We start from the raw sequence: 144,179 nt of genomic DNA, 5'->3' as shown, positions 1-144,179 counted from the left end.
GAGGAAGAGAAGAGAAAGGTATCTTTAGCAATATTTAGTCTGTGACTAGCCAGCTCTGCTGGAAGGAGGTAAAACAAGAAATCTGGGAGAGCTAACCTCCAAGTAGCATCAGAAAGCCCAAGGCCAGGGTAGGACACCATCTTGAGATCCTCCACACTGGGTGGGTGTGCAGCAGGCAAGGAAATGGGAAAGGAATCCTGGCCGCAGGGCATAAGTACCTCCTGCTCAGACTGTTACCCGAGGAGGTGCAGGGCTGCCTCTGAGCAGCTACTGGCTAGAGCCATCTAGCTGCCACATTCTAAGTGTTACCTGGGAACTGGACTTTTTTCTAAAGGTGTGTTTTTTCTGAGTGTGTATCCTGCCTGCGTGTGCTTATGTGCACCATATCTAGAGCTGACTTCCAAGAGGTCAGAAGAGGGCATCATTTCTGAGGACTGTAAACCACTATGTGGGTGCTGGGAACCAAAGGAGCAAGTGCCCTTAACTGCTAAGTCCTCTCTACTGCCCATCCTCAACATTCTAAAGTATATAGTATTCAGCCCACTGTGCATTTATTAGCCCAACAGAGCTTACGGCTTGGCTGCTGTGACTCAGTACCCACTGGCCTTTGTCTGCCCCCCCACTGCTCTTCCCAGCTCCAGTAATCACCAATCTACTCTTAGCTTTTCAAATAAAGATGTAGTCTTATTTGTGTGTGTGTGTGTGTGTGTGTGTGTGTGTGTGTGTGTGAGGCGGGTGGGAGGGAGGGAGGGAGGGAGGGAGGCAGGGAGGGAGGGAGAGTATGCCATGTATGTGCTGGTGCAATAGGGCGGGAGGAGGAATTCAGATCTGGGGCTGGAATTCCAGGTTATGAGCTGCCCACCTCGGTGATGCACTATGGTCCTTTATAAGTGCTCTCAACCACCGAGCCTCTCCCCCCCTTTACTAACAACTTTTATAACAGCAACTTTCTAGATTTCCCAAAAGTAAGTCTCAAGTAACCTCTCTCTAGGCCTGGCTTTGTTCATTTAATGTCCTCTATTCCACCCATGTTTTTTTTTAAAAAAAAAATCAGGATTGCCTAAGAAATTAAATTCTAACTACAACACACACGCACACACACAGAGACAAGAACTCGCGTACACACTCGCGAGCTGTCTCTCGAGCGCGCGCGCGCGCACACACACAGACACACACAGGCATGCGCGCACACTCACACATACCAGGCAGTCACACACTGGCACAAGAGGGCACGCGTTCGCGCGTACACACAAACGTTTTCAAAATATGTTGCAATAATCATCTTATGTTAATAACGTGCCCACTGTATATAAACAAAAAAAAACTCTTAGAAAAATGGGAAAAATTGGAGGGCGCCATTACGATAGTGTTTGGAGGTACCTGAAAAAGGAATAAAAATTGGGGGGTTGGGAATTTCCAGCTAATCGAGTCCCATCTTGATAAAAGGCATATGAGACCGCTACATTAAGTAACAGGAACTCCCAGATCGGATTCTCACACTCAACGCACACGCACGCACGCACAATCTGAAAGGGTCACTGTTAAACACAACGAAGTCTCTAATGCCCCACCCATTTGAGACAACCGCCAGCTCCATCGAAGCCCTCCTCAAGAGGGCCTCCTCACTTTCTGTGAGCGGGAGGCAAAGTTGTTCGACTGTAACAGACGGTTCTGCCTGCCGCAAATCCTCGGGCTGCAGTTTTCAAAGCCAACAGCTGTTAGGGGGGAGGGGGGCTGTTGAAAGTATTAATACTTCTTTTGCCTTCATTAAAAATATATATATTAACAAAGGCTTTGAAACAAAGTGTGAACTTCCCCCTATCTGACTCTAGCCGCGGAATGGAAGGAATCCCACCACCCCCTCCCCCTCCTTCCCACCCTGGCCTTCGGGAAGCCATAGTAGGAAAGTCGCTAAGTTCTGTCTGCTCCCGCTGCAGCAGGAGCTGGATGCCGAGTCTCCGAAGGCCGCCCCACCCAAGCCATCGCCCTCCCGGAGAGGGTGACCGGGGGCCCCGGAGGCCCCAGGCCCTGAGCGGCGAGGCGAGCAGGCGGGGATCTGCTCCCGCAGGGGCCTCGTGCGCGCCTCGCTCCACCGCTCCCTCCCCGCCTGCCCCGCTCCGGAGCGCGAGGCCCAGCCCGGGCCCCGATCGCCCGCCTCCCCCGCCACGATGAGCCCCCGAGCGGCTCGCAGCCGACCCGCACCTCGTCCTCCGAGAGCGCTTGGGCCTCCGACTCGTCGGCTGCCATGCCCGAGCTCATGCTGGACGAACCACCCCTCCCAGGCTGCAGCGGCGCGAGAGGAAGAGGAGGAGGCGTCGCTGCGGCTGAGGAGGAGGCCCACTCCGGGAGCGCGCGGGGGGTGCAGGGGGCGCGCGGCGGGAAGGGGCGGGACGCGCTCTGCGGCTGCGCGTGAGGCGGGGGGCTGGGTCGGAGCGAGCGTGGCGGGACTCCAGACACAAGAGGCACCTCTGGAGCGCGGCGCCGAGTGAGGCCCGCGGCGGGGACGCGCGCGGGGGGAGGGCGGGGAGGCGGGCGGCGGAGGCCCGCAGCCCCCGGAGTAGGCGGGGGTGGGGTGGGGTGGGGGAAGGGCCGGGAAACGTGGCTCTTCCGCAGCGAAACCACCTTGCGGTTTTGCTCAACCGCAGGGCTCCCTGGGAGCTTGCCACGACTCGCATGTCGCCTGCAGAGAAGGCGTTGTAGCCCCAGACTTAGAGCCACCTTTGAAAGCGTGCTCTTGCGGATCCGAAGCCACCTTGGGACCCGGGAAGGAACGCGCAGGCCTAAATCTGGTGGGGTGTGGGCCTCAAGGCCAGCCGTCGTCAGCCATACCAGCCTGCATAGCTGGGCCTCCGGCGTCTGCGCGGCCGAGAGGCCCAGGAGAAAGGGTGGGGGTGGGAGGATAGCCGCTACTCCGAGCTTTTGAGACATGGCTCTTTGTGGCTCCCGGGCTAGCCTCCAACTCAGCATCCTTCTGACTCACCGTCCTGAGCCTACATTACAGGCCAAAAAAATGCTACCATGTTTTTCTATAATGGCAAAATATTGTGGAAAGTAGACTCTTAAAATCTGATTGCACGGACCGCGTGATAGCTAAGGAGGTAAAGGCCCTCTCGGCACCAACCCTGACGACCGGGTGTCCGATACCCCAAACCCCCATGGAGGAAAACCCCCATGACTCCAGTAAATTGTTCTCTGACCTCCACACGTACCTACAAAATAAATAAACACATAGTTTGCAGGTCTTATTTTAATTTTCCCCAAGAGAATTAAACTAATTCTTAATTACTAGTCACCGTCTAAAATGCTGATAGGCCTGAGCAATTGGTTGTTGGCATGATATTTCATTGAACCTTGTCAGAATCCATTTCATTCATATTAGCTGTCAGAATTCTGTTAATATGTAATCCACATTTTATCATTTGTGTTAGGACAGATGTAACAAGTAATTACCGGCAGAGTATTCCTGAATAGTCAGGATTGTTAGCTTACTTAAATCTAGACACTATCGCGGCAAGCAGTGTAAATTAGTAATAGAGTGATATCTAGCATGCACAGGCCTAGGTTGCAGGCCCAGCCTCACAAAGAAGTCCACGGGCAGTTGTAGAATTAACTCTTTGGCTTTATAAACTCATGTGTATTCTTAGATCTTAAGAATAAAATAAGCCAATCACAATGGCCCACATTTTAGTAACAGCTCTCAAAAGGCAGAGAGGCCCGAGGATCTCTGAATTAAAGGCTACCTTGGTCTACATAGTAAGTTCCAGGACAGCAAGAGCTATGCACAAAGACTTGCCTCAAAAAAGAGGGAGGAAGAAGAAAAAGAGAATCTGAATATGTTCAATGTATCTGTTCTTTTGAGAATAATTTCTCCTAGAAAATTAAACAGGGTTGCACGGTGTGGCATTAATTGGCCTGGAATTCACTATGTAGAACTAAGAAGGCCTCAGACTCAGAGATCTGCCTGTCACTGCTACCTAAAAGCCAGGAATAAAAACATGTCCTGTCCCACCTGGTGCTTTGTATATTTTTCACACTTAATTTTAAGTAGGCCATTCATGTTATTTCAAACAAAATCAGAAGTCAGTTCCATTACTGGTATTAATATTTAATGATGGGAGAAATTGAAATTGACAATATGGTCGTTGAGAAATCACCATAAATTATGAGCTGAAGCATTTGACAATGACAATTCCAGATCCCAGTATTTGAATCACAGTTCTCTTCCATCAAATGAGACTCATAAGGAAGAATTGACAGGCAGGTGCCTGCATATGCTGAACTCCTCACTCTCCCCCATTAGGAAGCTGGGAGGGCCTGTGAAACTGGCTCCTGAAGTTAAAAGGAACTTGAAAGAGAGAAGTGGTTAACTGGTGGTCCAATAACTAACCTCAAGTTGAGGAAGCTATTTAGAATGAAAACCCCTTTTCTCTACATATTCCTCTGCTTTATGGGATTTTCATGAAGGGTGCGCACTCTGTGTGTATGTGTATGCGTGTGAGAGAGAGAGAGAGAGAGAGAGAGAGAGAGAGAGAGAGAGAGAGAGAGAGAGAGAGAGAGAGAGACTTTGTGTTTACTGTGAGCGTTTGAAAGTCAGATTTACCTTTGTGGAGTCAGTCCTTTCCTGCCATCTTTTGTGAGTTCTAGGGACTGAACACAAATACATGTGATAATTGGTTGTGGTAATTTTTAAGCATAGTGATGTGGGTATTCCAGACCTTGTTTTTTGTTTGTTTGTTTGTTTTTTGGATTTTTTTTTCAGATTTTTAACTGAAATCATTCTTTTTTAATTCTCCTATAAGTATGTTGAAATAAGTCCTTGAAAGGCCATGGAAGGCTCCAGCCACTTTACCTTCTTAGGAAGCAAAATGAAACCCACTGGGAACTGGGGGACAAAACCTCAGCTTACCAAATCAGAAACTCAAGCGATCTCCACAGAGATACTTCTCACATAATTCCAATGGGTAGTAGCAGGAAGGGAGACATGGTTTCAAACTGTCACCTGAATCAGCCTGAGGTCAGCAGAGACCTGTCCCCAGGTAAAACTAGATCCTTGGCCAAAGATAAGAATTTCAGGACTAACCTGTGTGAAGCAGAGTTGGAGTTTATTAAAACCAGAAAGAAGGCAGGCAGTGGTGGCTCGCACCTTTGATCCCAGCACTTGGGAGGCAGAGATAGGAGATCTCAGTGAATTCAAGACCAGCCTGGTCTACAGAGTGAGTTCCAGGACAACCAGGGCTACACAGAGAAACCCTGTCTTGGGAGAAAAAGAGAGAGAGAAGGGAGAGAGCCTGGGTGTGAGCTTCTCAAAGAAAAGCACTGCCTTACAGTGTAGACTTCATTCCGGTGGTCTCAGGTTACACCTTAAAGGGTGGCTAAGAAATTCTTTGTCCTCTCCTTTTCTTAAGTGACATTCGAGGGTGGCTCCAAAGGTTCCCTGAAGGGTATTACAATATTACAGTCAGGAAAGATAAAATCAGGAGCCACTAGGCTTGCACAAGGAGTCGGGACACATTCTTGTACTGTGAGTGAGGTTTCTCGTGGGAATCATAATAATCTGCAGGTTTATAGCTGGGCAGTGGAGAAAGTCCTCAAGCAAATGTTAATTGTGTTGGGTTTTGTGTGTGTGTGTGTGTGTGTGTGTGCTTGTGTGTGTGTGCAGTGTGAGTGCTGGTGTACACTGCAGGTTTATAGCTGGGCAGTAGAGAAAGTCCTCAAGCAAATGTTAATTGTGTTGGGTTTTGTGTGTGTGTGTGTGTGTGTGTGTGTGTGCTTGTGTGTGTGTGCAGTGTGAGTGCTGGTGTACACTGCAGGTTTATAGCTGGGCAGTGGAGAAAGTCCTCAAGCAAATGTTAATTGTGTTGGGGTTTTTTTTTGTGTGTGTGTGTGTGCTTGTGTGTGTGTGCAGTGTGAGTGCTGGTGTACATGGTGTATGGAGACTGGTGGTTCACCTTAGAAGTACCATCTGACAACTTCTATTCCCCACTCTCTCTTTAGTCTCTCTGATCTGGAATTCCCTGGGTATGTAAGGCTGATCTGCCAGCAACTCCCAGAATTCATCTGTCTTTTCCCCAGAGCCCAGGAGTAAAAGCATATGCTGCCAAACCCAACTTTTTACATGAATTATGGGAATCAAACTCTCTCTTCTCTTCTCTTTCTCCAAGATAGGGTTTCTCTGTGTACCCTTGGCTGTCCTGGAACTCATTCTGTAGACCAGGTTGTTCCTCAAGTAATTTCTTTACTTTCCTATTCAGTTTTGAAAACCTCACTGTCAGCTGGACATGGTGGCCCATGCCGTTAATCCCAAAACTGAGGCAGGCTGACCTCTGTGAGTTAGAGGCCAACCTGGTCTTGAGAGAAAAACAAAAACAAAACAAAAAAAACCTAAGCCAAACCAAATTAGAACAAAACAAAGAAAACAACCAACGCTTATTATCTACTCTGCTCCCTCAAGTGGTGTCATCTGAACCTTTGCAGGTTGAGTCTCCCAGTTTATAAACCAACCTCTGCTCAGATGAACCCTGAAATGTTAATTGTGCCTGTTGTTTCTTTTCCAATGGTTCAAATCTCAGCACTGGAAACCTATGTATTGTTGGGGGATGTTTTTGTGCACTGTATATTCATATGCTGATTTCTGTACCCAAAGATCTTGCTGCAGTCCAAACACTGACATTATCAAGCGTCTTCAGTCTCAATGCAGTGTAAAATTTCCATCACCTCTGGTTGGTCAATAGAAAGCTCATCAGCCAATAGCTGGACAAGAGAGGAGGAGGCCAGACTCCCAATCCAGGAAAGAGGGTCTCTGATGGGAACTAAGGAGACAGAGACAGAGACAGAGAGACTGAGAGAGAGAGAATCACTTTGTGGACAGCTACCATGCTGGAGTAAGCCAGCCAAAGAGCTGTGTAAAGCTCACATAAACAGGGAGGGGCAGACCTCCTTTTCTTCCAGGCCTCCAACAATTATCAGGGAACATAGTCATTGTCCCACACTGACATTCAGCAGTAAGGACGCAGGCAGGGCAGGGGGTCCTCCTCAGCAACATCCATCTATCTGGCTTCTTACGGGGGTGGGGAAGTCAGATCTTTTATTGGTCCCCCACCCAAATCTCTCTCCGGCTGCTGTCATCTTTGACTCTTAGTTCTCAAAATCCAGGCTATGAAAGCCTTCTCCTGAACTTGCTTTCCTCACACCAAGACAGTCAAAGGTCTGTATTGAAACTGACCACAGAGGGGGACTGCCCTGCGGGCAGTAATACGGGAAGCCCTGCCACCGCCTGGCTTGGCCAGAGGGGGAAGATGGTAGGACATTCCCAGAACACTAAATCATTATTGAGAAACTTCAGCAGCACTGAGGAGATAGCTTGTTGCTCAAGCATGGGGACCTGAGTTCAGACATACTCCCTCAACACAAACAGGTTAGGGATTGTAATCCTGTGGTGGGGAGGAGGAGATGGGTGGAGTCCTGGGGCTTTCTGGTCAGCCACCTCAGCCTACTCAGTGGGCAAATGAGAGACCCCGCCTCAGAAAACAAGGTAAATGGCTCATGAGGTCACCTGGGACTATCTCCTGGCCTTTGTGTGTGCACATGCACAGACACACATGAACACACACAAATGTTTTCACGGTAATATGAAAAAGCACAGCCTCTCTCTTTCCTATGTATTTGCTAAGCTTCCAGCCTGTGTTTCACACTAGCGAGCTCTACTGGGATAGCATGAAGAACGCTCAAACCCAGTGCAACAGAGTGTGCCGTCATCCTTACTCCCTGTCTCTGGAGGTGACATCATTACCTATTCAGTTCCCAAGGATACGGTGAGTATTCTTCAATTCGTACTTCCTGCCTCCCATCTTCCATCTTCTACCAGTTTACTATATAATAGAAACTGTACCCAATCTCTCTCTCCCTCTCTCTCCCTCTCTCTTCCTCCTTCCCTCCCTCCCTCCCTCCCTCTCTCTCTCCCTCTCCTCCCCTTCTCTTATCTCCTATCCACATCTTACTGATATAAAAGCAAAATAGAATCAGACTGTTCCTGATTCTATTTTGCTTTTATATATTTTTAAAACGTGTGTGTGTGTGTGTGTGTGTGTGTGTGTGTGTGTGTGCACGCCGTTGGGGGGAGGGAGTGGCAGGAAAACTCCAAGAGGCCTGCCTGCTGCCACACTGCACAAGCGGGCCAAAAACACACAAAGGCTTCTCTGTAGCCACGCCACATGGCAAGAGCAGACAGAGAAAACCCAGAGGCCCACCTGTTGACACATAATACTGGGGAGGAGGAAGACACCCAGAGACGGACTCACCACCATGTCATGAGGTACAGGAGAGGGAAGATATCCATAGATCTGACCACCACTGTACCACGTGGGCAGGCATCAAACACCTACAGACCCAATTGCTGCCACACTACATGGCACAGGCAGAGGCCACCCAGAGGCACTAGGGTACAGAGAAATAGCCTGTGGTGAGTAGTCAGCCTGGCTGCTAGAGCCTATGGTGAAGTCCCAGCCTGTGCTATGGCTGAGGCCCACGTCTGGGTGCGTGATTATGCAGCAGCAGGAGTGAGTGTTCCTGATTCATATTACCACTAAAGACCACGCACACTTCTTTGGTCTAGGACCATGTTGATGTTCAGGGGCAGTGCAGAGTTGGTCCCACCCCTTGCCATCTGCAGCAGTTAGAAGAGCTGGCTCAGGATCATGAGAGTTGGGAGCGCTATCACTGTCCCTCACCAGCTGCACCCCCCCCCAGGCAACACAGTAGAGATGGCCCTGATTGGGAAGGCATGGATGAGCCAGCCCCAGAGTCATGAGAGCCCGAGAGCTGGCCCAGTCCATCTGCTGCAGCGCTTGACTGGGAAGCACAGTGGAGCTGGCTCTGGTGCCATGCTAATGAGCCGTGTGAGCTGACCTGACCCCAGCTTGCAGCAGTGGCATTGCATGACCTAGTTGGGGCACTGCAGGAGAGCTGGCAGGCTGACCAACAAACACAGCTACCACCCAGGCCAGATTCAGGGCTTTGAGTTAACCCACCCCAAAATCTACCTGGTCTATGAGTGTGTGTGAAAGGGACAGTCCTGCTGATACAAAGCTACAGAGTCTCTGTGACACAGGGCAACAACAGGACAACCGAGAAGAGTCCCAGTGAGGATCCAATATTGGTGATGTAGCAGAAGCCAGAGGCCTTGAGCCAGACCAAAGACTCATTGCAATGAGCATCTGCAAGTAAAGGGTGGACAGAAGGGAGTAACTGTGGGACACACTGTGACACTTCACAGCTCCCATGAAGAGATGTTTTCTTTGCTTTGTTTTGTTTAGGGTTTTTTTTCTTTCTTGCAGGGGACGTTGCAAGGGACATGAAGTGATGGGAAAATGAGTGGGACTGGAGTGCATGCTGTGAAACTCACAAAGAATCAATAAAACGTTTAAAAGATTGTGTTGTGAGTGTACTGGTACCTGCAGAGGCCAGAAAAGGATGTCAGATCCCTACAGCTTGAGTTACAGGCTGCTGTGAGCCAACCAACATGGCTGGTAGGAAACAAATAAGAAAACTTGGGGCTTCTGCAAGAGTGGCAAGAACTCTTAGCCACTGAACCATCACCCCTGCTTCCTAATGCTTCCTTGTTTGCTCTCTCTCTCTCTCTCTCTCTCTCTCTCTCTCTCTCTCTCTCTCTCTCTCTCTTTCTCTCTCTCTCTCTCTCTCTCTATCTCTCCTCCCCCCTCCCTCCCACCCTCCCTCCCTCCCTCCCTCCCTCTCTCTCTCTCTCTCTCTCTCTCTCTCTCTCTCTCTCTCTCTCTCTTCTTTTCTATTTATTTATTATCTATTTACTTATGATCCAGCTTCCTGATACTATCTGTCGGTCAGTCTATTTGTTTATGACTCTGACTGACAACAAGCCCTTTGTCTTTTTGGTCTTATCTTCTAACACAAATGTTACAAGGTCTCGGTTTTCCCTGAGGCTCATTCCCTACTAGTAAAGACACAAAGACACCGGATCTGCTCACACTGACTTCCAAGGGCCAGCTGTGCCCATTTGCTCTCCAATTGCGAACGTGGGGAAAGCCTGTAATTGGAGCTTCATGCTGCATTTGTGTTCCCAGTAACGGGCATCTAGAGCATATCTGAGAACTGTCCTTTTCAGGAGGAATGTTTGCCGGCTAGTTTTTTTCCTCCCTGGACTAGGGTGTAAACTCTCTACCACTTCTAATTGTGTTTGTGTGTAAAATGGCGGAGAAGGCAGCTGCAGGCATTTTGAATAGCAGAGACCCAGCAAAGGGCTGAGCAGTGGAAGCAAATGGCTTCCAGACTAATCCTCCACATAGCTGATGGCTACAGTGAGGACCTCAGGGAGTTTACTGAAAGAACACGCTGGCAGAGAAATCTGATACTCCCATTTCTGCCCCCTACTTAGTCCTGTGAGGTAATGGCCAGTTTTTAACTGCTTGGTAACTCCATAGGCGATGGGCAGAGGCCGAGTTGTTGAAGCCCCCACAGAAACTGGTCTCAGGGCAGCTTTGATACGCTTCGTCCACATTCCAAGTGTCCCCACCCCTAGCCAGCCGGCGGCAGATCTGGGTTGTTGCCTATTGGTGACTCAGGTTTTCATCCCGGGGATATGAATCATTAATTGTGCTTGCTTGCCTTGAGCGTTCATTTAAAGTTAGCACTAGACAAGCAGGTATTGAGATGTGCCCCCAGGCTAACCCTCCACCCCCTGCCAAGTTCAGTACTAATGCTGCTGGTTTGTGTTGGTGGCCCAACCATCAGCCCTCATGGTAGCCAGCATCAGCTTTTTATCTGTATAGCAAATGTCTGCAATAACCCTGAGGAGAAGAGCTGTACTTTGATTCTCCAACATGTTGTTTCTGCCCATGACTGGATGGCTCCTTTGTTTGGGCCTAGGTCAAAAAAACTTATGCGTTGGGAAAGCACGATAGAGCTAATCTACGAAACTCATGATTAGAAAAGAAAAGAGAGAGGAGTCCTACAAGCTCCATCAGGAACTCATCAAAGAGACCTGAAGACCACCGCTCCATCCCAGAAGCTTCCCCACATCCCACTAGTGCCGAGCTTCAGACCAAACCTTTACGATGGCACAGCTCTGGGGACTGAGTCTTTGCAGTGGACTTCATAGAGATCTGGGTTTCCCACAAGTCACACTATAGCACTGGCAACGTGGCCGCTATTCTGTGTTTACCCTTGAGATAAAGTGTCAGAATGGCCCACAATTCATTGTTCAGTGGAAGATAACTTTAAACTTCTAATCCCCCTGTCTCCACCATTGAGTACTAAGATTACAAGCATGTACCAGGATACCCAGTTTATGCCCTTTGAGGAATTGAACCTAAGGCTTCATGAATGCTAGGCAAGCATCTTACCAGTTGAGTTATATCCTTCAGTCCAGTAACTGTGTGCACAGCATGGGACGCTTAAGTGATGATTGGGTGAGAGTCATAGTCTCTCCTCACTGCATCTCGTGGAAGACACACCCTCTGTACCCCACACCAGAAACTACAATTTCTAACTCAGTAGTGCCTGACAGTGTGAGAACAGGAACTCAGTCCATGAGTGATTCACTAGCTTATCACGATGAATCCAGCCCATTATCACCCTTTGGGTGATGGATCTCCCTATTAAAAACACCATACCGGGATGGAGAGATGGCTCAGTGGTTAAGAGCACTGGCTGCTCTTCCAGAGGTCTTGAGTTCAATTCCCAGCAGCCACATGGTGGCTTACAACCCTCTGTAATGGGATCGGGTGCCCTCTTCTAGATTTGTCTGAAGACAGCTACAATGTATTCATAGCAAATAAATAAATAAATCTTAAAAATAAACAGACACCATACTCATTGTTTAGCTAGTTTATTGCCTGGAATGTTTTCCCTCAGATCTCTGCTCCTCTACAACCCATCATTTTCTTAAACTTTTAGGGGGTGGGAATGTATCCCTGGCTGTCTTGGAACAAAAATTATTTGTGCAGGGATGTGAATGTGACTCAGTTGACAGAGCACCTGCTGAATGTATGTGCATATGAAACCCTGGGCTCAAACCGCAGCACTGCGTAAGGTAGGTGTGGGGTGGTGGTGCACACCTCTAATTGCAGCACCAGAGAAATGGAGGCAAGAGGATCAGGAGTTCTGTAGTTCAAAGTCATCTTAAGTAAACCCAAGGCCAGCCTGGGATATGTGAGATTCTGTATCAAAACATACTATCCAAACTGAAATATTACCCATAGCATTCTCACAGCACCTAATACACTGTCTTATGAGTGGTACTCCCTGAATTAGTCTGGGAGTTATTCCTGAATTATTCCTCGGAAGTGGGGATTTCCGTGTCACGATCATGGACATGTACTGCCATCAAGAGGGGAGAGCATTTGTGAGATTGGCATTGCTCGAATAGTCTATGCTTGTGGGTTCTCAGTTGCTTTCTTTTCTTTTTTTTTTTTTAAAGATTTATTTATTTATTTTATGTATGTGAGTTCACTGTCTTCAGACACACCAGAAGAGGGCATCAGATCTTATTACAGATGGTTGTGAGCCACCATGTGGTTGCTGGGAATTGAACTCAGGACCTCTAGAGGAGCAGTCAGTGCTCTTAACCACTGAGCCCTCTCTCCAACCCTCTCCATTGTTTTCCTACTGCATATAACTTGGCTCTACAGTGGGTAAGTCTCAGGTATAGCAACACACCGGAATTCAGAATTTCTTTTGTTGTTATTTGTATGTGTGTGTGTGTTCTTATCCAATCATCTGTTGATGGATATCTAGACTATTCAGTTGTCTAGCTATTGTGAATAGCATGACAATGAACATCTAATGTAGGATATAGAGTCCCTGGGGTGTATGCCCAGGAGTGGTAAGCTGAGTCATAATGCAGTTCTAGCTCTAGTTGCTGCTCATTTTAACTAAAACTTCATAAGCTGGGTCTGGAGAGGTGCCTCCATGATTAGGAGCACTGCTGCTCTTACAAAGGATTCAGGTTCAAGTCCTGGTACCCACAAAGTGGCCCACACTATCTGAATCTACAATTTCAAGGGATCCAATAACCCCTTCTAGTCTCTCTGGACACAGTACAAACGTGGTGCAGAGAAATACAACCTGGAACACACCCATACACATAAGATAAACATTTAAAAAGTATGCTGGGCATGGTGGCACACATCTTTAATCCCAGCACTTGAGAGGCAGAGCAGGCAGATCTCTGTAAGTTCAAGGCTAGCCTGGTCTAAATAGTGACAGGACAGCCAGGGCTATATAGTGAGACACTGTCTCAAAACAAACAGCAGTAGTAAATGCTCAAAAGCTGTAGCAGAAAGATGATACTTTTGTAGTAATTTATAAATTTTTAATCTCTTTCATTTTGTGATCTGAAATTTGTTAATGGTTGAAATGTATGGTTCTTTACTTTATACTTGACAATGTAAACAAGCAATGGGATTTGTGCACACATTTGGTTTTTCCTAAGTGTATGAATTGATGTCTGTCAGTGTACCACATGTGTGCATTCCTCCAGAAACAAGAAGAGGATGTCAGATACCCTGAATCAGAGTTCAGAATATGAGCCTCAATGTGGCTCTCTGCATAGTTTCTCTTCAAGAGCAGCCAGCATCCTTAATCTGTGAGCCATCTCTCCATCCCCTGCACACAAGTTAGTAATACAAGGGCTGGAAAGATGGGTGGCTTTGAAGTTCAAGGTCCTGAGTTTGAGCTCCCAGACCTACGTGGTGAAAAACAGCAGTTGTCTTCTGACCTCCGTGTGCGTGGAGAACTCAGTCTCAGACTAACCAGGAAACCTCTTCTCTGCAGGCTGCTGAGGAAGAATAGAAAGCAATGGTTGTGCCCAGCAGTGGCTCCTGTATGTCACAAGACTGACCTGCCAGGCAACATGTGCCACACTAGCATGACTGAGAGAAGGGGTAACTACTTTCTGATTGGGCTTAAAGAGAAACTTCTTCCTGCAGCGATAACATAGCGATGCACGACCGGCTAAAGTGCCGAGGAGAGATGAACTGCTCAGCTCTTCACGGGACATCTTAATCAACTCCCCGCCAAGGCTCAGGGACCACCTCTGGAGAGGAGCTAAGGAACGTGGAAGAGGTGGGAGACTGGGAGGGCGCTGGGAAACGAAGCTTCCTGGACATGATGCAGCTATTAAATTCATGAACTCACCACAACCGTGGCTACCCACCCCAGAATTATAGAAGATCATGTTAGCCAAATTCCTAATCGATGGAAGAGCTGCTCTCCCGGCCTCATGCCTCGCCAAGGAGCCATTGGGCTGATACTGGCAGAGGGAGAGAGGAGGACCATTGGTCTTTGAGAGTGTGGTTGGTGGTAGGTTTTCCATGCTCCAGCGGATGGCCTCGCCCACGAGCTTATGGACAGCCCTAACTAGACATAGGGGACTGTTAAAAATAAGACATAAAGACAGGCAGTGGTGGTACATGCCTTTAATCTCAGCACTCAGGAGGCAAAGGCAAGCGGATCTCTGTGAGTTCGAGACCAGCCTGGTCTACAGAGAGTTCCAGTTCCAGGAACAGGGAAATCTTGTCTCAAAAAACAAAACAAAATAAAATAAACATAAGGTTAGGAGGAGGTAGGTGTTTTTTAATTTTTTTTAAAGTTTTATTTATTTAATGTATATGAGTACATTGAACATCGTAGCTGTCCTCAGACACACCAGAAGAGGGCATCAGATCCCATTACAGATGGTTGTGAGCCACCATGTGGTTGCTGGGAATTGAACTCAGATCTCTGGAAGAGCAGTCAGTGCTCTAACCACTGAGCCATCTCTCCAGCCTAACAGCAGGTGTTATGGAGCAGAAATCGGAAAGTGTGCAGTCATATTTCATTACAAACATGTATAAAATCCTCAGAGAATAAAAAAATAAATAAAATGAACAGCATTTAGGTCTGTTGTCCCCTAAATTATTAGGAAGTTTGGAGAAAAAAAACATTAGCCAGAGGGCAGAATCTGAGGCAGGAGGATTATTATGAATTTGAGGTCATGTATGAAACTCTAGACCAACCCAAGCTATAAAGACACTGTCTCCAAAAATAAATAAATAAATAAATAAATAAATGAAAAGAAAAAAGAAGAAAGCAAGGAAAAGAATAATTTGAGAGGCAAATGCCTTATATTGTTCCCTAAAAGGATAAAAGCTGCTCTATGTAGATTCTTTTTCCCCTGCCGTCATTCTTATTATTCTTCTTAATATGGTATCACAAGCCCATTCATCTTACCAATCTTAAATTAAACATTTAAGATACTTGTTTTTGTTGTATTGTAACATGCAGAGTAAGCAGGTTATAAACAAGAACTCCTAATAACATCTTGTGTTTCTACCTTGTTACTTGAAGTAATTTAAATGTGTCAATACAAATGACATTATGGCTGGGTGGTAGTGTTGGAGGTGGCAGCACAGGCCTTTAATCCCATCACTTGGGAGGCAGAGGCAGGTGGATCTCTGAGATGGAGGCCAGCCTGGTCTACAGAGGAAGTTTTAGGACAGCCATGGCTACACAGAGAAACCCTGGCTTGACCCCCATCCCAAACTAGCATTATCACCAGATAGGCCTTTTACCATTATTCTACAGGAAATATCTTAAGGTTTGTGCACATGTAGTTTTTTTTTTTTTTTCTCTCTCTCTCTTTTTGGTGGAAAGAAGTTGATACAGGGTTTCAACCTGTAGTCCTGGCTGGCCTAGAAAGAACTTTCTAGGTAGATCAGGATGGCCTTGAACTTGCGGTGATCCTCCTGCTTCACCTCCTAAGTGTTGGGATGACAAATGCTGGAATGACACACACATCTTTCTACATTTGTAGCCATTACCTAAGGAGAAGAAGACATTTAAAAGTTACATAAGCTTCGATGCCTAAAAACATTAGAAAACTGTCTTCTTCAAGTTTTACCAGATGTAGATTAACATTCCAGTCTGGTTCTTAAGAGGTTCTCTGTAATAGAATAGCCTTAGAGTTTTACAGGAAACCGCAGATTCAGCTGCGAACCCCATCTACTTGCTCAAACTTGTTTAACATTTGGTGGGAGAGACAGGAACAGATAAACACTTCACAGTCTGCTTGTTCAACTTGTTGTATGTGAATTCTTATTCCTTCGGATTCCTTTCTGAGGCCCAAAATAAGGTTATTTCCAAGTAGAAACTATACCACACTGTACCTGCCTTGACTCTAAGGACAAATCAGAGTTTTAGAAGGAGAAAGCTGTCCCTTGTACGTGTCTGTAGAGAGATTGCTCAGAAGAGGAACACAATTGGCTTCAGAGAAATTTAATGAAAGTTCTTCTAAAAATTATACACTATTTTGTACATGTGTGTGTGTGTGTGTATGTGTGTGTGTGTACGCCATGGTGGTTTTGTGAAGGTCATTGTACAACTTGTGAGGTATGCACTCTCCTCCACCACATGGTCCAGGAAATAAAACCCAGGTCATCGGGTTGCCAGGAAGAACCTTTACCCACTGACCCAGCTCACTGGTCTGTCTTACTGAAATAAGCACAGACCAAAATGTATCAAGTCAAGCCAGTCATGTACCATTAATCCCAGCACTCAGGAAGCAGAGGCAGGCAGGTCTCCAAGTTTGAGGCCGTAGTGAGCTCCATGCCAGCAGGGATACATAATAAGACCCTCTCTTAAAATAAAATAAAATATTTAATAATGAACAAATAGGGGCTGGAGAGATGGCTCAGTGGTTAGAGCACTGACTGCTTTTCCAGAGGTCCTGAGTTCAAATCCCAGCAACCACATGGTGGCTCACAACCATCTGTAATGGGAACCAGTGCCCTCTTCTAGTGTGTCTGAAGACAGCTATAGTGTACTCGTATACATAAAAATAAATAAATAAATCTTTTTTTTTTTTTTTAATGAACAAATGGATGAATAAGAAGAGAGATGGGGAGAAGTGTGGTTGCACTGACACCGGTACATAGGTGAGGCCGGCGTGTCCTTGGTTACAGAGCAGGACATCTGGCTAAGAGTCTGAGCGGTTGTGCTGTTGACCAGCCCGGATTGAATTTAAAATGGGTGATGTTGAAACAGGCAAGATTTTTGTTCAGAAGTGTGCCCAGTGCCACACTGTGGAAAAGGGAGGCAAACGTAAGACTGGACCAAATCTCAAATCTCCACGGTCATCACCTTGGGAGAGGATACCCTGGGGGGGGGCATTTGAAGGATCCCAAAAAGTACATCCCTGGAACAAAAATGTTCTTCAATGGAATTAAGAAGGGAAAAAGGGCAGACCTAATAGCTTATCTTAAAAAGCTACTAATGAGTAATTTCACTGCCTTATTTATTATAAAACAAATGTCTCATGACTTTTAATGCGTGCCATAATTTAATTCATACACCAAATTCAGATCATGAATGGCTAACAATGTTTTTGTTGGACAGACCTGATTTAAATAAAACTGACTTGTGGTTAAAAAAAGGAAAGAAAGAAAGAAAACTAAAAAAGAAGAGAGATGGGGAGGGACACAAGGAGGGACAAGTCTGGGCTGGAGAGATGGTTTACTTCCTGTTCTTTCAAAGTTCAGTTCCCAGTACCCACATGGTTCACAAGTGCCTGTAACTCCAGCTCCAAGTGCTTCTGGCTTCCAGGGACACCATGCACACATAGTACACACACACACACACACACACACACACACACACACACACACACATTAAATAACTGAAGGAAGGAGGAGAGGGGAGAGAGAGAAAGCTTGTCAGTCCCCACCATGAGCTTTTTACTTTTCTACTTTGGTTTCATTCTGGAGGCCAAGGAAGATTATTTATAAACCACTGTCTGTTCCATGAGCTAAATAGAAATTTTAGATGGATGTTCTCCAAGGTGCCTGCATTCCTCTAAAAATTCTCATTTCCTTACCCCTAAAAATTGCTTATGCTGGGGAAGAAAAGGAGTAAGGAAGATAGAAAATGCAGCCACCCATTCTGAAAGAGTGCGTGTATTCTATTTTTATTCTCTCTGTCAGAAGCATCTATGCCTACTTCTAGAGAAGTGTTAAACATGTAATTGTTTCCTTCTTTGAGAGGGTACTACTTTCCCAGGGAACATGGTTTTTTAGGACTCTGGCAATTGGCTGAGGTTCTCCAAACACCTCCAAAGGCCTGACTCCACTCTAGAAAGAGGATAAAGAGTAAAACAAAATTAGAGTGTCAGCAATTATTGCAAAGCAAAGCTGCAGCCCACACCATTGCTCAAGAGCTTCTGGGATAGCATTTGGAGAAGTGAGCACTTTGCACTTAAGCTCTTGCTGTTGTTGTTACCAATGTATGTGCATGTCCACGCACCACAGCATTCGTATGGAGGCCAGGGGACTAAGTCACCGGTAAGTTCCCTCTCTCCACTGTTAGGATTGCAGTGAAGCTGTTAGGCTTGCTCGGCAAATGCTCTATCAAGCCATCTCAAGGCCCCTTAAAGAGGGCTTTTCCCCCCCCCCCTATCCAATAATGAAATTCATTGTTTGGTGAGAGTAGACACTGCCTACAAAGACATTAATGGAGGGAAGGTCTGAGTCGATTTTTATATTCACACCTGCCAAAAAAAAAAAAAAAAAAAAAAAAAAAAAAAAAAATCTGAAACCACAGGACTTTGGATCTGTATGAGCCAAGCCTTTGAAAGAAGAAATTGCTTTGTTTATAATCCAAGGAAGGCTTGGTTACAAAGCTTAAATCATATTGGAGGATTGAAGTTTTAGGCTTGAGGAAATTTTGCCACAGGGTAAGGACAATGAAGTAACTCACAGACAGTCCCCCCCCCCCCCCCCCGGAAGGAATGCCAAAGCAGTATTTCCTGGACTGAGAGGGAGAAATGAGAAGGGGAGAGTCCAGAGCTGAAGAGCCTGAGAGGGGCCCACACCTAAGGCCTTGCTGGTCAAACCTTCAGTGACAGAGTGAGCAAGAGGGCTTTGTCTGTTCCTTGTGCTGACACCACCAGGATCAGCCTCAGAGGCTTAGAAATGGCATCTGGTGGATCTTGTGTTCAGAGAGCCTGAGTGAGTGCCCTTGTGACTCAGATGAGAGACCTGTGAGACCCTGGAGCAGCCTGGGGTGGATCAGAGCAGTGAGTGTACACACCAGATGTACTAAGAGGGGACAGACACCACCAATCAATCTTGCAGAAGAAGAACTTGGGTTCCAAAGAGTTGTAAGAGTTGGATCTTTCCAGAGAAAGACATGAACTGTCAGGGGAAGTCATACGACAACATGGGCCACAAATGCAGAGGCCCAAGGGAGCCTGAAAGACCAAGAATGGCACAGCGAGCGAGGGGTGAAGAACCTGAGGAGAAGGTCTGGGAGGAATGGGTTTACGTCCATGTCCTTTTTCTAGCCAGCTAAGGACTCTGTCTTTCAGAGGAGGGCAATGCAAGGTGAAGAATCAGCTGTGCTTTCTGTTGCTGTTAAGGAAAGTCAGGGGCTGGGGAGACTGCTTCTCGGGTAAAGTGCTTTCCCGGAAAACATAAGGACCTGCGTTTGGATCCCCAGCACTCACATGAACTTTCAAGCAGGGGTAGTGTGAGCCTGTAATTTTCTCAGAGAGCAGTAGGGATGGGGAGGAGGGGCCTTTAGGAGAGAGACTTCTGGGGTTTGCCAGCCAGCCAGCCTAGTCCGATGGCTGAGTTCCAGTTACAATGAGAAACTCAGCTTCAGAATAATAAGGCCAAAAGCAACTGAAGAGGACACCAATGTCCACCTCTGGCCTTCACACGTATGCACAGGTGTGCTTATACACACATGCACACAGCTACACATGGGCAAAGACAGCTGCTTATCCATGTTGATATAGAGTGAGGACTGGGTTTACCAGGGCCAGGCTTTGAAGAAATGCTACATAAATGGAGAGATGGCTCAGTGGTTAAGAGCACTGACTGCTCTTCCAAAGGTCCTCAGTTCAATTCCTAGCAACTACATGGTGACTCACAACCATCTGTAATGGGATCTGAAGACAGCTGCAGTGTACTCATATACATTTTTTTTAAAAAGTAAATCTTAAAAACCAAATAAATAAATAAAAAAGCACCAAGACCATAGCAGTATATGGTAGCATACGGCACACATCTGCCTGGGGTCCTCCAAAAGTTATACGGAGCTTCTCCCTGCCCCCACCAAGGGAGGTCTTTTTGTTTTGTAGCTGAACTTCCCAAGGGCTGGTGGCAGCCGGAGGAGGCTGAGCCATCAATGAGGTGACATGAGAATTTCACTGGAAATCAAGGGCCTCTCGGTGAACCTGCAGGGCTTGTAAAAAGAGAAGAGTCTTCAAACATTCCACACAGAGGCCTCCAGGGAAGTGGGTTGGATCAGATGTTTTTGTGGGGCTCACACAATGTATTAGGAGAAGTGAATCTGTAATTTGGGATTGGCGCTTGGAATTTTTAAGCCAAGACTTGTCTTTCCCAAAATGATTGCTGGTTGGTTGCAGTTGACCCATTGGAATGTTATGCATTGCTTAAGGGAACAGCTGGTCAAACCTAGTACAAAGAGGGAGATTGAAGGTCTAAACTGTGTGTGAGTGTGTGTGTGTATATGTGTGTGTGAAGTTCTCTGCCTGTGTATGTTCCCTAGGGTTTTTGTTTCAGATGGTATCTCGACATTTTGAATAGGCTGGGTTTAAAATAACATCATGAATATCTGAGACTAGATGTGTGCACCCTGACACAGCTGTGTGTGTTTAACTAAATTCAAGGCTGGCACACTTGCTTGAAAGTCTACACATGTATGGTTTGAAGTTTATGGTTAAGATAAACTTCAAAGTGCAAAGATATTTAACTCTATTATTATGTCAGTGAAAAATAGAAAGCCCTCAATTCTACAAACTGGAAATTTCACCCTGCCCCTTTACGAAAATGTAGCCACCTCTAGTTTAGAACTTTTTTTCTTTTTGGGGGGAAAAACAATCAGGATTTACATTTAGTTAATTCAGAGTCTATCTTTAGGCACTCCTCAATAATCCTTTCTTTCCCTTTAAACCTCAGGCACTGAGGGCTGGAGTGATGGCTCAGTGATTAAGAGCGCTGACCGTTCTTCCAGAGGTCCTGAGTTCAAATCCCAGCAACCACATGGTGGCTCACAACCATCTGTAATGGGATCCAATGTGTAATGGGATGGTGTGTCTGAAGACAGCGACAGTTGTACTCACATAAAATAAAATAAATAAGTCTTAAAAACAAACAAACTGAAAAACCCTCAGGCTAAGTTCAGATGGCAGGCAGCAAGAGGAATACAACACCACCTAGTTCTGCACTGAGGTCAGTTTCACCTTTTACAGTGTGCTGCTTGCTGGCCTCCACTAACGTACTTTATCTACTGTGGGTACCATCTGCGGCTGGGATTGCTATCTCCTGCCCTGGATACCTACTGTATTTGCCTTATGGCTCTTGCTTGGGATATAGGCCTCCCAGTCTAAATTCAATCCTTAGGATCCACGCGTCTTTACAGTAGTTGTGGACCCCATTCAAAGGCACCAAACCTATTGTAACCAGCCAAGCAGAGATGGCTGGTACTCTAACGAAACTGTGTCCTTCCTTGGTCATTAATTAAACAATTGAAACAATGGGCCCCAATAAACTAGAATTCCCCCAGAACCTCATGCTGGGAGAAGAGAAAGCCTGGGCCAGCCAGAGGGGGGGGGGGGGGGGAGAAATTCAGGAAAGAGATTCACGATTTTTCATTGTGGTGTGAGAGGTGAGACCGAAGTCGAGAGGAGGACCGCAGCCTGCCCCAGACTGCTTGCTTAGCTTGGCTCCTACTTAAAACTGAACCTTACTTCAGGATCCCGAGATAAATGTGAGGGGCTCAGTAGATTTCTTTGTCTTTCTCCATGTGACCACATTGAGTAAAAATCTCCTTTTTTTTCACTATTAATTGGTCTGCTTTTATTGGCTGGCTGAGGACTGTTGGCAAAGAAAGCATGGTTTGCTGAGGCACAGTCTGGGGCCTCAAATCCAGTAACTCATCTAGGATACTCAGAACCCTTGGAAACTCACAAGCCCCAGCTCCACGTCTTTCTGTTCACCCACCCTCCCCCCGCCCTGCTGTTCTGTTTGCAACCCTCCTTCGGTGTGGGGTGTTTTTCCAAGTCCCCAGACAGAAAGAATGCTTGAGGCGGCCTCTCCTCTAAGATTCCCTTTCACCCAGCAGGAGAATTCCACCCTCCTGGCCTCCCTAGGCTCCTCCTCCTTAGCCAGGAAGGGCTTTTATTGCCTTTTTTTGTGTGACAGGAAATTGCAATGACCTCATGTCGTATGGTTTATATTAAAAACTATATACTATATGCTATAGCATGCCTCAGATCGCGATATTTGAGGATATTTCGTAAGTTTGAGACAGAACAAGCAGGCTCTTCTTATCAACCAGCAGGCCCCCAGCTTGTTTGCACAGCGTGTTATTCTTGCCCTCGCCCCATCCCCCTCTCGGCTCCGGAGCTGGGCGCTTGCAGGTCACATGATCTGTAAACCCTAGCTATGTCCAGCCCCTTGAGACACCAGTGTGAGCTGGGCCCGGAGAAGTCTGGGTATTTTCTGAGCTAGAATGGAAAGTGGGGGGTCGCTCCGGGCTCCGCTGCGGATCCAGCTTCCTCCTAGGATCGCCTCCCAGCCTCTCTCATCTTGCTGTGATCTGTTTCTGAGAGAACTTCAGCATCCAGTCTGCTTTCTTGCTGCCTCCGTTTCTTGTGCCTCTAATTATCTATTCAGTGTTGCCCCCCCCCGTAAGGTTTTTGTTGTTGCTGTTTTGAGACAAGCTACTGGATCCCAGGTTGGCCTCGAATTCACTTTAGTGGCCGGGGGTGTCTTTGAGCTCCTGACAGGCGTGCATCGCCATGCCTAACTTAGGTTGCGCTGGGGATCGAACCCAGAGCTTTGTGCAAACCAGGCAAGATCTCAACAGCTAGGCTGCTCCTGCTGCCCCCTCCCTTCCTTTTCTTTCTTTTTTGAAACATTTTTTTTTTCTACATAGTCCTGGCTATCCTGGAACTCACTCTGTAGACCAGGCTGACCTCAAACTCAGAGATCCACCTCCCTCTGTCTCCTGAGTGCTGGGTTTAAAGGTGTGTGCCAACACTGCCTGACTCACTGAGACTTCTTGGAGTATCTTTGTTAAACTATACTGGAGAGATCTGGCTTTGAAGACCTTTACTTCTGAAATGAGGTCCAAGAGAAAAAGAGTAACTCTTTGCGTTCTTGTTAGAAAAAGTCCGGAACTTTTGAAAGTAGTGATGTTTAAACTAGAGGAAGAGTCATGAGCAAGAAATACAAAAATCAAAAGCACATCAACATATTTCAAAACCTCTCACTACCAAAGCCCCAAAGGTACTGTGTCTGCTGTCTCGTTTTAGAAGCAGCCATTTTGCTGGTCTGTCTGCTCATGTGCTTTCTCAAGAACTTTCTCAGCTGTTACAATCTTGTGACTATTTTGGTCCTCTACCTGCTACATCAGATTCCAAGTAACCAGTTTTTAAGCCCTGTCCTAACTGGACATTTTATGAACTGAACAATATACCTTAGATGCTTACTTAATGGCCTCTTAGTAAAACTTACAGGCTGATGTTTTTTGTTTGATTGTTTGCTTTTTAATTAAACAAATTTATTTTAAAAAACAGATAAATGTACAGATTTTAAAAGAATATTTGCATAAAACTATATGACTGTATTGTTTTTGTCCGTACTTGATTTTTTTTTTAAGGTTTGATAGTATGCATTGAAAACTTACTAGTTACAATGAGCATAAAGTACATATAAAACAAAATGTAACATGGAAATAGTCAAAGTTTTCTTGGTGTGTAAAGATTAAACATAATGATTTATAAATACCAAGGATTGCTAAAAGGCTGCATTTTTAGCTCTTGGATTATTAATGGTTTACAGGCTGATGTTGTAAAGTTACCTTCATAATAGTATTTGAATATCCTCATTTTATGTAACCTTTATCTCTTTATTTACAGCAATTGAATTTACATTATTGCTATTATATTATAATTACAAGAATTGTAACTATATAGCTAAGCCTAGCCCAGCATTTGTGATCCCCCAAAACTCAGTCTTCTGAGTGTCCAGAGCCCAGGCAGATGGCGCCATGTCTGGTTCTCTCTCTCTTTATTTCTCAGTACAGGGTTTTTTGTTTTTGTTTTTGTTTTAAGAAATGGTTGTGGTTTCGTTTCTTTTTCTTTCTTTCTTTTTTTAAATAATATCCACTTATTTATTAATTATATATAAGTACACTGTAGCTGTCTTCAGACACACCAGGAGAGAGCATCAGATCTCATTCCAGATGGTTGTGAGCCACCATGTGGTTGTTGGGAATTGAACTCAGGGCCTCTGGAAGAGCAGCCAGTGCTCTTAACCGCTGAGCCATCTCTCCAGCCCTCTCTTTTGTATTTTTAAGCATCGCAAATTAATAGCATGAATAACTTTTATAGTGGAAAAAAGGTAGGAAATAATAAGTTTGGGTTTACATTTCCCTTTATCATTTTTTTTTCTGTTTCAAAAGGTTTATTTTTTCTTGGTCCAAGACTTGGGAGAGGCTCCAGAGGGGTTACCAAGTGTATATACACACACGTTTCTTGTTTTTTTTTTTTTTTTTAAGTTATTTTATTTATTCCAAATGTTGCCCTCCTTTCTGATTCCCCCTCTGAGAGTTCTTCACACCATCCTCCTCCCCTTTGCCTCTGAGAGGATGCTCTCCCACCCCTCACTCTCCCACATACACATTATACACATATATGTATATATATTCTGTCAGCCCTGATTTCCCCTCTTATGTGATAACTCTTTACTGCAACCTCCTGTGATATTACTTGGCAGTCAGAATCAGGTACGATCTTACCCCAAAGTCTCCTAACATTCTGGGATTGTTCTTTGCTCTATAGGCTGTCTTGTTTACAGTTTGAATTTACAGTGCACACTGAAGCTGAGTGTGTTGGTATTCACCTACCCTCCTAGCTATCCAGGAAGCTGAAGCAGGAGGATTATTTGAGTTCGGTTCTAAATCTGCCTGGACAGTATAGGAAGAAAACATGTTTTAAATGTAGAAATAAATGTCTGTAAGCTAGGAGTAGTGATATATACCTTTAATTACACTCAGGAGTCAGAGGCAGGTGGATCTCTGTGAGTTGGAGGCCAGCCTGATCTACATAGTAAGTGCTAGGACAGTCAGAGATGTACAGTGAGACCCAGTCTTGAAAAAGAAAAAAAGATTTATGTAAATAAAATAGAAATATTTCTAAGTGGTGGTGGTACACACATTTACTCTAAACACTGGGGAGATGGAGGCATGTAGACTCTGAGATCAAGGCCAGCCTGGTCTACAGAGCAAGTTCCAGGACATTCCCTCCCCTCCAAAAACAATAAAACAAAACAAAACACAAAATGGGAATTTTAAAGCCCTATGTTGCTTTGAAATACAGATTTTTAAATTCCTATCTTTTTATACTAGACCATAAGGTCACTCTTGCATTTGGCCCCTAGTGCTGCACTAGACAGACACTATTCAAGATCTGAGCTGGTGAGAAGATAGAATCTCCATCTAGTGGTCAAACTGGAAAACAGCATGCGGCTTTGTTCTTTTTCTTTCTTTCTTTTTTTTTTTTTTTTTTTTTTTTTTTTTAAGAATTATTTATTTATTTTATGTATGTTGAGTACACTGTAGCTGCCTCCAAACGCACCCAAAGAGGGCATCAGATCTCATTACAGATGGTCGTGAGCCACCATGTGGTTGCTGGGAATTGAACTCAGGACCTCTGGAAGAACAGTGAGAGCTCTAACCACTGAGCCATCTCTCCAGCCCTCTTTGTTCTTACCTAACACGTGAAACAGACCTGGGAACAGCAGCAAACCTTAACAAGAACTACCCGACACCACAGGTTCCTTCACTCCTGGTCTATCCCTTGAGCTTCTGATCCTGCTGCCTCTACATCCCAGTTTATGCAGTGGTTGACTCTAGGACTTTGTGGATGCTACCAACTGAGTAGCATCCCCAACCCCTAGGTTTACTTAAAGAAAAAAAGTGTAGACAATTGTCTGCATTAGTTTCTTATCCAAAACTAGGGACAGGTGATCTCAGGCTTCTGTGAGGAAACAGAAGCCTGGCCAGTTTTATCGTAGCATGGCCTTTGTCTCTGTGGAGCTGACTGGGCCCAAGCTGATTTGGGTAGGGAGCACTTTGCTCTCCGAGAGATGTCTGGGTATGGCGCAATGCTCTACGGTCCCTTATCTGGTTTGGGAACCCACAGAAAAACACTGTGAATGGCAGGAGCCTTTTGAAACTTCAACCCCCTGACCTGTGACAAACTTCTTCCAGCCTCCACCAATACTGCCCTATACAGGACTCCTAATCCTGCCCAAACAGTCCCACCAACTGGGACCAAGCTTTCAAATGTAGGAGCCTATGGGGGCCATTCTCATTCAAATCAGCAAGGCTGCAGCACTCTGTCCTTTGACAGAGTGAGGATCCTTTGGTTTGGTGTGGGCAGAAGCTTAGGATGTAACCCCACTGTAGTTTTGTTTAGGTTTCCTTGGTTACTTGAACACTTGAGCTCACACCTGTATTTCAGGATATTTTCTTCAATTATGCCAAGTTATTCTTGGTATTAAGGTCACCACTGTTACACTGAGGCCTAAGGCTTTTTTTTTTTTTTTTTTTTTTTTTTTTAATATATGGCAGCATTTTGGTTTTATAAAATACGGTGTTATTCTGACACGTGACATACAAATTTACATCATTATGATTTTCTTCAAACAACTTTAAATATATTTTGCTTATTCCTTTCTATTTATTTGGTAAATATGATAGTTTTACCATATTAGTTCTTATTCCTCATTGGTATATTTCTTTTCTAGTGGAATTTATTCACAGTCTCAATCATAGTGTTTTCTTTCTCCTTTAGGAGTCAGATTCTTTTAAACATTTGTTGCATTTCTGGGCTGGGGTCACGAGTTCCCTTAATGTATTCTTAGAATGGAAGCTCTTCACTTCTTCAGCTGTGTAGTATAGCCTTGCTGGGCGCAATAATCTGGGTTGGTAATTATTTTCTTTCAGGATCCAAAATTCATTGTTCCATGCCCTCCTGGCACTTAAGAGTTTTTTTGTTTTTTTTTCTGAGAAACCTTGTGTTAATCTGATGGTTTTGTCTTTGTTACTTGACATTTCTATCTTATAGATTGTTAACAACTTAACTATAATGTCTCATGGTGATGTACCTCTTGGTTCACGTGTATTTGCAGGTCAGAATACTTCTCGTCCAAGATTTAGGGAGTTTCCTGCTATTATTTTACCGAAGAGGTTTTCTATGACCCCAACCTGTATTTCTTCTCCCTCAAGTTTCCCAATGATCTGAATAGTTGAATTTTTAAAGGGTGTCTCAAAGCCCTTGCATTTTCTCCTCATGCTGGTTTTTTTTTTTTTTTTTTTTTTTTTAAATCTCCTTTGTTCTTTCTGTTGGACACTAACAACTCAAAAGATCTGACTCAAGCTCTGTTTTTTTTTTTTTTTTTTTTTCTGAAGGAGGAATGCAGGTCTTTGTGCTCACAGATAAGCACCAGGGAAACCAGGAATGTTAAACACACACAGCTGTCTCTTAACAGAGAGATGTAGAACCTGCCTTCTGTCTAGAAAGCTGGAAATAGACATTAAGCCTGGTGACCTCTGCCCTATCTGCATAGCCTGGCGACACCAGGTCTCCCTGGCTCTTATCTTGAGCTTGTCTCCTTCTATAGCTACCCCCCAGGACCCTTATCATAGCATGTTCATCTTGAGCCTCCTCAGTCACTCTACAGAACCTGTCTTTGTGGAAGATGTCACTTATATTCCACTAGAGTTTCGATGTAGTGATGTCTTAGGCTTTGTTGTACACATAGCATTGAGTCCATGAAAACCAGGAAACTTTCCCCCAACTGTTCTGTGCTTAAACATGCCTAAAATTAAGTACCCAGCATCAGCCTCTTCTTTTCATGAGACATGGTTCATCATTGAAGCTAAGCACTCTCTTAGAGAGCAAGACCTCTCTGCTTTGAACATTCCTAAAGCAAATCCTACAGTAGAGTTCTCAACTTGCTCTTGGAGTTTAAGGAGTTAAGGGAGTCTTGTAGGAAGGTTTCTCTTTCTTTCTTTTTTTCTCTTCCTTCCTTCCTTTCTTCCTTCCTCCCTCCCTCCCTCCCTCCTTCCTTCCTTCCTTCCTCCATTCCTTCCTTTCTCTTTCTTTTTAAAAACTGTGTGAGCTGCTTATGAATGCATGCAACTGTGCTACACTGTGTGTGTGGAAGCTACAGAACTACTGGGGGAAGTCAGTCCTCTCCTTTCACTGTGTGGGTCGGAAAACTCGAACTCAGGTCACCAGACTCGATGGCAGGTGCTGAACCATCTTGCCAGCCACTGAGGCCATCACAGAGGAATAGGATAGAATGAGAAAAAAATTATGTTTTTCCATCCAACAAGCGCTATGTTGGAGTATTAAATTCTTCCTGAAACCCCATCTCTCCTTCCTTGGCTCATATGTCCTTCCAATATTTTGTCACAGGCAGCTAAGAAAAAGCAAATTAGTCATCATTAAAGTTGAAATTTTCCTTTGACTAGATCCACAAGTTCATCATGTTACTGTAGGCATCACCTTTATTCATTACTACCTTTTGTTGTTGTTGTTTGTTTTCTGTTTTTATTTTGAGGCAGAGTTTATTTGTGTAGTCTTGGCTCTCCTGGAACTCACTCTATAAACCAGGCTAGCCTCAAAGTCACAGAGATCTGCCGATTCTGCCTCCTGAGTGCTGGAATTAAAAGTGTGTGTCACCAAGCCTGGTTTTCATTCTACCATTTTAAAGCATAGATGGGCATCTTCCTTGTCTGCAAGAACAGTTTTCTTACAGGCTGCCTGACATGTAGACAACAAAGCACCTGTAATTACCACATCCCACTTCAGATACTAATTTACTTTTAGTAATCTACTGGCATGCAGAACTCTACCTCAGATGAGTTGTCGTTTCCTGGGTCTTGTGGGGTATTGGAATAATATCTGCACACATCTAGAAGTCTAGTTGTGTAAAGACACACATTTCTCATAGGTATCAAGTGAGATGTTACCCTACTTCCCAGTTACTGCCACATTGCTATTTTGTTGTTGTTTTTTTGAAACTAGGGCTTATGTATCACAGACAGCCAAGGATGACTTTGAATTTCTCATCCTTTTACTTCCACCCCTCAAGGTGTGCATCATCAGGACCAAGCAGGATTTATGCAGTGCTAGGGATGGAACCTATGGCCTTGTGCATGTGAAGCAAGGGCTACAAAGTAAGCTCATTTCCAAGCCCCCTTTGTTATTTTCTGACATAATAATCTTCGAGTCAATTTTCTAATTAATTTTTCCTTTCCTTACAAACTGAGTTCAGGTTTGCCTATGCTACTCATTCATAGGAATTCCCAGAACCTCAGAAAAGCTGTGAATCCATGGAAAGGATTCATATACATACATGTATAGAGACTGGGGAGATGGATCAGAGGCTACAGTGCTTGCTATGTAAGCATGAACATATGAATTCAGCTCTAGTAATCATGTAATCAGGGTGTGAACACATCATACACACTCGTATACACATGTGTACACACACACACTGAAGACTACAGCCTAAGAATAAAGGATTAAGATGTTAAAAGAATGGCTTGAACATTGAGTAGAGCTCTGGGTGATTCTGAGATTTGCTTCAATAATCTGGAGAACGTGCTAAGATGTGTTAAAATTTAAGTGTAATGAGGTTATGTGCTCATAATTATTAAGCTGAGTTGAGGTTACATGAAGGTCCTCTCTTCTTTTAATTTTCATAGTCATCTGAATTTTCCATATAAAGTTTAGAAATTATTTGTCAATTATTGAGGCTGAGGAATATTACAAAACCTGTAATGTTGCTATAACTATGAGTTAATTTGCATATTATTCCTACATCTTCTAGTTATTTTAGAGAAGTGGTTCTCAAACTGTGATCATGACCCCTTTGAGGTCAAGTGACCCTTTTATAGGGGTTGCCTAAGATCATCAGAAAACACAGATATTTATATTACAATTTATAGCAGTGGCAAAATTACAGTAAACAAGACTTGTACAATGGTGAATAATGATTAATTAACTAATTAATTCTTTTTTTTTTCAAGGCAGGGTTTTTCTGTGCAGCCCTGGCTGTCCTGGAACTCTATAGAACAGGTGGTTTCAAACTCAGAGATCTGACTTCCTCTGCCTTCAGAGTATTATAATTAAAGAATACGCCATAAGCTCAGCTAACTCATTTTTTAACTATTTCTGCTAACATATGAACAGCTCTTCCTCTTTTTTCTTCTTTTCTTGCCTTTCTTCTTTTACACTGGGGAATACAGAAATGTCTTGCAGGGCTAAGGTCACCTTAGCGTCTTGCTCAAAGCTGAAAACATGAGACAGTTCATTGCATCACGTCTCTTCTCGGAGGCCCGGATTTAGGCAAAATGCCCGAGCTTACAGCCCTGTCTGCACTTCCTGTGCACTGCCCTGAGCTATAATTAGCAGCCAGAGAAATCAACAGGAGGCAGGGAGATTATGTTTTCAAAAATAGATGGAAGTCAGTTAGGAAATGGCTTGTTTTAAACCCAAAGTCCCAGGGACATTTCAAGTGATGTCTGTTACAGGAAATTTGAGATACAAGCAGATATTTGTGCCCTGGTGAATGGCAATCTATAAAAGAACTCCTTAGCTATCAACTGTCTCCTTTTACTCAATGTACTCACCTGACCAAACACCACTTCTCCACTAAAGACAGGAACAGGTCCATTTTTGAGACATTACTGGGTTTCAAAGCACCAGGAATCACCAAGTACTAAGCTAAGCACTTGTAGAATATTTCCGAGAGTCAAACTTAGAAGGAGATTTGTAGTCAGGGCCTCAGGAGAAAGGCTTCCTGAGGTGGGAAAGGGATTACTGAGAATGGGAAGGAAATAGTTTCTTACTCTGTGAAACTATCGAAAACCTCAGACTTGGAGTGGGGTAACTGGATTCTGCATGGTGCTCAATGACTTTCCATTCCCAAGACCACCTATCCAGAGAAGACAGAAGGCAGGAGCTGGCATGACCGTTAAAGTCAAACACAGGCCTACAGTGAGTCTTTCTGGAAAAATTATAATATTTTTAATACTTATATACTTATAATAAAAATTAGCAATATATTTAGATAGGACAAATTCACAGTTTGGACTGCATGATGTGGACTCAGCCATCAGGTTAAAAACACAAAATAAAACACTCAAATTTCTTTCAGTTTGAAGATGTTCTTAGACTTATATGATAAAATGGGAGCTTAATCAATTATTAGCTTAATGCAAATATTTAGCCTCCTCCCAGAAAGACCATATGTTTATTGTCGTATCAGTTAAAAATTCTGTTAAAAGCAGTAAGGGTGACCATCTGCTGAGGCTGGCAAAGAAAGTAACATATTTCAAAATGCAAACACATCCAAATTTCTCCCTGCTGCTGTGAGCAGGCATCTTGGCTGAGGATGATTTGGATTAAATATTTAAGCTGGAGTCTTAGACAATGCTAATTCTACTTACTTCCTATTACGGAGAACTTTTTTTTTTTTTTTTTTTTTTTTTTAGTTTAATACTATTTCCACCAACTCCAGTCTTAGTTACTTTTCAACTCCTGTGACAAGACACCAGGACCAAGGGACTTATGAATAAAAGCATTTAATTTGGTGTTTACTGTCATGACCATCATGCCATGGAGCTTGGCAGCAGGCAGGCATGGTGCTGGAGAAATCCCTGAGAGATTACATCAGATCCACAAGTGCTAGAGGGAGGGGAGAGGGAGGGAAGAAGAGAGACAGTGAGAGGAGGAATGGAGGGAGGGAGGAGAGGAGGGAGGGAGGAGAGGAGGGAGGGAGGAGAGGAGGGAGGGAGGAGAGGAGGGAGGGAGAAAAGGGGGAGGGAAGGAAGGAGGGAGGGAGGAAAGGAAGAAAGGGAGGGAGGAAGGAGAGGAGGGAGAGAGGAAAGGAGGAAGAGAGAGAGTGAGAGGAGGAATGGAGGGAGGGAGGAGAGGAGGGAGGGAGAAAAGGGGGGAGGGAGGAGAGAAGGGAGGGAGAAAAGGGGGGAGGGAGAAAAGGAGGGAGGGAAGGAAGGAGGGAGTGAGGGAGGAAAGGAAGAAAGGGAGGGAGGAAGGAGAGGAGGGAGAGAGGAAAGGAGGAAGAGAGGGAGGAAAGAAGGGAGGGAAGAAAGGAGGGAGGGAGGAAAGAAGGGAGGGAAGAAAGGAGGGAGGGAAGAAAAGGAGAAGGAAAAGAGGGAGGGAGGAAAGGGAGAGGAGAGAGACAGAGGTGCTAACAGGGAATGGCATGGATTTTTGAAACCCCAAAGCCTAACTCCAGCAAGGCACCTCCACCAGCAAGGCTACACCTTCAAACAACAGTTCTAAAAACTGTGGATCAAAATATATGAGCATATGAGGGAAATATTCAAACCACCACTTGTTTGTTCTCTCCTCCTCCCCAATCCCCCGTGTGCCTTTACAAGTTTATGTGCATCACTTGCATTCAGGCAATTGTTCAGATGTTAGAAGGCTATGTTGGATCCTCTGAAACTGGAGATACAGGTATTTGTAAGCCATCAGGTAGGTGCTGAGACTGATACCCAGGCTGTCTGTAGGAGCATTACTCAGTCTTAACCACTGAGTCGCCTCTCCAGCCTTCTCTGTGTCCTTGTTACAGGAGTTATTTACTACACCTGACCTTTGATGTGGCACATGCCTTTAACACCAGTACTTGGGAGGCAGAGGCAGGAGGGTTTCTGTGAGTTTGAGGCCAGTCTGGCCTAACACACACACACACACACACACACACACACACACACACACACACACACACACTTTGTCTCAAAAAAGAAAAAACTTTTTAGTTCAGTGAGGACAGGGGTATATGAAGATATATTGTCCATACAAGCCAAAGTTATAAGCACCTAAATCTGATACCACTGGAGCCTTCTTAGTGCCAGAGGTAGCAATTGGCTAAGGCTTTCCCCTCACATGGCAGTTGATGTGATTTTAAAGAAACACTTTTTTTTTTTTTTTTTGAGAAAAAAGTGAAGACGGGGTCTTACACATCCCAGGCTACCTAGCCAAGTATCTTGAACTTCTGATATTCCTACCTCTACTTTTTAAGTGCTGGGAGTATATAGGTCTGCACCATCACACAGTTTGGCTCCAGCACATGCTACTACATCCCCAGTCCCAAAGGTTTTATTTTTATTTTTAAACAGAGCATAGTCTGAGTTAGAGGCAAGTGTGTGTGCTTTATTCATGAATCAGCAAGTGTTTCTGTTTGTCAGGGCACGTTCTGGAAGATGAGGGTGGGTGTGGACAGGAGTGGGAACTGTGCATGGATTTCTGCAGCATTCACCCCTACTCCCTTCTCAACTTGAAAAGATCTGAAGGAGCAGGCTGCCCAGAACCCTCAGCATACCCCAAAGGAGCTCTAATTTTCAGTTATGTCTTTTAAATCTATGGAAAATGGGAGATTATTAAAAACTATTTTTAATGGAAACATACTCAAATATAGAGGAGAAACCAAATTTGAAACATAATGAGTCTGCAAAATTTCTTTGCAGATTAAAAAAACTGTCATGACTTGAGGCAGCACTCTGTCCGTTTTCCACTGGTCTCCGGCAGGTCACCCTCACTAGAGCATTTAAGAACACACGCAGGGCATCTTGTATGCACCACATGCATTTCAGTATGCATCTACAAAAAGAATAGGTATTCTCTGAGGCAGGGTTTCTCTATGTATCCTTGGCTGTCCTGGAACTCACTCTGTAGATCAGCCTGGCCACAAACTCAGAATGTTGCTATTAAGAGCAAGCAGCACCACACCTAACAGATGAGAATTCTCTTAAAAAGTGCCCCTAGAATACCCAATAATTACTCAGTATCTTTGTGTAACCAGTTTCTATTAAAATTTCCTCAATTAAAACAAAAAACAGGACCTAGCTGTATAGCTTTGTGGACTGGAACTCACAGGCATGTATCTACCCACTGCTGCCTCTCTAGAGCTGGGTTAAAAGTAGACTTTTTAAAAAGAGATCTTATTATTGACTTACTTTTCGAGAGATAGCTTGGCAGTTAAGAGTCCTTTCCGTTCTTGTAAAGGATCTAGGTTTGGTTCCTAGCACACCACAAGGCCGCTCACAACCACCACCTGAACTCTAGTCTTTCCAGCTCTGTGCTCTCCTCATCTGTGGGCACTGCACCAACGTGGTCCAAATTCACACATTCAGGCAAGGCTCATACACATAAACTTAAGAACAAACACTGAACAACCAGGAAAATGAACCACAGGTAAAGACTAAAGTCAACAATGAAAAAGAAAAGTTGAAAGGCACAAGACTGTAGAGAAATATCCCTTCATAAAAGTCAATTTAAAAATTCCTAATTTTAAAACTGGACTAGGGCACAGCACTCAACGCTACTCTTTGGGTGCTTCCATCCGATCGTCTCGGGAATACAATTTTCTCATCTGAAAATATTTTCTAGATTGTTAAAGTCAGAAAACGTGAACCCATGCAAACTATTTAGTATAGGATCTAATGCAAAAAAATACTCTGTTCATGGCAGCAAGACCATCTCATAAATAGATTTTATCTAACTGTTTTCCCTTCTCTCCAAGAAAAAGTACTTCTAAGGAACAGCTTGAAAAGTGAGTCTTTCTGTTTTCACTTCCTTCTCCTGTAAGATTATTCACCCCAGAGCAGGCATACATTTAAAGACTTTATATATCTTTCAATGAACCAATGTGTGTGATGTTATTTAAAAGTTCACTAATACGAGTACATTAACATGTACTAGACACATTTAATAATAATAAAATGTGGTTTACTGCAGCAATAGGAACTGAGGCAATTTGTAGAATACCAGTTATGAGTTTGAACTTTTTTTTTTTTTTTCAAAGACAGGGTTTCTCTGTGTAACCCTGTGTTGACCAGGTTGGTCTTGAACTCAAGAGACCCATGTGTCTTTGCCTCCTGAGTGCTGGGATTAAAGGTGTGTGCCACCACCTCCTGGCTGAGTCAGTAAAGTTACAAATGAAGCCTTAGGAACCTCTTCAAGGGTCCTGAATTCAATTCCCTGCAACAGCATGGTGGCTCACAACGATCTGTAATGCCCTCTTCTTGTGTGTCTGAAGATAGTGTGTCAGTGTACTAACATACATAAAATAAATATTAAAAAAAGAACCTCTAGCCTTTTTGCCTTCTCTTTCCTTTTTTTCTACACACCACAATGTTATATATCCAACTTTGTAATTAATTCTTTATTATACTCTGAGCTTCCCAAAGGTGGACTCTGTATCTTAAAAGGCTGGAGAGATGTCTCAGCAGTTAAGAGCATGTATTGCTCTTACAAGGTCAAAGTTCAGTTTCCAGTACTATGGTGGGCAGCCTGTAACTCCAGCTCCAGATCAAACACTCTCTTTTGGCTCTGTGGATACAAGCAGACAGTGTACACACACACACACACACACACACACACACAATCATAGAACGGTGTTTCTTAAAATCCATTGATTTTACTCAGCTGTTTTCATTTTGACAACTAATGGTATCCTTCCAAAGATGAAGTCCTTAACATTTTTAGGTTATGAAACTTAAAATTATGCTTTTTTTTTGGGGTGTGTACATGTTCATCACAGTGTGCATGTGGAGGTCAGAGACAACTGTGGAAATCATTCTTTTCACCACATGGGTCCTGGTGACTGAACTTACTTAGGGGTAGGTACCTTTACGTGTTGAGCCATCTCAATTGCTCCAAATAGATGAACACATGCCCCAGAAAGCAGGCTCCTCTTCCAACCATAAATGACAAACCAAGAATCTAACAAATTGGCATTTTAGGCTTTTGCTTGTCCAATGAGTTGAGGAGGGTACTGGAAAAAGATTTTTCTCTGGCATTAAGAACTGCCCTTATTAGCCTCCTTTGGGTGAAGGGTAGACTTAAGACACAGAAGCCAGAGACCCTGAAACCAAAGCTAGTGTTGAGACAACGCAAACAAAGAAAGCCAGAACCTGCCCTTGCGAACAAACTACTTCATCAACTCCTTGAACCTGTCTACAGTTTCATTTTCTAGGGATGAAGTCTCAACGCATTGCTTAAACTGGTTTCAACATCCTAGGCTGAAAAAAAATCTTCCTCCCTCAGCCTCCCAGAAGCTGGGACTACAGGTGCATGCTACTACTTTTGACACTAATATTGTTATTAAGCTAGCAGGTATGTTCCTTACAGCTTGAGGCATTTTTAAACTGTCATACTTAAAGTAACACCCAAGTGGTTTTTGTCTTGAGATTTATCGTTTTGTAGATTTACTTTTAAAGTGCTTTGGGGTTCTGGTTTGTAGGTTTAGTTTATGAAGGAGTCTTCCTGTAGTTCCCTTACCTCTTTCTCAATCTCTTTGTGACCTGTGTAAACTTGGGGTTCAAACAAAGTGCAGTAGCTCGGTTGTCAAAGATATGTAAAGACCTGTATATACAGGAACGTAGTCTGTTTGACTGAAGACATGTCTATTAAGTTGTAGTCTCAGATACTGTATTAAAAGTGACCAAATTCCACCCAAGACCCTGGTTCCAAGACTTTTAGTAGCTGAAGTTCCTGTATCTCCTGCCTACCTGTAGACCCATGGTCTATGACCTGGCTTACAATTTCTGTGCTTGTGAACATATCTGGGACTTAAACTTTTTTTTTTAATTTTTGTATTCAATGCTCCTGAAATACAGCAACTTAGATCTCACATCTGAAAGCGACTATCATGTGAAACAACAGAAAGAGATGGTTTTTTTGATAACATAAATTCTATGCCATGTACCATTTACTACAATTTCATGTGAGCAGCAGAGTTCCAGAGAACGGAGAGGCAAAGCTGTCATTTCTTTTGAATCAGCAGAGATGTAGCACATTTTGCCTTGTATTATTTTATGCCCCCCCTTCACCAGTTCAAGGAAAATACAGCATCATGTACATATTTATAAAATGGCGATTTGCCTATAAAAATATGTCCCACAAATCATCTTAACACCCAGTCAGTATAATATAAAATGTTTTTAATTGTTTTTGAAAACATTTAAAAAACAATTTGAGCACTTTTAATAAAAAAAGAGAACTGAAATGCTACTGTGCGATGCTCAACTACTGTCTCTCAGCAGGGACAACAGACGGCGAAGCACAGGGTCTGACTCTGCACTAAAGGAAACACACCTCTGGTGTAGTAAGCACACTGCAGTACAAGATCCTTCTTTCTCAGGTCAACAGCCAGTGCTTATTGCAACCATATGCACGGTTACTTACTTCATGAAGTCTTCTCCTGATAAGACAGTATGCAAAGATGTTTTAAACATCAAAACAATGAAAAAAAAAAAACCCAAGAAAAGAACATATTTAACAACTAAGCAGAATTAGTAAACATTAAAAAAGCAAAATAACCTGTGAATAACTATGCTCACCTGGTTAACACAGAGCCAGTTTCAATACAGCCAAGAAGGGAAAAAAAGTGGTTACAGGATTACCTAGTACTGTACAAGATAAGTCAAGAACACTCATGCACATTTTGTGATCATGTATTAACATGGTGAAGCAAACTAAACTTAATTCTTCCTGCTGTAATATTCTCGTGTAAGAGAATAAGAAATAGAAATATCTCATTGAGATCAGTGCACATTGCTACATAAGACAATTTCATCTGTCACTTTGATGATATTTTGTCTTTTCATAATGAAACACATTTAAAAATTTTAATCTGTGGACTGTACTGGTTGCATTTATCCTAAGAGATGTGCCTACCACAGGTTCAACAAATTTAGTGCAATAATATGAACCCCAAAAAGTTTGCTGGACGAATTCAGCCAAATTTAAAGAGTTTGCTGCAATACTGTACATGGGGCGAGGGGTAAAAATCCTCCAGTCTCTATACCTTTTTTTTTTTTATCAAAAAAAAGAGAAGATTTCCATTATTTTTATATTAGTAGGAAGCTAACAATGTAAACAAGGGATTAGAATGGCCTCCAGGTCTCCTTTGCAGAGTATCTCACTGAGAACGGCTCCCGTCATCTGTTAGAAGAATCACACATTTCCTTTGGGTATTACATACTTTGGTGTGCAGTAGTGCTGTATCTCAATGTACAGTGAAGAAATAACTAGTATCAAGAAAAGTCTAACAAATTATTAAATCAAATTAACAGCAAACACACACATATGCCAGTAACTAGGACATATCCATAAACCTCTGAGCCAACTCTAGCACCATTGATTTATTAGAATATGCTAATACCCTATTTTCAAATCTGCTGAACAACGGACCCTTATTAAATGAACCCTTCTATCATATTTGTTAAATATTCAGATTGTAGTTTTCTGATTTGTTTTTTAATTAAGGTAAAATAAAAGCTTAGCTAGTCAGGAGAGTACAGTGAATGTTTTCATGTAATCTTTTAAGAACTTAAGGTTAACTTTAATATCTCTTTGAAAATTATCTTAAAACTCACTTAAATGGAGCTGCCTACTAGTTCTGTGTTAACATGAAATTTATAAATACTATTCATAAAACAAAATGGGAGCCACAGAGAAACACTTTAAAACAAATCCTGAGTGCTCTGCTTCTTCTGCAACTGTGTCCATCACAATAAATAAGTTAAGCATGTGATAAAATGCTCCTCTCTTCAAGTACTATTATCATCCCCTTTGTTTTATCAGAGACATACAGATCTGAGGCTTCAGACCTCAAGTGAAGAAATGCTTTTTGCTGGGCTTTTAATGTTATCTCTTTCCTACTTGGTGTTTTGATCCACGATAAAACTGCATTACTATATTCAGAGAATCGAAGGAGTTTGTTAGCAAAATGAGGAGGAGCAAAGCTGATTACTAAAGAATACCATGTGAAAGCATAAAAATAATTCTTCACTAGAATTTCAGTATGTACACGGAGCTGTGGTGAAGAAACTAAAAAAAAAAAAAAAAAAAAAAAAAAAAAAAATCCTCTATTTTCCTTCTAACACTCCAACCTCAGCAAGCAAATAATAAAATTCGAGACAATTTTCTAGCATGCTTGTATTTCTTCTAATATTAATGTCTAGTGTGTGTGTGTGTGTGTGTGTGTGTGTGTGTGTGTGTGTAAGAGATAGGGAGGGGAGGGAAGAGGAGAGGAAGAGGGAAGACAGAGGGGGAAAACAGGGCGAGGAAGAGGGAGAGCCAGAGTGCACATGCTTGAGAGCTCCATTTTAAAAGCCACCTTCTAAAACTGGACCAATGCAATGTCACAAATAAATGGATGGCTACTAGTTCTCCTCTTAAAAATTTTAGTGCAGCTTTTACTTTCCTTAAATTAACATTTGTTTTCCATTGTTTTCTCCTACATAAGCCCTTCATTGTGGGAGTAAATGGTACCGAAACCCCAGGAAGTCCTACAGAGATTTCTCATCCTACAGTAGCTTTATGTTTCAAGCTTAAATATCTATAATAACCTGAATATTATCCCTGTTTTAAGGAAGACTCTCTTGCCTACAGTTTACCTTAGCTATGATTTCATACCTAAAAGATAATGCCAACAACAAAACAGCCTACAACTAAAAATGGATGGTATTTTAATTTCTGTGTAGATCAACTGATGAGTTGACATGAACTTATACAAAATAAAGACCCAGACTGCTCTCATAAAAGCTGGATTTTTTACTAGCAAATGTGATTAAATGGGGAACATTATAAAATTTAAAACCTAATACTTGCTCTACAGCCTACTGTCTTCAGAAACGTGTCCAGAACTGAGGCAAGTCTAACCATTTCCTACTGAAGAAGAAACCACTTCTGCAGCAAACGCTTTTAAAATGTCACAACGAATAGTGTTTCTGCTGCGGGAGGCACTTCCATTAAGACAAATACAATACATATGTCTTTAGATACAGTGTGCTACATGTTATATAAAACACAATTTATCCCAACATTTCAACAGTAGGATGGTCCTTGCTTTCTATCCATTCAAAACCTGATGAAGTCATAGAGTTCATTGACTCACTGCAAATCTGTTGAAACAGTGGGTCATTCTTTAATTCTTCCAGTGTGGCTTCATCATCCTGTCCCTGCTGACGACCTGGATCAAACAGTAGATTTGGATCTAAGGTGTTCAAATCATTGATGCTGCCTGAGAGGTCAGAAGACAACCTGATGTCACTAGGGAAATCAGATGCAGTGTTGGTGAGATCAGATGCTACCTGACCTCCCAGTTGCTGGCTGGTTTGCAGGTTGTCTCCACTCAACAGGTCTTTAACAGTGCTACTGAAATCTAACTGCTGTTCTCCAATTTCAGATTGTGCTTGATTATCTTCAGGAGAAAAACTGATCTGATCGGTGCTATTACTTTTGGTGAGGTAAGATGGTGTTTGGAATTCATAAACAGAAGTGCTGGAATCGATCATATTTTGTGAATTGGCACTAGGAAAAACAGGGGAAGTTTCCAAAATCTGAGTGAGATTCATCCGGGCTGTGTAATTGGAGGGCACGTTGTTCATTCCCAAACCTCTCACTGCATCATCATTGTCAGAATCGAGTTTACTCAACAAAACATTAGTGATTGTTTTACTGTTTGTTTGCTTTTGCAGAGTGTTTGGGAAGGCTGTCTGCATCATGACTGTCAATGGAACTGACTGACTTCTTTGAGCTATGTTGTTGGCACATGCATCTGTGTGAACATTTGTGAAAACATGAACTTCTGGGGTCACTGGACTTCCAAAGGGGGTTACATTAGACCGTGGGATATTAGACACAGGATAGAGGGTGCTTCCACTAAGATTCCGTTGGCGATGGACAGCAGGGCTCACACTCCGGCACCTGAAATTGCTGCTGGCAGATGAATTAGTTCCTTTATTATCAAGAGGAGCAGGGACTGCAAACCCTTCTTGTTTGTTGGTATTTGCAGTGGCACCTTGATGCTGCACAGGAGAGACGGGTGTCAAACGACCAAAATGAGTGTCGTGGTGTCTGGACTGAGACTGATAAGACTGTCCTGGCACAGCAAAAGCATGAGGTTTCCTGAAACGATCTTCTACTAGTTCCTGATAGCTTGGGAGAATGCCATGACCAGAAACTGAGGAGTTACCAACCCCACCATACCCATTATTCATCCATTCAAGTTTGGTTTTATCAGGGTGAGTGGCCATGGGTCTTTGCATTGGTTTTACAGGACTGCTTGAGACAATGCTGGCATCATGATATGCCATACTGGAGCTTATTGGGGTGAAAGCAAATGGATTCCTGCATTCAACAGGGCTTGGAGGGACACTACTGCTGCAGTTGGAATGAGGAGTACCAATAGGTGTGTGTCGGCTACTTCCTAAAGCACTATCCACAGGTGTTGTCTGGGCAAGCCTGGAACAAGGGCTCTCCCGTGACAGACTCTGAGACCCAGCAATCATTTCGGATGTTGGGGTTGGAGTTGGGGTTGGAGTTGGTGTAGGAGTGGGTGTGGGTGTAGGTGTGTGAATTGGAGTGCCATTGCTATGGATTGGATGATAGAAGTGAGTGCTGGAAGCATGGGAGGACATTGGAGCTCCTGGAGTTACTGACTGATTCTGAAGGGTCATTCCCAAGCAGTTACCATACGAATGTGAATTATTCATTGACATCTGTTGTTCCATAAGCACCAACTCTTCCACAATGCTATCTTGTGTAAGTTCATCATCAAAAGGAAAGTAGCTCTCATTTGTCTGCGAAACAGAAGACTCGAACTCTTTCAGTTCGGACTGCAGTGGTAACTGATCTGAAGACTGTGCTTGTATTTCGTTCAGAGACGATTCTGTTATCTGGCTATGTAGTTGCTGGCCGTATGTGTCCTGTGGCATCCCTTCTAATTCCCAAACAGATTTCTCTAAATCATGGATGTCAGGATGCTCAGGAATTGTCATAACACTAATATCTTGCTGTTGCTCACAGCTGGCAGCTATGAAGTCAGAATCCTTAGTAACTTGCTGCCATTCGTTACCATTAAAGCTGCCATCTGATTTTGACTCACGGTCCAAGAGAAAGACACTCCCTTCAAGCTTTACTTTTACATCTGGAGACGGCGATGGTGTTGTCTGCTGCTCCAGAACTGATTCACTGGCAACAAGAGTAGGGTTCAAGGGCTGATCCTCTATAATGTGTGAACTGACACTGACTGACACTGTGTTAGAAAGCTGAGCACCTGCTGTTGAACTTTCTGTTTTCCCTGAATGTGGAACCTTTTGGTCCTTTTTAACAGTGCCTGGTTTCTGACCTTCTCTAGTAACTGCAGAAAGTTGTTCCACAATTGGTTTCTTAACAGGAGGCACCTGAGACTCTTGCAGTGTAGCAGACAGTCGTTTTCTTGGACTTTTAGTGCATAATTTAGGGTCTTTATTTACTGAGTCACCATTAGATGGTGAGCTGGTGCTGGTGAAAGGTAAGTTTTGAGTAGCAACCGAGAGAGTAACAGTGCTTTGATTATTGCCTGCGGAGATGCCTGGCAGAATTTCAGTACAGCGGCTTTTACATTTGGTCCTCTGGTCACAGACCTTAGCTGTTTTCACTTCAGTGACTCCTTCATTAGAAGGTTTTGATACTGTTCCATCTGTATTACTTTTCTGCCCCCAAAGGGCACTACATGTTGTCAGGGGAGCTTTAGTCCCTTCAGAGTTCTCTTGGCACTGTAGAGGATGCTCATCTGATGAACCTTCTGGTTCCATTTTGACTTCCACAGCAGAAGTTCCCCCAGTGCTGCTGGCCCTGGACCCAGGAGACTGAAGAGAAACAACAGAACCATTCTTGATCTGAGGAATGCTCCTTGATTCCTCTGTTGTTCCAGTAGCACTGCTGACTGAGGCAGAAGGTTTAAGAGGCCCATTACTGTTACTGGGAGTGAGGGATATTGTTGTCATTTTCACCACATTTAGAGAACTCATGTGTGATGCAGGTACAACAGCAGTTTTGATAGGACTGCTAGTAAAGAGCACAGTTGTAGGAGAGCGGATGGTGAGCGCACTGGTGTTTGCTGGCTTGGGTAAGATCTGAGGGTAGCGGTGCCGGGCGGAACGATCCCCACCAGGACTGGCTGGAACGTTCTGAGGAGTCTTTGGTGTCTGTTTCACAGACTGCATGTGCTGAGTGACCACCTGCACGTTGAGGGGAAGAACCTTGCCATCAGAAGAATTCATCGGACTTGGTGAAGTCACTAACTGCCTTGTTCTCTGGACCTGCAAAAAGGTAAAAAATTACAAGTCCATTTTATAAGTCTAGGATACAATCTGTGTAGTATTAAAGGATTTGCTGAGTATTAATTAAAAAGAAAAAAAATCATTTTGATGTTAGAAGAGAATTCTTTTGGATCATTTTGTATATAAGCAGACCTTCAACTATTTTAACAAATATAAACATAAAGCAATATACTTATGAAATACAGTAACACATAGGGAAAATATTAGGTTTACTTCCCAGTTAACAAGACAAAATACTTCATACCTATGACAAATACCTGTCTAATGAGTGGGCTGAAGAGATTATAGAGAGCAGAGATACAATCATGAAGAAGGTAAACTCTTATCTAGTGGAATCTTTTCTAAGAATACACTTCTGGGGAGTCAGGGTTTGCCCTGAACATTAGGAACTAGCTACTGTGGATAAGGAGGACCTAGACAAAACTAAGGCATTATTCTCTTAGGTGAATAGTATAGCCATCAGACATTGAAAATTTTAATGGAATAGCAATGATGAAGATACTGATGACAAGACAAATAAGAGAAAGCATTTCCTTAATAATACCAATAATAATGTCAGATCATCACCTTAGTAGGATGTACTTGCATTTGAAAAGCCCCTTCACTATACTGTTAGCTGTATGGTAGTGACCTGAACAAGATTCTACTCCTACATCTATCCAGCTAACCAAAGAAGCTGGCCCATATCAGAGTATAGAGTCATTAATACTATATTATAATTTGATCTAGTTCAATATTAAGAAAAACATTTAGGCTCCTAAAAGTTTCTTGACTCAGCTAGGAATAAAAAAAAAACTTTTTAATGAATTTATTCTGATTGAAGTTCTGATTGGCTATATGCACACTTTACAAATCTTCATCCTTTGTATCTTTACTTTTGTTAAGTTTAGAGTTTTGTTAATGCAATAAACTTTTGGAATGCAAGATGAATGACCAAGGGTAGTCTGGTCATAAGACCAGCTTATAACCCTTGCCGTCTTCTCACTTGCCATTTTTAATAAAATAAATGACTTCCTACCAATTCAGCAAGGCCAAACTCTAGTGATAATATTACCGGAATGGGACTAGGGACAGCTGCCACCACGATTCCAATGGGCTGGGGAGAAAGGATCGCAGGGTTCCCATTGGGTAGATTAGTCACTCCATTGGCTGTAGTGCCTTCCGTTTTTTTTGCTGAGGATTCTCCTGGCAATGGGGATTGCAGTTTCTGTTCCTGCTGCTTTTTTTGAATTTTCCGTTGCAACTGCTGCTTAGCATCAATTGGAGATGGCAAAGTCTTTACTTGAGGTTGAAAGGAATTACTTTCAGCTGTAGGTATAAAAGCAGAAGGCTGGGGGATTCCTTTAAGTCCTGAAAATAAGCACAAAGGAAAGCTAAAATAAACACCGTCTTTTGTGGAAGGCCGCACTCAGTCTCCTTGCATATGCAGCCATCTACTGGACAAGATGACTAGGCCAGCACATTCTAGCTCACAACCTACTTACAAAGCAAAGTGCCAGACCTCCACTTAAACATCTGTCAGCAAGTTTGACACCTTAAAATATGGTTTAACCAGGCCAATTTCAGTTAACAATGGCAGACAATTATAAAAGATTATCTGTATTATAAATGCGGGGACACTAAGAAAAATACATGTCAATAGAGCATTTTTACACTGTATTAGGTGCCAACAAATTTTCCTACCCCTTTCTGTAATTAGAATGAAATTAACAAATTTTCCTACTTTTAATATTAACCCATAAGAAAAACCTAATACATATTTGCTACAACCATTCCACGGCCTAATTTATGTGGGGAAAACAAGTTTTTAATCTTACCAGAAATTCACAAAAATATGAATCATTATTTTAATTGTTACTTTATGATTATTCCAGTGTGACCTAGAGAAATTAAGAAGCAGAATTTCTTAGTAAGACTAAGGTTAAGGCATTTTGAAAAGTGTCACTGAGAAAACTTTCTAAGAGTAGTAAGAGTAGAAAAAGAAAGAAAAAGCAAGACGATAAATTTTAAGAAAACTAGATATTTTTTATGATGCTTATTTTGTACTTAGGAAGTCCATTGCCGTGGAGGAGCAGGAGAGCCTGTGCTTGCACCCTCTGTCCCTAGTCAGGCTCCGCTCCTCATCACTCTAGTTAACAGCCACAGTTTGGTGTGGGTTGGGGAGTAGGGTAGAAGAAGAGAAAGACACAGGAATTCTCTTCTGCAAACTCTGGCCAGTAATTCTTCATTTTTTGATCCTCTCCTTTTCTATTCAATCCTGTAATTATTGTTTTTCTCTTTGAACTCAGCCACGCTGCTTCCTTTGGCTCTGGTCTCAGCTTTATCTCCATCCAGCAAAGCCTCTGCCAGTGGCTCACAGCTTTCTGTCTTGTCCTCCTGCCAGGGTTTCTGGACAGGAATAATTTCCAAGCAGCTGACTTACAAAAAGGACATTTGTAACACAACCTGTCCTCAAGATAGACACTGTATTTATATAAAAAAATTTGCATTCAAAGGATGAAGATTAATTTATCATGAATATTCTTTTAAAAATTTATTAACAGTTGAGAACAAAAGTTTAAGATTAAAAGTGTTTTCGGTGATGATATACTTGGGACAAAGTTTTGTGTTCTCATATATTGCTTCTAAAAATTGAAATCACCTGTTTACACATGTAATTTTTAGTACTTTTAAAGATTTATTTATTATTTTATGTGTATAAATATTTTGCCTTCATATATGTTTATATGTGCACTATGTGCATGTTTGGTGCTTGCACAGGTCAGAAGAGGTCTTTGGATTCCCTAGGACAGGAGTTCAAACAAACAAACAAACAAATCGAAGCCTCCATCCACAGAGGTACTCTTCCAACTGTCAGTGAGGACAGTAAAGAGAGATTACAGAGTGTTCTGAAGCCTCCACACCCTTCAAAGTCTTACTTTGTCAGAAGATAAGAAGGCAGTATGAATAACTGAGGTGACTTGGTCTTTGGAGACAGGCAAACAGGATTCAAATCCTAGTTGCATTCTTTTTTTTAAAAAAAGCTTTATTTATTTTATGTGATTGTCACTGCCTTCAGACACCAGAAGAGGGCATCAGGTCCCATTACAGATGGTTGTGAGCCACCATGTGGTTGCTGGGAATTGAACTCAGGACCTCTGGAAGAGCAGTCAGTACTCTTAACCGCTGAGTCATCTCTCCAGCCCCAATTGCATTCTTTTCTGGCCAAGGATAAACTATTTTACTTCCCAGAACCTGTTTCCTAGAATGAACATCACCTATTTCATAGGCCTGCTGAGGGAATTAAGGAAGCTAACATATATGTGAGCTACTTAGTACACACATTGGCATTACTAGGCAATACCAAGCTTGTGTCTAAGTGAAAAGTCAGGTTTGGTCATACAGTTTATATTCAAGAAGGAAAAGTTCTGACTAGCAACTGTAAGAGGCTGTTTTGCTGATACTGGTTCTCAATTGGCCATAAAATGAAAAGGAGAGATTATATACACTCATACACAACACAAACAGCAATTCTCTTCAGGATAAATGTACTACAGATTTAAAAATATTTATATTTAACTTGGAAGACTTATCTTGGAGAACAAGTTTCATGTTAACACTCTTTACAGAAATAATTTTCTAAGGTAATATAATTTATTCACTCTATAATCTGGCAGGTATAAGTGAAATATAAAGCATTTAAAATTTTCCATTAGAATTGATACCTTACACACAGCTATTCATTTAGGAATGCATCAAATATTCCAATAATAATGTTAACTGCTAAAGTTGTCACTTTTAAAAACTTTTCTTTGAATTACAATTATCACTTAAACTGCCATTAAAGGAACTCTCTTACAGCCAGGTGTGGTAGTAAATACCTTAGAGACAGGAGGATTCTGTGTTTAGTCTCAGGACAGCTTGGGCTCTAGTAATAAAGGGACCCCATCTCAAAACCATTGAACCAACCAACCAACCAACCAACAAAAAACAAAACTCTTTTTTTTAAATATATATACTTATATATATATATATTTATACTTATAAGTACACTATTGTCTTCAGACACACCAGAAGAGGGTGTCAGATCCCATTACAGATGGTTGTGAGCCACCATGTGGTTGCTGGGAATTGAACTCAGGACCTTTGGAAAAGCAGTCAGTGCTCTTAACCACTGAGCCATCTCTCCAGCCCAACAAACCTCTTTTTATAGTACCACTTCATAAAGTTTATTTGTTATTTATTTAAGTGCTCTTACCTACTGTGCCATCTTACTGGCCCCCAAGCTCTCCTTCTGCTACCAGCTCTAACTGTAGCAATGTTATATAGCAGTTTCCATACCTGCCGGTGCTGCTGCCATCACAGTCAGAGCTGCCATTGACTTGGTGCCTATATAATGACTCTTTACAAGGAAGTGGGCTAATTCCAAGACTGTGTCAAATGGCTGGCTTAACACTTTCTGGGCCCACTCACACACAAGACGGCAAGCAGAAGAGATAACTTCCTCATCAATATTTTGAAGCTGCCCAGATGGTTCAACTCCTTCCAACTATACAAAGGAAAGAGGAAAAGTTAACTTTATAAAATACTACTACTACTACTTCTAATGTTCAGAGAAATTAAGATGAAGTATATTGAAGATATATATTCTTATTGGGAGACGCAAAATTCATCTCTTGGATCAAAACAACACGAGGGAGCTGTTGGCAGACATGTAACAGCTTTGCACATGAGAGTGAGTCTATAAAGAACAGACAGTTGAGAATAGGGTGGATACAGCACTTTGCATGGCAGCTAAATCAAGGTGCAATGTCCCACACCTTTAATCCCAGTACTTGGGAAGCAGAGGCAGGTGGATCTCTTTAAGGCCACTGTGGTCAACATAGTGACTTTCAGGACATACAGGCCCATATAGAGAGCAGCTTTCTCAAAAAGAAAACCAAAAGACAGCAACTATACACAAATAGATGTTTTTGGTACTTCTAAAGCTTTCTCTAGTATCAATAAAAACTACATTGCCTGTTTCTTTTCCAGAGAGGCCAAACTATAGCTATTCTAAAAATTTCCCTTATGTACACAGGCGTCAACATATATTATAGACATGCCTACAAATTAGTAATCTTAGGTCTTTATTCTCCTGAATTTCATGGTGATACAGGTAAATTTTCACTAACATTTTTTTGGCCATTGTGGGCGTTTCCCCCCTTTCTTCTTTTTTATTTGTGGAAGGAACAGTTTTCAGTTCCCAATTTTAACCAACATATTGTACAGAATGCATTCAACTAAAGGCACATTTCTCTTTATTAAAAAGAAATAGTAGGACTCTTACCCCATCTCCAGTTTTATGGAAGTCCAGGTTGGGCAGTGTTGGCATATGAACGAAAGCTTTTTTCCTTAGTCCACTGTAGCAATATGTGATAAACAGTTAAGGTTGAAACCACTTTAAGTGAGCTGCGTATATAGATAGCACTTGAGAAGGAACTGTTCATAAAATGAGAATAAAATCACAGGAGATAACATACAAGTGGGAATTTGTCAATAAAAACATACATAATGTACTAGCAGAAACTCAGAATACTTCAACGCTTTCAAAAGTAGAAATGTCTTATAGAATGTTCAGTATAGCTGTCTTAAATGAAAGGTTTTCATCTGTTGTAACATTATGAACAAATGTTCCCACTATGCAGTGCCAGCCACCAGTAACAAGCAGGTCAGAGGGAAGGACTCGGCAGATGGAATCCTGGCAAAGGGATAGGAAACTTGAGTTGGGGCACAGGGACAAAAACAACTCTTAAAAGAGTTTCACAAGGGCTTTAACCTTTATATTCGTTTTCCACTGAAACATGCAGGATTATCACTCATAACATGCCAAAGACACATCAAGTCCTGGTCTGTCTGTATTCAGGAAACAAGGGTAGAGCGGTGCACCTGTGCCTCCCTCCTTACTACCCCTTCTCTCACTGCCAAAGTAGCTAACTTAAGGCTTCAAAAAGGCCACGAGCTAAGCAGGGAAATGGATGCATTTTAAATAAAAGATAGTCTTTATTTTACAATCTTCCAGGAGCAGCGAAACCTTTAGTAAGTTCTCTTTTTTAACGTTTTATTAATTCTTTGTGAATTTAACATCACATACTCCAATCCACTCATCTCCCAGTCCCTTTGTATCTACCCTTCAGCCCTGCAACCTCTCCTGAAGAGAAAACTAGAAAAAAAAATCTTGTGGGAGCTGTAGTGTGTCACAAAATGTTCCATACTATATGTCCTTTTGTCTACACATCTTTCCTTGCAAATGTTCACTGCAACGAATCATTGGTCGGGTTTGAGGCCTCTGGCTCCTGCTACATCAATACTGGATCCTCAATGGGACTCCTTTCAGATACCCTGTGTCACTGAGATCCTGCAGCTTTGGATCTGCAGGACCCACTCTTTCATGGACCCCAGTGGATTACAGATGAAGTAGATGTTGGGGTGAGCCGACTCAAAGCTGTAGATCTGGGCCTGGAAGGTAGCTGAGTTAGTCAGCCTACCAGTTTCTCCAGTGCTTTCCAGCACTGCCCTAGCTAGATCACTCACTGCCACAGCCTGCAAGAGGCAGGGTCATCTCTCCCACTCTCATGTCCTCAGGGTCAGCTCTCTGTGCTGCCCAGTCTAGAGGCTGCTGGTGAGGGGTGGGGCCAGCTTAGCACAGTGGCTTAAGTAGCAGTCTAAATCAGGGATACCTGCACGGGCTTTGGTGGTAACACTGGCTTGGGACATCAACACAGACCCAGACATGATCCCTTCCCGCAGGAGCACAGGGCACTCCAATCAGCATGTCTCACTGCCCCAGTTTCAATGCAGACTATGGACATCTGCTGTAGTGGTAACTTAGACCAGATTTCAACATAGACCCAGCTACAGCAGGACCCTGGCTCTAGGTGGCAGCCCAGGTAAGGACTGCACCATGGCCTCCACACATCTGCCTATTCCTTACCACCTTCAAGTCTCTAGTTCTACTTTCCCCACAATGTATGAACCCCCTGGCCTTGCTTTCTCTTCCATCTCTCCATCACATATTCTGCTACTGTAGTGGTATCAGTGGCACATAGTGGGTCTTTCTTCTGTCTATCCCAGGCCATTGTGGTCAGGGCAGGTGTTTGGGTGTCTTTCTTCCAGCCACTATGGGCCAGACTGTGGCAGGCACTTGGGTCGATCTGTAATAAATTCCTAATTTCATCCCTTTATTTCTAGTTGCTTATATATTATTTCTCTGACACAAAAAGGGTTTTTCCATGTCCTGCTTTAATGTTTGCAGAAGAAAAAAGTTAGTATTAGTCTTTCATTACAAGAACAATTTTTTAAAAATATACATATTTTAAGTTTTATTTATTTATTATATATAAGTACACTGTAGCTGTCTTCAGACACACCAGAAGAGGGTATCAGATCTTATTACAGATGGTTGTGAGCCACCATGTGGTTGCTGGGAATTGAACTCAGGATCTTTGGAAGAGCAGTCAGTGCTCTTAACCGCTGAGCCATCTCTCTAGCCCACAAGAACAATTTTTTAAGTGTATTATTGACATTCTAATTGTTTTTTAACCAGGGAAAGTCCCATGTTTCTGAATTACAGGAGGGGAAAAAATATAAGCTAACATCTTTCTCCACTTTTCCTGATAATTCATAGTTGCTAAATACATCATTTCTTACTTTTTATTGTTAAAGCAAAGGTGATGGGTAATAACAAGGCAATAAAAGGGCTGGAAAGATGGCCCACTGTTTAAAAGTCATTGCAGCTCTTACAGAGAGCCTGGACTTGGTTCCCGGCAACCACACTGAGGCTCACAGCCACCCATAACTAGGTCCAGAGAATCCAACACCTCCTGGTCTCTGAGGCACATGTACACATATGTGGTACACATACAGGTGTACAGGATCACATGCATAAAGATAAATAAAAAATAAATAAAACACAAAAATTGAAATGAAAAAAGATAAAATCTATCAGAATCTTAACTTATAAACCACTATTTCTTATGTAGTTTGGTAACAGTGGGGGAAAAACACTTGTAGCTATTCTACTAATGATTTTGAGTTGTTTGTTTGTTGATTTACACTTATTTGTAATGTAGTGACCAGATAAACTACATTAGCAGATGGACCAAAAGAGATTCCTGACAGTATTCTGATAAAGGATATTTAGATTTGCCTCTAGTGCCCAAACGTCGTGCCTTCATGTTTGGAAAGACGTTTTTCATGATTTTTCCAAAGTCAGCAGCACTTAATGGATGGTAGCCAAGATTGTCACAATAGCTCCTGCAAAAGAAGGAGAGACCAATTCAAACAGTGACAGAATTCAACATTACACAGCATGGTGTCAGTACAATATACTTTTGGTAAAGTGAAGCAATGGATAACCCAGAATTCAGGACATTTTATAAACCCGCATTCTGGAGAGCTGCATGATAAATTCAGATTAAATTTGCTTGACTTACTCTAAGGGTTTACAAGATTGTTTTCAACGGCATCTGGAAAATTTCTATGAAATTTGTACATAGACACTATGTTGCTAAAAAATTTCGAGCTCAGTTAAACTGTAGGTTCTAAATGAGTACATGTAAGTTCATCTTGCAGGACTATAATTTGTACATACATACAGGTATACACACAGAGAAGAGCTAATTTCCAATCTTACATCATTAATGTTAGACACCACAGTTAATCACATGAGATAGTTTAGAACTTTAAAACAGTCTCCTCTTCCTCCTCTTTTCCCCCATTAAGAGGCCCAGGATTAGAGGTCTTGGGGCTTCTTGGAGATTTCTAGGGGCAGGGGTCATGGTCTGGGCTTGTGGATGTAAAGCTCAAGAGTAGATCCCTGTCACCAAGCTGGCTCACCTGGATAAGGACCTAAAGATCAAGTCTTTGGAGATCTACCTGTTCTCTCTGACCATTAAGGAATCTGAGATTATTGGCTTTTTCCTGAGCACATTCCTACAGGATGAGGTTCTAAAGATGGCTGCCAGTGCAGAAGCAGACTTGGGCTGGCTAGAGGACCTAGGTTCAAGGCTTTTGTTAATATTGGGGACTACAATGGCCACGTTGGTCTTGGTGTTAAGTGCCAAGGAGGTAACCACTACCATCCAAGGGGCCATGATCTTGGCGAAGCTCTGTCCCTGTGCAGAGAGGCTACTGGAGAAACAAGATTAGCAAGCCTCATACTGTTCCATGAGAAGTGACAGGCCATTGTGGCTCTGTGCTGGTGCGGCTCATCCCTACCCCAGAAACACTGTCATTGTCTCTGCTCCTGTGCCCAAGAAGCTTCTGATGATGGCTGGTATAGATGACTGCTACACTTCAGCCCGAGGCTGCACTGTCACCCTGGGCAACTTTGATGCCATCTCTAAGACCAGTAACCTCTAGAAAGAAACTGTATTCTCCAAGTCTCCTTATCAGGAATTCATGGACCATCTTGTCAAAATCCACACTCGAGTCTCTGTTCAGAGGATCCAGGCTCCAGCTGTGGCTACCACATAAGGATTTTTATACAAGACAAATAAAGTGAAATAAGCCTGTTAAGACAAGACAAAACTTCCAAACGTGGCATGTAAACTAAAAGAGACCTTAGAGATCATCTGTATTTCTCTGGTAAGGCTGACAACAGGGCAATGAGAAGTCTCGAAGGTCCAGAGTCACTCCTTCCCCTTGTATTCCTTTAGTTTCATAAAAGCGTAGATTTAGAGATGAATTTAGTTTGTATAGCTCAACCTCCTGTTACACACAGAAACTGTCATAATTTTAAATAGTGGGTTACCTCATGTGACGACCTCCCTGATAAGGACAGCTGTGAGGTGACCTATCTAGACTTCAGTAGTTTTAATTTTTAAAGAAAGATAATTTTATTGTTAACTTATAAATAGTCAATGATCCTAACTTATGGAGAATTAATAGAATATATGCAGTCATGCTTTAGAAACAAGGGCTATGCTACAAGTCATACGTCATGCTACAAATGAAGATGAGGGTTAGGTTACCTCTCATTTTCCTGCTTTAACTGCAGGGTTCATCAAGCAAAATCTGGTGTCGATTAACAACTAACTCAGCATTAGGTTATATTTATATAAGTTATAAAAGGGTAGAGGACAAAGATGTTCTGTTTATAGAATAACTAACATTCTTAACATAAGATCATTTGGTCTTTTTCTTTTTATTTATTTAAAATTATGTTTTAAAGACTGGAAATACAATAAACTTTAAAAAATTATTTATTTTATGTATGTGAGTACACTGTAGCTATCTTCAGATGCCCGAAGATAGCATTAGATCCCATTACAGATGGTTGTGATCCACCATGTGGCTGCTGGGAATAGAACTTAGGACCTCTGGAAGAGCAGTAAGTGCTCCTAACCACTGAGCCATCGCTCCAGTTCCCACAATTAACATTTAATATGACTAAAAAGGTCATTCAAAATACATGGAATTCAGGCTTTTTTTCTTTGTCATGTTATTTGTAATATAATTACACAATGTAAAATTAAATATTTCTGCAAAAAAAAAAAAAATCGAAAACCCAGTAGAGAAGATTGGTGTAAGCAGTCAGGATAACTGACCAGATCTTACATTACTCTGTGCTTTATAAAAAGTATTATTTCATTTTTTCAAGTCCTTAATATAAAAGTTTTTATTAAAAATTTATAAATAGGAATTTGTACAAAGAAATTTAGTCTAACCTAATCTAATTCATATATTTTATGGATTAGATATTTACACTGCTAATTAAAAGTTTTACGCACACTTCGATAACTGGGATGCATCCAAAATTTTATCATTTTTTTCTACATTTATACAAAATAATTTATTAAGATGATCAGCTTTCTAATTAAATCTCTGCAACGTTTTTAACCTAGTCCACACTGGTAATTTAGTGGGTCTTACCACTCATGCATTACTGATGGCAATAAATTAAAAAATATGGAAGTTACACAGCATAGTAGCTTCCAGCACTTAGGAGGCTGGTAGTTCTATGTCAGCCTGGTATACATACTGAACTCCAGACCACCAAGCTACATACTTAGACCCTGTTCTAAAAAGAACATGTTCTCTTTAAAGTGTCAATCATACTACATCTGCAAGGTAACCTGGAAGATAAATGTGCTAAAAGAAATTGACTGTTGAAACCCCCCCCAACATTTTAAAGAAACAATATATTGATACTGTAGAGAAAACTCTGAAAGTATCTGATACAAACCTGTAAGCTACCCTTTTTCATATTGCCCCTACCACAGAACAATGACACACAGCTATGGCATTGCTATGTACACTGGCTCTGGTGTTTGTCACAGATACTCAGGAATGTCAGTGCAGAGTATAGTGCAGGTGCAGCTGCCCCCAAGTCTACTGATTCCCAGGCTTGTGTTATAGTGTCTTTTAGGTTAGGCCTTGAGGAGGTGAAAGGTGTTAGTCATCAGTAAGCAGAGAGCAAATTAAAATCAATTACTTTTGAAATTCACTGGATTTATTTGCAGTAACTATACAATGGTCAGTATCCCTAAAAGACTCCTCTGTTGGAAGTTAATGAAAGGTATTTAAAGCAGAGTTAAGTTATTGTGCACATAATTACATGCTTGATCACCAGGATGGCTATCTAGATCTAGAGCTTGCCTAGGGTAAAGGTCCTTCTCCTTGGGGAGATGATAAGGGATGGGGAAAAGAAGTAGTCAAAAATTATTATAAGCTTGCTTTGTGCGGTGTCTAAGACTGCATGCAAATTACAATTGCAGTAAACTGTAAGCTAACCAAAAAGAGTAAAGAGAAGCTGGGAAATAAGATGGATGAGTTGCTGTGAAAAATCTAAACAGTTTTGTACTCCATTTTTAAATCGGGTTATTTGGTTTTCTGGAGTCTAACTTCTTGAGTTCTTGCATATATTATATATTAGCTCTCTATTGGACGAAGGGTTAGTAAAGATCTTTACTCAATTTGTAGGTTGCCATTTTGTTCTATTAACAATCTCCTTTGCCTTAACAAAGCTTTTCAGTTTCATGAGATCCCATTTGTCAATTGTTGATCTCAGAGTCTGAGTCATTGGTGTTCTGTTCAGGAAATTTTCCCTGTGCCAATGTGTTCAAGGCCATTTTTCCATTTCTCTTCTATTAGATTCAGATTATCTGGTTTTATGTGAAGGCCCTTGATCTACTTGGACTTGAGCTTTGTACAAGGAGATAAAAATGGATTGATTTGCATTCTTCTACATGCAGATCTTCAGTTAGACTAGCACCACTGCTTTCTTTTTTCCACTGTATGGTTTTGGCTTCTTTGTCAAAGATCAAGTGACCATAAGTGTGTGGATTTATTTCTGAGTCTTCAATTCTATTCCACTGATGGACTTGTTTGTGTCTGTACCAATACCACACAGTTTTTATCACTTTTGCTCTGTAGTACAGTTTGACATCAGAGATGGTGATTTCCTCTAGAAGTTGTTTTTATTGTTGAGAATTGTTTTTACTATCCTGGGTTTTTTGTTATTCCAAATGAATTTTCAAATTGCTCTTTCTATCTCTGTGAAGAACTGAGTTGGAATTTTGATAGGGATTGCATTGCATTGAAACTGTAGATTGCTTTTGGTAAGATGGCTATTTTTACTAATTAGTCTTGCCAATTCATGAGCATGGTAGTTTTTCCATCTTCTGGGTCTTCTTCAATTTTTTTCTTTAGGGACTTGAAGTTTTGGCCAAAACTTTCACTTGTTTGGTTAGAGTTATACCAAGATATTTTATATTATTTGCGACTATTGTGAAGTGTTGTTTCCCTAATTTCTTTCTCAGCATGTTTATCCTTTGTGTAGAGGAAAGGTACTGATTTCTTTGAGTTAATTTTATATCCAGCCACTTTGCTAAAGTTGTTGATCAGGTGTAATTTTTGGGGTCGCTTACATATACTATTATATCATCTGCAATACCTTGACATTAGCTGAAATACCCAATAGTAGGGAGATAGAACTTGAAGAGACTACCTCCAGTAGACAGACATGGCCCCTAGTGGAGGGCTGGGGGTACCTACCCACCTCAAAATTTTCAACCCAGAGTTGTTCCTGTCTAAAGGAAATTCAGGGACATAAAAAAAAAAAAAGTGAAGACTGAAAGAAAGGCCATCCAGAGGCTGCCCCAACTTGGGATCCATCCCATCTGCAGGCACCAAATCCTGACACTATTGCTGATGCCAAGATGTGCTTGCAGACAGGAGCCTGGCATGGCTGTCCTCTGAGAGGCTCTGTCAGTACCTGACTAGCACAGATATAGATATAGCCAACCTGGACTGAGTTTGGGGACCCCAATGGAAGAGTTAGGGGAAGAACTGAAGGAGCTGAAGAGAATGGCAACCGTATAGGAAGAACAACAGTATCCACAAACTGAACCTGTCAGAGCTCCCAGGGACTAAGCCACCAATGAAAGGGCACAAATCGGCCAGTCTGTACTCTCGTTACATATGAAGCAGAGGACTCCCTTATCTGGCATCAGTGTGAGGGGATGTGCTTGGTCCTGTGGAGGCTTGATGCCCCAGAGAAGGGGGATTCTAGAAGGGTGAGGTAGGACTGGATGGGTGGGTGAGCATTCTCTTAAAGGCAAAGGAGAAGGGGATGTGTAACTTTTATTTTTTCAGACTTTATTTTTAATGATGGTTCTAAAATGCTCTAACCTCCTTTGTAGCCCACCACCCACCAGAGGTAGTAGAAATGAAAAGATGCAGGGTAGGGGTTAGGGCTAGTGGACTTGTTTAGAAAGGTTATTTGGAGCAACTCCTGTCTGTATTGTCTGGAGATCGGTTCAGTTAGCAGGCAGCAGCAGCTCGATCCACTCGTAAATACTTCACGGATACACCAGCAGTCCAGCTCGGTAGAGTCGGGTTAGCAAAAGTGGCGACAGGGTGACATGACCTAATGAGACACCCAGGCCTCAGCCTCAGCTCAGAGTCAGCAGGAAGAACCAGCAGGAACACCAGAAGAAGTCCGCTGTGCCTCTCATGGAAGCGAAGATCAGCAAAGACTCTAGATCCACAAGTGTTGCACAGCTAGCTGTACCAGCAAGCCAAGCTGTCTCCGACAGGAGTCCTTCTTCAATCTTCCAAACATTATGTGTCCTTCATGTGCTTTGCCTCAGCACAGGTTTTGCCTCAGAACATGCATCTAATCAGCTCGAGTCTGAGGAAGCAGCAAGAAACTGCAGTATACTATCAGATGTTTTTTGGTGCATTTCTCTCTATGGAGTCCTGACAAATGTAGCTTAATTATGAAATATAAGGCGGACCAATACATCTGTGTTATTAGCAAAGAATCTCTCATCATCTGTCCTTTCATGTGCTTGCTTTAGCAGAACATCATCTCTCCTGGGTCTGCTTCAGCAATACATTCCTTGATGAGTCAGTCTTAGCCTTTCACACCTGTATCCACTTTAACGAAATGTTCCTTTATAGGTTTGCTCCAGCAAAATACCATCCAACTGACTTTCCAAAGAACCCTTAAGTTTCCACTTTAGGAAGAGGGTGGCAGAGTAGTGGAGGGGGACAACTTTTGAAATGTAATTAATAAAAAAAGATAAAAAAATCTGAACTGTCCTGACATGCTAGAAGATCACAAGTATTTGGAAGGCTGTGTGCATGCTCAAGAGAGACTTGAGAAAGCCTGAAGTTCCCACCTCAGGCTAAAGAGAAAGCCTCCCCAAAGCCGAAAGTGAAGACTAAGGACAGTTGATTCCATGTCTGAGTGCTGATGCTGAATCCTAGTACATACTTATGGAGACCCCTAGTGAATAAAGACTGGGAGATTTATTGGTTCCAGGGCCTCAGTGAAATCTGTATCTTACTAGATGACTACTGAGCTGGGGAGACTTCGGTAGGTAGTCATAGTAACACAGTATAGTTCAAAAAAGCCACATTAAAATTATCCCCCAAACAGCCAACAAATATTAATAACCATAAGAAATGATACACACAAACCTTGGACAAGGATTGAATCAAATTTTCAGAGTACCATATTTTAAGTCTAGCTTGCAATGAAGAATTATGAGCTATAAAAAAATCAAAATCTTTACCTTCTCCCCAAATTGTAATCATTAGAATCTATACCTGAGGAAGTCTAGATAGATGTACTTGCTATGAACCAGCTACTTAAATATACTCAGATTTAAGAGAAACCAAATCTCACCAAATAGGAAATGTCAATAGAAATACAGAAACTACATATATTAAAAAGTTATAGTTCTAGAAAATATATAATGATATTTTGCTACGATAAAAATAAGTATTTAAAACTAGCAGATGATCATTAATAATCCAAGAGCTAGGAATATAGCCTTGTGGCAATTTTTGGTATTCAAAGATCATTATGTTTAATCTATATACACCAAGAAAACTCTGTTTTCATGTTATGTTCTACATGTACTTTATGGTTATGGTAACTAGTGGGATTTCAGTGCTATCAAACCTCTAAAAGAATTGCCAAAATGCTTTAAAAAATCTGTACACATATCTCTCTTCTTTAAATAAAGTTGTAAGAAAAAAAATAAAACTAGCAGATATGTCATATAAGAATTCAGGCTTAAATGGATATTAGATAGCAGCTCCGAAAAAAAATTCACATGAAGAAAAAAAGAATACCAGCAAAGACAACTAAATATAAAGTACAGAGTAAATATATCTTCCCTGTATAATTTTTGATATTCTCCTATTTAAACTGAAAGGCAACTGCATAAAACATCATTTATATATCTGTATTGATGGGTATATGTTACAAAAATGTATGAATATGGGGGACAAAGATATACATAAATGTTTATGTACTCCTGACTTTATATACTGATGGTATAATCCAAACTAGATCCTGGGGCAACTATGAGACAAAACCCTGGAGTGTAGAAAGTGAAAAAAAAATAGAAAATGATTTATTAGAAAATAGCTGTTTAATAGACAGACAGCAATAGGAGAACAGAGGAACAAAATGAGGTATAACACACAGGAAATGACCAGCAAAACCAGGTAATAAAGTTCATACATCATTAACAATTACACTAAATGTTAAAAGATTGCAGCATTCTATAGTCATTATTACAACATACTTAATATAAAACATGATTAAATCAATTTATCCTCAGGATATGGGAAGGGGAACTCAAAATCAACTGTAGGTGGGAATATATAACATATATGACACACCCCCATATTCAACAGGATACTTAGGAATAAATCTGAAGACATGAAATTACTAAAAATGATACATAGATTCAATGTAATTCCCATCAAAATCCCAATGACACATTTCACAGAACTCAACTAAGCTGAAAATTAACTGCACAAGATTAGAAATGTCACTAGACTTCCTTAACAATATGAAGTTTCAATCTCTCTATTTTAAAAATGGTTTATTTTTATTTTATGTGTATGAGTGTTTTCCTTGAATGTATGTATATGTACATGTGTGTACATAGCCCACAGAGTTCAGAATAAGTTGTAAGTTATAAGCTGTAAGATCATTCAGATTTTTGTGAGTCACCATGTTGGTACTGGGAACTGAACCTGGGTCTTCTGCAAGCACAAGTGTTCCTAACTACTGAGGTATCTCTCTAGCCCCTCAATCTCTTTTACTTAAGAAAACTCTTTAATATTTCTTGTTTTCAAAGAAATATTCAATATCATTCAATATAATTTAAAAGTAAAATATAACCAAGCTTGACCTAAGATAGGACATTGTTAGGAAAATATGGACTGCTTATGCATTATGGTCATAATTCTTACAAATGAGGTGATGTCTCTGCAGGTGATATGAGCTGTTGACTAGGCTAGGCCAAAATTTCAGAAATATGTGCATGTCATGGATCTGTTCATAGTCTACTATGAAAACATCATTTGTTGGGGATGGAGAGATGGCTCCGATCCTGAGTTCAATTCCCAAAACCCACATGGCAGCCCACAACAGTCTATACTGAGATCTGATGCCCTCTTGTGGTATGCACGCATACAAAGCACCCATACTCATAAAATATATAAATAAATAAACCTTAAAAATACATCACTTGTTAAATTTTTCTTTTAGGAAACTAACAAAACATCTCTGGATAATTTCTCAACATCTTCTACTTCAGACAAATTTTAATTTTAGACTAAAAGAACCTTATGCAGCTTCAATCTTTTTCATTTTATAGATGTGCCAAGTTATAAAAGAATAGTTAAACACTTGTCCAGGTCATAGAAGTTTGCTGACAACATCTACTTTCTGGATCTTCAACTCAGAATTTCTTCTGTACAGTATACAAGTATTCTTTTATTGAATTCAGATTAGCTTCTTACATGTTTTAGAAGGATCTTTGGCCTTTTGGCTAAGATTAAGTATACAAATTTGAAAGGGTCTTTTGTATCTATGCTTACCATAAATATACATCTTTTCTCCTTCTCCTTTCTAACTTTACATGTAGCCCAAATATGAAGCAAACTTTATACCTGGAATCTTGGATCATTGTCCCAACCAGCACAAATATACAGCTCCTGGGCCAGGACAGAACGCTGTCAGTCTTATGATACTCAGGGTCCAGGACACAGTGGATACTCATCAAAGAGTTTCAGATTTTAAGAATGAACAACTTTCAGTTTCAACCTTTCTTAAAACATTAAAGTTCTTAGTTCAGCTCATTTCGAGTATGTATTTCTGTTTTTTAATAGTCCCACTATGTTCTTTTGCATAAGCAGTTAAGACTTATGAATAAGCTAGAAAGCTTTCTTTCCAGATATCAACAATCTTCTCAGTAAGGGTAGCTTCTCTGTATTGCTTTAAACGAACGAAACACTTGACTGTTTTCATCCAAATTATATAATTACAACACACTATTTTTTCTTAGTTTGATGTTTCAATAACCATAAAGTTTGGCTTTACTTATCCTACCAGAACGAATTCTTCCTTTCAAATAAATTATAAACACACTGAGCAGGATGGAGTATCGCAATGAGTGGCCATGCTCTGTTTTTCAAGCCCCTTAACATATATACTTTTTAGTTCCTATATTTAAATAAATTATTTGAATAATCAAAGTTAGTTGTGTGGAGTTTTTGTATGTCATTGATCTCTTTTATCTTTGAATAAATACTTTACTTTGAATAAAATACTTCTCTGTTTGGGATAGAATTAAATAGTTTTAGACTCATGAAAAGTAGCTTAAAAAATTCAAGTACAAAACCCCCCATGTTTTAGTCTCTTCTTATATACTGACTATTGCCATCCACTGTCCCTCTACTCCCCCTCCCCATTATTCTTGCCATTTTAAAATTCTGTAAGAATCTTTCAATTCAGTATCCCTATACCATTATTTTTTATCCTCAGAACCCTGGACATACTCCTGTTCTGTATTATATTCTATCACAAAAGCTTCGAGCTGTCAGTAATCGTGAATATTTTTAAATGCAACACCTAAGTAACAGCCAATTGTAAGCACAGACAAAGTAAATCACTGTTTTTCACACGCATACTTATCTGCTTTAACATATCATAGTGTAAGACAGGGCACACTTACTTGTATTCATCATAGACTTCTTGTTTGGGGAGTGAAGTTTCAGGATGCTCCTCTAAGGTATTTCGAATCCAGGAAAAGGCATGCATTTGCTGTGCCCGACTAGATGACATGGCATTCTGATCACTAACCGTAAAACAGACAAATTTTGGCTGAACTATACAGCAATTACATTCATAAATTTTAAAGTAAGGCCTAAATGTTATGGTAAAAATATATCAACATATCAAAGTGAACTCAGGATATACAATGGATACTCAGTAATCTATATAAAAATTGTTCTGACTGTGAGCCAGTAATTGCTATCAGTTTCAGACTGAAATTACTGGCCTGGTTGGCCAAACTGATGGTTTGGAATCTAAAGCATGTTAGGTGGTGGAGACATTACAAAATAAGGTTTTTGTTTTGGCCAAAATTACTTTTGTATGAATATTTCCTAACTTGCCCGTTCGTTTACCTATACTTCCTAAATTGTTAAATGTTGTTAATTGTAAACAAACTTTGTGGTAAATTCTTTATATTCAACTTGCTCTGCACACTCAAATCATAGCAAAGCACTCCAACCCTAGAATGGATAAGAGAGATCTGAAGAGGACCAGCCTCCCACCACAACCCTTCTCACAACTAGGATCTTTGCATAAACTACCATGTCCACTGAAGCATTAATCTTATTATCTGGCAGTACTTTTATAAGCTGATCTCATGAAATGGGCATTATAGACTCTATACAACAAGCTAGTCTCTGATTATGACACTAATCTCAGCCTCCTAGAAGAACAACATGATTCCAAAATACTGAGCACATTATTAGAGCACATTATATATTAAAAATAGTTGTTATAGATGATATGGGGTGAAAATAGGTAAAAGCAACAGAATTTTAATTTTCATTATTTCTCACGTACAATTTTAAATGAGTATAATGTTGAAAATAACATGAGAGAATAAATGCTCAGAAATATGCAAAAGGTAATGAAATTCTTAAGTCTAGAAACAGAAGAACTGTTTTTCTCCACACTCTCTCCACTTAAGCATTTTTAATGAAGCTAAAGCAATACCCCAAGTACTTAAAGTGAGGTACATCTACACGACTATGGCCAACGATGTGCCTTTGCTTTTATCTCACATCCCATGTGCTTACTTATCACTACACTAAAAACAACCCTACACTTCATTTTTCAGAATAATTATTATTATAAAGAATAACCTGGTTATTCTTTGGGTTTCTGTTCTTTTTTCACATTTTTATATGGCATAATACTCCCACTGTCCTGTGTGACCAAACCTAACTTACATTTCATGGTATTTAACCAGTTACACAAATGAATTAGTCAAAACTGCAGGTGAATATTTAACTAAGTATTTGGAAGATACAAATGATCTGATGTTTTGCCAATCTGTGTTCTGACAAGCATAGAAATACTAAGATAACAATCAATTACAATGTACACAGCTTGGTAGGGTCCTACAAACAAGGGAGCATTACAAAGACAAGGACAGGTCTACCTCTTCTCCGCAGTGCTAAGACCAGAAGGCAGTTGAAGGTAGAGGTAGAGTTTCTCTAGGTCTGTAAACTTCTCAACTTCTTGCTGGTTACAAAGGGTTAAAAAGAAAAACCATTAAAAATATTTTCCCCCAACTAAAGCTTTTAATATTTCTCCTAAATGCTACTGATCTTTTTCTAATTTTCAAATACCCAGAATGTGACTAATGCTAATGGAGGCTAAAAGATCTGAAATAAAACCAACAAACCCTTCTGAACTATTAGGTGAAATTAGTTTCAATTTCAACAGGGGCTTCTATTTAGATAAGTCTAGTTATAAGATTCTCTGCTATTACTGTTGAATAAATATGAAATTCCTGACTGCCTTTATATAGGTTTCACCCATTTCATGATCCTTTATTACAATAAAGATATTCATGGTAACTTATTTCAAGTAAAACTTCTTTGTGATGTAAAGTTAACTGGTTACTGGCATTTATGACACAATGTTTTCAGATGGTAGTGATGGTGTAGAACATCTTTTTAAAACAGCAGCTTTGGCTGTCCTGAAACTCTATGCAGATCAGGCTGATCTCCAACTCACAGAGATTTACCTGCCTCAGATTCCTGAAGGCTGGGATTACTAGTGTGTATTACCATGCCTGACTCAGAATTTAATAAAGCACAGATGCAATTTTAGAAGCAAAAATAATCCCATAATTTTGAATTGCCTACTCATCTTGTTTATGTGTTATACAATTGCATACATATGGATATGTACGTAGAGGCCAGAAGAGGATGTTGGTTTTCCTTTATTGCCTTCTGCTTTATTTCCTTGAGAAATGGTCTCTCACTTAACCTGAAGTTGGCAGTTAATTCTACAAGCCTCAGAGATAATCCCATCTCTTCATAACTTCCTCAGCAACAAGTCAGGTTATAGGAGCTGGTACATGTCCTGGCTTCTTGTGTGTACCAGAGTCCCAAATGCAGATCTTTATTTTTGTGCAGCAAACACTCTTACCATTTGAGCCAACTCTTTATATCACAGAAGTCTTTTCTTATTATCAAAATTTACCTGAAGATTTAACCTTAGATATCATTTACAAGGTTATTTAATCTATCAAGTATTTGCATATAGCTCCTATGTACAGAAAAAAACTGACTGCATATACTTAAGAACTCTGTGTGTTTCTGAGATAGGATCTTACAAAGTAGCCCTGGATAACCGTGAATCAGAGATCAGCTTGCCTCTGCCTTAATAACCTTATTCTAAGTGTTCTCAGCCTTACTAATACTCTGACTCTTTAGTTTAGCTCCTCATGTTGTGATGACCCCAACCATAAAATTATTTTCATTGCTACTTTATATCTGTAATATTGCAACTGTTGTGAATTGTGGATATCTGATATGTGACCCCTGTGCGACCCACAGGCAGAGATCTACTGCTCTACATGAAAGAAACTGTTCACAAGAAACGTAGGCTTAATGAGCAGCAGCAGCACAGAAAATAAAAATCTTACAAAAGTACACCAATCATAGTTCAAACTTTAAAAGATCTCATTTTAGAAACAATAATCCATGCCAACATCCCTTTATCCCTAGACTTAAGTTTTTACTTTTAGATGTTCTTAAAGCAAAGCTATGAAAATGGTCTCAAGATTAGGGTGAGCCTCAAGTATTACCCAGTTGAATAGACTGGGTAATAACTGATAGAAAAAATATGAAAAGAGGAAAAGGGTCCCTGACTATAATCACAAGACCTTTCATCCATTTATACTTAGATAGTAGCTAAACTAATTTTGAAACCGCAAGAAGTTTACCATCCCACAGTCAAAAACTCTGACACAGAATTGTTCCTGTCTAAAAGAACTGCAGGCACAAAAATGGAGAAGAGACTGAGGGAAAGGAGGTCCAGTGACCAGACCAACTTGGGATTCATCTCAAGGGGAGGCTCCAAGGTCGGACATTATTACTGATGCTATGGTGTGCTTATAGACAAGAGCCCCTAGCATGGTGCTCCCCCCTTCCCCCAGAGGCCCAACAAGCAGCTGACTGAGACAGAAGCAGATACTTACACCCAAAAATGGTCAGAAGCCAGGGACCCCTGTGGGTGAATTAGGGAAAGGCTGGAAGAAGTTGAGGAGGAGGGCGATCCCACCACATAGGAAGATCAGCAGTCTCAACTGACCCAGACCCCTGAGATCTCTCCAGACACTGAGCCACCAACCAGGTAGCTGGTTGTCTACCCCCATCCCCTGCCCCTCGACACATATATAGCAGAGGACTGCCTGATCTGGCCTCAGTGAGAAAAGATATGCCTAACCCTTGAGAGACTTGAGCCCCCATGGAGTGAGGAGGCCTGGCTGGTCAGTGGCGGTGGGGGGAAGGGGGGAGGAACAACATCCTCTTGGGTACAGAAAGAAGGAGAAATGGGATGAGAAACTGTGGGAGGGTAGACTGGGAAGGGGATAACGACTGGACTATAAAAAACAAAACGAAACCCCCCACAGCTTTAATAATCTCTTTCTCTGAATTTTAAACACACATATATATACAATAAAACAAATAAAACCTCCCATTAATAACTCAACTTGACTTAAAGCTTCTAACACTATTTTGATTGTTCCTCTGCTTTGGGTCCTAGTAGTCACTCAAAAACATGCTCAGCTTATGGATAATTAGTTATAATTTATTGATTCATTTAATAATCTTTCTAGTATCAGGTTATACTTTCCCCATCAACCAAGATGAAGCGTTTATCTGTTTTGTTCTCATTAATTATTTTGTGAGGCAGAATCCTAAAAAGTAATATGAAGCCAGATGGGAAACTTTCTAGTATAGTTTAGCACCCAATTTCAGTTTTAAAAATCTAAAATTATAAAAAATCACAAAGTAGAGAGAGAACAGGTAGGCAAGCATCGCCATGTCATATTTGCTTTTATTCTCACTGACATTCCTTCAGCAGCATATACAATAAAAATGTGTATATGTTTGAAATACTAATGTGTGAGATCAGTCTAAGCTGCTGATTGATAGATAAAAGATAAACAAAATGTGATACTAATATAAAACAGTTTTATTCAGCTACAATGAAAATTATCTGGTAAGAAAATAGATGGAAACAAAATAGTCAGTCTCAGAAAATATGGCATTTGGGGGAGGGGCATAAAAATAAAAGCAGGACAATTAAGTACATTGAAAGGGAAAAGGAATAAAGGGAGGAGGATAAGAGAAAGCAACAGAGTGGGTGACCACCAATCAAATGTCATATCCATTAATGAACAAGTCATAAGAAAAGCTACTGCTTTATAACAATCAGCATATGCCAGTGAGATAAATGAAAAAGTACACTGTATAGAATGGTCTGTTCACTGTTGTACTGGGGGTGATTACAAAATTTCTTTATTTTAAGCACTAGTGCTAGATAGTAACTATGTCCCTTGTGAGTTTTTGTAACATGTCTAAAAGCAGAAATAGTCCTCAAGGTTGTACATCTTCAACCTTATCATTTTTAAACTTCTTCCCCCAAACTGTTATAATAACCTATACTGCTAGCAGCAATGTCAGGATTTTCCCATATATATATATTTTTTATCAAACTTACGTTTTAAATTTTAAAAAATCTTGTAGTGTGAAGAAGTGTTTCTATTTCTTCTATCATTTTATAAGTGATGAATATGGCCACACTGAGCTTTAATACAATGGCTCTGAAGCTTTTCTGAGGTAGAAGATCTGAAATGGAGGCCAGAGAATCTGGATTTTTAACAAGCTCCAAAGTGATGCTGCTCCTGTTCCTCAGTGTTCAAAGAACTTTTCTTTCTTTTTTTTTTTTTTTTAAAAAAAGATTTATTTATTTATTTTATGTATGTGAGTACACTATCACTGTCTTCGGACACAGCAGAAGAGGGTGTTGGATCCCATTACAGATGGTTGTGAGCCACCATGTGGTTGCTGGAGTTTGAACTCAGGACCTTGGAAGAACAGTCAGTGCTCTTAACTGCTGAGCCATCTCTCCAGCCCTTCAAAGAGCTTTTCATGTTCAGGACACATTTAAATAAGGATTCTTTACCATACAGTATACTAATTCCCCAGTGGCTGCATGTGTTCATAAGATTTTTCTTAGTTGTAGCTAGCTATTCATTTGTTTTTGGAGACTTGTGACACCAGTCTTCTGATGTTTCCAGGCAGTCAAATACTGCAGTCTCTTCATTCTTATTTCCAAATCCCAGCACTTTGTTCCTCAAGATTAAATAAGAAAGACAGAGCAAAAGGTAGGAGGACTCTTACTTTCAAGGCTTGTTGTTTAGAATTCTAAATTTTCAGTTTCCTAACTACTATGAAAATCATGAGGAATTATAGAGAAATATGATTTGCTTTTGTGGAGTACCTACATAAACAATATAAGAAAACGGCTTTTTATCCTCTGTCCTAGAAAATACCAAGCAACTAGGAGAGCAAACACTTTATTTTATATTTGATCATTGTAAAAAAAAATTGCCTTCCATTATACTGACCTAGATATAAAATGAAAATGGTTTAATTTCTCTGTTCTGCTATAAGTAACGTAAGCTACATACATTTGGAAGATCTGAGTTATTAGGGGTCAGGGAGGGAAAAGTGAATCAAGTCCAATAAGCAAACTTCATAAAAACTAGTATGGTGGTTTGCATGAGAATGGCCCCATGGAATCATATACTTCAATAGTTGGTCTCTAGTTGGTTGAGCTGTTAGACAAATGTCACCATGAACAGGCTTTGAGGTTTCAGACTCATGCTACTCCCAGAGTGCCTTTTCTCTTTGCCTCATAGTTGTGGATCAGGATGTAAGCTTTCACCTGTTTGTTTTTGTTTTTGCTGTTATTATGAACTCTAACCCTATGTAAAAAATGAAAACAAAACAAAAGCAAGAAACTCCTTTCAATTTACTCCAACCACAATCATGTGCTGAGAAACTGTAGTGCTAGAAATCCCAAGGTGCTGCAATGTAAATTCACATTCCAGGATAGGACTCTAATGGGATTCTAAGTGGATACTGTGGGCAATACTGTGAAAGTTCTGTATTTCACAGTGAATAGATTTTAGTAAGAAAAAAAATTAAAGATTGTCAAGGACATTCTCTGTATTTAAGGAAAGCTCACATTTATGAATGTAGTCTCAAATACATTTTGGGTTTTTCATTAATTTTATTTATCTGCTAAATTCTTTAATGACTGGGTCAGTTAACAATAAATTAAAAGAAAATTATAGGAAAGAAACAAACAACATGGAATTTTTAAGGACAAAATAAAACATCACAGATAAGAAAGTTACCTCAAGGCTGTACCACAAAATAAACCTTATCTTCCAACCACAAGAATTTAAAACGATATTATTTAGATACTCTAAAATGTAGTTTTAGGTTTAATCAAGTCTGAGTTAGTCTGCTGGCCTTGGTTAGCATTTACCATTCACTACAGAATATTTCCACCAACAGAGGGGAAAAGGCAGTTTTTCAAATGGGCCACACTTTACATGTACCTCTTTTAATGACCTACCGACAAGAACAGACAACACAACAGTGAACTACTTAAGCTTATTGTCAAGAGTATGTAATCTCTTGTAAAAGGCCTCATTCTAACATAGTCTTGTTCTCAGAAAGCATATTCTTATATTCTAGTGCTCCATATCACCTGTAGTCCATCTAACAATTTTAGAAGTTAAGGACAATAAGTTAATTCTCTTCCCATTTGAAATAATAATCATGTAATACATATAAAGTTCCAAAATTAAATGAAATCATTCATGCATCCAGAATTGAGCATTTAGCATGTTCTAGATGCTATATTTTAGTCACACAAAACTAGACAATAAATAAAATTATACACATGATGAAGATAAATTGCTGTAAGCAAAAAAATGTTGGGAAGGATAATTTTTTAAAAATTTATTTATTTTATGTATATGAGTACACTGTATCTGTCTTCACACACACCAGAAGAGGAAATCATATCCCATTACAGATGGTTGTGAGCCACCATGTGGTTGCTACGAATTGAACTCAGGACCTCTGGAAGAGCAGTATATGCTCTTCACTGCTAAGCCACCTCTCCCACTTGGGAAGAATAATTTAAAACAGTGATCTTGCCACAAAGCAAAAAGGCAAATGCTTTGTACAATGGCTGAACCACAGCAGAGATTCCCACAAGATGTCATTATTCTTTGTTACATTCAATTCTGATATATTTTACTTCTATTGACTGGTTATTGTGATGGCTAGGCAGGAACAATGATAGAAAGTAGTAGAGTACTAAGACAAAAATAGACTTTCTTCCTACTTTCTGTTCTCATGGATAATTGTGGTTTTCCCAACCCTATAAAGAATGACTCTTGGAAGAATTCTGGCCATGAAGAATCTAATACAAACTCCAATATCAGACATTGCAGTACAAATAAAAACCAGGTGAGGAAAATATCTTTGCTGAGGATACAAAGCATGGTGGGGTGTGAGAAGACTTGAGAACACCTTTTGTTTCTGGAAGACAACTTAGGCACAACTGCTGACATGTAGGAAGAAGATGAGTTTAGAGTACAACAGACACCATTTTTCCCCCTGTGAACTCTTCCTTTTTCAATTCAAGAATCTTTGATGAAATAAAACACCAATCAGATGATATAAAGTAACAAATAACCAAAACACATAACAGTCAAACAACTGAAAGCCTGTGTTTGTGGGCAAGTTAACAAGTAAGAGACAGAATGAATACAAGGAAATTTTGATAAGAGGAGAAGAACTCCTCACATTCAGGAAAACAATTATGGACTAACTGCTAACTTCACAGCATAAATAATAAAGACTGGAAGGCTACAAAATAACATAGCAATAAAAGTGTTAAGCAATAATCCTATTTCCAGCAAAACTATCCTTTAAAACTCAAAGCAAAAAGGAGATTATTACATCAAATGACTTCTCTAATTTTAAAAATAAAGTTTATATTTAAAACAATTAACAAAATTCTTTAGTGATATTTAATTTATGAATAGCCTAATTTTCTACTTCCATTCTGTTCTTCTTATCCAAATAGCACATTCTTTCAAAAATACATATTTATATTTGAGGGAGTTGGTTTTTTGAGACAGTGTTTTTCTATATAGGCTGGTTATCCAAGAACTTTCTATGTATACTATGTTGGCTTTGAACTTGTATAGATCCTTCTGTCTCTGCCTCCTGAGTACTTGGCTTAAAGGTATGTGCCACCATGCCTGGCTCAGTAATATATATATTTTTAAAACCTGAGCTTATTTATCTTACCCTCTTTTCTCTTGTTAAAAGCCATCTACTTGGCTTTCAATGAGCTTAGGATGAATGAATCCTTCCTGTCATAGCTGAGTACACCAGACACAAACTACTCCCTATAGTAACCACTACTCACTCTAACTCGGCCATCACCCTTCCTCTTTCCATGAGTCCTAGCTTACTGAAATCACTGTATCTTCCAAATACTCAAAATGTATTGCGAACTTTGAATTTGTGGATTCTCCTTGTCTACAATGTATTGCTGGCAGGCCACTGCACAATGTTTATTTTTGTTTGTTTATTATTTGTGTGTGTGCTACAGCATGCTTATGAAGGTCAGAGAATAAATTCGTGGAGCTGGTTCTCTTTTTATCTGGGTTCTGAGGCTAGAACTCAGGTTGCTAGGGTAGAGTACCAAGTGCTCTTTTATCCACCGAGCCACTTGCCAGACTGTGGTTGGCTTCTCAGGTCTGCTTAGCTATCATGATTTCAAAGAGGCCTTTCCTGATCACATCCACCCAAACCTACTCTGGTCACCATCATTTACTTGCTTCAATGTGCCCTTTTCAAATTTTATGATGGCATTTATCAATGTCTGATATTTCAAGCTCATTTGTTTTAATGTGAAACCTTTTGTTCTTACTTAGTATTTTGTAATAGATATTACTTATCTTTCCCCTCTTTTCTCCATGATGAAAAATCATGAGTAATCTTCCACAGTATGTATGACTTATGGATACCTAAACCTAAGAGTATCAGTTATTTTAGGTGTAAAAAGGAAGCACAGAGATTGCTCAGTCCAGAGGATTACTGTACGACAACAACAGGAAGTACAGGAGTAAAGGCAGAAAGGAAAAGGAAGGCAATGAAGGAAAACAGGAGGGAAAAGGTACAGGTAAAAATTTTCCTACAACGTCATCCTTCAGCCATTAAGTTAGAAATCTACAGAATGGATAGAATTTTCTCCCTATGAACAACTGTAATTCATTCACCTTTTGAGAGACTACTATGCCAAGACCAATAGGACAAAAACCTAGTAAAATATGTATTTATCACACCACCAGATATCTCAAGCCATCCAAACCCCACAGAATTTGGATAGGAGAAGGTTCTGAAATGACAAGGAAAAGGAATCTGATATCCTGACAATGCATCATTTAATAGTGCAAAGCTGTTGAATGCTCAGCTACATAGGGTGTAGCCTAGGCTCCTGGGAAAGCAGACAGTATTAACTCTGATCCCAGCAGTTGCACATGTGTGAGGGTGTGTGTTGGGGGGTGCCTGTGTGAGAATGTCTCATTGAGTAGCCTATGCTAGTTTTCAAACCTGTAGTCACCTTGCCTTCATCTTTGTGAGTGCTGGGATTACAAGCCAGGCAAGATGGCTTGGTTTCCCCTATACATTTAAAAAGACCGGAATGCTGGAGAGATGGCTGAGAAGTCATGAGCTCTTGAAGAGAACCTGAATTTGGTTCCAATACCATTTCAGGGTATTACTCAATCCCCTGTAACTCTAGCCTCAGAGGATCCAACAGCCGCTCCTGGTCTGCAGGTAACTGCACATATGTGGAAACCATTCATATACACACCTAAATAAAAATAAAAGTTTTACAAGACCTAAAGAACTACCAATATAAACCCATTATTGTGGCTTAAATCCTTAAAAGCTGCAACCCAAAGACAAAAATATAACAAAAATAAATTCACCAAGAATATAAAAGCATTTATTAAAGTAAATACTATCTTTGTAGGTGAATTCCAAAAGGCTAACCAACAAAACAAAAAAGTTATCTAATAAATTAATCTACTAAACATCTAAAATGTTTTCTTTAAATAATTTCATGCATAGTAATTAGAACTTTAAAAATTACCCATTTAATGAAATGTTTAAGTAATCTTTCAGTAAAGGTCAGTAAGATTCAATTGCTTCCAAGTGTGATTTTAGGACTGATGAGCTACATACAAAAAATAGAGAGTTAATAATGAATGTACCCAGAGAGTTGTAAATGTAAAATTTATTCACACAACTCAAGTGGTATTTAAAACCAATATTTATTAAGAATGGCAGATTGTGAGAGAATGTACTTACCAAAATGCAGTCCACTTTAGATTGTACAGTTTTGCTAAAAGAAAAAAGTGAGAGTTAATAAAAAATAGCGAATTTTAAGTATAAGAACGTCCCTTAAACAGATATAGTAATTATACAAACTAAGGAAACACTGAAGCATCTCATCAAGTACTGCATTTTGTTACAATGCCCACTAAGTACAAATGAAAGCAAGTCATGAAAACTATTTAGATGCTTTACACAGTATTAAAAAATCATGTAAACCAAATTACCTTCCATAGGAAGTCTAAGACCAAGAAGACGAAACAAAACCTAGTCATGGGCATAGAAGATGGTGCAATGGTTCTCTGAGTGCTTGCTACTCTCTCATGGTGGCTTACAACCACTTGTGACTCCAGTTCTAGGAAAACACACATACCAACACCCCCCAACACACACACACACACACACACACACACACACACACAGAGAGAGAGAGAGAGAGAGAGAGAGAGAGAGAATACACTATGTGGCCCTGACTATTATGTTCCTGTGTGTATACATGTGTGTAAACACTGTATACATGTGTTTGTTCATGTAGAGACCAGAGAAAAACTTCAACTGTCATAAAAATGTGGTCTTATCTCCTTTAAGATGGTGTCTTACTGTCCTGGAGCTCAACAATTAGAATTAGACTAGACTGGCTGGCCCAAGGATACTCTTGTCTCTTCCCCAATGCTGAGATTATAAGCACACGCTTATTATCAACTGAACTAAGTCTCTGGAAAAGATTTGGCCGATGCTTATTATGGGAATCCTTTATATCCTGCATGCCAACTCCTCACATATATTTGACTTTGCTAATTAATAGCATCTGTGTCTAGTCAAAGTTAACATTTTTAGTCCAAATGTATTAACTTTCTTTTTATGATGTATTTTTTCTTAAGAATGCTTATCTAGAGCTAGAGATGGCTCAGTAGTTAAGAATGTTCACTGCTCTTCCAAAGGCTGGAGTTTGGTTCCCAACACCTACAGTGAGCTGTTCACTACTGTTAATAACTTCAGCTCCAAGAAATCGACACATTTTTTTTTGGCTTACATAGGAATGCACATAAATATAGCATATTTATATTTCCTCCCCCCACAAACACACACACACAAATTTAAAAAGTATCTTAAAAAAATTAAACGAGGGGCTGGAGAGATGGTTCAGTGGTTAAGAGCACTGACTGAGTTCAATTCCCAGAAACCACGTAGTGGCTCACAACCATCTGTAATGGGATCTGATGCCCTCTTCTGGTATGAAGACAGTACTGTGTATTCATATACATAAAATAAATAAACAAATCTTTAAGAAAAAAATTAAATGACCTAGGTAAGTGTATAAATTCTATTTTTAGGATTCTGACATTTAAAATCTCATTCTCTACTTGGAATTTCTGTGCATGGTATGTATAATATACGTTTGTTTTTGGCAATCTGATTGCTACCTACTCTATTATACCGTTTCACGAATTCTTCAATCTGTTCTTAGACGTCCTTTTCTGTTTTATTTTTAATCTTATTGTTTATCCCTAAGCAGTACCACTTTTAGTATATTATGTCTAGTTATTTGATTATTTGACTTTCTTTGTCCATTTTCAAAATGGCCAATGATTCATGGACACTCTTCCAGATGAACTTTTTAATATTTTGGTTTTATTTTATATATTTAACTGAGTTATTAGTTGACACAGTCTCCCTATGTAAGCTTTGGTTAGCTCAGAACTTATGTACACTTGGCTGGCTCTGCTTTCCAGTGCTGGGCAGTGTTCATTACATGCCAGGTCCATTCTTTTTTCCCTCAAATTCCACAGAAGTTGTCCTAAGAATTACATCTAATAATACTGATAGAGAGATCTGCAAGAAGAAAATTAGAGAAATTCAAGAGACCTAGGAGAATTCTTTAATGTATACTGATGTGATAAGCTTTATAGATCTGCATGGAAAGCAACATGCCTCATACTACAGGAAAATTTAAGCTAGATCAAAAACCAAAAATAAAAGCTGAAACTATATCTTGAAAAAAAACTACACAGAATTTGTATAATTTGAAAACTAGAAAACCATTTACAGAATGTAGGAGTAATAACTTTTGAAAGAGAAATAAATTATAAACCATGTGTGGTGTTATACACCATTAACGTCAGCACAAAGGCAAAGGCAGGGGGAGTAAAAGCTCAAGATCATTTTTTAGCTAGGTCTTGAGTTAAGGACCAGCCTGGGTTACATGGGGCTTTGGATGCTATAAAAATAAAAAGCAAGTTCTATGTATTGAAAGCATCAATTAAGAACATATTTGTAGTACGTATCTGATAAAAAAATGACAAGAACTTCCGTGACTCAAAAGTAAAGACAAGTAACCAATTAATAAACACGTAAACAACTGGAATAGAAATTTTATAAAGAAAGAATATACAGAGGTTCAATAAATACATGAAAAAATAGTCCATATAAATAGGTACTCAGCAAAGGAGGGAGATAAAATGATATATTAATAGCATACTAATGGAATTTAAAACAAATGGGCTACAGAGATGGCTCAGTGGTTAAGAGCACTGACTGCTCTTCCAGAGGTCCTGAGTTCAATTCCCAGCAACCACATGGTGGCTCACAACCATCTGTGATGGGATCTGATGCCCTCTTTTGGTGTGTCTGAAGATAGCTACAGTGTACTTACAGACATACATAAAATCTTTAAGAAAAAAAAAACCCAAACAACCCAAAACAAAACAAATAGGAAGAAAGAAAAGAAAACAATGGGAGGAAGGAAGGAAGGAAGGAAGGAAGGAAGGAAGGAAGGAAGGAAGGAAGGAAGGAGGCTGTTCTTGGTAGTAAGGCAATAAGCCTCTATGGCCTCTGCATCAGCTCCTGCCTCCAGGTTCCTGCCTTGTTTGAGTTCCCGTCCTGACATCCTTTCCTGATGAACAGTGATGTGGAAGCTTAAGTCAAATAAACTCTTTCCTCCCCAAGTTTTGGTCATGGTATTTCATCACAGCAATAGTTACCCTACATAGGATGACAACAACAAAAAGAAAAGAAAGGTGAAGAAAAGAAGTCAGTGTTTTGAATAAAGGAATTCAGATTCCATAGCTATTTAAGAATGGAAGGTTAGAATCCAGCTATTGCTCAGGCTGTAACACCTGCAGCAGCCCCTCTGACAGATACTGACAGGCTTTTGAGACACTGTCTGTAAATCTCTAATTAACAGACTTACAAGTGCCACACTCTATTAACTAGAAGAGTAAGTAATTTACATTAAATGGGGTACTACTGGCAACATATCCTGCTCCCAAACCCTTTCCTCAACTTCTGAAGGGGAAATTAAGAGAGCCTGGCTGCAGGCTTGCGCTGTAAAATAATTTCCATCCTCAGAAAGGGCTTGGGTTTTGGGGTCCCTAATTTCCTCTCTTAAGAGTCCCTGCTATGTGACTATCCAGCCATGGCAACAATAACTCTTAATAAACTGCATATCCCCAACAATCTGCTTCAGTGTTCCTCTAGAACACAAACCTGAGAACTTTCATTAGGTATATGTATTTTACTTACATGGACCATTTATTTTCTTCTGAGATACACTATCCTGCAGATGATTTATATAAGATAGCCTAAGTCTGTTAACAGATTCTTATTAAATGCTATATAGTATTATTTAATGTAAAAATTATATTAAGAGAGTACAACTTTTAAAATATTTTATTAAATGTTTGAAAAAATAAATTTTAACTGAATAAAAAATATCATGTGAAACATCCTTACACATACATCACAAATACATAATATAAATTAAAAACCAAGTGACTTACAAAGATCACACGTCTATTTTTATTTGCTACTGATATATCTGATAATAATGCCTCAACTGTACAATGGGATTTTAATCAAGAACATTTTGTGCTCTAATCTCATGATTTTGTAACTTCCGTTTCCATAATCTCATTATGTATCCCATTAAGTGAGCTGGAGGAAGGGTCTGGCTCTATCCAAAGACACTGATGCTTTACTGAGCTTCAATGCCCTCTAGTGCTGATCCTGCAGAGATAACTAGAAGTTCCAAACACTGGCCAAAATTATATCTTAGGGGGATGGGAGGGGGAGGAGAGGGGGTACAAAGCCCTCTGAGTGAGAGTCATCTATCTACAGACCTGTACTACCCACATCACACCTACATTAAAAAAAAACTGGCTATGGAATATAAGACAAATTTAATTAAAGATGTATCTCAAATAACCATTTAATTTTCTTACGCTCAGTGAAAATGTGGATAAAAGAACATCACCTGACTCTAAAGCAGTTACTACTCTTGAGACTGAGCAAGTTTATGAACACAGTGAGCCTCATAGCAAAATCACAAAAATATTCACGGTAAATAAGTAATATATATAAACATTTTCTAGGAAAAAAAAAAAACAAAGTCAAATGAGGACTGAAATGCCTACTAGAGAGTCAATTAGGTAGGTCAACAAGCAAGCAAGCAAACAGGTATTTCCTCTAAGGAAGTTTTTTTTTCCCCTAAGGCTTGCAGAGGGCATGTAAGTCAAAAACATACATTACAAGATGTTCTACAATCTTCCAAAATCTAGACTCCAAATGAATGATGTTTAAAGAATGTTTAAAGATGATCAAAGGACAAAGAACATAGAATAAAGCAATAATCAGAATGATACTGAGAAGTTTCAAAACCAGACAGTTACAGTTGCACACAGACCGGGCATCATACCGTCATACTGTCCATTATAATATGCATGAAAATCATTTCTTAATCTGCCTTTCCCTGAGAACTATCAAACTTGAGCAACTTTTAATAGTTTCATTGACCCACTGAATGTTCTGAAAAGCCATCTTTGCATTGTTCCCGGGTCGTGCTCTGTGCTCACTGCAGCTACCCTCGCCGCCCACCACCTCCTCCAACGCGGACTCCGGCAGCTTTCTCACCAGAGTCCTCAAACTCAACTTATGCCTTACTCGCAGCATCGGACCACGGGCGTCAGATGCGGCAGTGGACACCAGCTCGGAGATCACCACCAGGGACTTGAGGAGAAGGAAGTTGTGGAGGAGGCAGAGAATGGAAGAGATGCACCTGCCAATGAGGTAGATGAAGAAGAGGAAGAAGGTGGGGAGGAAGAGGAGGAGGAGGAAGGTGACAGCGAGGAAGAGGATGGAGATGATGAGCTGAGGCTCCTACGGGTAAGCTCGGAGATGATGATGATGTTGACACCAAGAAGCAAAAGACTGATGAGGATGATTAGACAGCAAGAGGAAAAGCTAACCCTACGCACCGTGACCTGCTCACCCTCCACCTCCCATCTCAGAATTTAAACGTGGTCACCTTTGAGTAGAGAAGGAGGCCCTGCCCGCCCACAATGGCAGTGCCACCCACAGATAACATGCGCTCTCCACCACCCCACCAAAACCACAACATGAATTGGCAACATGGGGTGAAAAAAGAACCAGAACTTCCCAGGCCCTGCCCTTCTGCTTAAAAATACTTTAAGGGGAAATTTTGTTTGTACATATTGTTAGCGGTCAGCCATTTTTAATGATAACGGGTGACCAAACCAGAGCGTTTTCCTTTCTACTTCAGACTTTACTTGTGGTGTGACCATGTTCATTATAATCTCAGAGAGAGAGAGAGAAAAAAAAAAAAAAAAAAAAAAAAAAAAAAAAAAAAAAACCAACCAAACAAAAAACCTTGTTAAAAAAAACAACCCCCCCCAAACCAACAACAAAAAATCTTATTCTGAGCATCCCAGTAACTTTTTTTGTGTATGTACCTAGCTCTACTATAAGTAGTTGGTTTGTATGAAATGGTTAAAAAGGCCAAAGATAAAAAGTCCCCCCCCCCTTTTTTGTCTATGAAGTTGCTGCTTTTTTTTTTTTTTTTTTTGGGTCTGCTTGATGTATGTGTAAAACAATGTCCAACAATAAACTGGGATTTTATTTTGCTGAGTTGTTCTAAAAAAAATAGTTTCATTGATCTTACTCCTTATAATGTCTGACTAATTTTGCACAAAATTTTACCTGCATATTTCTCTTTAGAAAATTACAGAATGCCTATCCATTTTAAATGCTAATCTCAAAGTTGTTTTCCAATTCTCTTCTCTGGGTTTTGTGATCTCATTATTGACATAAGTTTGATCACCAAAACATCAAAACTAAATATAAATGCCCAGATATTTTTACTAAAGTATGCTACCAAATGTTTATCTATACATTTCCTTCAGAAACTAGGAGATGATAGGAAACTTCCAAGTTCCTTTATGAATCTAGCTTGAGTGACTGACAATCACCAACTTAAATCTCTGTGAGATCCAGCAAGTTCAGAGTGCAGGAGAAATATCTACAGTATTGAGAGGAAAACACCTCCAACCTGTAACACTAAAACAGAAAAATCCCCAAACAAAAAAGTCCTACAACCCCTCGTTACTGAATACTGTCTCTTCTTATCCAAAACCTGAGGAAGTTTGACAAGAAATGTTAAAGGAAGCGATACAGAGATGGCCCAGCAGTTAAGAGTGTTTGTTACTATCCCAAAGGATCCAAGTTCCATTCTTAGCACCTACACTGGGCAACTCAAAAATGCCTCTAACTCCAGATTCAGGAGAGCTGTCATCTTTTTTGGGCCTCTGTGGGCACATTATATATATATATATATATATATATATCAAAATGAGATTGTGACACCTATATTTCTTTTAAGAGATTCAACATACTTGTTTATTCAAAATAATAACAATGTATCCAGTCATATATGCTTATGCACACATTCCCTCCTCCTGCTTCTGTATGAGTAAGTTGGGTAATAAAAGAAGAAACTAGAATTCATATGACTTTGCTATATAAGGCTAAGCTTACTAGTATCTGTGTAGCAGCAGTTTTTTTAAATGTAGGGTTAGATTAATTATGTATATGCACTGAAGATTTTGGAACAAACAGTACGAAAATGTTCAAAAGAGAAGTATAAATAATTAGGTAACAAAGAAGATAAAAATGGAATCATAGGAAATGCTTATTGAAGATCCAAAAGAACAGAAATATGCTTAATATTATCCACTTGATCAATACTCACTAAGATTCTGGTACAAACAGACTAGTTTTAAAAAATATTATCAGAACAAAGCAAAAACAAGATCCCAGCACTGCTAGAAAAAAACTTCCCTGTATCTCCAATTTTCGAGGTCTCTCTGTAATCGACTAAAGACTGAAAATGTTAAATGAAAGAATCAAGAAATAATTTGTAAGTTTTGTATTTTAGTATTAGTCCTGTTAATTGTCTGCAGTTTAAGGCTGGAGAGATGGCTCAGCGGTTAAGAGCACTGACTGCTCTTCCAAAGGACCTGAGTTCAAATCCCAGCAACCACATGGTGGCTCACAACCATCTGTAATGAGATCTGATGCCCTCTTCTGGTGTCTGAAGACAGCTACAGTGTACTTATATATAATAAATAAATCTTAAAAAAATGTCTGCAGTTTATGAATTAAACTTAACCACAGTTATGTATGTCTAGGATGAAACAGTGAGTAATGGGGTTTAGGACTGAAGTTTCAGGCATCTAGTCGATGTCTTACAATACATTTTCCAATAATAAGAAGAGACTATAGCAATGTGGGATGGAAAAAAAAAAATTAGAAAGCAGGCAAGGCTATCAGAAATAGAGTAGCACTGCATACGATAAAGATAAGATACTTGTGGTATATGCTTGGCTCAGGGAGTGGCATTAGGAGGAATGACCTTGTTGGAGTAGGTGTGGCCTTGTTGGAGGAAGTGTGTTATTGTGGGTGTGGGCTTTAAGACTTTCCTCCTAGTTGCCTGGAAGCCAGTCCTCTCCTAGCAGCCTTCAGATGAAGATGTAGAACTCTCAGCTCCTCTTGCACCATGCCTGCCTGGACACTGCTATGCTCCTGCCTTGATGATAATGTATTGAACCTGTAAGCCAGCCCCAATGAAATGTTCTTGTAAGAGTTGTCTTGGTCATGGTGTCTGTTCACAGCAGTAAAACCCTAAGACAGTATGCAAGTCAAATAATAAAATTGGCAGAACCAGCTGGTATAAAATCAGTTTAGGACACACTTGACCCTAATGCTATTAATCACCTACAATGGATCTCTGCAGAGTACTTAGTCCAACAACTGTCAAGGCACACACAGAACATTCACCAAGACACACCACATTCTGGGCTATGAGAGAATCCCTTAACCAATTTTCTAGTTAGAAAATTCCAAATATGTAGAGATAAACCAAATATTTGTAAACAACATGAGTTAAAAAATGTTTTATGTATGAGTGTTGTAACTGCATATATGTATATGCACTTGAGAACAGAGTTACAGACAGTTATGAGCTCCCATGTGGGTGATGAAAATCGTACCCAGGTACTTTGTAAGAGCAACAAATGTTCTTAACCTCTGGCCCAACTCTCTAACCACAAGAGAAAATTTAAAATACTTTGAGTATTTTACAGCTCAACATTAAAAATACAGGAACCTAATGTTGAGTGTGATGGTGCAAACCTTTAATTCTAGGACTCAGGAGATAGGTGGATGGATCTCTGCATTCAAGGCTGGCTTGGTCTACAGAGTGAGTTCCAGGGATTGCCAGGGTTACACAGAGAAACCCTGTCTCAGAAGGAGAAAAACAAAACAAAACAACAACAACAACAAAACCAACAAAAACCAAAAGAAAAGAAAGGAGGAGGAGAGGAGGAGAAAAGAAACAAGAACTATGTACAAACCTCAGTTCAGAAAATTTACAGATGGTAAACAGCATCAGAGTAATGAACATGGAAACACTACACATCTATTAGAATGTCCAGGAATCCAGAAGCTTGGCAACATCAACTGTCATAATGACATAGAGCAAGCTTTTACTGCTAGTGAGAACGGAAGCTGAGAGATACTCTTCAAAGAAAAATGTCTTACAAAATGAAGCATATTTCTAACATATGTTCCAGCAATTGTACTCCCTGGCATTTATCCAAAAGAGGTGAAAACATGTGTTTACACAAAACCCTACACACGTGTTTATAGCAGCTTGATTCATAATAGCCCAAAATTAAAAGCAATAAAAAATGTCATTCTGTTGGTGAATAGATTAATAAACCATCGGAAAATAATCCATCAATGGAGTAATTATTCAATATTAAAAAGAAATGAGCTATATAAGCCACAAAAAACCATGGAGGTACATCACAAGATGCAAATTAAGAAGTGAAACAAGCCAATGTGAAAAGAGCATATATCGTATGAACATACACACCAATGATCTGGAAAGGTAGTCTTACGAAAACAATAAGACATCAGTGATGGACACAGATTTGGGGAGGAACTAGAGATGCACAGTCAGGGCTCAGAGAAGTTAGTGCAGTGAGACGACTCTCCATGATGTAAACATAGGTGCATGTTCTCATGCATGATATACAGTATTAAGAGTGAAGCCCACGTGATTATGTGTTGTGGGTCATAATGTGTTGATGACAGGCAGCTATAGACTGTGGACAACAGTGACAATTCGGGCAGTTTCTGGACTCTGTGTGGCACTGCTACACACCTAAAATTGCTCTAAAAATATGACCTAAGAGCTTATAAAAGACAAGTTTCAGGTTGAGAAAATATTCCATACTAAGGTTTAGAAAAAAATGCATATATATATATATTTATATTTTCGATTAAAAAGTGAACAAGCCAGTGAGAATACATTCAAGAGATAAAGAAATGTATATACATATGGTAAACACACAAAAAAGACAGCATACAATTATTAAGCCATTAGATAAATGTACAATGAAGTCACAAGACATAGCACTATACACACACTTATGAGAACAACAAAATTAAAAAATGTCAGCACCAAATACTGTCAAGGAACAAACAAAGGAAGCTACTCAACTCAAGTCAAGGAAAATAAATGGAAGAACAGAGGAGAGAGTTTTAGGAAAAAAGGTACACCAAGTTTCTTCATAACTACCCAGCAGGGGTTTCTTCAGAAGTAAGACAGTCCTATTAGTGTGTGGTGTAGCTGAACTTATCACAGCTAACATACTGTGGATCACATAGTGAAAGTGATGCTGAAGGCCTTTCCATGAAGATGTGTGTAAAATGAATGTGCTATTTGTGATGGAAAACTAAAAAGTCAAGAAACAAATTTCTCAACATGTGGGTTTGGTAAGCAATTTAAAAATAAACATTTTAAAGTAAGTCAATAATTATAGGAAGAGTCAAAAATACATAAAAACACATAAAAAACAGTATTTTGGAAATTCACTGACATCAATTCTCCAAAAATTATCAAAAAAACACACAGTGAGCATGGGTATTTAGTTTGTGTGTGAATTGCCAATTTTATCCCATTAATATTCTACCCAAAGAATGTATTCATAAACTGGTATACAGCAACACTTTCATACTTGTATAATTTCCTAAAATTTATTCTTTGGTGTTTTTTAATTAGAGTTGGGTTTAATTAAGTGAAAAATACGAGCTATTTGGGTTTTCATTTTAAGGTATTATCTACCACTTTTTAACAGAGAGAATCTTTAAATTCCATCCTTTGATTTGCATTATGCTCTAGATTTTTGTTAATCTGCTCTGACTTTTGTTTTCATTTAAGTATCTATGTGTCTGGAATTCTGCTAATAACAATTGCTGTGTCAAGGCTCTGAATTTATTCCTTTTCTTCTGCAAATAATCAAACGATTTCACTAATGCTATTTTTTAAATCAGCCTCTTGCTTGTTCATAATGTCTCTTCTAACATTTATATATTATGATGTAAATAGTTTCATTATTATTCTGTATTTAACAGTTTCACATTTGGAACTTCAGTAACAAATGACTGTAATCTAAAATGAATGAAACAGACAGGCCAAACTGTGATGTTTGTTTTATTATCTGTCACAATCACCGTGGAGTCCACTTGTCTTTTTAAGTTCCTGCAAAAATTAAATACATGCAACCCAACTTAAGAATTCAAGAAACAAAAACACACAGTGCTGTTGACATCCCTGGACAATCTTTTATTAAACTGGATTATTCCCCCCCCACTATATTTCAGATCTTTATCTCCCTTCAGCTGTTCAAGCAGCCTCTATACTGTTCCTGTTGAGGCGCCACATGTTTCAGCTTACTTAAAAATGACTCAAGTTATTAAGAAAGTATTGTAATTTAGAATATATACGAATATTTAGAACAAGACATAAGACATATTTCTCTCCAGAAGGATTCAAAATGTACAGAATTCACATTTTACATCTCACAGTAGAGTCAAGAATCCATAAATAAGCCAGGCATAGTGGTGCATGCCTTTAATCTCAGCAATCAAGCTCTGTGAGTTGGCTAACAGTGAGACCCTATCCTTAAAAGAATGAATGATCCTCAAATATCCTTTCAGCTCAGTTCCTCTGGGTCTTTAGCAGGTTAGTATTTAGTAGCTCTATATATGGGAACCACAGCAAGCAAGTAATCCACCTAGCACAACCCTTCCCTCCAAAAACCTGCCTTTTGACTTACATGTTCTCTTCACATTATCAACAATTTTATTAATTTTTAAATATCAGTCTCATTATATCTTTCTTAAATAATTAAATTAAGCTTTGAAACAACCTGGTTTCCAAAACAAAACAAAACCTAAAAACATGGCATCTACTTATCAGAGTTTAAACATAAGACAAGCAGATATAACATTTGGAGTTCATCCACTAACCTCTCTCCTCACTTAAAAGAATGCTTCCATATCTGGGGTTCCATGTGTGGAACACACATGCATGTATTCATTCAACCATGGATGTTAAAAATAATGTTGCTTTTTTTGGTCATTACTTTTTAGTACAGGTTAACAAGTATTCACATAGCATTCACACTGGATTAGAAATTATATATAACCAACTAAAGATGATTAAGCATATGGGAAGACGTGTAGGCTAAATGCAGATTCTGTCCTATTTAAGTGAACTGAGCAATTGCCAGGGCTTTGGACTCAATCTCCCACAAATACAAGGAACACTGACTGGTTTAACATTCCTAGAAATACTTCATTCACATATCACTAGTCTATAGTGTCCTTACTTCTATATGTTTAATATTCAAATAAAACCCAGAAACAATATTCTGTATCTACAGATAGTATGTTAATGTATTTTCTTTGAATTTTACTGAGGTTAAAAAATAGCAGCTGACAACTTGCCAAGTATTTATCATATGCAAGATTCTATTTTAAGTGTTTTATATGAAATACCTAACTTAATTTATACTATAACCTACAAAGTGCACAAAATGAAAACAGCTTCAAAAGTCAGGTTACTTGGGTAGGAAAATCTAGAAGTTAATTCTAGAATACATTATGAAGCTTGCTGTCTCTAATTCTGAGTTTTCACTTTAAAACTTTAAAAAATAAAAGTCTATTTGTAAGTTGTGGATCTTAGCAAAAATTTTCTGCCCATCTTAATAAGAAAATTAATTTAGCAAGCTGTTTTCTTCTTATTGGTTCAAAACATGCTAAAGAAGAAAACCTGACAGTTGTCATACATGAACATATAAAGGCAGTTGTGTGGAAATGATGGTTCCCACAGAAGAACCACACGACTGTGTAATTAGTGACCAAAATTCAGGGTAGTATTTTGACATTTCGCTTTTTTCCTTTTATAGAAAGAATAAAAAGCTCTGTAGGCTATCTGAAGTACTAGAAGATTGATCCATGAGGATAAGACTGTAAGGAAAATGAACAGAGCTAAGTGAACTTCCTCAGTCTAGAAATTCATGTATTATAATTAAAGCCATATCAAGGTGTTAAATAAAATATTACTTTATACAAATCACCTATCTTTGATACTCTATAGTTAAAAACAAATAACCTTTTACTTCTAATTTTTATGCTACTCAGGCAACACAATATACTTTTTTTTTTTTTTACTTTTCACGTTTTAAAAAAAAGGATTTATTTTATGTATGAATACACTGTAACTGTTCAGACCCACCAGCAGAGGGCATAGATCCCATTACAGATGGTTGTGAGCCACCATGTGGTTGCTAGAAACTGAACTCAGGACCTCTGGAAGAGCAGTCAGTGCTCTTAACCACTGAGCCATCTCTCCAGCCCAAACTTTTCAGTGTTTTTAATAGTCATATGCAGAGATCTGGTTCATTTCAGCTCCTTCACTGCAAAAGCTGGGGGTAGGGGACAGCTTCAATTTCTCTGCCTTCTCCTTGTCAACCTGTGATAACCAGGGTGTAAAGACGCCTGCTACAGTGAACTTTGAACTTCTATTATCCTTGTTCTTGTTGATCGTGACAGACTTGGGAACCTTCTACTGGCTATGAGGAGAAAATCCTTGATTTCCTCAGTTTTTTGAGGTATGGCGACTGGCACTCTGCTCTGGCATCTGCACCTGCCCCCAAACCTCCCACAATATACTTTCCACTACTTAAGACACCTGGCTCTGGCTCAGTGGTTAAGACTGCTCTTCAAAAGGTCCTGAGTTCAATTCAGAGCAAATGGTTACATGCTGGCTCACAGCCATCTGTAATGAGATCTGAAACTTTCTTTTGGTGTGTCTGAAGATAGCGACAGTGTACTCACATAAATAAAATAAACTTAAAAAAAATCAAAGGCCAGATATGGTTCAGTAGGTAAAGTTCTTGTTTTCAAGGTGAATTCTATCCCTGCAACCCTATGATAGGAGGAGAAAAACAATTTCTGAAAGTTCTCTTCTGGATCCAACATTTATGCCACTTCGAGGGCACATATGTACTCACGTATGAATGAATGCACATGCAAACACAAGAGATGACCTACATTAAAAACAAAACAAAACAAACAAACAAACAAAAAAACGTGTCCCAAAATCCAAAGGTAATGTCTCCACAACTTTGTAATCACACTAAAAATTACTTCACTGTTAGAAAATAAATTTAATGGTATGTAAATCACATCAATACAGTTATTGTGTAAAACAAAACAAAACAACAACAAAAACCCAAGTCACCAAAGAGTCTGACAATCACTTGAAAAAAAATAAGATGAAATTAAGTGGTTCAAATATAAAACTAGGTTAAAAAAAAACAGCAAACTTTCCTTGAACTATTTTTATAATTTTATCACCTTAGCATTTAGCTTGTAACTTGTGTAACAAAGGTTTTCAGATTCTGGGACAACACATACATGAAATATGTTATAATTAGCTTGTTACTAAGTAATAAAGCAGCATGGTCTGTGAATGGTATCCTTGTAACAATATATGGGGGGGTCTCATTTTAAAATCTAGTCTAACAATCTGTCTTTAAAATTTCCTATTTTATATGTATGGGTGTACTGCCTGCATGCATGTCTATGTGTCACAAGTATGTCCTGTATCCACAGAGGTCAGAAAAAGATTTCATCTATCCCCTAGTACTGGAGTTACAGATAGTTGTGAGCTACCATATGAGCACTAGGAGCCATACCTGGGTCTTCTTTAAGCACCGAACCTTCTCTTCAAGCTCAACAACCCATCTTTTAATTGCTGTATTTAAAATATTAACAATTAAAGCTATCAAAGTTGGACTAGTCAATGCAATTTTTCTAAGTCTTTACTTTGTTGTATTTGATTTTCATTTTTTTTTTTTTGTCTTTTACTCTATTTCTATCTTAACTATTTTTGATGTTGGGGCAAAAATCAGATCTCTATAAACTCTATAAACTACTCAACTACTGAGCTCCATCTCTCTAGCAAGGTTTTTTACTTTCTTCCATGAGCATGTTCCTACATGTAAAAGAGCACATAGAAACTAGGGGACAACATTAAGTGGTAGTTGTCTTCAGAATATATCTGAGTGTTTGCCTACATGTATGCCTGTGCAGCACATTTGTGCCTAGTGACCACAAAGGCACAAGGTGTTGGATACCCTGGAACTGGGAGTTTCAGTGTGTGCTGCCTAATGGGCTCTAAGAATCAAACCCACGTCCCACAGAAGAGCAATAGTATTCTCAATCCCTGATTCATTGCTCCAGCCCATCTTTGTCTTTTTAAGACAGGAGTTTCTCAATGGCCTGGGATTTGTCAAATAAGTGAGATCTGAATGTTTCTACCTCCTCAGTGATGGAAATATATGCTTCTACTACTGTCCCTAGCCCTCAACCCCATGAGTTCTGGGGATTGAACCCAGTCCTCAGGTGTGTAAGGCGAGCAGTTTTATCAGCTGAGCTATCTACCTAACCTGACTTGGCTTTCTATACCCTCCTGGAGTACTGTATTAGTGGACTTTCCATCCCTGTAACAAAATACCTGGGGTAATCAGCTTAATAAGAGAAAAGGTTTATTATGAGAGAAAGAGACTCACACCATCTTGAGGTTCCAATATTCATGTTAGTCGTAAACCTTCAATGATCTAATATCTTTCAAGTAGGTTAAAACTCCGAAATGTTCCACTGGCTTCAGATTAAGCCTGTAACACGAGTCTTTAATGAACATTTTTGATTCAAACTGTAGTGGGTATCAACTACATTTCCTTCTATATAATCTCCTTTAGTCAAATGTCCCTACAGTCTGCAATATAATTAAACTAATTCAAGTCTATGTCAGTAACATTATACTCCCTCACAGGGCATAATTTCTAAGTCCTCTGTACAATCTACTGAAGCACTATTATTTACTTTATTTATTCATGAACTAAGTAATAGTTTATCCAAGAACTATTCATAAATGTATTGTATTGTTGCTGTTATTATTTTGGACAAACTCTTATGAACTTATCAACTTAAGAAAAATAAAGATTCTTATTCCTTCTTATATTTCTTCCTGTTCTTCTTTTATGTAGACTTGTTTTTTTCTTTCCATAGTTCTCTTTGCTGTACTATTTCACATCCTTACAAACCAAGTATTTCAGTGACAAATTCTCTTAATATTTATTTCATTTTTATTTTACTTATTTCACATGTATGTGGGAACACATGCCATGACACAACACATGCACATCAGGATTATCTTTCAGGAGTCAGTTCTCTCCTCCTGTGTGTGTCCCAGAGACTGAGCTAAGAGGTTCCCTGAGGTCTTCTTGGTGGCATATGCCTGTACCTTCTGAACCATCTCTGTGGCCTTCTCCATCATTTCAAAGGACAATTTTGGTAAGCACAGAATTCTACTTTGGTGTTTTTGACACTAAATATTTCACTTCACTCTTTCTTGTCTGAATGGTTTTTAAAGGGAAGCCTGATACACTTTTTATTTTGGGGGTTTTCTCCTTTGAATTTTTTCAAGATTTTCTGACTACCGGTATCTATAGTTAAAATATGCCAATGTGTAGTGTTTTTAGAATTTGTTCTGCTGGGTTTTCTCTGGGCTTCCACAATCTTGTGTTTTGTTATCTAGTTATTAACTTTGGAAAAATTTTAAGATACTATGTCAAGTTTCTCTTTACTTGATATTCTAATACATGTTACGCCTTTTATAACTGTAACTTCTTTTGTATTCTTTACCTGTCAGTTTTGGAGATATTGTACGATATTTTCATAATTCATTACTCTTGCCTCAGTCATGTCCCCTCTACCAACAAGCCATTGTTAATGATGGTGTTTAGTAATTTTGTAATGTACTGAGGGTTGAACCCAGGGTCTGAGGCATGCTAGGCACTTAAGTGCACTTCTACTGAATATCACTAACTTTAAGAGTTATTTACTTCTATTTTTTCCTTTGGGTTTTCTATGCCTATGTTTATCTACCTGTTCTTACATGTTATCTCCTTTAGAGCATGTACAATATTACTCACAGTTAAATAACGATTTTAATCACTCAAACTGATTTGAAATGCTTGATCTCTATGCTTAGTTTGCCTCTTCAGACTTGGCTTATTTTGTTTTGTTCTTTTAGCACGTCTTGTATCCTAAAGACCAAGTAATGATATGAAACAGAGGCAGAGGTTTTTTTGTAACCTTTGCATTATTTGGCAGGAATTTGTTATTTCACTGTGTGATAGGCTAATATTCTGTTATTACCATCTTTGTTTTTGGCTTCCCTGTTAATTTTAGGCTTCTTTTGAGATCCCTTAAACAGGGTATAAGCTGGCAGTTTCTTCAGAAAGGATCCTCTACGATCATACAAAAGCTCTCCTGATAGGGTGGTGAAGTGTAGAGGGAGGGAACAATCTACACTCCAAAGATTTGTTCTTTTATTTCTCTTCTCTTGTGTCAAAGACTAGACAGGTCTGAAGTTGGGTATTTTCATTCCTCCAGTTCATTTAAGCTTCGGTAAATATCCAGTTGATTATGCTGTGGTAAAACAGTTTCTTTTGAGGTCAGTCAAAAACTGAACTGAACAGATAGGTGTGAACATCTTTCAGAATGGGTATTTTTCTCTTCCCCCTGCAGGAAATACAGAGGGACTTTTCTCTCATCTTCATTTACTTCCAACTAAAGCCCCTGAAAGTATAACTAAAGACTGTGTAGCTCCCAGCCTCCCCAACTAGATCCTTTTAGGAGTATGTGTCTGCCTTTTTTGTTTTTAAGATTTATTTATTTTATTTACATGAGTACACTGTAGCTGTCTTTAGAAACACCACAAGAGGGCATCAGATCTCATTATAGATGGTTGTAGCCACCATGTGGTTGTTGGGATTTGAACTTAGGACCTCTGGAAGAGCAGCCAGTGCTCTTAACCGCTGAGCCATCTCTCCAGCTCATGTGTCTGCCTTTTAATTGCTGATCTGATAGGAACATACATAGTACAAATGAAGATAAAATAGAATTATATTCAAATACCATGAAAATTAAAGTAAAGAGATTATTAAGTTCACCTTTGGTACTTAGGAATGACTGAGAATACAGCTTTGCTGGACTTGGATTAATATGTTTTCATAGATGAAACTTTTAATTATCCACACTCTTACTTTTGAGACACCAAATCACCTGGAGGACTAATTAAAACAAAGACTGCTACTTACCCACCAAGTTTTCATCCAAATGAATCTAGGGTAGAACTTCACATTTGTCAGCAAGTTATTAAGCAAAATAATATAATCATAATTTGAGAAGTTCTGCTTTAACAAAGCAAGCAGAATAGAAGAACAATTACAGCTGAAAAGGTTTTTTTTGGATTTTTTTGTCTTTTAAAATAAAATTTAATTTTTTTTTATGTGTACAAATGGTTTGCCTCCATGTGTTCATGTGCTCGATATGAATGCCTAGTACCTGTGGAAGAATAAGGCACAAGGGATGGCTATGAGCAAACGTGTGAGTGCTAGGAATGCAACCTGGCTCCTCTGCAAGAATACAAATTCTCTTAACTGCTGACCCATTTCTCCAATTCCTGAAAAGTTTTTAAAAACACATGTTATCAGACAAACAAACAAACAAATAGAAAAACCAAACAAACAAAAATCCAAAAAGTTCTATGTCAAACAATTAAAGTTTAAGAGCATAGGTGGTCAATTTTGTGAATTGAACACTTTAGTAACTCAGCATTCTTTTCTTATTTTAATCATTCACTTCTCACTCTGCAGACAAATCTACCTCCTTCCTCATCTGCAACCACTCAGATTTTCCTCCAGACTTAGGTCAATATGAAACGTCAACCACAGGCTCATGTGTTTGGACACTTGACCCTCAGGTGGTGCTGTCTAGGGAGGTGGTACAACTTATAGAAGGCAGGGGATAGGTGGGGAAAACAAATCTTGCCGGGACAGCAAGTGACAGGTATACTTTGGTCCAAGTTCTGTCTAACTTCTCTGCTTCCTGATGTACCACTTAATAAAGCTGCAAGTCCCTCGCACTAGAACCCAGCTGACTCAGCCATCCATGCCTTACCTCACCTTGACAGACTATACTCTCCCAGACTAAGAGCCAAAAGAAATCGCTCCTTCTATACCTTGTTCTGTCAGGTATTTTGTTACAAAAGATAAGAAAAACAATCAGTACAGCACGATTTAGCAAATTGCCTCAGTTTTGTGTCTTGTGGTCTAAGTAAACCAAACTTTATGCTAAGACCAAATCCTCCAATTCAGTGTTAATATAACTTTAAAATACCAACTCTATCTCTTGGAAGTAGGCTGTGACAGAGGATAATAACCCCATAATCATATTCTGTTGTATTCTTGTATGGAATGTTACTGACACTTGGTTTAGTCATTTGTTCAGTAATTTGAAAAAGATTTTTTTAACAAGACTTTTCTTTTCTTTTGAGACAGGGTCTTACTATGAGCTCTGGCTGTCCTGGAATTCACCAAGTTGGCCACAAACCCAACTCTAATTTAAAAAGAGGTTGAATTACTCTTATGTAGGGCATACATTATTTCATAATCCAGATACAGTAAAAGAAGTAGTACTCATAGGACTAAAAAGCTTTAATAGTTACTTCAGTGTCACTAATGAAATGTGAAAGAACTGGATGCTATAACTCTCTTGCCATGTAAAATGCACTGTAAGATTAATAGCCTGTTTGGTGAGGAAATGACAATATAAATAATCAAACAAACATTAATACAGGGAGAAATCTAAGTGTCTGCGAATACAGCATACAAAAGCTAGTCATTAGTATCTACCACTAGATAAAAAATAAAAAGCTGGCTGGGCATGGATGGTGGCACACACCTTTAATCCTAGCACTCTAGAGGCAGACCTCTTAGCTTGAGGCCAGCCTGAATTCCACAACAGCAAAGACAACACAGAGAAACCAGCTTGAGAAAAAAACAAGACAAGATAAAAGTAAAAGGTACAGAAAATGCTATCATCAGATTCAAATAGCTACAGCATAGAAAGCAGGAAAAAATTAAGATTAAGTATTTAATCATTCAGAACTCACAGTACAGTATGAAATCAAAAAAGGCTAATGTGGACTAGAATAACAAAAAATGTTTCTACTACAAATGATTTAGGTTGCTATATCATGTGTTATAAGATATAGGATTTGGAGATAGAGGTGGAAATTCTAGAATATCCATAATGAAAAACCACAGACAAAATCAGGACCATAACACACAAGGCTAACAATAATGTACTTATTGGACTGAAGCAGATGCTGAATACTGGCAAACATCAAAATAGGGATGAACCAACTGTCTGGGTGTTATATTGTTTGTAGATCATGTAAAAGAAATGGAAATCTTTACACAGAATGGTAAAGACTTTATAGAAGAAATTACTATAGAATTTTAGGAAGGAACCTATAAAAACTAACATTTGTAAAGCCTTATTTAGATAGTAGTAGATAGTGTGGCTTAGTGAGGGACAGCTACCAAGAGTAATGTATTGCTTTTCAACTCTGACAAAACGACAGAATAACTTAAGCGAGGAAGGTTTATTTTGGCTTAGGTTTCAGAAGCTTTAGTCTAGTGGGGGAAGAGATGGCAGAACGAATAGGGGCTGAAGCAAAGCAGCAGCAAAGCCAGGCCCACTATGTAGCAACCTACTTCTTAAGATTCCATAATACCCCAAACAGTGCTCCCAGCTGGATATCTACTACTTAAACTTGTAAGCCTATTTTACATCCTAATTCTAATATTCTGCTTCTGTTTCCTCCAGCTACCCAGTTTCACAGCTATTTCATAATGGAAAATACATCTACACTAACTTCAAGAATTCCTATGGTCTTAAGCCAGTTCAAAAGTCCATAGCCTTTTTTTGTGACACAAGGCAGATACTTAGGTATGAGTTCAAATCATTATGTACATACTTCAAATATTCAATGCCACAGAAATATATTACATAGGGAAGAATGAGAAATAACAAAGACTGGACCAAAGCAAGATGGGAAACAGGGAAAACATCAAAACTTACAGCTAACTGTCTGCTATTTGTAGCACATGTGGCCTGTCTCTTGGGTTGACTACTCAGTGTCTGAAGTTTCTTCAGCAGATATCTCATGTTCCTGGCATTCATAACATTTTGGTCTCCGCTGCAAATCAGGCTTCATCCTCAAAGCTTCAAACAGCTTACTAAGGAACAAGTAACTACCCACTGCCTGGCCTCACAGGACTGCCCCTGGGATCTTTGCGCAAGCCTACTTTATTCCGTATCTGTAAAACAGTACCACATGGAAAAGTCTAAGTTCTGTTGTCAGCTTCAGGTCTTGCCAGGCCACCATTTACCACGGCTCAGTAACTTCTGATGCCGGAGTAGTTGTATCAGGAAAAACACTTCCCTTTGGCATTTTTAAAAATTCCCAATAGTGTACTCTAGAAGCTGTATCATCTTAGGCACCATTTATTTATTTAAATGGTATGTTTAGGTGTGGACACATGCACAGGTGCAGGTGTCTACAAAGTCCAGAAGAGGAAGTTAGAGCTCCTGGAGCTTGAGGACATTGTGAACCTTCTGTTGGTACCAGGAACTGAACTCCTGTGCAGGCCAGTGCTCTGCAAGAGGAATATGTTAACTGCTGAGCCATCTCTTAACCCCTTCAGCAAACCCCAACCCCATACTCTTTTTAAAGTTTTTCAAATATATTTTCAGCTTTGCTTACATCTCTGAGCCTTTGTTTGATGGGACTTCACCACCCAGCTACCTTTTCTGTTCAGACAATGCAAAGTGCTCAGTCTCTCTGACAGTTAACAGTCACTGCATCTGTACCTATCTCAGTCTAAGTATGACTATTTCCTTTCCTTGAAAAAAATGTACATTTTCATATCTTTCCGCTTCACTTTTTGCTTTTAGTCACTATAAATCTGTATAAAAGCAATGAGCAAAACCCATGTCACAGCCTGACATTAATACTGTCCTGGAATTTCTTCCTTAAAATAGATTAATTCATTACTTCTGAATTCAGTCTGATACATTTTTTCTGGACATGGACAGAATACAGTTAAGAGTCATTTTTGGAAAAAAATCATGTGACACAAAGGCCCAATTCCTGGTAGGTGTCCTTGTTCCCTTTGAAACTTCATGAGCACTGTCTTTACTGTCTTCATTGGTATTGACAATCTGGTTTTCCCAATTCCAAACAGAATGGCACATTAAAGACAGCCTATAGTTTTCTACAGTTTCTCTAGCCCACAACTCTAAAACTGTTCCACATTTCTCCTGCAATCCAATTCTGAAGACCGATAAACCAAATGATCAGGTCCATGACAGTAATGACCTCACTCTAAGTCTCAATTTTCTGTATTACTGTCTCAAAACAATATAGGGAGGAAAGGTTGTTTTGGTTTAAGGGTTTAGAAGTTTTAATTATATCATGGTACAGTTCATGGCAGTAGGAGTATTGGGCTAGGACGACTCACATCTCAGCATCAGATAGGAAGCAGAGAACAAGGACTAAGGAAAGGGCAGCCTACAACCTGCAGTGATCCACCTCTGGGAGCCAAGCCCTATTTCCTAAAAGTTCCACAACCTCCAAACACAGGACCACCAGCTATATGTGAACTTGACATCCACAACGAGTCCAAGAGAGATATTTTAGAGTCAAATAATAACAAACAAATAAGTATTTTATTCTTAATAATACAGTTATAGGAGGTTGAAGCACTAAATTATGGTCTGGGCAGTGGAAAAAGAAAAACAGTAAGAAATCTAAGTTATATTACAAACTAGTCAATTAGTTAAATAATAAATATTGGACACAGGCATGGTCAGGAAAAATAGTCAAGAACCGATTAGCTAGACTGATTATAAAAAGATACAGTGGTATCCAGTATCAGAAGAAGTAGATACAGAAAACAAGGGCAAACTGAGGCCATAGATACTACTTATTACTCTTGCAGAAAACTTAGAAAACCTAAATTCTGTTCCAAGCACCTATTTGGTGGCTCACGACTGTCTGTAATTCTAGTCCCAGGGACTCTCACGCCCTCTTTTCACCTTCATGGGCACCAGGCATGCATGCACATGGTTTCATTCATACCTGCAGGCAAAACATTCATACTGATAAAATACATTAATCTAGAAACAAAAATAAAACGCTAAGTTTAAAGTAGCAACCTGTATTTTAGTTCTGTTGCTTTGTGCTCATCCGTACCCATCCTTTTCTTCTGTTATTATTTTATATTTTTCTTCTATCTATGTAAATAAAAATTTAGGTAGGAGGGTTATAAATGCTACCAGTAAGGTTCACTGTCATCACCAGCTCTAAATCTAATTCGTGACAGAGAGAATAAAGAAATCACAGTAAGAATCTGATAAGTTTCTTATTTGATAGATTTGTTTAAATCTATAGCTATCTTGTAATTTTTTTAAAAAACTAAGGTCACAACCCTGAGCTTGGCAAAATAAAAATACTTAATATCCTTATTAAATCCCTCTTCATCTACTACTCATATCATTACTGCATTAAACAAGATCTTAATTTTATATATAAAATCCAAGTGGGTAATGTTTTAAAGGTTGAAATAGTCCCCTATTAAATTTTTAGTTTTCCTATTCTTTGCACATGGAAACATTACAATAAATAGATACTGAATTTCCCTTTCCAAGACTACTTGGCTTTCATGAATTTAGAATTAACCTTTGACTTTCTTACTTCTCAAAAACTTTTACATGTAGAATGTGACCAAATGCTGCTTCCAAATAGCTTTTGCTTTAGAGAAAATGGGATCATATATTTAATAATCTGACTGTGATATTTTATCACAGATTCCTATGTATGTATGCATTACATAGCACTAATGACCACAATCAAATTAGGAAAAGAATCTTTACATTAACGAATCATTTTGTTGATATACATTTTCCAGGTTCCTAGAAACATAAATTTTGAAAAGTCTTATGTAATTACATTTCTACATTTCATATGTCTATTGCAAAAATGTAAGTTCTTAACCTCTCTATATACAAATAACAATTTTTTGTTCTACTATATATTACTTAAGATTTTTTTGCAGTGATAGCTTTGCTTCATAAATATTTAGTCTTTAAAATCCTTTGGACTTCACATATTAGAAAATAAAGTTTCATTTAGTTAAAAAAGTTTTAATCACTAAAAATAGACTTATCTCAGGTAGTAAGCCCAATGTAAACTATCAAGAAATATTAAACAGCACAACTCATAATAGGCTCATAATTCAACAGTTCATGAGTTGTAGTGTGTATAAGCAGAAAAAAATAACAGTAGCAAAGAAAAGAAGGTCATTCTTTGACAGTATGAAATAGGACAGCCACTGAAAGACAGGAAAACCCCACAAACCCAGGTGCTCTTTATGCTAAGGTTTCTAGTGTGCCTGCTGGGGGATGGTAAGGATATGTTCATGTACAGTGTGTATATGTGCATGCAGGTGTGCAGAAACATGGATGTGCTCATGTGGGGGACGGAATTTGACATTGGTTGTTTTCCTGAAACACTCACCACCTTTACTTGAGACAGGGTTTCTCAGTAAACCTGGAAATCACCAATCTGGATATGGGATGTCCAAGTATCAGCCTATCTCTGCAACCTCATTGCATGGGTTACATGTACATGTAGCTACACCCAGTTTTTACATGAGCACTGGGAATCCAAACTCAGGACCTCATTCTTGCATGTGTGATTTCGTTAGGGCTGTAAAACTATCTTACTGCCATGTTCTTAAAAAGACACTGTTGAAATAATTGATTACACGTCTACCTTAAATGAAGGAAATAATTGTGAAACTCAACCCTACACTAAAGTATTCTGAAACCAATATACAACTGTTTTGTTTACATTAACAATTTTATAAGATGACATTCACTATTGGCTCAAAATATTTCATTAGTACCGTAGGAAGAGGTTGCTACATGATATGCTTGTAGGTTTAAGCAACTCTATAAAAAAGCAAAAGAAGCAAACAGTCTCTCGACCAGCAGCAATAGTCTCCACAATAACTAGGACCATTCTATAACCTAGCATACATGTATCTAATAAATCAGCTCTTAGAACATTTTATATATTATACATTTTCAGTAAATATTTGCAGACTTAAAATCGTATGTAATGAAATACTTGCACACAGTTAACAGTAAGAGAATTACACCTTCAGACAACTGTCCTTGGCTAACATCCAAGCAGACACTAACAAATCCTAAAAACCTGTTGACTAAAAATCTTCTGTTGATGGCTTATGATAATTATGTTAGTGCTTCACTGTGCTTATGGCATGCTTTATTATTGCTGTCAATATTAATCTATTAGCAGACTCAGAGAATTTAAAAGCTCAAAGAACTTTCAAGGTCATTCTGTATAACCCTTTACTTTCTAAATGAGGAAACAAAGGTGTAATTTTTGCAGAATCCATACTGTGACTTATGTCTTCTCGTTCCCTGGTAAGTCCCCAACTGAATATGAGAAGAGCCACTGCACACTTTCCACCCAAGGTTGACATCACAGGCAAATGAGATCCCTTAAATGCCAGTGTTTATTTAGCTTGCATACAGCAAATATTTAGTTGAGCACAATTCCTTTCTTAAGTGTTCAAAATTTTAGTAAGTTACATTATTTAGTATTTGTCCTCAAAAATTTAGGTAAAACAGACTTGATGTAATTTTACTCAAAGCACACCTTTCATGATAAATCAGATACTTCTGTCCTTTCCACTAGCTCATTTCTCAACTAAATCTCTCAAACAGTAATGAGACAGAACCAAGTCAGTTTGGAAATACCAGCATTCAAGACATCTTCAGGTGAGAGAACTAACTAATCAATTATTTAAACACATACATATCATTAGTTAAGCTCAAAAGAACCAGGAATTTGACAGGCTTGAAACTACTTAACTTGTATGTCTGGATGACAGAGAAGACTCTTTGTGGAGTCAGAGCCACGTAGTACTGGGACATAAACGACACAACTGGCAAAAGCTTGGTGTCTTTTCTGTGCTGACTATAGACTACCTGATTTCAGGGTAGGTGCCATTTAACCAACTAAACGAAAATGTATGCAAGACAAAAAAAAAAAAAAAGACCAAAGATATGTTTCCCACTACATTTGGATGAATTACAATTATTTCTTACAGCACTAATAAGTGCATGGCTCAAGAACAAAACTAAACTAACTACTGAGTTCTATGCCAGAAGACCAAAACAAAAAACAAAACAAAACAAAACAAACAAACAAAAAAAACCAAACCCAAAAGGACTAATATTACTATGTAAATGTTATGGAGTATTGAACTCTATTCATTATACTAAAATGGAAATGAGATTAATCATTTACTATTGAGATGCTTACTGCCATAACAATAAGACAACAAAACAAAATTGAGTATAGATGATAATCTAGAAAATATCCAAAATAATCCTAAATCTAAACCATACCAGATCAGAAAGCAATGAAGATGAAGAACTCTTGACCCTCTGGCACTGCCCCATGACTGGCTAATGAATTTAGAAAGTCCACAGCCTCCCTGTCATTCAGTTTCTCAACATAAAAGGGGTAGGATAAGGTAACAGTTACTGTTTAAAGACAAGGTTTTACCTGAGAGTAATGCCATTAGAATCAGAATTTTCTGTTTACTATAATATTTCCTATAATAAAGTATTAGAACTTATTTTTTTAGGTGAAAGTTTATCTACATTATGACTGAATAGCAAACATGAGCCACTCCCACCCATGTACATTTCTTCCTTCATCCCTTCCTTCCTTTTAATGTGGTGCCAAGTGTCTGGGGATAACCTACAGCCTCATACAAGCTGGGTAAGTGCTCTACCCCCAGCTACATTTTTTCTTTTCTTTCTTTCTTCCTTTCTTTCTTTCTTTCTTTCTTTTTTTTTTTTTTTGAGAAAGGGTCTCTTTGAGGCTCTGGCTGGCCTTGAATTCACAGGGATTCACCTGCTTCAGTGTCCCAAGTGCTGGGATTAAAGGTGCATACCACTACATCCAAGAAGACAGAAGAGATCTCATATTTAGTGTTTAGTATTTTATTGTAGTTTTTTTTTAAAGTTTCAATTCTATAATGGTTTCAAGTAAAACATCTTTTAAAAGAAAAAGAAGGGCCAAGTGTGGTGGTACATGCCTTTATACCAGCACTAGACAGGCAGAGGCAGGAGGATTTCTGTGAGTTCAAGTCCAGCCTGATCTACATAACAAGCTCTAATACAGCCAGAATTACATAGAGGGACACTGTCTCAAAAAAACAAACAAAGGTGGGTAGTAAAAATTTTTGTTGCTTAAAAGAAGTAAAAATTTGCATATATATTTATACATTTCAATAATGAAGTCATTGAGAAAGGAAAACGTACAGGGCTGGAGAGATGGCTCAGTGGTTAGAGCACTGACCGTTCTTCCAGAGGTCCTGAGTTCAATTCCCAGCAACCACATGTTGGCTCACAACCATCTGTAATGGGATCTGATGCCCTCTTCTAGAGTGTACAGTGTCCTCCACACATTAAATAAATCTTAAGAAAAAAAAAAAGGAAAATGTAACTAACTAAAAGAGAAATGCAATATAAATACGGCTTTTGTTTAAGCTATCAATATGAGTCTTCTTTTAGAGAGAGAGAGACAGACAGACAAACAGGCTGACTGACTGACTGACTGACTTAGGTAACCAGGTACCATGAAACACAATTCAAGGGCTTGAGAGGCTGAGGCAGGAAAATTATCAAAACCTGCTAAAAAAAAATACCCAGAAAGAAAAACTATGTGTTCTCCTGTTTTAATATTTTCTTCCTTTTTCCTCTTTGAAAAAAAACTTCAAATTATATTATTTATAAAATATAAATAACATCCTCATAGCCTTCTCAGAATTAAATCACCTCTACAAATATAAAAATCCTTTCAAGTGAGGCATGCAAGTGATTTAGACTCTGTCTATGGAACAGGAAGGAGTAAGGTCAAGAAACACACAAACAACAGCAGATAGGTTTGCTAACCTAGGTTTAATTAGAAGACATTCACGAACACATTAATACAAACATACTATCAAGTTAGCAGTCTAGAATCACTTTCAAAGTTCATACTGTTTTCAAGTCTTGAGAAATAGTTTTAATCTGATTAAATACTATGGTCTTAATGTTCAATACTTATTACTTTTTAAAATAGATGTGTTTAATGCTTGAAATTACAATGAAATACTTTTATCAGATAGCATTTAATAAATGGAATAAACTGATTATGAGCCAAGATAATAAATAACCCATTATCTGGCGAAAGGCCTACATCACATACTATATTTATAATCGTAGAGTAGGAGGACAAGTACAGACTTGTTTGTGATTTGCAAGCCCAGTAATTTAGAAACTATAATCAACCTAAATGCAAAATCAGTTGAGATTTTTTTAAAATGCCACATATCTTTTGAATCTCATTTTAACTCTTAATCATCAATGATATTGAAGGATGACACAAAAGCAATACAAAGCTGACAATCTTTCAAAACAGTACCAGGTGATTTTTTTCTAAAAAATATAAAACATAATCCATATAGGACTGTAGTTATATCTATTAAAACTAGTTTTATGGGTTTTAAAAATATTACTTTTTAGATGATAGTAGCAATGAGCTAGGCAGAGCAGTATATGTCCTTAAGTTCAGAATTTGGAAAGCAAGAAAGCAGACAAGACTTCTGAGTTTGAGGCCTGCCAGGGTTACACAGTATGCCCTGGACCAAAAAAAAAAAAAAAAAAAAAGGTAGCAATTACTTGATGAATAACATGAATCTGTTCTTGTAGAGGAGTTACAAGTCTATATTAAATATGGCCACTAATGTTTATTATCCACTATGGTTGTTTATCATAAAGTTTTAAATATAAAAGGAAAAGAAATAATTTCTGTAAACAGAATTATTAAAGTTGGGAATGAAAACACAGAATAGCACATTTTGATATTAAGTGTGTATCTGAACTGAACTCCACTTCCTCTACTTCAGAATGTTTTTCATGTGCAAGTCTGCAGTTAAGTTGTCACAGATGTGTAAATGCCGTTACTGATGAAGGAACTAAATCACGAGTTAATTAAAAATAAGTAAGTAAAAAGGCACTCCACGATCATCATTATGCAAACACTGTCCTCAATATTCTATATAACTCACTCTCTGTGAAATTGTACAATAAAATTTCTTCTCTTTTATTATTCTTATAATTAAACAGACACCTTTCTTAAAAGATTTGAGTCCTCTACCTGGGACGTCCCTCATTTGAATGTAAAAATCTGAGTGAATCGTTCACTTCAATTCAATGACCATTTCAGGGACCCTAAGTTGCATTATACATTGATCAACAAAACATCTGGCTTTGTGGAACCCAGCACAGTAAGATATGATATCTTTATTTAAATTACAGATTTTAAAACAGGAAAAAGGTATCTACTGAATGCAGGTATTACTTGGTCTCCCCATCTCCATAAAAACAAACAAACAAACACACACACACACACACACACACACGCACACACGCACACGTGCGAGCTATCTCACATATCTGACTTACTCAAGTTGCCACATAACTATTGTCAAAGCCTTAAAAATATCCTTTTAAAATAATTGTTTCACATTAAAATTAAAAATAAAACCAAGACATTCATCTGTCAACTACTGTATAGTATTAAACTAGTAAAGCCTGCACTGACCTACTTCCCATTAGCATCATGACATAGAAGCATGCTAAGAAAATAATGAAAATTACTATATAACAACTTTTAATTTCGTATTTAAAGTTGGTTCAAATGCTATACACTCAGTGCTGGTTGCTTTATGATACCTTTGTTTTCAAATTGCAAGTTTTGTTATTTTGGTAGTCATAGTCAATGATGAACCTGCTAGATTCATGCTAAAAAAAAAAAAAAAATCAAGGCTTTTTTTCCACATTATACTTGATTGCATTTTAAAATCTCTATTAAAAAATCTTAGACCAAATTGCATATATTCCTTCCCATTTTAAAAATTGTGTTATGCTTTAAAAAAGGTCAATTAATAAAAAAAAAATCCTACAAAACAAGGCAAGTTCACATTTAAAGGATACTTGCAAGGGTTCTAATAGAAGATGGATTTAACTCTGTCTATATATTAATATTGTTATCAGTCTTTAAGAGTTCAATTAACGTTGAAATATTCCAAATTCCCTACAAGAAAATACAGAACTAGTAACGAGTGTTCCTTCTAGTTTCTTTTTAATAATTACACAAAATAGCATGAGCTTTTTTACATTTAAAAAAACCATGCACTTTACCTTGTAAATTACTACGTTAAAATAAAATAGTTTATGCTAAAGAAGCATTTCTTTTATAGTCAATACAAAGAATAAATTCCCTAGAAGGGAAATTCAATTCGAGAATAAAGGAGGCAAAACCATCCAAAACCAGCAGCTAATCCAAGTGAATGAAAAAGACATGTTAGATTTTTGTGCTGCATATTAATGCTGTTACGTACAATGTCTTGTTTGGTCAAAATTCACAATACACTTCCTCCTCCTATGACTACAAAAGGAGCCAACACATTTTTACATTACAAGTTTCCAATTCATGCCACTATCATGCAATGACTTAATCTTGACCCATATTTCCCTTACTGTATATAGAAAAATGCACAAATAACTTGTTTATCTGCTTACAATCGAGGAGAGGGAAGCATGGTGTGTGTGTGTGTGTGTGTGTGTGTGTCTAAGGAGACCAGGGGTGGGTGCAACCTTCCCCCTTCCAGAGGTGTCACAGCATGCACTCGGGTCTGCAAACCCACCTTCCATGAATGCTTAGCCTCTTCGGATGCCGCCGCCCCCCACCCCCTTTGCAGCAGAAATGTGCCTAGGCTGTTCTACCCCAGCCTTGGAGGATCCTCTTACCAGATGGAGTTCTTGATCTTGTGTTGCAGAGCGCTGGCCTCTGTCCCTGGCAGCCCGGGCACAAGGGCTGGCAGAGCCACCCCGGGGTTGGGGGCGCTGAGGGGAAGCTGCTGATGGGCATCGAGCTGCTGTGGTGGCGGCTGTGGTTGTTCCTCTGCCATCGCTGCTGGAGGGGAGGGAGGGAAGATGGGGGCGCGGGGAAGGGTGAGGGAAGAGACGCGGAGGGGAGGACGACGAGGGGAGGAGGAGGGGGAGGGGAGGAAGAGGAGGAGGAGGGGAGGAAGAGGAGGAGGAAGGAAGGAAGCTGGATAAGCTAGGCCTATACCCCAGGGCTCGAGTGAGTCGCTTTCTCCGGCCGCCTGAGGGACATCCCCGGGGAGACCGCGCGGCTCCTCGCGGCTCTCGTCACGGTTCCTCTCCCGGTTCTCCTTGCGGTTCTCGTCACGGTTCCTCTCCCGGTTCTCCTTACGGCCCCGCGCGTCACCGCGGCAGAGGCATGGCGGCGCCCCTCAGCCCCCCGTCAGCGGCCGGGGCTGGGGGGCGTCTGAAGAACCAGGTCCGTGGCCAGGCGCCCCGTCGGCCCCCAAATCCAACCCGACAGGTCTCTCGGGGGGGCCTGCCTCCCCGGCCGCCCTCCCCCCGGGGGCCTGGCGCCTCCGAGCTCCCCCGCGCCGCTCGCTCGCTCCCTTGCTCGCTCCCGGCCCCGCCGCCCCGGCCGCTGCTGCCCTGCCAGCCCAGAGCAGCCCAGCGCGCGCAGCCGCACTGCGGCCCGGCGCAGACGGCACAACACCTACCGCGCGGCCGGGGGGCGTGGACGCGCGTGTGCGGGCGCGGCGCGGGGGCCGCAGGGGGGCGCGGAGCGCGCGGGGCGGAGCGGCCGCGGGCCCAGGAAGCCGCGGCGGGGGCCCTGAGGGAGCGGCCGGGCGGCTGCCGCGGGGACGGGGTGCTGGGGGCGGGGAGCGGGCTCGCGTGACGGCGGCGGGGAGTGGACCTGTGCCACCGTGCGGCGTGGACGGGAGAATTTACTGCTTCCTAGTGTGGAAGGTGAAACGAATCTACATGCCCGCCCCCCACCCCACCCCCGACACACACACACACACACACACACACACACACTCGGGAGCGTTTCCCTCAACCGGTCAGGATTGCTTCCTCTCTCAGCCCACGGACTGTGCTGAAGCAGGTGAGAGCTTTTCGAAGAGCTAGCGCCGTGAGCTCATTCGGTCCGGTAGGAAAATGGCAAGTGAGGAGCTGGTTGAAGTGCTCCTCGGTCGGGCATTCAAAGCCCTCCAAATCTGGCCCCACTTTAGCTATCCAATCACAGCCGCCTCCATCCCCCCTGCAAGAACTCCCAGCTCCAATCAGTGAAGTCTCCATGCCATCCTCAGCACGCAGCAGATTCATTCTTCCTTAGGTGCCTTTGCCCATGCTGTTTCCCCAACCCCGTGCCAGGAGTGCCCTCCCCGCTTTACACTCCCAGTTCAGCCCAGGCTCTGAGACACAGCTCAAGTCGCGGCTTGTCAGGGTCCCTGGCAGCCAAGGCCCCTCCTGTTTCTCAAAGAAACACATGTAATACAACATGGAGGCGCAAGCTTCAGCCAAGAGCTCTTCCTTTGCAGCCATCTAAAGAGACTGCCCACCATTCGCCCTCTTCCCATTCATACTTAGAGAGCTTTGCTGGCTAAGAGTGAGACCCCCTGGCTCCAACAAATTATTCCTCTTATAAGAGCAGAAGAATTGGCTCCTCTAGGTGGGGCTGCTCAGGAGGGCTAAGCGCCTGGGTGTAGAAGACAGCAGCCAAAGCCTCTGGCACCAGATGGAACAGCTGCGCCGCTCTCACTGACCTTTCTCTGTGCCTGTGGCTGTAATGAGCCTTCCAGCTCTTAACTTTTCTGACAGTTCCTATCAGACTTGATCCTGTCAGATTTTCTGGCTACTTTCCTGCATGGACTTTGAGCTAGGAGGCTCTGCCACCTTTCAGACTTGTAGTGGGTGGTGAATCTGATTGGCTTGAATTGCGTGGTCTTTTGAGTGCTCTGTTGGCCCGAAACTCTCTTGCTTTGTCCATGTGGCCTCGGGCCTGGTTCACACAGACTTGAAGCCCAGACTCTGAATGTTTGCACCTGGATGGGTGAAGGGAAGGACACCGTTGCAAACTACAGTTTCTTCATGAGGATCCAGACTGTGTTCCAGGATGCATATTTATAATTCTGTATTCACGGGGAGGATGATATAAAAAGACAATGGGGAAAAGGGCCCAGACCCTTTTCTAATTTTTTTTTTAACTCGAAGAGTGATGGCTTCACATTGCCACATCCTGAGGGGGAGAATCATCAAAGAAAGGTTAACTGGGACCTGCTAAAGACCTTAAGAAAAGGAAGTTGAGAACCGAGATGTCTTCAAAATAACTTCACTACCGGGTGTCACACAGGCTGGCTTCCCGAGTGCAACTTTTCAGTTTTTAATAGGTTCCATAAAGAACCACGCATCCCACAGTCACCACTAGAGGGCTCAGCAGAGCTACAGCCCCGATTTGCCCTCTAGCGGCGATTATGCAGATTTGGGGCCATTGGGAACTGGGAGCGCGGCAGTTGGAGCAGACATCTGGAACCATTAGGTTCAACCAGCCATGAGAGGGTTTTCATATAGCAACAGACTGAGAAGATCCTATTGCCAGAATGAGACATCCTTTCAGGATAAGAAGGATCATTGCTCACACTTAACATCTGAGAGGTAAATTTGGGCTTTGTTACAGTTTTCATAGGAGACTTAATTTAAATAAACTACACTTTCTAGAAACTTGAAAAAAAATGGTAAAGTTACCTAAAAACTTGGGTGGGATTCAGGCCAAACCCAGAGACCCTGAGTAAAGGCCAACTTAGAATCAGTGTGACTCATTTTCTCAGTTTCCGTTCACTCCCATGGGAGGTAATATAAAACATTTTAGTGAATATGGTTTTTTAAGATGGCATTGATTATGAGCACATCCCAACCCCAGAAAGTGTAAGCTTATTTCGCTTTGAGGGTATGACAATAAGAAAAACGATCTGAGAAATGTCAGTAGAATGGGGAAGAAGAACTCTGGTTTTAGAGTCAGGAACAGCATGGAGAGCGAACTGTAAACCACTGAAGTGTTCTAACAAGCGAATTGACAACGTGGCTGTGATACCCCAGAAGCAGACTAGTTTGTGCTAATAGACTTGGGACATAATTCCTGGCTCTTAAGTGTTTAGTAAATAGCATTTAAATTCAGTTATTATCTTTTTTCTAATACTTTAAAAATATTTATTTTATTTTATGAGCATTGGGGTGTTTTGCCTGCATGTATGTCTGTGTGAGGGTGTTGGATGCCCTGGAACTGGAGTTACAGACAGTTGTAAGCTGCCATGTGGGTGCTGGGAATTGAACCTAGGTCCTCCAGAAGAACAGGTACTGCTTTCAACCACTAAGCCATCTCTTCAGCTCCCTTTCTAGTAATCTTATGTATGAAAACTTCATCTCCCTTATAAACCTTTCCAGAGTATGACATATATTTACATCATATATAATATATATGTATGATACATGATGCACTTCTAAGGATTAATGAGATAAAGCTCACATAATTTACAAGTTATGAGGAATATTAATACCACATAATACTATTGGGTGTAGAAAATATAAATAAGGCATAGGTCCAACTCATAGTAATTTATATTCTGTGAAGTAGAGATTAACATATTGAAGTATATGGAATGAATTTCAAAATATATTTGTCTTTGTTTCTTTTCTGTTGTGATGATGAGACACTATGACCAAGGTGACATAAAATAAAGCATTTAATTGGGCTTATAATTTCAGAGGGTTAGAGTTCATGATGATAGAGAGAAGCATGACAGTAGGGATGGGTGAGAACTCATATCTCAAACCACAGTGGGGGCAAGGAGGCACACTGTGTGACACTCCTCTGCCAACAGGGTCACATGTTCTAATACTTCCCAAATAGTTCCACCAACTAAGGATTAAGTCCTCAAACACATGAGGCGATAGGGGTTAGTCTTGTTCAAGTCACCACAATAATGTCTATTAATGGTAGAGATATATTAGAGAGATTGGTCTGTTGAAGGCAGAAAAACTATCTAGAGAAGGCCTTTTGGATGACCTTTGAATGGGGTATCCTTGAAAAGGATACCCTGGGTGTGCTGTCTAGTTTTATGTTGACATGATTCAAACTATAGTCATCTGAGAGGAAGGAAGCTCAACTGAGAAAAATGCCTCTATAGGACTGGGCTGTAGAAGCCTGTACTGCATTCTCTTAATTAGTGATTGATTATGGGTGGTGCCACCCCTGGGCTGATGATCCGGGTTCTATAAGGAGGGTGGTGCACTGAGTTTGAGGCCAGCCTGGTCTACAGAGCAAGTTCCAGGACATCCCACAGAGAAAGCCTGTCTTGAAACAAACGACAAGAAACAACAACAAATGAGACGGAGGGAGCCATGAAGAACAAGCCATTAAATAACGTCCTCCATGGCCTCTGCCTCAGCTTCTGCTTCCAGGTCCCTACTCTCACTTCCTTCTGTGGTAGACTACAATAAAGAAGGGTAAGCCAAATAAACTCGTCCCTCCAAACTTGCTTTTGGTCATGATGTCTCATGATAAAAATCATTATCATAATAACTGCCCTGACTAAGACAGGAATTGGTACCAGGATCATGGGGTATTGCTGTGACAGGCCTGACTGTGTTGTTTTGGGGAGGATTTTGTGGAAAGAGTTTGTAACTTTGGGCTAAAAAGTCACAGTGTTTGAGAGTTCAGTGTACAGATGTTCTGTAGGATACTTTGAGTATGTAAAGGTTGAGAGTAGAGCAGATGATGGAGTCCTGGCTTACGAAGCTTCATAAGGAAGCAAAGGCTCTACCAGGCCATTTGTATGAAGAACCTGGGGTGTCTGCTCAGCTGGACATGAAAAATCAGCCCTAACAAGAGATCAGAACCACTAAAGTAGAACCTTTGTTTTTTGGTTTTGGGGTGGGAGGAACAGTGATGCTGGTCAGCTAGGGCTGAAGTACCTGCTGTGATTAAGAAGAGACAGCTCTTAACCACGGAGCCATCTCTCCAGCAGCTGTACATGCAGATAGAGCACTCATACATAAAATAAATCTTCAAGGGGAGGGGAAGAGGTGGGAAGAAGAGAGACCAGCAGCATTGCTGAGGTCACATGGTTGACACACAGACGCTGTGTTCCACAGGTGGCCAGGGTTGTACCTTGTGCTGGCATCTGATATTGGTCACCCAGGTTATGCTGCTTTTGAGCACATGAAGGGGTCATAGAGGTCAGCTGAGGGCTGGAGTCCCAGAAGAGAGCCCAGGAGAGGCTACGGGTGAAAGTGCTTTCAGTTACTGCAAGAGACCCGGACGTGGAGATGTCAGTACCATGGGATGGCCACCAAGGGCAGCAGCAATGAAGTGGAGCTGGTCGGAACCTAGAAGACAAGCTGTGTGTGCTGTAGAGGGTAGAGCCAGAGAAGTGATGCAGAGACCCTGTGGAGATGCTCAGGGAAGATCATGAGTAAATCCCAGATATTGGACATTGGGTTATTAACACAGTTGGAGTCTGGTTTTACTTTGATTTGATTATGACTGTGCCTTGGTTCTTTCCTCTTGAAATAAGAAAGTATCTAACTTATTTTCTATTTTATAGGATCCCATAGTTGAGAGAGATTGTGGATTTTAAAAGTGATTGAATTCTAAAAGTGTTTAAATTTGTAAGACTTATAACACATTTTAGGTTTGAAGATGTTTTACAGTTAGCCTGTAGTGGTGGCGCACACCTCTAACTTCAGCACTCAGGCAGAGGCAGGTGGATCTCTGGGAGTGTGAGGCCAGCCTGGTCTACAGAGTGAGTTCCAAGACAGCCAGAGCTACGCAGAGAAACCCTGTCTTGAAAAAACAAAAAAGAAAATGTTTTAGATTGTGATGTTGATGTTAATGTACAATTGTTGGGATAAACAAGAAAGGAAAGGTTGTGGTTTAACAGAGAAGTGTTTGTGAGTCAAGTTCACAAGGGGTCAACCGGGCGCTATAATCATCCAAGAGGAAGGAACCTCAATTGAGAAAAGGCCTCCATAAGAACTAGCTGTAGGCAAGTCTATAGGGCATTTTATTAATTAGTGATTGATGTGGGAAGGGCCAATCCATTGTGGGTAGTAGTACCCCTTGGGCTGGTGACCCTGGGTGCTATAAGACTTGCAGCTTTTGGGACAGAGAGAGAGCTTTGGGTACTAGATGCCCCCAGTTAGATGGCAGTCTCCAGGAGAAGAAAAGAAGATGGAAAAAGAGAAGGACGACCCAGATCTGTGTGGCTTCAAAGAACCATGGGTAGCTATGAATATCTAATAAGGGATGGATTATTACTGGACAATTTGTTTTATATAGGTAGGCAGTTTATATCAGTATCAGTTGGCTGTGAGTTTATTGTGTGAATGTTTTGTGGTGTGAGGATTTACTGATATAAATTTTATTGATAAGCTGCAGGCCTCTAGAGTTTTTGTTTTTATTGGGTTATTGGAAATTTCGACTGAGCAGAGTCCACAGCGAGAGAGCCACGAGATAGGTGGTCTCTGCATGGGACTGGCCATGGAGGCAGCAAGACCTGGGGTCAGAGAGCGGCATGGTGTTTTTTTCTTTTTTTTTTTTTTATTACTTAATGCAACGAAGTGCAATAAATACTGGCAGCTTAGCACTGAAATGATACAGTTCTATCCCACTCTTTTTCTTCTCACCTTAAACATAAACATCCTCTTTCCCTTTTATCGTCACATCATCTGCCCTCTTTCATTCCAAATGTTTCCCTCTAGAAGCTTAACAGAAAAAGTGATAAGCCTCTCATTAGAAGAGCCAGGAAAGAAGGCCTTCTATACCCTTTATCTATTCCTTGCCCAATTTTTGATATTTTAATTTTAGAAACCGATGAGTATTTCTTTGGGCTTGTCTTTCAAATTTCATGTAGTCCTAGAGAGTGCTATGTTAAATTCCACTGCCCTAATATAATACGCAATCTTGCCTTTCATTATATTAAGAGAGGGGAAAACATGGGGAATGAGAAGAATAAAATAAATATGAAACAAGGTTACAGAAGAGACAAACTGTAGAGTTTAAAACTAAGTGGATAGTGGAAAATTTGGACAGATGTCCTAAATGTCTTATATACTGAGAAGTCCAATGTGAAAATGTGAGTTCTGTTACAGTATGCATTTTATTCTGCAATTAAAACAATGGTCTGTTAAGGGCAAGGTAGCTGACCTGTAAGGCTATTAATATTATCTGGCTATGAGACCCTGTCTATGCAAGGACTTCTTTCAAGTTTACTTATCTTTAAGGATTAATGGGCTAAAGTTCACATAAGGTACTTAGCTGTTCAAATGAAAGGTATAAAAATTAATGCCAAATACTGCTTGGATTTCATTTAGAAAAAAAAATGCCAGTTTGGTAGTGCATAGAAGCTTATGTTGACCTGAAATTGTATTAGGGAGGGTTCAATTTAATATCAACTGTCAAAATTTTAAAGGAAGTGTTTACTTTTACTTGTGGTCAAAAAGGTCCCAAGTAGAAATCCAATACCTCAGAAATTCAGGCCAGCAGCAGCTAAGAACGGAAGCAAGTAAAGTAAGAGTGTATTTACCCAATTCTAAAAGTTACAGTGAAAAGACCTTAAGAGCCAATTCTACATACAATGAGGAAGTTGGTGCTGGTGTAGGTTCAACTGGGGGGAGCCTAACCAATAATCCACAAATTATTTCATCTCAAGAAACTTTGAAGTACGTATGGTATACAAATTATTATTCTGGAACCTCAAAAATTTAAACACAAGTGTCAAAAAAGATTGTTTTTACCTTCAGGAGAACAATAACATATATATTCTTCCTTCTTTTCTGTTTTTTTTTGGGGGGGGCGGTGTTCCTTTGTGAGCTCTGGCTGTTCTGGAACTTGCTCTGTAGACCAGGTTGGCCTCAAACCCATAATCTGCCTGCTTCTACCTCCCAAGTGCAGAGATTAAAGATGTGTGTCACCACCACCCAGCCCATATATATTTTTCTTAAAGTGAGATAAACTTTTAAGCCTCTTGAACTTGCTCTGAAGAGTCTGTTCTTTCTTTTGGATCTGTCTTTTCAAATTTACTATACAAGACAAGAGTCTACCAGAAAATAGCTCATATGAGACTGTACACTCACATACATTATATTATATTTCAACATGCTAATTTGTATAAGAGGTTGGTCAAAAGAAAAGGTTAAAAATGAACTAGCAAGTTGTTTTCTTTCTTATAGAATGTGACCATGATAATGAAAAAGAGTCCTTTCTCTACTCAAAAAGGCACTTGGCAGTAAAACCAATAGCTGAAAGATACACAAAGAGGGCCTCCTTTGGAAACCATTAGCCAACAGTAACCAGTAGAGACAGAATAAGTAGGAGCCGTGAGAAGACAAGCTGAAAGTTGCATAGTGATGGTAGAAGCTTGATGAGATTATAGTAAGTTTTAGATGGAGCCCTGAGTTAACAAGGACACAAATGAGAAAAAAGAAATCAATAGTCTGGCACTGGGGGAACCAAAATTGTACAAGTGACCTCACACACTGAAAGAACTATGGAATGAGAAGTTCTTGGATGCTATGTTGGCTAATTTTCATTTCAGTTTGATTAAATGAAGAAACACCTGGCCATTATAAGGTACATTTTTAAGGTATGTCTGTGATGCAGGGAAGACTCATTTCAAATGTGGGCGGCCATCATCCATTAGCTGAATTCCAAGACTGAACAAAGTGGGAAAAGGAGAAAGCCAGGTGAGTACCATTTGTCTTGCTCCTCTTGTTGATTCATTTAGATGTGACTAAGTAACTTCTGTTACTTTAGTCTCAAGCAGTTTCTGCCACTATGCCTGTACCATATATTTTGCCAGTTGGCCTTCCCAACCAAGATTGATGGACTGCTTCATGTACCAAAATAAATCTCTCTACCCTAGAAAGCTATTCTAAACTGGCTACCAGTGTAATGAACTTCTGATCCTTTTCTGTGTGGTGCTGGGAATTGAACCCAGGGCTTCATGCATGCTAGAAGAGCATTCTGATAACTGAGCTATATCTTCTAGCCCCAGTATTTTCTTCTTGTCAAGTATTTGGTCACAGCCAAGTGGAAAGGAACTAATCCACTTTCCAATGCAGCTCTAGCAACAAGTTTGCCTTTTTTCTTAGACCTCGGGAGCAAGTTTAATGCGACTCTTGTCTTCTTACAGTAGACTCTTCTACATACAACGATGTTCTTGATTATATGAGGGTTCTCATTGGTTCAGAATGGCATCTTCTTTGAAGTGTTTCCTATAGTGGGACTTTCTTGGACCTGCCAACAATATAAATAATACACAGAGGCTTTTTAATATTTTATAGCTTAGGCCTGTTAGCTAGGGTAGTCTAGCTACTACTCTAATCGTAACCGGACTAACTAGCCTACATCTGGCCATGTGGATAGTTCTACCTCCCTGCTCAGCTCTAGTCCATCTGTTCACCTCTGTATCAGCTGGGTGAATCTCCCACATCTCATTTCTTCTCCAAGATGTGTGTGTGTGTGTGTGTGTGTGTGTGTGTGTATCTGTCTGTGTCTCTGTCTTGCTCTTGTTCTCAGATGTTCTATCTTTCACTTCCTACCCAGTTATTGGCCTTCAGCTTTTTATTACAGCCAATCAGTAGTGAGGCAATCTCTGATATATTCTTGATTACCTTATGCAGGTGAGGAATAATGAATATTTATAAAATAGAAAACCTAGTGATGGGCCAAAAAATGGCAATATGAGAATTCTACCAGCATTTAGCTTTCTGCCAGTACAGAATTAACATTTGAATATACAAAGATAGACCATCACACAATGTACCTCAACAGTTTCCTTACCCACTCCTCACTCCACCCACACCCACACCTCTTTTCTGTGTCTCCCATAGCACTTTGCACAACCTTATGTCAGAAACTGTCTCAGAATAGAAGTACTTCTTGGTTCCTGTTTCTAGCCTTTCTATATTGCAGCATTTTATACTGTGAATCATATATGGTCAGGAAGTGTGTTTTTATTCTCTGTAAAAGATAGTCACTACTAGAGTAGCCAGACAGTCGATGTTGTTGAATTGAGTGACTACATTTAAAACATTTTAAGAAACAAAAGCTTGAGTAAAAGAAAAGGGAATGGGCTAGCAAGAAAGCTTGGTAACATATCTGTATAATAGTGTGGAGCTGAGGATTTAGTTAATTTGTACTTACAATTCATCTCTCTGTGAGACTGTATAGCTTTTCTCAGCAGCTGATTTTATCTGTTCAGGCTGACATCTGGTGCTGAGACTGGAACCTCAGTGCTAAAGGAATTCAGGCCAGCTCACTGTTGTCAAAGAAAAAAATCAGTTATGTTCAATTCCTCATGTAGATACAGATGGGTCAGGATTGAAGCCAACTCTCAGAGGGGCTGTGTGGGTGTCAGAGGCTAACATTCTGCCTACTTCAGCCCTATGCTTTAGGAATTCTTTACCTCTTTGCCTTTTTTCCCAATTGGTAGAAGTGGTGATTATAAAAACTCCCTTGCATAACTACATTATGGATGCAATGAAAACCATTCATGAGAATATCATTGCAATACTTTATGAACCAAATACTTGTGATTTTTCTACTTTTGTACTTCTGGCAGGGAGAGGAGAGAGGTGAGGAGTAGGGTAATGGTAGAAGACAAGACAAAGCCAAGAGTATTTAAAAACATAGTGGACCTAGACGTGAAAGTATATTCTTTTATTCCAGAACTCAGGAGAAGTTAAAGCAGGATGATGAGTTTGTGGCCAATCTGTACTACATAGTGAAGTCAAGTCTAGCCTGAGTTACAGAACAAGGACTCATACAAAGAAACTGAAAAGAAAAACAAAAATTAGCCAAGAAACAAAAATGACAACAGCCTGGTTATTATGTCACTGCTTAAACCTAATGAAGCACACTGCTCCTAAGTAGCTGCTTCCAGAGAGTCCTTGATCAGAACATGGAAGAACATTCAAACACTGCCAACAGATACCGAGATTGCCCAACAAGGAGAAAACAGATTCTGAATTACCATCTATTATTGGGTGACTCTTAAATATTCCTTACAGCTCATGTTTTTATTGTTTATTTTTAGTAAAAAGAGGGGATTATGTGTGCCATATAACCTGTGCAGAGGTCAGGGGGCAACTTTGTGAAGTGTATTCTCTTCTACCTTTACATGACTTCTGGGGACTAAAGCGTCTTGTGTAGCAAGTATTTTACTTACTAAGCTATTTTGCCAGCCCCAAGGTTTTGTTTGAATGCTTGTTTCTAAGGTGGTAGCGCCATTTAGAAGATGAGCTTACCTGGTAGAATTCTGTCACTAGGAGGGGTTCTTGGATAGAGCTCTGCTTCTGGCTTCAGACTGCTTTCTGGTCCACTGCCATGTGATAAGTTACCACATACTCCATGGGCTAAGCCATTCTGCTACATCTTCCCTGCTATGGTAACTGAAATCCTCTGAATCTGTGAACCAAGATATTATATTCTTCCCATAAGTGTTTCTCCCCCGACACCCATGTTTTTGTTTTTGTTATTGTTTTTTGAAACAAAGGATTGAAGTTAGGACCATATGCATGCTGGTCAAATGCTCTACCATTGAACTACATCCCCCTGCAGTTCTTAAAGTCATTTCAATCAGGTATTTAGGTCACAGAAATGCAGAGGTCACTAATACCCCATCTCAGAGAATTAACAGAATGTATAGAGATGTACAGCAGCAATTTCTCAAAAAAAAAAAAAAAAAACAAGTACTAAAGAGAACAGAAGGCATTTATAACCAGTTGGTAAACTTCAAGGACCACTCATAGGAACTCCAAGGCAGTATTTCTCCTGAGGTTCCTAAAGAAGACTGAAATCAACCATTCATATTAAGGTCCTTAAAAGTTACCAAAATGTAAGAGATAAGGGCTTGCTCTTTCTAGCTATTTTAGGAAGGTTTTGCCTAATTAGTGGTAACACTGTTAAAGTGCTCACAATGGACTCAAAACATGCTTATCAGTAGGTGGATATCGGTATGGCAGGGATACAAGTGGAATTCTAAAATGGGATAACTTGTTAGCTCAATTTTTCTAAAAATGTTAACTTTGTCAGTGACTGCTAGTCAGTGTTAGAGACAGGAAATATTTAGAAATCACGGATCTGTAGCCAGAATCTACAGGCAGTCCCCGTGAAAGGATACTTTTAAAAAAGGACAAATGAGGGGGCTGGAGAGATGGCTTAGTGGTTAAGAAAACTGGCTGTCCTTCCAGAGGTCCGGAGTGAAATTCCCAGCAACCACATGGTGTTCAAAAACATCTATAAGGGCATCTGATGCCTCTTCTGGAACTCGGGTGGTGTACAAGCGGCAAAGTACCTATTCAGTAAATAAATACATTTTCTTAAAATAGAAGGATAGCTGAAGAAACTACTACAATTTGTTTTGAAAGGCAAATGACTCAAGGCTAAATACCTTCTCTACTGATGTTGATGAAAGTTATCTTGTTTTCAATCTTGTCAGAAATATCACAGGAGGTGGGCTTAAATTTTCTTTCTTTGTTAGAGCTACACAGTTTCTATTAAAACATTTTAAAACAAAAAATGGCAAGAACATAAACTCATAAATGATGTTTCATGATGTTCTGAAAGGGTTTAATTGAAGATCCTGGGTGGGAAAAGTTAAGTCGGGATTTAAGACTGGAATATGTTTCCCTCTACATACACTGAGGGAATCACAGAAAAGACAAAGGTGGGAGTGTGGAGCAAGAATAGGAAACAGATCTGGAATCAGAAGGTTCCAGCAAAGATGCAGATGCTTTTAGGAGATGGTATCAACACCATAGAAAGACAAACTAGAACATTTGTACCACAAACAGGGTCCAGGCTACTGAGAGGGTAGAAATATGGGGCTTAGTGAATAGCAGATCCTACAGTAATAAGCAGAGTGATTGAAGATACTGCTAGCTTCCTTCTCTTCATCTACTTGTAATGCTCATAGTTAAAGTGCTTCACAGATCCTGGAAGGCAAGGAACAGAGCAATCACAAGGGACTCTAGGAGAGAAGGTTTCTCTGCAAACAAACATGTCTCCCAACATGCCTGGCACATTGCCCGTAATCACTAGTCCACCTGTTTCAAGCAAAAGCCAAGAGCTAAAGAGAGTCTCACCTACAGAATTGAATACAATACAAGAACCATACAAGTTTTTGGAAACTCCAAACTCAACAAATAGAAACGTGCAACACATAAAAAGTTGATAAAATAAAATGGTAAGATTATTTTATAAATTTATAATTTTAAGAAAAGCATAAGTATGCAAGTAAATAACATGTCTAAATTCTGAATGCTGGGACAACAGGTGTGTACATTTAGTTACATAAAGTAATTACTCATACTAGATATGCTATTTGGGAAGCAAACTGATTTTCTTTTACCCTTCTTTTGAGACAGAGTCTCCTTTTTAGCCAAGATGGCTATGAGCTCTCAATCCTCCTCATCTTTCTGAGTGCTTAGTTATAGGCTTGTACAACCAGCCTGTCAAAAGTTTGATTTTTGTCTGGTTTGGGGGCACACACCTTTAGTCCCAACACTCAAAATGCAGAGGCAGGCAGATTTGTGTGAGTTCAAGGCCAGCCTAGTCTACTTAGAAGTTCTAGGGCAGCCAGAGCTACATCAAATCTGTCTAAAAACCATTTTTGGCTCTGTTCTTTTTATTTGTATGTCTGTGGGAAAGAACACCATATGTATGGATGCTCACATAGGTCCGAAGAGAGCACCAGATTCTCTGCAGCTAGAGGGTCTTCTGGAAGAACAGAAATGATTCTTTTTTTTTTTTTTTTTTTTTAGAAATGATTCTTAAATGCTGAACCATTTCTTCAGGCCCTGAAATGTTCTTTCTGAGGTAAAATTTTAATAGGTATGTATAAAAAAATATAATCTTTTTGCCAAGTAGTGCCTACTGGCAAGAACCTAATATGGATGCCTCCTCAGAGGCTCTGGCAGAGCCATACTGATACAGAGGAGGATGCTTACAGCTAGCCATCATACTGAACACGAGGATCCCAATGAAGAAGCTAGAGAAAGAACTGAAGGAGCTAAAAGGATTTGCAACCCCATGGGAAGAACAAAATTATCAACTATCCAAACCTTCCCAGGGACTAAAACACCAACCAATGAGTTCACATGGAGAGACCATGGCCCCGGGTACATATGCAGCAGAGGATGGCATTTTCTGACATCAATGGGAGGCGAGGCCTTGGGTCCAGTGAAGGCTTGTTTTCCCAGTGTAGGGGAACACCAAGGTGCTGAGGCGGGAGAGGGTGGTTGGGAGAGGGAGCACCTTCATGGAGGCAATGGGAGGGGGAATGAGATTGTGGGAAATGGATAACATCTGAAGTGTAAATGCAGAGAATTTCCAATAAAAATATTTGGGGGGAACAATATAATCTTTTGAAACAATTACTATATGATAAACTTCAACAAAATAAGAGTCCAAGAAAGATTGAAGACAGGATTCAAGAATCCATGGAGAGTGGAAAAATAGTTAATTTATAGTTGTCTAAGTATAATGTGATTAAAATTAAAATCTAGATTAGAATTTCACTGATATGCCTCAGTAACTGGCCAACAGCAATTATTTTAGTTTTATGATCCATATGGTCTTTCATCACAATTGTGAAATCTGTCATAGATAAAGTAGTACCTGAATGTTATGCCTGTGTTCTAATAAAACTTTATTTACAAAAGGAGAGAACAGACAAACTCCTATTCTAGAGGATTGCAACATAATGTCAGGATAAAGCCATGATGAACATATACAAGTTCTGAAAGTATGATAAACACACAGAATTAAGTGGCAGGGGAAAGTCGATGTGTCATTCAGTGACAATGGATGAAATATTTTCAATGAAGGGAAATAATGTAAAATTTGGTAAAATAGCAATGTATCTAGCTATGCTATTTAGAATATAAATAATATTATAAAGAGTCTATAAGGGGACTGGAAAGATGGCTCCATTGCTTGAGGACACTTGCTCTTTTAAAGGACCAGAGTTTGGTTCCCAGCAACTACATGATGGCTCACAGTTATATGTAACTCCAATTCCAGGGGACCTAACTCCTGACCTCTATGGACACAACCATGTAAAACCTGTAAATGCACATAGGCAAAACACTCATAGACATAAGAGAAAATAACTTTTAAAAGGACTTGTTTCAACTGAATAACCTGCAATGTAATATGTAGTTACTACCAAAAGAAAAGAAACAAGGTTAACAGTGTTAGACTAAACAAACAAATTAGATGTAAGAAAAAAATGTCATTCCTACTGATGAAAATAAATTTCATGAGAAAATTTGCTAATGGTGAACCTTTATAAATCATATACTGTATCATCAAAATCATCTTTATTACAGATCGTATACAGTACAAATTCACAGAAATGTATCGACAAAAAACTTGGTAGCTGTTGGAAAGCTAACATGAACCTCAGAAACTGACAGATCAGGTAGGAGAACTGTTGGAGTAGACAAAATTTGAGCAAGACAACAAAGCGGCTTGCTTGAGTAAAGGACTTTGTCCACAATAAACAGTGAATGTCCTGTCTCTTAAAACACATATGAAACATTAACTAGCTTGCTAAAACACAAGGAAGATGTTAATAAAGTTCCAGATAAGAAATCATTTAGGTTACAGTCTTTGATTATACCATAATAAAATTTGGAAATAATAAAAAAAAAATCAGGGTATGGTACTCATGCCTTTAACCTCAGCCCCTGGGAAGGCAAGGCAAAATTACCTATAATCTAAGCCAAACCTAGGCAATACACTGAGTTTCATGTCAGCCTAGGCTACAGAGTGAGACTCTGTCTCATAAAAACACTATAGTGATTTGAGTGAGAATGTCCCCCAACAGCTCTTGTGTTTGTACTTAGTCCCTAGTTGGTTTAGGTCTTAGAGCTGTGCTCTTGCTAGAGAAAGTGTATGTACATTGTGTGTGTGGGGGGGGGCATCAAAGTTTCGAAGCTTTGTGTCAGTCCAAGCTGGTGCACTCTGCTTCTTGTTTATGGTTCAAGATGTGATTCTTAAGCTTCCTGCTCCAGTTGCCATGCCTTTTGCTTGCTGCCAGTTTGTGTTATGCCAGACTACTAACACTCTGGAACCATAAACCAAAATAAACTCCTACTGTAAGTTGCCTTCATCATGGCATTTTATCACAGTAATAGTGATAAAGTAACTAAGAGAACCAATACACAAACAGCTAAAGTTTTATAGTCAGACATGGTACCTCAAATTCCAGCTCTCAGGAATCTGAGGCATGAAGATTTGATTCTTTTGAGGCAAGGGGGGAAATTTTCTGAACAGAACACCAATGGCTTATGCACTAAGATGAACAAAAGACAAATGGGACCTCATAAAGTTGTAAAGCTTCTTTTAGGCAAAGGACACTGTCAATAGGACCAAACGGCAACCAACAGATTGGGAAAAGATCTTTACCAATCCTACTACATCTGATTGAGGGCTAATATCCAATATACACAAAGAACTGAAGAATTTAGACTCTGGAGAACCAAATAACCCTATTAAAAATGGAGTACAGAGCTAAACAAAGAATTCTCAACTGAAGAATATTGAATGACTGAGAAGCACCTAAAGAAATGTTCAACATCCTTAGTCATCAGGGAAATGCAAATCAAAACAAGCCTGAGATTCTGTCTCATACCAGTCAGAATGACTAATATCAAAAACTCAGGTGACTGCAGATGCTGGTGAAGATGTGGAGAAAGAGGAACACTTGTCCATTGTTGGTGGGATTGCAAGCTGGTACAACCACTCTGGAAATCATCCTGGCGGTTCCTCAGAAAATTGAACATAATACTACCTGAAGATCCAGCTATACAACTTCTGGGCATATACCCAAAAGAAGTTCCAACATATAACAAGAACACATGCTCCACTAAGTTCATAGCAGCCTTTTTTTTTTTTATAATAGCCGGAAGCTGAAAAGAACCCAGATGTCCTTCAACAGAGGAATGGGTACAGAAAATGTGGTACATTTACACAGTGGAGTACCACTCAGTTATTAAAAACAATGACTTTATGAAATTCTTAGTTGAGTGAATGGAACTAGAAACTACCATCCTGAGTGAGGTAACCCAGTCACAAAAGAACATATATGGTATGCACTCACTGATAAGTGGATATTAGCCCAAAAGCTAAGAATACCCAAGATACAATTCATAGACCACATGAAACAGAAGGAAGACCAAAGTGTGGATGTTTCAGTCCTTCTTAGAAGGGGTAATAAAATACTTACAGGAGAAAATATGAAGATGAAGCAGAAACTGAAGGAAAGGCCATCCAGAGACTGCCTCCTGGGGATTTATCCCATATATAGTCACCAAACCCAGACAATATTGTGGTTGTCAAGAAGTGTATGCAGACAGGAGCCTGATATAGCTGTCTCCTGAGAGGCTCTGCCAGAGCCTGACAAATACAGAGGCAGATGCTCTCAGCCAACCATTGGACTGAGAATGGGATCCTCAACGGAGGAGTTAGAGAAAGGACTGAAGGAGCTGAAGGGGTTTGTAACTCCATTGGAAGAACAACAATATCAACCAACCAGCCCCTCCAGAGTTCCCAGAAACTAAACCACCAGCCAAAGAGTGCCCATGGAGTGACCCATGGCTCTAGCCATATATGTAGCAGAGGATGGCTTTGTTGAGCATCAGTGGGAGGAGAGGCCCTTGGTCCTATAAAGGCTTGATGGTCCAGTGTAGGGGAATGCCAGGTAGGGGAGGCAGGAGGAGTAGTTGGGTGGGTGGGGAAGCATCCTCATAGAAGCAGGGGGAGGGGAATGGAATAGGGGGTTCAGGAGGGGAAACCTGGAAAGGGGATAACATTTGAAATTTAAATAAAGAAAAATACAACAAAAGAAAATTACAAAAAAAAAATAAAAAAACAGGATTCATATATAAATCTAAATAGAAGGTCAGCAAGATGGCTCAGTTGTCAAAGGCACTTGCTGCCAAACCTTACAGCCTGAGTTCGATCCTCTCTCATGCTGTATCAGGAGAGAATACTCATGCACTGTGGTACACATATGTGCACATGTGTATGTTCAGAAGAGGTTTATATCCAGGTATGGATATATCATAAGTACAAATATAAATGAACTATGTATATAGCTCAAGAAGCTAATAAAAACAAAAATATCACTGATAGAAAAAAAGATGTTTTAAAAAGTCTTGAAAAGAATGAAATGATAGAGTAAGCTTATATAAAACTAAAAGATTACTCTTTAAAGAGAAACAAAAAACAAATGCCAGAAAGTGTGGAATTTGTCCAAGGAAAAGAGAATAGTAAGAGTCAGAAGACAATAAATCGGCTTTAATTATAGACTATAAAATGTCCAAAATAGATATTAAATGCAAGCTCATAAGGTTTTGCTTATGAGATAAGGTTTTACTATTGTGGCCTTGGCTGTTCTGGAATTCACAGCAATCTGCTTGCCTCTGCCTCCAGACTGCTAGGATTAAATGTGTGAGCCACCACACCATGCTTTAAACTCACAGCTTTTAAAGTCCAGATAAAAATGATCTTCATAAGACACGTGTCACCCAAGTTAATGAAACTTGAACCAAGGACCTGGAGAGAGGTCTCAGCAGTAAGAGCACAGGCTATTCTTCCAATGGATGCTAACTCAGTTTTCAGCATCCCATGGCAGGTCACAGTCCTCTGTAACTGCAGTACAGGGACTGACTCCAACACCCTCTGCTAGCCTCTTGGGTACCAGGCATGCATGTGATTCACAGACATATATGCAGGCAAAACACCTATATAAAATATTTAAATTTATATAATACATATATATATATACATATGTATATATATAAAACAAAATAACTATAAAAATTGAGCCAAGAGGAATAACCACCTTAAAAAGAAAAGAAAATCTTAGCCACTGCATTCTGCTTATATTTCTGGAGAAGTCAGAGGCATAGCCAATGTCTGTGGAAGGTTTCTCTCCTTCACTCGTGGCACTTGTTATCCGTGTTCTTATGCTGTGATACGAACAAGGCAGTCCAGTCCTGTAAGCTGTTAGTCGGGGTATAGGCCCAAGAAAAACAGATGATCAGATCCAGTAAAAACTATAGTCAATCCTAGAATCCTGCGGTGTGAACAGTGAGCCCTAACTCATCAAAATGCCTTCTAACCACCAGCCTTTGTTCTTTTTACTTTCTGGTTCTCCCCACTCAACAACACCTTAGAGTTTTCCTGCAGCATCTACAGTCTTTCATTCTGACCCACCAAACAATCAGAATCTCCCACATCCATATACATTCAAATTAACTAACCATATGCATCACAATTCAGTTCCTAATTTACATATGCGCAGGGCCAATTGGCCTGTTTCCCAGGATATTAAAACAACATCCAAACTGCTACTTGCCAACACATCTTTTCTGTCCTTCATCAGCTGTTGCTTTACTTCTCAGTCCATCTGCTGTTCTTTCAACTATGAGACAATGACTCAGGATCTGGCAGCAGTGGCGACCCTGCCCCCTTGGGAGTCTTTTAGAAGGGTGCTGGTACCGGTAGTGATGCCGGGCATCACTGGTAAGATGGTCCTTGGATGGGCTACGACTTCATGTTGTCCATTTACCTTACTCACATCTTCCTGCTGCCTAGTAAAGTGTCCATGTACTTCTGCTTATATTAGCTTTTTCTTTGTAAAACATCCCTTCTTTTGGCTAATTGTTATTTTGTTTGTCTTCCTATTGATTTGTATGCATTTGTAGATATGAGTTGATTTATTGGATATATTTGCATCGTGCAAGATATGTATGTTTTTACAAGGAGAGCAAATATTCTTCATTAGACTGTGCTCTTCTCTCGATGATGTCTTTTAAAAGATTTATTTTTACTATTTTTAGTTATGTATAGGTACATGTGTCTGCACATGGATCTGCATACTCAAGGGCATGTGTCACAGAGGTGAGGTATGGGATCCCCTGGAGCTGAATTTACAAATGGTTGTGAGCCACCTGATGTGGTGCTGCAAACCAAACTCCTCAATGATAACTTTTGACAAATTACAGAATTTAAGATTAGAAGACGTTTATGGCTAATGCTTTTGGTGGGATCTTATTGAAGGACTTGATGCATGCTTATTCTATAGAATAAGTCAGAAGCATAGGAACCATGTGGCTTGCTGTTTCTTTTGTAAGTAAACCTGTATGGGAGCTTAGCAATTACCATTCATTTATGAGCTGTGTGTGGTTGCTCAATGTGCTAACAGTCTAAGACCATACGGCTGAATGCTGTTTGAATGTGGCCCATTATAGAAAAGATTTATGAACTCTTCTAAAATATTACTTCCCTCATGTGTAAGCATGGCATCTAGCTGGAGTAATTTTTGAAATAGGGGCTGTAATTGAGTATCTTTCAGAGTTGGTATGATGGAAATGTGATCCCCAAGAACAGTGTTGCAGCACTGGTGTGGAGAGTTTCTCAGGTCATGAGGACCCTCTCCTTATCACTGCATAACACCACTGTTGAGATAGCACTGTTTGCTAAAAAAGAAAGAAACCTATCACTTCAAATCACCATGGAACTTTTATTGCATCAGAGGTTTGAGTTGACCTATTTGGAACTGTTTTCTGTTATACCGGGCTATTTCTCACTGTACTAATACTACCCATGTGAAATATTGTGAAATTATATGAAATCTTTCTGCAGTTTCTAGACTATGATAGGTCATTTACATTTTTATACAAATTTTAGAATTTCTTAATAAATTTCCACAAAAACCTGCTGATCTCAATTGAAATTGTACTGAATCAAGAAATTACTTAATGGTGTGGGGGGCAGAGTGATGGTTCATTTTCCAAGAGAGCTTTACTGTTCTTCTAGAGGTCATGTGTTCAGTTCTTAACACACATATCAGGCCGCTCACAACCACTTACAACTTCAGTTGCAGGGAATATATTCTTCTCTTTTAGCCTCTACAAGTCTCTGTACATATGTGTGCACATGTAACACACACACACACACACACATCTAAAAAAGAAAAAAATTCCTTCTGGCAGAATTGACATTTCGCAGTATTGGGTGCCTATCCACTTACATCTTCTTTAATTTCCCCAGAGCATTTTGTAGTTTTCAGTTTATTTATCTTGAACGTCTTTTACTAGGTTTACTTCTAGATTCATGAAGATAATGGTCTCTTAAATTGAGATACTATTCACATAATTAAATTTTGCCATTGTAACCATGTAAGTATATTGACTTTTTAGACCATTAATAATGTTATAACCCTTTATTCTTAACCCCAGAACATTTCCTTTTAGTAGTCCATATTATTTTCCTTTCTCTTTAGCCACCCCCATAGCTGTTCATCTATTTCTTGTTTCTGTGGATTTGAATATTGTTTGTTTCACATAAACATAACAATGCAATATGTAGTTTATTGTTTTCATCACTCTTTTATGTGCATACTATAGCCTGTATTATTTTATCCCTTTTTATGGTTGAATAATAGTCTGTTGCATAGATATACATGACATTTTACTTTGAAATTCATTAGTTGATAAATATTTGTGTTGTTTTCACTTTCTGATTATTATATGCTACTAGTGTGTTTGTGCACAACTTTTTATATAAACATTGTCTTAATTACTTTTCTATTGCTGTGATATGACACTATAACCAAGACAGCTTATAGAAAAAAAGAATTTATTGGGGTTTACAGTTCCAGAAGTTTAGAGTTAACATTATGGCAGAGAGCATGCAGCAGACAGGCAGTAATAGAACTGGAGAGGTAGCTGAGACTGATTTCTTAATCCACAAGCTTGAGGCAGAGAGACCAAATAAGAAATAGCATAGGATTTTGAAACCTCGGGGCTCACTGCCCTTAGTGATATATCTCCTTCAACAAGGCCACACCTCCTAATCCTCCCTAAACAGTTCCACCAACTAGATACCAAGCATTCAAATACATGAGATTGTAGGGCCATTTTTATTCAAACCACCACAAACATGGTTTTTGTTGTTTTGAGACAGGATCTCTCCGTGTGGCTCTGTTTGTTTTAACACTCACTATAAAGGACAGGCTGGCCTAGAACTTACTCTGCCTGTCTAGTGCTGGGATTAACTATATGCACTACCACACCCACTTCAATATGCATTTTCTATTCTCTTGGGAAAGTACACCTAAGAATGGATTAGTTATGTCACATAGAAAGTCTATTTTTAACTTTCTGAGAAGCCACCAAACTGTTTTCTGCAGTAGATACATCATTTTTCCGTTCTCAATAGGTCTGGTTTTATACAAAATCTAAAATTTCTTTGTTTAATCTCTTAGACAGTTTACAATAATATTTACCAATACCTGATTTAAGTCCAGCATCTTGCTTTTTGTTTGCTATCTAATTAATTGTTTCCTAATTTTGTTGTTATTTTACTACCTATTAAATTGTTTTCTGAAATTTAATTTTTTCTTGTTTATTATTTGTAATTTTAGTTGCTTTCTGTATGTTAGTTAATCAGTGTTTTTATGCATGAAATGCTACATTGTTGTATGTATAACATTGAGCTTCAGAGCAATTTGCTCCCAACTCTTACCTCCAATCTGCCGTTCTATTGTTTCTGTGTCTTTCACCTTTATGTGTCGTAAACTCAAACACAATATTCCTACTTTGGTTCTGTGTGTGCACCTGTAAGAAGCCCGAGGTTAACCTCAGCTGTCATTCCTCAGGTACTGTCCACCTTGGATTTAGTTTTTGTTTTGTTTTTAATGTGGTTGACGTGAGTGCATGGATGGTCAGAAACAGCTCTTAGAGGCTGGTCTCAGGCCTGCTGTCAAGTGCCTTTACCCAGGAAGCCATCCTGTTAGTTCCCCCCTGTTTTTTGTTTGTTTGCTTTGTTTTGAAACGTGGTTTCTCAGTGATATGGAACTCACCAAGTAGGCTAGACTGTCTGACTAGTGAGCCTTAGAGATCCACCAGTCTGGGTCTCCCCAGTGCTGGAGCTACAAGAGAGTGCCATCTTGCTTGAGGAACTAGTGCAGGTTGTCTGGCCTGGCAGCAAGTGCCTTTACCTCTCATCCATCCCACTAACCCTGAAAAAAGTCTTTTGGATACCTTTGCAATGCAGGTTTAATGGTAATGCCCTTTCTTCAGTTATTGTTGTTTAAAAGTCTGTTTCTTCTTGTCTTTAGAAAAAGCAGCTCCATGTGATATAAAATTCTACCTTGACAGACTTTCCTTCAAGCATGCTGCAGCTTTCTTTCCGTTGTTTGTAGCCCATATAATTGCCGACAAGTTGTCTAATTTTGATCTGCATTTCTCTGCTTGTAAAGTTTCCTCTTGTAGCTGGCAGTCTTTGTCTTTTATTTTTTTGCGATTTGAATGTGATGATTGCAGCTGGCTTTATCTTGTCACTCTTATTTATGCTGCCCAGGGTTCCCTGATGGATCTTGTTGACTGCTTTCTCATTGCTGTGCCATGGGCTTGAGACACTCAGCTTGTGAAAGGGAAAGGCTCATTAGTTCATAGTTTTGTAGGCCTTAAGTCATATTCGGTTGGCCCCATCCCTTTTGATTGGTTATGTAGGTAGTGAGTCGTGGTGGAGTCAGAGGTGGAAGAAAGCTGCACTCCTCATGGCTGGGACACCAAAGGAGAGAGTAAGACTGGGAGTTGGGGTCCTGCTGTCCCCTCAATGACATGCCTTAGTGACAGAAGGACTTTCTACCAGATCCCACCTCTCCTTCATCTGCACGTTTCCTTATGGTACCAGCAGTAAAAACAAACAAAAAAGCCTATAGGAAATCAGGACTGAGTTACACCAATCACACTTAATCACTATCGACTTAAAGCTGCCACCCTGTCAACCCCTCTCCTCACAGTAAAGCATCCACCCATCAAGCTGCATCATTTGTATGACAGCAACCGAAAACACAATCACAGGTAAAACTCTCATGGCCCGTTTCCCTCATACTGTACAAGAAGAGAGGATAAAAGAAAAGAAAAATAACAAAAGACCTAGAATAGCGAAATCCATCCTCAACAACAAGAAAACATCTGCGGGAATTACTATCCCTGACCTCAACCTATATTACAAGGCAATTGTGCTAAAAACTGCATGGTACTGGTACAGAGATAGCCACATGGATCAATGGAATAGAATAGAAGATCCAGAAATGAGCCCTCACATATATGGTCACCTGATTTTTGACAAAGGAGCTGTAAACATTCAATGGAAAAAGGATAGCCTATTCAACAAATGGTGTTGGTCCAACTGGCACTCAGCATGCAGAAGAATGAAAATAGACCCTTTCTTATCTCCTTGTACAAAGCTCAAGTGCAAGTTGATCAAAGATCTCCACATTAAATCAGATACACTGAAACTATTGGATGAGAAAGTAGGGAAAACCTTGGAACACATAGGCACAGGAGAAAATTTCCTAAATAGAACACCATGCTCTAAGGTTCAAGATTGACAAATGGGACTTAATGAGATTGCAAAGTTTCTGTAAAGCTAAGGACACTGTCAAGAAAACAAAACAGCAGCCCACAGAGTGGGAAATGATCTTTACCAACCCCACATCAGATAGAGGCCTAATATCCAAGGTATACAAAGAACTCAAGAATCTAGACACCAGAGAATCAAACAACCCTATTAAAAAATGGGGTACAGAACTAAACAAAAATTTCTCAATTGAGGAATATCGAATGGCTGAGAAGCATCTAAGGAAGTGTTCGACATCATTAGCCATCAGGGAAATGCAAATCAAAACAACCCTGAGATTCCACCTCACACCCGTCAGATTGGCCAAGATCAAAAATTCAGATGACAGCAGATGCTGGCAAGGATGTGGAGAAAGAGGAACACTTCTTCACTGTTAGTGGGGTTCTAAACTGGTACAACCACTCTGGAAATCAGTCTGGTGATTCCTCAGAAAATTGGACATAGTCCTACCTGAAGACCCAGTTATTCCACTTCTGGGCATTTACCCCAGAGAAGCTCCAACATACAACAAAGACAATGCACCACAATGTTCATAGCAGCTCTATTTATAATAGCCAGAAGCTGGAAAGAACCCAGATGTCCTTCAGTAGCTGAATGGATACAAAAACTGTGGTATATTTACACAATGGAGTACTATTCAGCTATCAGAAACAATGACTTTATGAAATTCTTAAGAAAATGGATGCATCTAGAGAATATCATCCTGAGTGAGGTAACCCAGTCACAAAAGAACAGACATAATATGCAGTCACTGATAATTGGATACTAGCCCCAGAAAGCTCTGAACACCCCAGAAACAACTCACAGATTATATGAAGTTCAAGAAAAGAAAAGAAAAGAAAAGAAAAAACCATTATGCTTAATCCTTACACACCAAGAAAACTTTGACTAATTCCAGGTTACATTCTGTTTTACATGTACTTTATACACATTGTAACTAGTAAGATTTTAATGCACACTATCAAACCTTTAAAAAAAAAGCCAAGCACTGACAAAAATGTATTTGTATACTTTTATGCAAAAATGCTTAAAATTTGTACATTTATCTTTGTTTTTTAAAATAAAGTTGTTCAATAAAAAAAAGATTGAGAAAAAAAAGAAAAGAAAAGAATAAAACCAAGTCAACCAACCAAACTAACAAACAAACCAACCTTGTCATTTTCTGCCCTATCAGACTTAGATGAATTCTTTAATCTTTTATAACTCAAAGAAACCAACAGAAGGCATCCTCCTAACGCCTGTCTCTTTTGCCAGCACATCCCTATGGTTATCTTCATGAATCCTCCGATCTTCCATGACACATTAATGTAGTGAGTTTTCATTTGTTTGGTGTTGCCTTACACGGTGTATCTTTCTTGAGTTGTTTACATTTGCCACAGGAATCCTGACATTTTGCTTTGCTTTTTTCTGCTTCTATATGACACCTACTTAGCACGCTCACAGTCTCTTGAGCTCTTTGCTATGGATTTTAATCCTACATATTAAGTTTTTTTTAAATATAACACATCTCCAAGCTTCTAATCTAGTCCCTTTGATGAAGGACTGCAGATTCAGTCTTGTATGACTGCTCTGGCCCTTCCAGAACCACTGGCTGAGCCATACTGTTCGTTTCTTCCTGTTGGGTCCACATGGCCCCACCTGGTTATGCTCTGACCTTCACTGGAATCTTCTGGGAAGTTGTTTCTGGGGAACAGCTGAACATATGCTCTCTTCTAGAGGAGAGCTTCCTGTTCTTAGAGCAATTGAAAGTGGTAGCTCTCAATGGGCATGGTCTCCTTACTTTGGCTGTTTCATATGTTTTAGGTAAACCTCAGAATTCAAGATCCCCAGGTTTATCAACCCAAATATTTGAAGTGTCACATTCAGTACGCATAAGGACTCAGTTGTAGATTATAGGTGTCTTGTTTGGAAGTTGAACAGGTTTTAGAAAGGATCACCATCAGTTAAGGTTTGGAAACAGAGCTACTTCATCTGTGGCTAAGAGGGCCCTGTGGCTTTCCCTCGTCTTGTAACTGCTTGTTAGTTGCACTCAGCTTTTCATCTTACAGCATCAATCCAGGTTAGCATTAGCAGAGAAACTCATGGTCCCTGAAGCCACGTGCAGATAGATCATTCTAGCCATGCTGTTTATTTTTACTGACAGTCATCCCTGTTGAGAACGTAGAAGTCTCAACAGTTGCAAAGCTGTATATTTCCCTCACCATCAGAGATAGTGGCCTTCCTATGAAAGCTGTGTTGAATGATATGACTCCAAAGCTCATCAACTTGCCTGTTTTCTTAGATGTCACCAGTACCAACCCTGGTTGGGCTTCCTTGTTTTCCCTTGTCCAGCATGGTCAGATGATGTTCTGTTGTGTGAACCTCGGCCTTTAGCTGACACACGTCACTGTCACTGCTGTTAGTATTCCAGTTAACTATGCTCTGGGTGACAGCGACACAAGTGTCCTCCCTGATGTTTTCAGCCAGTACCTAGTTCACTCAGCAATTTTTTGCTTTATTTTATAGTAAATCAATTCAGATTTCTTAAACAAAATGTCTCAGGCCAGGCAGTGGTACTTCGTGCCTTTGAAACCAGCACCCGCCTAGTCAGAGGCAGGCATATCTCTGAGTTCAAGGGCAGCCTGGTCTACAGAGTGAGTTCCAGGTCAGCCAGTGCTACACAGAGAAATCCTATCTCAAAAGAAAAACAAACGAAACAAAACAAAACAAAACCCCACAACCAACCAACCAATAAAAAACCCAAAATGTCTTAGACTAAAATTTATAAACAATAGAAATGCTGCATTAGGATAAATGTGCAGGAAAAATTTCACTGCATATGAAAAATAAGCAAGTTTTTAAAAATTCAAAAATTTCTTCACTACCACTAACAGTTTTTCTCACTCATTGCTTCCTGTGTTGATTTTCTTGGTGAGAATCTGTCCTGTCTTCCTTTAACTTTATCTAATGTGTCAGCTCTCACCTTAGTTGAGATCTTCCATATCTTATTTCCATTCCAGATATCACCCCCATGCCTTTTCCCAAGACCTCCAGATAAACTAGCTCACTCATAATTACCTGAAAATATTGTTTTCCCAGTTCATCTGCTTTTCCTGAGCTGCTTATTTATTTTAACCATCAATAGGTTATAAATTGCATGACTTAATTGCTTAATGCAAGTTATTTTCTTTCCAGTTTAGACCACATTAAAAAAAAAAGATTTATTGTATATGTGTGAGTACACTATTGCTGTCTTCCGACACAGCAGAGGAGGGCATTGGATCCCATTACAGATGGCTGTGAGCCACCATGTGATTGTTGGGAATTGAACTCAGGACCTCTGGTAGAGCAGTCAGTGTTCTTAACAATTGAGCCATCTCTTCAGCCCTAGACTACTTTTGAAGGCTAGAGTATTTTGATCTGGTTAGACTTTTATAGTGTTCAATTATGATGTTATAAAATGTCTAGAAAATGAAACATTTTCAGAACAGATTATACATTTTAAAATTAATTTAAAATATTTGTATATGTATTGGTTATTTTACCTGCAGGATGCACCCAATGATTGCAGTACCTAAAGTGACCATCAGAGGTCATTAGATCCTCTGTGCTGGAGTTGTGAGTCTCTATGCAGGTGCTGGGGATTGAACCTGGGTCCTCTGGAAGAGCAGCCAGTTTTCTTCATCAGAGCTCCAAATCTTTACCCCCAGATTGTACATTTGTAAGGAGAACAATGATGGTTTGTTGTTGTTGTTTTCTTTTAGGGCAAATGAAAATACTTTTATGTGAGAGTGTAAAGGAGACAATTCTGTCAAATTGGTGGTAGTAGTTAAAATAGCTTGACTTGTCTGTCACCCTTTGTGTATGATCCCATGAGAAGAAAGTGAATTCTGAAAATACAAGTTATCCCTGAGAAAAATTTTGCCTCTAAAGAGCAACAATATTGTATAAGTCTGAATTCTCTGAAGAGACCATACATTTTCTTGTCCTCTAAATTTAGACCCATCAATGGCAGTGTCGGGCGTTTACTTTAAACATATCAAAATGAGTTATGGTAAAGAGACTATCCATAAAAGGATAGAGTTCTTCACATATAAGGGATTCTTAGAAAAATATAATTGATCAAAGCCATGCACTAATTATCTTACTAAGAAAAGTGAAATTCCTAAATTAGAGAAACAAAATTACCTACATGTGCCAGGACCTCTGTAGAGGAACAGGCAAGCCAGAAAGTCTGGAGGGATCTTTAGGAGTGTGAGGAAGATTGGATCCCAAGTGTCCCTTCTCCCACTTTTTAAAAAAAAAAAAAGTATAGTTTTTTGAATTAAGAGAACTGAAATTTCACTTTTCCCATTTTAGAATGGCCAGTGGATGCTTGAAGAAGATACCACTGAGTAACTCTTGTTTTCCTACCAAACAGTGTGCAAAGATGAATCTAACTGAAGTAGAAAGAAAAATAAAGTTTACGATAGTTTTCTAACTGACCTCGATGATCCAGATAGATTTAAATTCTCCATCCAAAGCAACTGTGAAGTCTATTAAGACACTTCTAGGTCAGAGTTGCTGCTGATCCGAGCAAGGTCAGAGTAGAGCTGGTCCTGTTGTGACTGTACAGAGTTAAGGGTTTGAAAGCTCAACCGTGTGTGAATGATTTTTCTCCTTTTGGGGGGGGTTGTTGTGCAGCCTTCATTATCCTGGAACTTTTTCTCTGCCTCATTTCCAAAGTGCTGGAATTACAAGCATGCACCGCCACACTCAGACCATCCTTGGGTGGCTAAGAGGGTCTTTATGCTACTTGTGTAGGTCCATAAATTACTTTGTGGCAAGTTGGCTGCCTGCATTAACTTCTGTGTTTTTCCTTATTTGTACTATTAACTGACGAGCAAAAAATGTTTTTGAGACAGGGACAATGTAGTCCTGGCTGGCCTGGAACTCACTATGTGGACTAGATTGGCCTGGAATTAGGATGCTGATATTAGGATTAAAGTCATGCACCACCATACCCTACAGACAAGTAAAAGTTGTGTGGATTTATGTTTGACAGACATGGGCAAATAGCTTAATCAAGCTAACTTATAATACATTATCTATACACTTATTTATTTGTAGACAACACATACAGTCTATTCGTGTAGCGATTTAATAGAATGTAGTATACTATTATTAACTACAGTCAACATGACATAGAGATTTCTAGAATCTTCCTCCTGTATAACTGAGTTTTTTATATCCTTTGACAACATCTTCCCAATACCCCAAAATTTCACCTTAGATCATAAATCCATTCTCAAAGTTGCTACTCTGAGTATGAGTGAGTCTTTATTTCTCACAGTGTACCTTGGGCAGCTACACCCTCTTCAGGTGTAGAATTTATGATTTATTGACATGAGATCTCATATCACATCTTTTTAGAACAAAAGACTCACTTCAGAGGAGATGAGGCAGTTTTCTTAGGACTATGCAAACCAATGGTCCTTTTACACAACCTACCACCAGCAAGCCTGAGGCTGTCAACCTCAGCATGGAGTGGCAAGGCTCCTGGAAGGCTTATCGATGACTTCCGGGAGAGAAAACAACCATTCTTTAGCATGTTGTACACAACTTCAGGTTGTGATGAGTGGATGGCATTTGTCCCCTGAAACTAGAATACTAGGTTTGGTGACAGAAGATGGGACTAGCCGTGTGCCTACTCAGCATAGCCTTGTTTGTTAGTTGTCTTGTTGTGGTGTCAAAATGCCTGACAAAGGGAACCCAAGGAACGAAGGTTTACTTTTGGCTTGTATTTGAGGGCACCTCCATGGGAAGAAGGCAAGGTGGCAAAAACTGGAAGCACTCATCACATCATATTCACAGATAGAAAGCACTGACCAATAAAGCTGGTGCTCAGCTTTCTTTCTCCTTCTCATTCAGCCTAGGCCCCAGCTTATGGGAGGGTGTTGCCCATAGTTAAGATGGTGGGCTTCTCAATTAACCTACTCTAGATAACCCTCACAGATGTTCCAAGAGTTTGGTCTCTTTGGTATTTCGAGCTCCTGCCAATTTGACATTATTAACCATCACTCTTCACATGAATTACTTGGAGGAAGTATCCCAGTTTTGTAGTTTGTAGACTCTGTGCATTGAAAGGCCTGGACTTCTTGGGTAGAAGTTCCTTTTACAGAGGAAAGTAGATGCTTCCTAACCTTCAGACTACAGCTTCTTGGACATTCTCTCCCTGTTTAGCAGCTGACAGATAAAGAGAGCAGGGACCTAGTGAGCACAAGGACGGGGACCATTGACCTGGGCCGCCATGAAGAAGTGATGTGGATACATATGCAGCATGAAGAAATGGGATTGTATTCAGTAACCTACTGGGATAGTTCTCACTTCTATGCCCAGTTTAACGGATGGCAATCCTAGCCTCGGGGGACTAAGCTTTCTGAGTATTGGAGACCTGAGATATTCTATCAGGCTAACCTGGACCGTGGAGAATGCTCGTCCGGAGAAAGGCAAGTGCACAATGAATAGTGGAAGAAGATGCATTGAATCCCGAGCTGCCACCGAGTGGCCCATGTTGTTCTGCAGCTGCATTCGGCTCAGGAAAATGACACTGGGCTGTTAGCTGCCTCACCAAGAAATACCTGGGAGATGGATCCAGTCTCCTACCTTTCACTGATTCACACCTCGTGGTGACCCACAGCTCATGGCTCACAGATAGATGGGTTCAAAGCCCCTTGCATCAAGGAGGATAATCCCAAGGCTCAGACGTGCTTAAGAGCTTCCTGTCAGGTTAGGCTTTGGCTAGATTTCAGCGTTTGGATATTTCTTTGTTTCACCTCTTCCACGGTGCTGTCTCCCTGCCAGCTGTGTCTCCTCCTGATAACTTTCTCCCAAAAGCACTTCGACAAATCATTTGTATGAGAAAGCTATGTCCATTCTCCATCTACAGGGAACACTAGGGGACAGTATATTCCTTCACCTACCATGAGATGACCCAGGAATATCCTCTCTCTTAGGTGTACCTCCGTTTGCCTAGAAGTGATTTATGATGAGGAATTGGACCTCAGTATTTCCTGTAAGAAGGAAATGAGAAAAATTATTGGCCATTTGATACAATAAAAACTCTAGATATAACTGGGTGGTTGTGGTGCTTGTCTTTAATACCAGCACTTGGGAGGCAGGCTCAGGCAGATCTCTATGAGTTTAAGGCCAGCCTAGTCTATAGGGTGAGTTCCAAGACAACCAAGGCTACACAGAGAGACCTTGTCTTGAAACAAACAAAACCAAAAATTTCTCTAGATGTAAGCTGAGATGGATCAGCAGGTAAGGGTGCTTGCCACTGTCTTATGAGGTCTTTGGTAATTTTCATACAGGGTCTCATCAAAACTGTTAGCTTATCCTCATTTGTTGGCTTATCCTGCCCCAGACGTTAGGGCCAAGTGCTTGAGAGTAACTTGAAGAGAACACCATGATAACCTTTGGGAATAACCCAAATGCCGAGAGGGAATATAAATTGGAATTTGAATACTAGAAGATTCAAGCCACACATTCTATTCCAGGAAAGTATAGCTTAAGAACCAGGAAAATTGGGACTGAGTGTATGGCTTCATTGGCAAAGTGCAGGCCTTCCAAGCAAGAGAACAAGAGTTTGATTCCCAAAATCCAAGTTTTGTTTTGTTTAAAGGCATTTGATTGAGTCCCAATACCAAGGAGACAGAGACAGAAGGGTCTTTGGGGCTTTAATCACCCAGTCTGCCCTAATTGATAAACTACAGGCCCTGACTCAAAGAAGGTGGGTTTTATTACTAAGGATGGCTCCTGAGATGTCCTATGGCTGTCATAGACATACAAACAAATATGCACATGAACATGTACACAAATACATACTATATAACATTGTATATATACATGTATAGGGACACACACACACACACACACACTTTAGGGAAATATGTATGACAACCTGGGAGGTAAAAAGGGCAGACATGGAGAAACCAAGATGGCCTGAGGAGGTAGCTCAGGGGATAAAGTTCTTGCCTTGCAAGTGAGAAGACCTGAGTTCAAAGCCCTAGAACCCATGTGTATTAGTGAGAACTCTCTAAGGAACAGAACTGATAGAAAGAACATATAACTACATATTAAAAGGGAGTTATTAGAGTGGCTTACAGGCTGTGGTTCAGGTAGTCCAGACATGACTGTTTCCCGATGGAAAGGCCAAGGGTCCAGTGACTGTTCAGTCCAGGAGACTGGATTTCCCAGCAGTGCTAATCTGATGCTAAAGTCCCAGGAAGGTCCCAGAGCAGTGGTCCTTAACCTTCCAATGCTGTGCCCCTTTAATACAGGGTCATGTTGTGACCCCCCCAACCATAAAGTTATTTTCATTGATACTTTATAACTGGAACTTTGCTGCTGGTATGAATTGTAACATAAATATCTGATATGTGACCCCAGTTAAAGGATCATTTGACATCCCCAAAGGAAATGCAACCCTCAGGTTGAGAACCACTATCCTAGGGAGATGGCAGTTTTCAATCCACTTGGGAATCTTGGAGAGGCAGGGTGAAGGAATGGCTCAGGGACTGATGACGTTGCCAGTGAGGGTCAAGGAAGACAGAAAGCACAAGCTTCTGTTACCTTTCACCAGAGGGTGAACCAGGTTTAGTATGTTTTTTTTGACCTCAGTGATCCAGACTGAGGGTGGGTCTCCAATCTCAAACAATCCAGCCAAAAGAAAATTCCTCCCAGGTATGCCCAGCTCCTTGGTTTTAGTTACTTCCAGATGTGATCAAGTAGACAACTAAGATTAGCCATTCTCCACATAGTTTGGTAGCAAGTGAGTACGAACATTTTACTACTCTTAAGTGCTGGTTTCCTTATTGTAAAATAGAAATATGTATATTATTTATAAATTACTACCTTCTAGAGATATGACAGTATTATACTGGGGAAAACATTTGACCCAAATTAAGTGCTTAGTAAATGTAGCTATTACTAATAGCTTTCATAATTGGATTTTAAAACTTAACTCATTAAGTCCCCTAAAGGGGTGCCTCTTAGCACTCTATCTGGATCTGATATTTAAGGTGTAGAAACTATTCCGTTTAGGATGCTCCATTCTCCTTATGTCATGGACAACTTCTTGAGGACAAAGCTGTTCACTGGCATCCTCTTTCCTTGGTCCTGCTCATGTAAAGACACTCTCATGTGAGAAACATTCCGCCTTCTTGTTTCTCACCATCTTTCCAGACTGTTTTTGTCTTTCTTCCTAAGCTGGAAGTGTTTTGCCAGTTGAAAGCAGTGCTGTTTCAACATGAGATTAATTTTTTTCTGCTCTAAGGCTAAGTTTTGTATGCCTGGGGAGATGGTTAGGTTAATTGTCAACTTAACAGAATCTAGAATCACCAGGGAGATGGCCCTCTGGGCATGACGTTGTAGGATTATCTTGATTACATTAATTGATGCTCCAAGATTCATCATAGTTGTTGGCAGTACTGTTCCCCTGGCAGAGGATCCTGGGCTGTGTCAAATGGAGCTGAGCACTAAGAGGCATTCATCATTTTCTGCTTCTTGACAGTCAAGCAATGTGACCAGTTGCCTCAAACTCCTGCTGGCTTGACTTTCCCACTGTGATGGACTATACTTTGACCAGTAAGACAAAAGAAACCTTCTTTTTCTTGAGTTGTTTTTTTCAGGGGAAAGGAACTAAGACTCCTGGCTTTTCACATATGTCTTCTTATCCCTCCATATTATCCCAGGTCATGTTTATAGGATTCCTGCCTCAGTTCATGGCTCAGAATTCAAGCTCCCTTTGGGGATAGAAACAGTGAAACAAAGGCATGTGGAAGGGGATGCTAACAGCCTGTTCTTGGGGGGCTGAATCCAGTGCTCCACAAACACATGCTTTTGTTAGGCTTCTGCTCTGAAACCCCAAATTTCTGACCTTTATCTTTTATTTTCTCTACTCAGGCCCACTGGAACAGATTCAGTGTCAATCTGAATTGGTGAATTTGCCATATGAACTCTGGCTTGCTTCCCTGTGATACAATCCTGTAAGTAGGTCAGTTTCCCCTCCCAACCCACCCAGTAGAGCTCAGAACAAAGCTCCTACCTGCTTCAGCTCTATAAACATCTTCCTACTTAATGCCCCAAAGAACTTCTGCTCTGTGCTGCATTGCATGTGTGCTTTTAAAATCTCCTAATCACCTGATTTTATGACAGACACTAATTTGTTTCTGAGCTTCAGATTCCATTTTTTTTTTTTTAGCGCCCTAGGAAAATTGCTCAAGTTGCTTTAATTAGTATCAATTTGGTTGTCAGATTTTCAAGAGGAAGCCATTGTGTTCAAGCATTATTTAAGCTAGGGCATTAAAATTAGCCAGGGGGTTTTTTTTTTTTTTTTTCAGGAATCACTAATTATGACCCAATTTTAAATGCAACATTTAAAAGGAATTATTAATAAGTCTATATCCTATCTCTTTGGGCTACAATATCTCATCGTTATATAAAAAGTTAATTGCTAGCCAAAATTTGTATCCCTTTTCACTGTGTAAAATGTGTCAACGCAATTGTCTGCACTGAAAGAGGAAGAAGTTGAGTAATTGCAAAGTAATTTATATTTATCTTTGGAGTGCATTTGCCCTTAGATTTGAATATGTCTGAGTCTGATGTCTAGGGAATTCATATCAGAATAATGAAGCTGTGTTAAAAAAAAATCTCAAGTCAGGAGATTGCCCCTCTTTTTGTTACTTTCCTAGGTTGAGAAAGAAAGCTAAATTGAACCCCATTCATCTTTAGTAAATTTGTACGTTGAACACAGATGTGCAGAACTTAAGTCATTGGTCTGAGAGGAATTCAACAGCAGAGTAAAAATATGTTAAAATAGGAATTTTTAGATCTCTGTTAGATTATCTGGTAAAAGAAAAGAAGAAGGATTAAAAAAGAGGAAACGTAGGAAAGAAAAATGATCTAGAGAAACCATTACAGCATTCTGTACTAAGAACAGGGAGGCAGAAGAACTGCCCAAGCATTTCGCTAGAGTGGAATATATTCACCCAGGTCTATATAATGTGTTCTGCAGAGATAGAAGGTGAACATGGAGACGCAGAGGCAATAAAAGGCTACTGAAGTTAAAACTAAAACTTTGAGAATTAGGTCATATATTGTAGAAGGACATCTGTTGTAATAATAAAAATATATCATGTTTTGGGGCTGAAGAGATGATCCAACAGTTAAGAGAACTGACTGCTCTTCCAGAGGTCCTGGGTTTGATTTCTAGTGCCCATATAGTGACCATTGCAGTAAATGACTTTTCTAATTGCAAGTACTTAACATTCTACCCATCTAATTTAGTTTTCTTCAAAATTTGAAAATAAAAGGAAGTATTCATTAATGCTTTGTTTCCCTTTTCTAACTAGAATATACATGCTCTGTGACTAGTTACTGGACCATAGACATTCATATCTAGAAAAATCATTTGGCTCATTTAGATCCATCTTTTAAATGAATAAAGTACATTAAAACAAATGTATGTGACAGGGGCCTAGCATAACTGTCATTGGAGAGGCTTCACTCAGCAACTGAAGGAACAGATGCAGAGACCTGCAGCCAAACATTAGGCTGAGCTTGGGGAATTCTCTGGAACCCATGTGAGTGCTGGGTGGGTGTGGTAACCTGCCTGTAATTACAGTCTCACAGAGACAAGTATCCCCCAGAGCAAGCTGACCAGCATGATTAGCTATATCAGCAAGCTCTAGGTTTGATTGAGAGTCCCTGCCTCAATGAATAAGGTGAATGGGTACGATTCCTGACAGCCTTGCACCTGTATATACATGTGCACCCATGTGCACAGACACCACACATGTGCATGCACGTGGAAACATGTAAAAATATGCAAAAATGGAGGGAAATGGGGGAGACAGAGAGAGAGAGAGAGAGAGAGAGAGAGAGAGAGAGAGAACCTAAAGGCCATGAATGCAAGCAGCAGGACACCTGCCCTACTTTTCTAAAAACAAATTCCACTCAAGAAACTCTATTGGGATTTGGGGCTTGGAGTAAGTGAGGCATCCCTGCAGAAGAGCGAGTGTGGAGAGATCAAGCCAAGGGAATCAAACCCGTGAGTCACAGGTAGAAACCAGAAGGAGGCAAATTAAGTTCCTTCCTCCTTACAGGCTTTGAAAAGGACATGTCCCCAGCAACACCAGGACTTCTTTAACATCTCACCCCTGGGACTATGAGACATTTGTGTTGTATTCAGCCGCTGATCAGTAGTACCTATTAAAGCAGCCCCAGTTTTCTATTCTTTTTTTTTAATAAAACACCAAATCTATATTTACATCCACATATAATAACATAACTTTAAGCTGAAATATATTATAAATGAAGCATGTCTACTGACAACTTAAGTATCAACAATTAAATCAAACATGAATGAAATAAATACGTTAACAAAACTCCAACGAATGTACCCCTTCTCACACGTACTGCTGCCTCACCAGGAAAGACACGCAGCCAGTAGTGTCCCAGGGTTAACACTGATGACTAAAACACACTGGAGCACAAAAGGCTGTTTAAAGAAGGAAAAAACCTGGAATTTTCATAGATTCAGGAAATGAAAGCCCCCAAAATTTCAGCATTACACACATTCACTTGTTTTCTAATAGATTTGGTGATAAAAAATATATATATATATGTTTAATTTTTGGCCCCTACTGTTTTAAAGAGTGTACCTACCTCATCCCATGGCTTTGTGAAGAGGGAATAGTCTGCTGACTTTGGATGAGTTTTCTGTAAATGCTGACAGACTGAAGAGCTGATTGCTGGTGCTGCTCGGAATCCCTGTGTACTGACTGGTGTTCTGTCACGTGACTATGAGAGGCATGTTGGGGTTGTCATCTGCAGTATTAGTATGATTGTTTCTCTTTGGGGTTCGTAGTCTTTCTCACTGCAGCCTGACAATTCTGCATTAGGCAAACAAATGCTAAGAATCAGTATATCTCCTTGAAGAATTGAGGATTATCCTCCCTGTATAATATTCCTCTGTGTTCTTAATTATTAGTCTGAAATTATCTTTGTTTATTTAATATTATAGGTTAGTTTTGGTTAATGCTAAGAATGGCCTGTCTTGAATGGCTAAGATAAAAAACTCAGATGACAGCAGATGCTAGAGAGAATTCGTAGAAAGAAGAACGCTCCCCCACTGTTGGTGGGGTTGTAAGCTGGTACAACCACTCTGGGAATCAGTCTGGTGGCTCCTCAGAAAATTGGACATAGTCCAACCTGAAGACCCAGTTATTCCACTTCTGGGCATTTACCCCAGAGATGCTCCAACATACAATAAGGACACATTCACCATAATGTTCATAGCAGCCCTATTTATAATAGCCAGAAGCTGGAAAGAACACAGATGTCCTTCAGTAGAATGGATACAAAAATTGTTGTATATTTACACAATGGAGTACTACTCAGCTACTAGAAACAATGGCTTTATGAAATTCCTAGGAAAATGGATGCATCTAGAGAATATCATCCTGAGTGAGGTAACCCAGTCACAAAAGAACAGACATAATATGCAGTCACTGATAATTGGATACTAGCCCCCAGAAAGCTCTGAATACCCCAGAAACAACTCACAGGCCATATGAAGCTCAAGAAAAACAAAGGCCAACAAGTGAAAGCCTTGGTCCTTCTTAGGAAAAAAAAATAAGTGTATAGTACCCTCTCAGAACATGGTACACCTGGACCTTAAACCATTAATAATCTAAGAACTAAAAATATAGCCTTGTGGCAATTTTTGGTATTCAAAAATCTTTATGTTTAATCTATACACACCAAGAAAACTCTGACTGTTTCTATGTTACATTCTGTTCTACATGTACTTTATGCTTATGGTAACTAGTAAGATTTCAATGTATACTATCAAACCTCTAAAAGAATTAAGTATTGACAAAAATATATTCATATAGTGTTATGCCAAAATGCTTTAAAAAATCTGTACATGTATCTCTCTTTTTAAAATAAAGTTGTAAAAAAAAGAGAGAGAGAGAGAGAGAGAGAGAGAGAGAGAGAGAGAGAGAGAGAGAGAATGGCCTGTCTTACTGAAGGAGCTGAAAGGGTCTGCAACCCCATGGGAAGAACAACATCAACCAACCAAACCCTCCAGAACTCCCAGAGACTAAAACACCAACCAATGAGTACACATGGAGAGACTCATGGCTCCAGTTTCATATGTAGCAGAGGATAGCATTGTCTGGCATCAATGGGAGAAGAGGCCTTTGGTCCAGTGAAGGTGCGTTTTCCCAGTGTAAGGAAATGCCAAGATGTTGAGATGGTGATTGGGAGGAGCACTTTCATGAAAACAAGTGGAGGGGGAGGGGAATGGGAGTGTGGGGAAGGGAAGGGGATAGCATTTGAAATGTAAATACAGAGAATACCCAATAAAAAATAATAATAAAAAAAGAGTGGCCTGTCTTTCTCTAGCCTCTAATTTTTAAAATAACGCATTTAAAAATGTTTTGACATTTTGATTTATTCACATATTTACCATTCACCCCACATAAAGTATACTGTTCACTGATTTTTAATATATTTAAGAGAATGTACCACTAGTACTATATTTAATTTTTTTTTTTTGAGACAGTATCTCACCATGCAGCCCTGACTCTCCTGAAACTCACTATGTAGACCAGGATTGCCTTGAAATCACAGAGATCCGTTTGCCTCTGCTTCCCAAGTGCTGGGACTAAAGGTGTGCACCATTATATGTTGTCACTATAATATATTTTTGAATTTTTGTACCCTACAAAACCCTTCAAGCTATTTGCCATCTGCTAGATGTAGGCAGACATTAATCTACTTTATTTCTCTGTGGATTTGGCTGTTCTGGCCACTTTATGGTGGTATCATCACATTGGAATGAAATTACATTATTTGTGGTCTTTAGTAAATTGAATTACATAATATGGTGTCATTTTTAATAGTTTCTTTTGCTTAGCCTAATGTCATCAAGGTTCCTTTATATTGTAGCAAGTATCAGACATTTTGTTTATTTTTGTTAAGTATATTTTATTAAATGAAGGTTTTAATTTATCTGCTCATCAGTTTATGATAACTTTGGTAATTTTTTTTTTTGGTTACAAAGAATAATGTTTCTATATACTTTTATTTATAATTTTCAGGTAGTCATTATCATTATTAACCTCCTCCTCTTCATCATCATCATCATCATCATTTTTTGGTATTTATCCAGTTCACTAGTTGCTTTTCAGTTGCTGTGAGAAAGCACCATAACTTTATGGAGAAAAGAGTGTATATTGACTGATGGGTGCAGAAAGAGCTTTAATGGCAGAGGCATGGCAGCAGGCAGCTAGAACAGGAAGCTGAGAGGTGGCATCTTGAACTGCAAACACGAAGCCCAGAAAAGGGCAGGAAGTGTGGTGAGGCTAGGAGCTCTCAAAGCCTAGCCATAGTGACACACTTCTTCCAGCAAGGCTACACCTTATGAAGGTTCCAAAATCTACCCTACACACTTCCAACTAGGGACCAGGTATTCAAATAGTGAGCCTATGGGGGGCCTGGGGACATTTCTCGTTCAAACCACCACATCTATGTGTGCACTGCTGGATTATGGGATAACTGTATAAACTTGAGAGGAATTGCTGGACTGTTTACCCAGCTACTTCACGATCACCGACAGCATAAGGCTATAAATTTCCATATACTCCTCACTTGCTCCTGCCTCCTTTTAATTACAGGCACCTTAGTGGATATGAGAACTGGTTTTGGTTTCCGTCTGCCTGAAGACCCACACTACTGAGCATCTTTTTATATGTCTTAGTTATTTGTGTATTACCTTTGGACAAATGCCTATAAAAGGCCCCTTGTTTTTGTTTGTTTGTTTTGTATTCTAGTCGTTCTTTATGTGTTGTAGATACAGTTGCTTATCCTTCTGGGAACAGAGCAAAAAAAAAAAAAAAAAAATCTCTTAATTCAGAGGCTCGACAGTTCACACCCATGGCACTTGTGGATAGTTTTTCATTTAGCTATGATGTTGAATTCCTTTTTGTATCTGGTGTGAAATATCAACTGGAGTTTATTCTTTTATGTGCGGGCATGCAGTTGCCTACCATTGTTGCAGAACACTCTCTTCCTCTTGAATGACCTTGGGCGTCCTTAGGCCAAGTGATAATAAATGGGAAGGTTTATTTTGTTGCAGGCATGAGCTCATTTACTTCTCGGCTACCAGGTGCTATTGACACTATTCTTAGTCCTATCTTGCAGAGGAAGTGGTTTAGATCTGTCTGGACTCAACTTGTGCCAAAATTGACTGCCCGAGCTCTCAGCCGTGGCATGAATAAATATTCGCAATTAGAAGAATAGAACTGCACTGAAAATTCCATTTTAGCAAAAGCTTCTGGGAGTCGGA

The 144,179-nt window shown here is 39.8% G+C and overlaps 2 protein-coding genes, 1 long non-coding RNA gene and 1 pseudogene across 6 annotated transcripts in view; 2 read left to right on the top strand and 2 right to left on the bottom strand.

Moving 5' to 3' along the window:
* NEDD4 (NEDD4 E3 ubiquitin protein ligase) overlaps nt 1-2,362 on the bottom strand; it is a 75,024-nt gene extending 72,662 nt beyond the window's left edge. Inside the window, exon 1 of the mRNA XM_080934028.1 lies at nt 2,203-2,362. Coding sequence (XP_080790154.1) covers nt 2,203-2,259 — 57 coding nt within the window. The 5' untranslated portion in view covers nt 2,260-2,362. The remainder of the gene's footprint in view (nt 1-2,202) is intronic.
* A 5,075-nt stretch (nt 2,363-7,437) lies between these two features.
* On the top strand, nt 7,438-9,400 carry LOC308434481. The gene is made up of 3 exons (XR_013975480.1): nt 7,438-7,531; nt 7,671-7,811; nt 9,333-9,400. It is a non-coding gene; the product is annotated as an uncharacterized lncRNA (long non-coding RNA).
* A 27,550-nt stretch (nt 9,401-36,950) lies between these two features.
* On the bottom strand, nt 36,951-103,674 carry RFX7 (regulatory factor X7). Of its 3 annotated transcripts, XM_080934402.1 has the most exons (11): nt 103,541-103,674; nt 103,216-103,378; nt 72,604-72,637; nt 63,267-63,349; nt 61,764-61,886; nt 60,700-60,744; nt 51,412-51,528; nt 48,563-48,647; nt 47,575-47,782; nt 44,309-44,604; nt 36,951-43,233 (listed from the first exon to the last, which is right to left on the bottom strand). In XM_080934402.1, the coding sequence occupies exons 2-11, from the start codon at nt 103,374-103,376 to the stop codon at nt 39,961-39,963; spliced, it is 4,425 nt and encodes a 1,474-aa protein (XP_080790528.1). In that variant the 5' UTR covers nt 103,377-103,378; nt 103,541-103,674; the 3' UTR covers nt 36,951-39,960. The 3 variants fall into 3 exon arrangements, with proteins under 3 accessions (XP_080790528.1, XP_080790529.1, XP_080790530.1); XM_080934403.1 differs by lacking the exon at nt 60,700-60,744; XM_080934404.1 differs by lacking the exons at nt 103,216-103,378; nt 103,541-103,674 and adding an exon at nt 72,855-72,972.
* Nucleotides 76,859-77,849, top strand: LOC308434136 (annotated as a pseudogene). The gene is made up of 2 exons: nt 76,859-76,930; nt 77,483-77,849. The product of its transcript is annotated as an uncharacterized misc_RNA (transcript).
* Nucleotides 103,675-144,179: the final 40,505 nt, after the last annotated feature.

This window comes from Micromys minutus (genome assembly GCF_963924665.1).
Source record: "Micromys minutus genome assembly, chromosome: 21".
NCBI lineage: Eukaryota > Metazoa > Chordata > Mammalia > Rodentia > Muridae > Micromys > Micromys minutus.
Note: the sequence above shows the minus strand (reverse complement) of the source record. Positions and strands in the feature narration are given on the sequence as shown.

Coding starts and splice junctions, on each gene's coding strand:
- RFX7 (XM_080934402.1), bottom strand. CDS start 103,376: ATGGCAGAGGAACAACCACAGCCGCCACCACAGCAGCTCGATGCCCAT. Junction 48,648..51,411: donor GGCACTAGAGGCAAATCTAA/ATATCCTTTATC, acceptor ACTGTTTATCAC/ATATTGCTACAGTGGACTAA. Junction 47,783..48,562: donor TCCATAAAACTGGAGATGGG/GTAAGAGTCCTA, acceptor TCCTTTGTATAG/TTGGAAGGAGTTGAACCATC.